General features: G+C 47.9%; 1 protein-coding gene and 1 long non-coding RNA gene across 8 annotated transcripts; both read right to left on the reverse strand.

Moving 5' to 3' along the window:
- Nucleotides 1-22,256: 22,256 nt before the first annotated feature.
- Nucleotides 22,257-102,491, reverse strand: LOC140647366 (uncharacterized). Of its 6 annotated transcripts, XR_012040742.1 has the most exons (6): nt 102,237-102,491; nt 94,717-95,489; nt 92,834-93,013; nt 60,126-60,493; nt 35,268-35,348; nt 22,257-25,035 (listed from the first exon to the last, which is right to left on the reverse strand). It is a non-coding gene; the product is annotated as an uncharacterized lncRNA (long non-coding RNA). The 6 variants fall into 6 exon arrangements; XR_012040745.1 differs by lacking the exons at nt 92,834-93,013; nt 94,717-95,489 and adding an exon at nt 40,986-41,191 and having other exon boundaries at nt 102,237-102,475; XR_012040744.1 differs by lacking the exons at nt 92,834-93,013; nt 94,717-95,489 and adding an exon at nt 41,039-41,191 and having other exon boundaries at nt 102,237-102,468.
- A 17,764-nt stretch (nt 102,492-120,255) lies between these two features.
- MYC (MYC proto-oncogene, bHLH transcription factor) lies at nt 120,256-124,443 on the reverse strand. Of its 2 annotated transcripts, XM_072851893.1 has the most exons (4): nt 124,336-124,422; nt 124,140-124,228; nt 122,463-123,165; nt 120,256-121,382 (listed from the first exon to the last, which is right to left on the reverse strand). In XM_072851893.1, the coding sequence occupies exons 3-4, from the start codon at nt 123,148-123,150 to the stop codon at nt 120,820-120,822; spliced, it is 1,251 nt and encodes a 416-aa protein (XP_072707994.1). In that variant the 5' UTR covers nt 123,151-123,165; nt 124,140-124,228; nt 124,336-124,422; the 3' UTR covers nt 120,256-120,819. The 2 variants fall into 2 exon arrangements, with proteins under 2 accessions (XP_072707994.1, XP_072707996.1); XM_072851895.1 differs by having other exon boundaries at nt 124,140-124,443.
- Nucleotides 124,444-144,179: the final 19,736 nt, after the last annotated feature.

A 144,179-nucleotide genomic window follows, 5' to 3' on the forward strand; every position in this document is an offset into this window, starting at 1 on the left:
AGGAGGTACAAAGCCACCGAAGCTCAAACATATTTTTGCTGGGGAAGCTGAGAGGGGTGGGTCAGGGAAGCTGAGGGAGATGGATCACCTCATTGCCAAAGGAAACAAGGTCGTAACTGGCGTGGTGGAAGCGAATGGCTCTGGCACTCCCTGGGAGCACGGGAAGGACAGCTAGGAAGACAGGAATTGGAAACAGGGCCTAAGCCCTGTGGCAATACCATCCACAACGCCAGAGAGATGTCTCTCTGATGACCTCTTGCTGCTTTCTCTATTTACACGTCAAGCGTTCACATGCCACACTGTCTCTCTTGCTCCAAGACCTGCTGTGCTGTTTCGGGGGCCTGGCTCTCTAAAGGCCCCCCCACACACACACCACACCGCTGCAGGCTCCTCTTGGGTCGTACAACGCTATTCATTGCGTCCATCTCCATCCTGTGAATCACTGGGCCAGGCCTGCTCCCTGCCATGTATCCAAACGCACCTGATGGCCCATCCCTGGCCGCGTCATGATGCTGTGTCAGGCATTAGAGAGGAAGAAACACGGATAGGATGAGATCTACGCCTTTGGGCCATCCATCTCACGTTCACCTACCAAATCATGCCTCCTCCCCACTGAAGTGCTTCGCCACACCCCAACCACACGCTTCCACCTTCTTCCCCCATTTTAACCTGCACAACCTCCAACGTCACCTCACCACCCCTGGAAGGAGGTGACACACTAACCCTAATTCTGGGTGATGAGATTCTTTTTTTATTCAAAGACCTTCTGGCTGCCGAGCACCTTTCAAGATGAGGTGTCCACGTCAGTGCTTTCCAATGAGCACCACAAACTGGTCTGCTCTGAAGACACGCTCTCTGTGACATTGAAAATTAGCCACCAGCAGAAGTCATTGAGGAAGAGGGAGAAAGAGTAATGTGGTGAGAGGAGCTCCAGCGCACGCTAGGACCAGGTACGTATCGGAAGGGCTGGGACCATAAATCAAGGGTTTGCAATGTGCAGCCTAGAGACTGCATGGCTCAGGGCATCTGGAATTACTGAGCGTTATCCTCAGGCTGCCAGCGATATTCCCCTGGGCAGGGCAGGACGCTGACACAGTGACATTAAAAACACAGCTTCCAGTAGCATCCCGGCCACCCGAAGGCCTGGCACGAGGCAGCCGAGCTGACCCTCCCCAGGAGGAACGCCGCATGCTGACAATCCTGGCACCGGGATTAGCAAGGCAGTGTTGAAGTGCTAAACACAGATAGAACCAGGGAGCGGAACAGCTTCCCACAAATAAGGGGACAGGCAGGAATATCTTTTCACACATCGGTGGCTGCACAAGCAGAGTTTGCCCTGTTCTCAGCTGAAGTCAGTGTTCAATGTCTTGTGGACAAATGTCTTGCCCACATGGCTGAGCTGCAACTGCACAGGTACACAGTGACCTGTAACCAGGCAAACCCGGGGCACAGTACTTACAACAATTACATGCGAAACTACCTCCAAACACCCTACCTGAATGGTAAAAGCAAGAATAATTCAGGTTACGGTATGGATTGCCTTCCTCTCCCACGCTTCCTCAGCAGCTGGTTGTCCCTGCTTCTGCTGCTGTCTAAATTTCCCTCTCCTCCATTCCTGCATTACTAATAAATTAGCATCACACATAGCAGCAGGCAGTAAAATGCACGAGCAGGGCTGCTGAAGGCACTGACTTCAACAGTGGCTTAAGCAGATGTGCTAAGGAAACATCTGGATGTTATTACCAAAACGCTTTCTAGGTTCCCCATCAGATCAACACCCCTGTTTCCTCTGAGTCATTATACATAAGAAACAACAGAAAACTGATAATAAAAGTGCCCCAATTGGAAATACAGTCAGCCCTCTGTCTAGCCTCTAGAAATACGCTAGCACTGACCCAAACCCTCAACGGAGGCAGCCAACCCATGACTCCCAAGCAAGGAGCTTGGTGCTACACTCCATAGACAGCAATGACTAGTTTGGCTGGCACAGGGCTTGCAGGTTAACCGTCTCCACAGTTAATCTCCATGGGAGAAAGCGATCCATCAAGAGCTGAAGAGATCAAAAAGAATTGCAGGACTCTGGAGCCTGTCCTGTCCCACCACATATTGGAGATACATCTCAGTGTTATTTCCCTCTTGTGAACCACTTTCCTTTCCCCAGCTCCATAAAATACGTTCCTAGCAGCTATCAGCTATATAGATTTTTGACATGTGGCTTGTACGGTGAGAAGGGTTGGACTAAAACTCCTTTCAGAATGCAAACCACAAAAAAAATACATCAAAAAGACTAATGAGATGCTTGGCATTTTAAAGAAATGGCTACATGGAAACCTTTCAAACATACAAGACCTACAGGACTGGCTGAGGTAAGAGGCATAATTAGCCCAACGTGAGCTCGCAAGGCAGGTCCACAATGCTTGGATGCACAAATGAGGGATATCAAGCACCACCCTGTTATCTCTGGGCCTTGGGTTGGCACAGTTGTTGGGAGTGTGAGGTTTAATACTTGTACCCACACTTCAAGAATAATGCTGGAAAAACTGGAGAGAGTTCAGAGGACAGCCGCAAGAACAAAACCAGGCTTGTACCAAGGAGCTCAAGGAAGTCAATCAAAGAGAAAGTTAAAAGGTACCTCGCAGCCTGTGAGTACCTGTCAGGAAGAGTGCTCCTCAGTCTACCAGACAAAGGCATAACAAGACCAAAGGTTGAAAGTTGAAGCTCGACAGAAGACAAACCAGAAACAAAGATACTGTTTTTCAACGCTGCAGGTAATTACCAGAGGGCAAAGTCCTCCAACTCGCATGGCCAACGATCCAGCAGTGGCAATTTTTAAAATAAAATGGGATTCCACCTTGCCTCTCTTGCTCCCCCCAGAATGCACATCTGGGTTCATCCACAACTGCTGAATCCAGAGTGGAAACTAATTCAAGAAATCTCTGTTATACAGCAGGTCGGACTAAACAAGCGCCAGGACCTTAAAACCTAGAAATCAATGAAGTACAAAGAACAAGAGGCCCAATTATCAGTGGTTGGGCCCCTCCAGCCCCAGAGATCCCTGCCCCATCCACAGGTCCTCTGCACCCCATCACTGCCAAGACGTGGATATTGCCGAAGGGCAGCAAAAGCACCAGATCCCCACCACGAGCAGCAAAGAGAGATGCTGTTAAACCAAGTAAAGCACACCAATTTTTTTTTTCGAGATAAGGAACTGGGAAAAATCACCACCAGTCAAAAGCAAGTCAAAAAATTACACTGACAGGGCAGAAACAAAGCACGATATAAGAAATAAGTTTTTTAGAGTGAGAACAATCATTCACTGGAACAACCTCCCCAAGGACGTGGTGGAGTCCCCATCACTGGAGGTTTCCAAGATGCAACTGGACAAGGTGCTAGATAATCTCATCTAGGCTCCCTTTCCCATGGAAGGTTGGAGCAGATGATCTTTCAAGGTCCCTTCCAACCTGGGCTGCTCTGTGACGCTATGAAAGGCACACAAAACTTTCCTGTTTTGTTTTTTTTTTTAATCTCCGAGAGAAGGGGATTTAGATTCTCTTTCACAGCCAGAAAGATTTCTTTTCAAGGTTCCCCAGCACATGTATTCCCTTCCCCTCCCCAGGAGCTGAGGAGATGGGACAATTGCGGCTCTCCAGCGCTAGCCGTTGTTTGGAGGGATGTCCCTTCAATTAGCTTTCTGGCAGAGCTGGCCGCAGACATTTGGCAGCCAGATTTACCAGTGGATGCGGAAATGGAAATAAAATTGAGAAAGGAATCACTTTCCCCAGATACTTATGCCAGAAATCCTCATCATGGAGCATGGTCCTCCCATCCCAGGTGGCGGGAACAAGCCAGGGACGCCTCTGCAGGTGTCATGCCGCAGCGGGCAAGAGGATGGTCATTTATCAGAGCAGGGTGACTTTCTGAGCTTGTTAAAACAGCAGTTAAAACCAGTGGAGACCAGCTGTGTTTTGACACCGTTCCTTAATTCCTGCTTTTGAGATTTCACCAGTTATTGGTAGTTTTTCCAGACAAGTTACCTGAGGGCTGCTGGGCTTCTCTGCTTTGGATGTAGCTAATGTGTTTTCCCAGACATGGCTGTGATTTAGCCCAGAGCTGCGACGCCTGCAGACTGGCACTGCAACCTAATGTACGACACACTGGACCAGGAGCCTTTTTCTGTCCTTCCCTGTGGTCCGGCTTATGGCAGCAGCAATTCAATTAGCCTGTGCCTCAGTGCCCCATCTGCTAATGCTTTGCTCTCTCACGCAGAGGCCACGAGGCTAAATATCAAATCATGCCTCCGGGCTAGAGACAGTGTTCAGGAGGATCATATAGAAGAGCACAGGCAATACAGCAGACTGCACATCGCTCAAAAACTGGTTAGCAGAACCACATCTTCTCAGCAAATCTGTGGCTGCCTATAGGGAGGGGATAGTTTGGGGATCCCAAATTGCCATCTCTGATGCCCGTAAATCAGGGGTCAGCAGAGCAAGTCGGAAGAGCAGTGCCAGCAATGACTGAGATAGGAATCAGAGCTGGGTGTATTTGTAAAAGCAGCTGTTAAAGAAAACCCATTAATTTCTGCTGATCCATGTTCCTCCAAGCCAGTTTTACATTACATTAATACAGGTGTTTTGAAGTTACTCAGCTGAAATGCTGTGAAGCCCACAGGATTATAGAACTGCTTCTCTGGCATCTGGCATTAGAAAGGCTCTAAATATTTTAATAAGGAGATTTACTTCTTACCACGCTTGGTCTTAATGGCTTAGGAAGAGGGTGGGGAAGAAAAGGTGGAAGTGGGAGAGCTAATTAACCTATACCAGGAATGGAGGCCTGCCAAAACTGTCTCCAGCAGCAGCAATAATGACACCTCGTCGTCGTCATCATCATCATCATCATCATCATCTTCATCATCATCAAAAGGCAAACCACCACAATCCCTGTCAATGTTATGATAAGGCTGGCAGGAGGCCAGTTTGGGATCTGAATGATGCAGACAATCGCATTGACTTGATCCCCACCACGACCGTTTTGGAGGAGGAAAAGAACCCACTCTCTCCCGAAGAGAGGACACAGCTCTACTTAAAAATTTGTTAGCACGACGCATAACACATAGAGCTTCACCAGCTCTGCTGGTGGAGAGGGCTGGGTTGTCTTGGGTTTCTTTCTTTCTTTCAACATGAACCTCACCAAATAACACCATGCAACTTCATCCAGACCCACACTGTCTCTCAAGACACACAGTCTCTCGAGATTTGGTGCATTTCTCAAAAGCTGTAGCTTCTGGAGTCATGTGAAAATATAAACATCAAAATTTTGCCTTTCTTTCTAAACAGGGGAAAGACTATCTAAATTTTATAGATTGGGAAGTGTTCATAAATCACAAAAAAATATTTTAAAGTCACAGATATGTAAAAGTAGTCTGAAATATCTAGCTTTATGTACACATGCATATGCATATTATGCACACAAACACAGTTTTTAAATCTGTTGTCTTTTTACACCTTGCTGATTATTTTGCTTTGCTTCTATTACTATCACACCTTAATTTTTCTGTTCATACAGGGTGAATGAGCGTAAGGAGGTCCATGCACATCAACTAAAGGCACTTGAGCTACAGGAACAAAGCTCCCAACTCTGACACTCCGAAACGCCCATTGATGTTAGTCATATTTAGGCGTTCAGGTTCCCTTTGTGCTTCTCAACTCCAAGATTTTCACATCTGCCAGGTTCCTCTAAGCCTCAAAAGCATGTCCCAGGACGTGGTCCCTCACTGCATCCTCTCTTAGAGAGCTGAAAAGCCCTAAGGATGTAAATGCCCTGGTCCAGCCCTTCCTGCAAACAGAAAGCAAATCCCAGCTCCTGGCTGGTTTGTATGAAGTTTTCATCATCATGGTGTTGGTTCATGGTTGTGCATCTGCAATACCTTCCCTCACCCCTGACTCTTCTTCCTTCAGAGCTTAAAATGTGCGGACCCACTGTGACAGCGATAGGATTAAGAGAGTGAACTAACCTGTGGCACAAAAATCAAGGGGCTGCTATCGCTCCCTAAGAAACCTGGAGGCTGCAGTCAAAATCCAGCCTCCTCCAGCCCCGGACCTGCATGTGATGGCTGGAAAATATGGGGGGGGGGGGGGGGAGCTAGGGATGGGGATGAACTTTTGGGGCTACAAAGCATGGGAATCACTTCCTAAGACTTTAAGGACCACTGGGTCACCCAGGCTGAATCTTGTGTAAGGGAGGTCACAAGTTTCACTCATTTACCTTTAATTTGATCTGTACTGCGAATGTTTGCCTAAGCCCCACCTTCCAGGGAGGCATGCAGGCTCCATGCAAAGATCTCAAGATATGGAGGTGGTAACTCACCTTTTTGATGGCTGGCTTGAATACTTAAAAGCCTTTGGTATTTAAAAAAGGCACTTTAACTCTGATTTATCTGCACTGCATTTGCGGCTAGGGGTGCCTGTGATATAGCTGCTGGCTGTGTGAGGTGCTTTGCCTGGTGATTTCCTCAGCTGTTCACAAAATCCATCTCCAGGAGAAACCCTGGGGCCCCTCAGCTCTCTTCCCCTGCAGACAGCCTGTCTTCTGCCCCCACCCTTTTTATTTCTAATTCCCAAAGCAGAAGAGGAGCTTTCAAAGGATTTAGCACAAGTGCCTGGCAGGTAATCGCTGCTGCAGGTGGCTGGGGGTGACACCACCATAAGGAGGAGAGGGGAGGAATGGAAAGGAAGGGCAGAGCAAACACTTTCATCCCCACTGTTTCCATTCCAAGGTGACTCCACGCGTTTCTCCACACCCACTTTTTTCCCTGGTTTCCAAACGCCTCCTGCTCTCTACCAGCTCTTCCATATACTCACACCTATAAGGATGCCCTTGCCCAAACATCCTCCTCGGATGCCTCACAACCACAAACTCCTGTGACCCCGTGCCATTCTCCCACAGCCTCTCATTAATAATAATTATTACCCAAGCTACTAAACCTTCTCCTCAGTGTTCACATCTTGAAGGACAATTCTAACCTGGCTGGCTAAGCAGCGCTCACCACCGAGCAGGGAAACCTGGGCTAAAGAAGATGCTCATGGTCACACCAAATACCTCCCATAGAAACAGGGATCTCATTCCAGTATCCAGAGCCGCATCCGTATAGCAAGCTCCTCCTGCCAAGCCCAGCTGCCGTCTGCAGCATCTTCATCCCACTTGCAAGGGCACAAGTTTCCAGAGCCTTGTACCGACGCTTCAGCACTTTCACAGAAAACACTTCGGTATTCAAAAGGTTTATTTTAAAAATGCGTTTGTTTCTCTCTAAGCAGATTCATTTCCAATTTATGTCAGCAAAATAAAAACCAAAATGCAAAACAAACAAAGAAAAAAGAGCCTGCCTGACTTGGAAGCCTAAAAATAGACCTGCGTATCGCAAATAGCGAACTGTCAGGTAAAGGCTGTGGATTGAAGGTTCAAATGAATAATGTGTTTGTTTTTCCTGCTTCAATACTTTCCTGCTGTTATCACTGTACAAATAAGTCAGCACACGCTAATTACTCTGATGGCAATTTCCTGGGAGCTGGTACTTATGTATCAGGCCAAATTTATTCCCGAGCATCACGGACTAGTCCTCCCCACGCACTCCCAAACAAATAAACAGCCCAGCTGCCAAATCGCCCCATCCTTTCCTTCCTCGCTGCAGACCCAGCGCTGCCAGCGTGGTCCCACTCCCGACTCCAACACCGGCTGCAGGATCTGCCCGGAGCAACACGTCGTTCCCAATGAGCCTGGCGACAGCCAAGATGCTAACGTAGCAGATGGGTCCAGCAGTGCCTTAACCTGGACTTATCTCCTTCAAGGTGTTCAATGTATGTACAAATTGTGGATCCCAAGCAGTATTCGTGCAGTAAAAGGGACTTAATCTTGGGAGCTGAGCGTACAAGTGCCTTTTCTGCAAGGCACAGACATTAAGAGTGAAAGGATGGGAAGCGAAACGCCTGTGAAGAGTTTTTATAAGGCACCCAACAAACCAGACTCAAGCCCCTTTTTGCCCAAAACCATCCCACAAGGCTCCCAGAGTTTATATTCATGGGTGAACTACATCAAAGAACTGCCTAAACAATGCCTGTGGTTTCTGCTGGTTTTCTTTTTTTTTCCCCCGCTTGGTATTTATACAGCCACGGATTTGCACTATAATTCGGTCAAACGCATTAGAACAAAGATTAAGGGAAGAGACAGGAGAGGAAAAAAGCGCTGTTACCTGCGTTAGATCCCAAATGGCACTGAATTTCTGTATAAACCTTTGGTGCAACCCCAGCCCAGATGTGGGCTGTTTGCTGAACAGGCAATACAAACCCAGCATCCTCCTTTGTGGGTTTTTTCATCCTTTCAGGGTCTTTTTTTGGGCATGGTTGGCTTGCTCTGGATTTATCGTATTATCATTCCTTTCTGCTTTCACTGCGCAGCAAAGGGTTAAGCGACCTTTCAGATCCTTCCTGGATGCAACTCCATGCATAACAAGGAAGCTTCCAGCCCAGTGAAAACAACTTGAAAGAAGGGCAGTGACCCAGCCACAGGCTTAAGTTTCGGGTCACAACACCCCTGCTCAAAACCATCCGTCTTCCTCTGGCCACAAGTTTGCAGTGAGTCACCTCCCATTAGAGCGATTCGTCTCCAGGATTTACAGGAAAACACCTTTTTGGGATCTAGCTGTTGTTAGCATCCTCTCTTGCACCTGGGATGAGAGCTGTGAGCTAGCAAGGGACACAGCAGGTACACGCTGATGCAGCATCCCCTTGCATCCAGTAATAAGTGCTAAAAACATGTGGGCCATTAGGAAAAAATAAAAAAAAACCAAACCCAAACTGCAATAGTGAGCTTTGGTTTCATTTACTCTCAACCACTGCAAGGGAAACTTTGCAAGGAAATGGGTGTTTATAACCCCTGTCAACTTGGACACATGCACACCACATTGCATGGCAGAATCAAAGCCGTTTGGCTAGTGCAGGAGCATCACACTGCTCTGTTAAAAGCCCTGGATCAAAGAAAAGAGAAGGTTTGGTGTTACTGCACACTGCGCCGGGGGAAAGGGTGCATCTCAGAAATGCCATGCGCTGGAAGAAGGCTGCAGAGGGGAAGGATGTGCCCCCTCTCCTCTCTCCGAAAAGGGGCTCCCTCAGGCTGGTTAGAAATAATCACCTGCTGGACCACAGTACTGGAGATCACAGAATCATAGAACTGTTTGGGTTGGAAGGGACCTTTAAAGGTCATCTATCCCAACCCCCCTGCAATGAGCAGGAACATCAGTGGCTCCATCTCCGTGCTGCAGCAAGGATGCTGGCAAGCAACTCACTGCTGAGAAAACAGCCAGCAAAAGGTTCAAAACCCAGCTCCATACAAGCCGTACAGAAACACAGCTGCTGGGAGGGGGATCTTGGCTCACCTGGGGCAAGAAGGACAAAAAAGGCCAGTGTGGGCATCCAGCCTTGAGCCTGGCACTTGACACAACTCCTCCAAACCTCACACCTACCAGGGGTGGTCTTGCTCTGGACGGATGCTGATAGAGAGTATCAGGATGGGATGCAAATATGGAAAAAGATGAGGTTGTGCAAAGAAGTGTCAAAAACTCTTCCAACCTCCACTACTTTGTGCTGTTAACTCTAAAAGCAAGAGTGCAAAGGAACAAACTGCGTGAGCAGGTACTTGGGTGCGGAGGCTTTCCCATTTATCATCATCAACCAAACCGCCCTGGGGAGCGGGGCAGAGTGGAGAGGCAGAAAGCCCAAGGAGATTCCCGGTTCAGCTCCAACTCCCCAGGTTTCGATGTGATTACGCCTGTGACTCTCCCCCACAAGCTTTTTGGCACCGGGGCCAACCCATGATATTGTTTCCATTCGTTCCTCCCTCTCAGCCATGCCAGCACATGCCGGTTTGCCATGCAAGACTGCAAACTGGATTGGGGAACCAAATCTACAGAGTAACAACCCAGGAGAGAGAAAAAATAGAGAGTCACGTTAGCTGGATGGGCTCCCCATTGCAAGTGGGTTCAGTGAAATCCTTCACTGTCGGCAGCCTGAAAGGGTTTCAGGTGCAGCAGTGCAGAAGGATGCCCAGATTTCATGGTAACACTGCTTGGCTGTCGAAGGGATGAGCCACCGAACATGGCCACGGGCTTTTATTTTTAGTGACTAGCCATATTTACAGGGGCTATCCAAAAACTGGACTGAATTCGGCTAAGTGATCCCATTTCTCAGCTGACTGGCTTACTTTATGATCCCGCAGCACTGGAGGAACCAGCTAGAAATATCGGCTGCAAACCCAAGGCAAGCTATTTCTGACTAGGTGCTAAAGAGTGAAACCCACGGCTGAAGCTTGGTATATACCGAGCTAAAACACCAACAAAGGACATGACAACTTCATCAGTTTCCCTGGCCAACAAGCAGTGCAGGAGTAACAAGACGCTGATCCCTTCAAGTGCAGTTATCTTGTACAGCCTTGTGTATACTCATGTGGGACAGATATGTGTATTTATTTTATTATTTGCTACAAGTATTGATGCTATGTCCCAAAAAATTCAAAGATGTCCTTTGGTGCAAGAAATTCAAAGATGTCCTTCAGTGCCCAGAAAGGCACATCCTGTGGGAAGATGCAAAAAAACCCCCCGTGCTTTGCCTCTGCAGCCGGCTTTGAGACTGATGCATCCCGCTATCGAAGAGCAGGCACAGGCAGGGTCTGCATTAATTAGCAAAGGCCTTTAAAAAGGCCCTGAGCCGCCCATTTTGGGAGGAATTTGTAACTGAGCGACATGAGTGCTCAGACCTCCCCTCCACACACACAACCATCGCTTTGCTGCCCACACCACCGCGTGCTGGGTCAGCCTCTGTCCTCTACTCCCACAGCTCCTGCTGCTCCACGCCGAAGCCGGGGGGATGCCCTGCACCCCATTTGCCCCTCTGGGTTAGCCGGGCTGGGGTTTGCCCTCATACCATCGTAGAATGGTTTGGGTTGGAAGGGACCTTTAAATGCCATCTAGTCCAACCCTCCTGCAACGAGCAGGGAGATATTCGACTAGATCAGGTTGCTCAGAGCCCCGTCCAACCTGACTGCGAATGTTTCCAGGGATGGGACATCTACAGCCTCTCTGGGCAACCTGTTCCTCCTCGAAGGAGATGAGTGAGCAATGCACACACCCTATCTCCTAAAAGCACCCAAGGTACTCCGGTTGCTGCACTCCGATGGACCCGAAGCGTGAGTGATGATGGCGCAGGTCAGTGGGAAGATGAGGGGATAAGACTGCGGCGTTTCACCCAGTAACCCCAGTAACACTGGGCACTACCAAGCTGGGAACCATCCCCGGGGAGCTTCTGAAGCCTGGCTCTCTCCACTTGGTTTGGAGAGGGCAGAACAACTCACTCCTTGGCTCTAGCAGTCATCACCACCCCTCTTTTTCTAGCAAAGTCCCCACGTTGGGTATTTGAGCTACGCCGGGGCCACAAGCTCTGGGAGGACCCTGAAGGACATCAGCACCAGAACTGGGGGCCATGACTTCTGCCCTGGAGATTTACTTCACCACCACAGAGTGCATGGGGAAACTCGGGGCAAGGGGTGAGACTCCCCCACCCCAAACCACAGAGCGGCTCTCATGGGGCACGCACCCAGAGGTCCAGCAGAACAGCCCAGTGCGTGCAGGAAGGGCTTGGCCATCCAGGGCATCGCTGCCGTGCCGGCGTTAATCACCGCTCCGCGCCATCCAGGGCTGCCAGCCAGGGCGAGCGCCGGTGAGAACAAGCCCTGAGGAAGAAACCCAGCTCTGCGTCCTGGCTTTGCAGCCCGGCTGCTACGCGGTGAAACAAAACGAGAGGCACAGCTCACCCTCTCCGAAGCATACGCCCTTCCTAATGAGAGTTGACCCAGGAGCTATGCGGGAGTCGCGCCCATTCCCAGGCAGGCTTCAACGCCACCGAGAGCCAACGTTGGAGCCAGGCAGCCTCGGAGAAAAGAGACATGAGTTGGAAATTTTGCTTTGATGCCGACTCGCCAGCCAGCCCCGGCACCGGGGAGGAGGAGGAAGGATTGCCAGCGCTCACCCCGCTCCCCTGCGTGTGTGTACACGCAGGGCTGAGCTCAGCTGGAGATCCCGGGAGAGGGATGCAACAAACGCTGAGCAAGCGCGGAGTCATCAGCTGTGCCCTGCCTGACCAGGCAAAGCGCAGCCGGCATGGCCCAAGCCCCCGAATGGCAGCTGAGCACTCGCCGCCAGACAAGAAAGCCCGTGGAGGAGGGCTGGCGCAGCAAGGATGCTACGAAAGGATTGCGTTACATGACCGTGCATCACCCTAAGATGTTGGTAGGAAAAACTCCATTATCTGCAGCTAAACCTGGGCAGAGCTCAGTGCCAGGACCTCTTCTCATCCCAAAGAGGTTACGTTCCAGGAGACACTAATATTTTTTATCAGCCTTGCCGCTGCTGTTAGCACAGTAATGATGTCAAGCATCACCCAGCAGCAACACTAAGGTTCAGGGCCTTGCATTAACCACAGTCTTGATCTAGCTCTAGAAAGCCAACAGTAGCAATGGGATCAGAATAAATACTAAGGTGATGCGATGAAAAAGATTTCCCAATTAAATTTGTGACACTTGCATCCCTTCTGTTCCCCCACCCCCTCCTGTATCTCTTTTAATTCACTTCCATAGATCTCAAAGCACTTAAAAGACTACTTAAGCACTGTTAGCATTGTCATCCCGATGGAGAAACTGCAATTCAGAAAGGTTGAGCAATACAACCAACGTTGCCCAACAACCCGCTGGGAGAGGAGAAGGCAGGACTGGTTTAGCACAAGTCTGTCCATCCCACCATGCTGCCTTGCCGCAGGGTAGGAGTTACCAGCAGGTGAGCCGGGGCGGTTCCGTGGCATCGCCGTATTTCCCAGGGTGGGGCGTGCCCCACCGTCACATGGGGTGGAAAGTGGTGGCCACTGTCCTTGCTAAGAGGATAGTCGGAAGTACATGACTTGCTTCTTCTCTTTTTTTTTTTTTCCCCATCCAAAATGAGCTGTTTTTAAAGCTTAGGAATGCTGACTTTCTAGAGAGAGAAAGGGCTGTCAGAGGAGGTGGCAGGTGTGCCTCAGTTTCCCCATCCATGAAATAAGATCAATGCCTGCAGGTGTTTGCAAGCAAAAAACACCAAAAAGCGCTGAGGATTTCTGTTCTGTTACTACTGTCCAGTCCCAAACCCTCTGTGTCCAAGGTCTGGGTTAAACAACTATGCGCCAGGGTGACTGGGAGAGGGCATTTCAGAGAAGCAGGACACACACAGTGTGGAGTGGACCTCACTGTACAGAGTCTCTATCAAAGCGAACAGGACCTTAGAGTTGCCCAAAGGTTGCACAGCTGGATCTTTCCAGCAGCAGCAAACACAAAGCCAGGGGCTGCAGCTGTGATGGTGCTCAACTGTTTGAGCCACTGGTACAGGTGACCGTGGAGAACACCCCACAGTCAGCAGGTCCACCCTGACTGAAGGACCACCAAGATGTAAGATGAAGCAAAGTATTTCTATTTGCCATATGTATACTCCAGTGTGCTGTCAAGCAACTGCTTCTCCTTAGCCCAGGGCAGTGAATGTGCCAGGTGGAGAGAGAAGCCCAAAAAGTCTCTCACCTTTCCGTAGACTTATTTGCTCTTCTTTAATTCCTCCACTTGCTCTAGTGACTCCATCTTGTCCATCCCATCCCCTCACCTTCCTCATATTAATTCATTTGGCCTTCTTGTAACCTCTTAAATTACCACACAGATGAACAATTAAAGGACCTTTAGAGGTCCCTTCTAACCCAGACTATTCTATGATCCTATGATTCTATGATTATCACTACAGCAACTAAGGATGACTTGTCCAAAGGTCACACCTCCAGAGAAGTCCACCAACTTGACCAAGAAGAAACTGGACAGGAGCTATCTACCAGTGATACCATGACCAAAAATGAGCTTGATACAGAGCACGGAGGCCACCTCTGCCTCAGCTCTCGCTGTTCGGCTATGGACCATGGGCACGAGGCAGCTTAGTGGCTTGGCCTAAAATCCAGAAGTTGGGTACAGAAGCACTGCACCTGAGCATCCCAAACCCGGGACCACTACACAAACCTCTTTACTGCTCAACTCACCATCACCCAGTCCTGCTGGGGAAAGAGGGTTTAACTAAAATTTCACAGTACAAGTGCAATACATATACTCTGTCCAAATGCATCCCAGCTGCTGAAGCATGACTGATTTTATCTAGTCTTTTAGGCACAGACTGGCTCCTCTTTGGCATTGTGCAGCACAAGAAGCCTTGGGGTCCCCTGCTAAGAGATGGTCCCCAGCTAATTGACTGGATTAGGCTCATTCCATCCTCATCACAGACCCCGAAAAACAGTGTTCTTTAAACACACAGACCTTAACACTAGCTTCAGTAAAAACCTCTATCTGTCTCTGTGGCTCAAATTCAACTGTACCAGCTGCTTCTATCAGGTTGACAGCGCAATCATACCTGCACCGCTCACTTCTGCCAGCAAACTCTCCAGCCGCCCAGCCTGTGCATCCGCGGCTAACACATAACATTTGTCTTTGCATCACGGAGCCAGCGTTACCGGTTTCCCCAACTTCCCAGGCCCTTTATGTGAAACTCCAGCAGCAGAGCCGAGAGCAGCCGGGTCGCGCACAGCACCGCATTCCTCCCCTGGGAACAAACAGCGCGAATAAACCTAAAATCCAATTTTATTGCATCTTTCAAATTCTTAACAACAAAAATTACTGCTGCCTTCTTTTTTTTTTTATTTCCCATTTTTAAAGTGACATGGCTTTTGAAATCAATAGTTAATTTTTAAATGCCAGGATATTGTTAGATGCGTCTGGGGATGGTTAATCAGAGGCACTAAAGAAATAATAATAATAATAATAATAATAATAATAATAATAATAATAATAATAGTAGTAAAGGCAAAATAAATTCCCCAGCAGGATACACAAGAGTTAGGGAGTGACTGTCCTCCTTCTCCCTGCCCAGACTCAAGAGCAAAAGAGCATCCACGAGTCTCGCTGCCCAAGCTGGCGGCACTGGGGCAGCGCTGTACCCAGGGCTTGCAGGACAGGCTCTTTGGGAAGGAGGTAGGAGCCGTTCAAATCTCAGCTGAGGCCATTTGCAGTGCTGAGGACTTGCTGGAGACGAGGCGCCGGCAGGTTTTCCCTCCCTGGCAGAGCCAATACCAGGAGGAGCACAAAAGCTTTTTTGGAAGCAGGCTGCTGCCCACGGCAGAGGAGCCTGGGAAGGGGTAGGATGTGGGGTGGGATGCAGGGCACATCCCATGGAGAAGGGCAGCCTTGCTCCAAAGCATCAACCTAAGCTCTTTTCCTGGCTCCAGCCCTCCTTCCCAGCGCTGTGCCACCCACATCTGCGTGGGGAGGGCCGGCGTGGCAGAGCGCCAACTCAACAACTCGAGAGGTGCAATTATCATTAAAGCCAAGCAGGCTGGAGCAGGGGAGAGGAGATGCCTCCCCGCAAAATGAATAGGTTTAACGCTGCTCACATTCCTACATTCCTCTGCCACCGTCTAGTGAATAAACCCTCACAAACTGCTCAAAACTAGGCGGTTTTGGTTAAGCCGTGCGAGCGTGCGGGTGTGTGTTTTGTAACCTTACACCTTTGCAGACAGAGCCCTGCTATGTTTGTCATCTAGGAGCTGAGGTTTTCCAGAGCCGGTTTGTGTAACCAGGCGGAGACGTCAGCACATGCCTGTTTTATGGGAATAGCATCCCCACCACAAGTGTGCGCAGATGGGGTAGAAAGTGGATGGAGCCAGGCAGACACCTCCCTGGGCAGGGGTGCAGTATGGGTCCCTGACCAGAGCACACACACAAAGTCACTTCTGATGATGCTACATCCAAAACTTCTCACTATCTGCACTGGTTTGCATGCAGAGGATCTGGAAGCAATAATATTATTTATTCATTATTTTTACTGAAAAAATTAGCGGCTCCTTAGCCAAAGGACAGAATCCAAAGGTGCCCCTGCTTAGCCTTGGCTCCTCAAACCTGCCTCTGACTGCACCACCTCTCATCTCTTCAGAAACTCCAAAAACTCTCCCTTCCTACCTCTTCATCATCCTCCAGTTCAACTTCAGGCTTCCCTACCCATGGGCCCTGCGGCTCCGGCCATGGTTCTTCTCTACCTCCCCTTCACCTGCACCAGGAACACACATCTAGCCCTCCTCCTCACAGATTCTCCTCTCTACTCCAGACTGGTCTCCTTATGTTCAAAATTAAGTCTCAGGACATCTTCTGGATGCTCTTTTGTCAGCATCCAAATCTACTGTTGCCATCAAAGCCCTTATTTTCCCACATCACAGCCAACGCAAATAACCTTCCCTGAGAAACGTAACTTCTCCTGACCAAAGGGTATGCCACCACACAGGTCATGTTTTCTATCCCACTTCACTTTCTCAAGGCTCCCCCCTTTCCCTGTCTCATCATACAAGAGCTCCCTGACTTTCAAGGCATAACCCATGCCCTACAGTACCCACTATCTGCTGTTGACTCTTACAATGTTGACTTCAACTTAGGAAGCTGGTCTCCTGGGCCACTCAGTGGAAAACATCTTTGATACTGAATGATATTTTCTCCCTTCCTGCCCCTTTCTTGCCTGGTAGGAATTCTTCTCTAATGTCTGCCAAACCACCTTATCGACTTCATCAAAACTCTCCTTTGCTTTGACATTTACAAGAAAACTCAATAACTGTGACGCTGCTGGTGTCCTGAGACACATCTGTCAAGATGATCAATAGTGCCCTAGCATTTTCATTTTACTCCCCCATCTGCATGTATCCAACCACAACCTTCCATCATTGATCCAGACCATAAGCTCCTTGGGGGATGGACAGCCTTTGATTCAACATTTGTACAAAGAATGATAGGCTCTGGGAGCAGAGTTAGTGCTCCCAGTGTCACAGTGGTGTAAATAACACGTTTAAACACCTGTCAAGGCTGAGATATCTGTTTGTACTAGCTATGATCCTCAGATTTAAAGCACAGAACATGGCCAAGAAGTCCACTCACATAACGTTGCCATTAAGTTACTCGAGGGCATTTCACAGTGCACCAAGATCCAGGTGCCTTGTCATTGCATCTAGTTACAACAACATCCTATTTGTTCTCAAACAAATCACAGCACAAAGCGTTCCCAGCGGTTACTACCAACACCTCTTGACACAACACTCTTGGCAGCATGGGAGGCATCCCATGATGATTTTTTGTACATGTGGAAGAACAGAGTGTTGCCCTTGCTTGCAAGCACAAGCTCCACACTGACTACTCGACCATGACTGTTCGACCATGACTGCACATCAGTGACATTCTCTCTACCAGACTGAAAATCATAGAATCATAGAATCATAGAATCACAGAATCATAGAATAGTCTGGGTTGGAAGGGACCTTTAAAGGTCATCTAGCCAACTCCCCCTGCAGATCTTCAACTAGATCAGGTTGCTCAGAGCTCCGTCCAACCTGACCTTGAATGTGTCCAGGGATGGGGCATCTACCACCTCTCTGGGCAACCTGTGCCAGTGTTTCACCACCCTCATCATAAAAAATTTCTTCCTTGTATCTAGTCTTAATCTAGCCTCCTTTAGTTTAAAACCATTACCCCTTGTCCTATCGCAACAGGCCCTGCTAAAAAGTCTGTCCCCATCTTTCTCATAGGCCTCTTTTAAGTACCAAAAGGCCCCAATAAGGTCTCCCTGGAGCCTTCTCTTCTCCAGGCTGAACAACCCCAGCTCTCTCAGCTTTTCCTCATCAGTGTCACTGTGCTCCCAGGGACCAGCTGAGCTGGTCCGGATCTCTGCATCTTAGCCATCCCTCCACTTTTGGCATCCAAAGGTGACCACTACCAAGCAGCCCCGGGTGTCATTCAGCCCCAGGCATGGGGGCAGCCCTGAGCAAGGCCCCAGAGCGCTCCAGTCCAAACTCTGCCTGCAGCTCCAGCCCCTACGTGTGCACTGGCACCTCTGCTATCAAATCAAGGACGTACCCAACTGGCCAGGACCACAACCTGCGAGTATCACAGCTCACACCCTGGGCAGCTCTGACACAGTCACAGCTTTGCATGGCTCTCTGGATGCTACTAGCATTGTGAAAGATGTGGGGAAAAAAAAAAAAAGGCAAGCCCACACAGAGGTGACTTTCTCTCTGCTGTCCAGAAGAGGCTTGCAAGGCAAGTTCTTCCACCAGGCTCCGGGGCTGGCCACGCAGCACGGCGCTGCTGGCTTGCTGACTGATGAAAATCCAATAGTCATGAGACCTGTGCATTGCAGCACAAAAAGGAGACACACACACAGCAGGGTTGGGTTTTTTTCCCCTTTCTCATTCATCCTTTATTTGAACTTGGCCTGAACTGACAGTGTAATGAGAGAAACCAGGCATAAACCACAGGCATAAGCCTTATAGACCTTAGATATAACGTGAGAGCTCTCCTGTCTCTTTTAGTGCTTCTCGCTGGGGCTGAGCTGCATCTCTGCAGATTTGGGATCGATTTGCCCCATGCAGAGTGACCCCACGGCATCTGCATTGCATCTGCAGGAGGCACACTTTGCCTTCCCCTGTGGGAAGCATTTCCCACAGCTCACACCAGACATTTTGCATACATGCACATGAAAATGTTTCTTGGGCAAGAGCTTGTGCCTATCACCTTGCAATCACCTGTCCTCTAGGTCAGCTACCAGCATTTTTGGTCAGGGTTTCTCCAAGGAGTGCAAGGCTGAAAACACTGTTCTCTGAGAAACAGCGAGATTCTGCTTGGTTGAACACAAACAACTCCCTTTGTTTTTATTAACGTAACGATTTCACATTACAAGCATTTTCAGGCTCACTTTATTTTGTACATCCAGTGCTATGCAGTTCACAGGTACAGCCAAAGGCACGAAGGTCCCTCTAAGGCTTTAAGCCTGTAAAGCTGGCATGATGGTGCCGTACATCCCACCCCCAGTCAAGCTGGACCACGTGTCCCCTGCACGGCCAGGCTCAAAGGGACAACACGGTGGCTTCAGCTGCAGGGCACAGAGTACCAGCGATGGCATGGGCAGACCATGCTCCGTGTCGGGTTGTGGGGTGCGGGGGATGCAAGGACCAAGTCAGAAGTGATGAGTTTGGTGGAAAGACTTTGCCAGGCATCAGAAATGGCCCCGAATGAGCGCCCAGAAATTCGCAGCCCCGGGCAAGGGAGCAGGGATGTTTCAGCAGGGCTGAGTCAGGGCAGGGGCTGGCACACAGCTCTGTGCTGCGGCAGTGCAGGCGAGGAGCCAAAATTAAGGGGAAGGACAGAGGGGCTGGAGGCAAACGGCAGGTGCCCAACAGGAGGAGAGGCGGCAGGGGCTGCGCCGGCTCCTCCTGCCCACGGGACGCCAGTGGCCCTGGGTGGCAGAGGGAGGACGAGTCACCAGTGGGAGAGCACTGTGTGGCAAGCAAAGCTATATACAGCAACCTGCAGCACATAGGACCTCGTGGCCCAGCATGTCCCCACCGTGTCCCACATGCGGCTCCTGCTCCCTGAAGATCTTTGTCCCATGGACCACGTGAATTCAGACATTGCAGACTCTGGAAGGTTTCTGGTGGAAAAGATTGTCAGATCTCTCATTCTTTTAGGCAAGTTTTGGTAGGCCTCTGTATTTTTGCTTCACTCCAAGATATTATGAGTGTGCAGAGGATGCTTCAAACACAGAAGGAAGCATTGCAGAACAAAAGACTTGCAGAAAACCAAGCAGTAAAAAAAAAAAAGGGCAAATAAGTTTCCAAACCATCAGAAAATAGAGCGAGAATGGCAGAATCCCACAAAAGGTGTAAGAGCAGCAAGAATTAAAACACAAGGATAAATGGGAAGTGTATGAAGGAGCCTCACTGCAGTGTGGGGATGTTACGGAGGCGGGGGGAAGGCAGATAAAGTGAGTACCACAAGGGCAAATCAGGCAGCATGTAGCCACAATTCATTGGATTAACGATCTGAGCTGGGATGAAAATACCTTGGTAAATGACACAGTAAAATCCACTCAGTCACTTTAAAAAAAAAAAAACCAATACTGGGTAATTTGTGTATAATAATGTCATCTGTTGCTGACACAAGACCTGAGGCCGCAGTTCAGCAGGATGCTGGCACGGGCTTTGCAGCCCCTGCTGCCACTGCAGAACCTGTGCAAGGTGGCACGATGTGGCGATGCTCGGCCCATCCAGGTCTGCCCAAAAACGGTGCCGGGTAAAGCCACGTCAGGCATCATCCATGTGTCCCACTAATCTGCACCCACTTCAGTATCGTCTGTCCTCCCGCAGCCAGCGTGAAGCCAGCCCAAACACAGCAAGCCAACGTAACCTTCATGTGGCGAGTTCAGCCCGATCCCACGGAGAGGCAATTGACTGCCCAGGGCTGATCTGGATCAAAGCCACGCTGCTGGCTCACCCCGCGGTGCCAGCAACGTGTTGTAACCGTCGTGAAACCAGCGCCTGAGAAGGGCACGGGAGCGGAAAACAGCACAGCACCCAGTTTTGCTGCCCAAGAGCAGGTTCACATGGAGGAGGAACAAGACGAGACGGTAGCTTGTTGATTTGCAATCCAGAGCACTGGGGAATGGGGGGTGTAAAAGAAATTAGGTTACAGTTTTGTCGCTTTTTATTGTTTTCTGCATAAACAAAGTCTGAGTATTAAGAAAGAACAGAGAAAAAAAGAAAAAACCCAGCAAAAATGGTAAATGCCTTGTGTTTCAAAGAAACAACGCTCCCAAAATAAGCCACATACAGTCATGCTGCTAACTCAACCTTGTGGAGAAATATATTCAGCAACCAAAAAATAAAAGAAATGCTGTATTCCCCACACCTCTCTTGCTCTTTGCTTTTCAACAAGACGCTGGCTCCAAAGACCAGCTGGAGCCATTCGGATGCTAATAGTACAAAGCATCTGCAATCTAAGAAATAAACCGTTTTGTGAACCAATGCACCCACCTAATCCACTCCCCCCTCTTGCTCTTTCACCAAACGGCTTTACATCCACCTTTCCCAAAGATAACTCTTTTATCTCTGTGGCCTTCTCTGGACTTGAACCCATCCGAACTCCTCCTCTCCCCAGCTCCCTTTCCCGTAAGCACTGCAAACTGCTGGAGGCTCATCCCCAGGCAGGAGCAGCAAGATCTCAAAACACTTCAACATTTGATTTTTTTTTTTTTTTTTTAATAGAATTTTCTTCAGAAATTATTTCAGTAGGGTCACAGTTGGCCTCTTTACTGCTTCACCCACCTGAAGAAGCACTGCTCCTCTCTGAACACAACGATGCACGTGGGGCATCTCTGGAGACCCTCTCACCGGCACGGCCCCAAGCACTTCACACAGCAGCACGCGAAGAGCCACCGAACCCCGACGTGTAAGGGAGGCCATGCTGGAGGTGACTCACCCCAGCCACCATCGGGGTGACACCTCAGCCGGGGAGCCTCCACCGGCAGCACTGGCAGCCCCCTGCACCACCCGCTCAATACTTGTTGACCTTGCCTACAGCAGCAGCCTTCAAACTGTGACTCCCTGCAGCTTCCACAAAGTAGGAATGCTTTCCAAACACAACAATCTGGAAAAGCTTTGGACCTAACCTCAACCAACCTTCATGTGCAAATTCACATCCAAAAGAGGTTCCACCTGGATGAGGCGATGCTCGGGCTTCGAAGGACTCTGCTGGCCGTCTCCAGGCAGGGTGGGCAACACACCCAGTGAAGAAGGGTGGGGCTGAGAGGGGCTATCGCTAGCTGAGAGGGGGTATCTATCGCTATGTCTGTCCCTCGAGGTTATCACGTGTCAGCATGGTAGCACAAGGCTGATGTGTTGCACAGAAGCCTGTGATGCTCCTACCCAGACTGTGTCGGCTGCAAGGCTAGGAAATGGAAAGCAATCTGAGAGGAGGAGAGGAGAGATCACACAGGGAGGAAAGGTGCAGCGAGTGGTAAATTTGGACCTATTCCCAGTTTCCAAAGGAGGGGGCTCAGCCAGACGAAGCACATGTTTCCCCTGCAGAGCTTCCTCAGACCCCTAGCCACTGCTGCTGATCCCCCTGAGGGGCCAACGCTTCGATGGTCGCCGCTGTGGCACCCGCAACAGGCAGTGATGCCGCGGACTCGTGTGCATGCCCAAAAGTGCCTGCAACCATCACCAACCAGTCTGCTGGACATCCAACTGCAAAAGTAGCATGCACGCGAAGTCACACATGTGCAATAAAAACAGCTGAAATTGGGATTTCTGCTCCTTTAATCAGCTTTTAACTGCTAAGGTAAAACAGGATAGATGCTTAACAGGAGTCGCGCTTAAAAGCATAGGAGGTGCGATGGGCGTTTTTGTGGAAATCTTCCTTTTTTCAACAAATATATCTTTGAAATCAAAAGCAGCCTGCGGGAAGACATGGAGAAACCTGAGATAACAACAATGATCCAACCGGCATGCACCGCTCAACACAGCAAAGGCAAAAGCATTTAAACTCAAAAAAGTTAACAGCACACCTTGGAAGTTTTTAAGTGAACAGAAAGTTAAAGAAACACAAAGCAGAAAGACTTGGAATTATCAGCAGAGATGGACAGGAAACAGAAAGAGAAATGGAGAGAGGGGACGGTAAATCTTCATCGATGGCACCAGCTGTTTGCAAGGGGCTATGGGGAATATTTCAGCACCCTCCTTTAAACGACAACACTATTTATTTTATGAACATGACCGAGCAAACTGGCACAGCCCTGCCATCGCTAAACCGTTTTATAAACCCGTTTTACCATACTAAATAACAGCAGTTTATGGGCAAACTGCCTGGCAGGCTCCCGCCCAGGGAGCAACAGGCTCGGCGCTTCATCCAGGGAGCTCCGGCAGATGCTCCAGCCGTGGGTCTCTATCCCAACTCCAGGCTCCTGGAAAGACATCAACCCTGTGTAAGCAGAGTGCTGTAAAAAAAAGCTGAACTTGGAGTGTTGTAAAAAAAGCTGAGCTCATCCGGGGAAGGCGAAGCCCATTTCGGTCTGGGAAGGCTCCCACCACATTTTGTTAAATCACAGTCATGCACAGGGAGGCACCCGGGCACAGGGCTGGAGCATCGGCTCCTGCGTGCATCCTCCGTGGCTGAGCACTGTGGGGATGAGCAACAGCCCCGGCAGCCTGTTATACAACACCAGGCTGTTTACGTTTTTAACTAAAATGCTGAAAACAGAGGGAGGGGGGAAAAAATCACTGCCAGCTAGCATATTAACCAGCCAGAAAGGATGCATATGATGGCTGCCCCCTCCACACCATATAGTACCCCAATATCCTGCCAAACCCACGTGGTCTGGATTAGCGATGCATCATCTGGAGAAACAGTCCCAGCCTGGGATGCAGGCGGGCACGGTGCTCCCCTCCAGCACAGCAGAGAAGGGGAAGTGCAATCCAGCTCCCAGCACTCGCCTGCTGCCAGATGGGCATGGATTTTGGGAAAGCACAGTCCATCTTTCAGACCTGAAATGCTGGATAATGCAGGTTTGATGGGATATCCTGGGAAGCCCTTCACTGGAGCACCCAAGCACCTCTGTGCCAGCTGAGTGGCTTCATCTACCCACTGTGCAGCACTGGCCCTGCATGTTTGAACTGCAACCCTGCAGCATCCAAGCTGGGATGGATGAGCCCTCTCTAGGTTATACCATGCTCAGAAAAGAGCTCTGGTCTGGCAAAACTCATCAAACAAAAAATTGGTCCAGGACTCTACTTTTTGCCCAGAGGCTTCCTTCCTCCTCTCAGACTGAAGTAAAAAGGCATGAGGTTAAGTCCAGCCTGGGATGCTCAGCAGCCCAGCCCTTGCAGATGGGCTCAGCAAGAGATGAGGACAAACATTTCTCTGGTCCATCTGAACTCAGAGAGCATTTCCTGCACTGCTGCACTCCCACTACTCCTTCTCAACAACTTTATGCACTAACTGCAAGTAAAGCTCCACAGCAATTTTCAGCACAGATTCAGAGGCCTGTGAGATATTTCCAGATTTTTTTTTTTTTTTTTTTAAACTGGCTGCGTATTTCTGGCTAAGTCAACAGATCCAGTCATTGCTGTTACACATTGTCCTCAGTCTAAGAGCTATTTTTGCTCATGGTAAAAGAAACTGCAGTTCTTTCTGATTAACTCCACAGAAATGTTCATTGCTCACACAGGAGTCTGTAAAGCTGGCTTGAACTAATCATCAAATTAGTTTAAAACAATTACGTTTTGAGGATGACCATCCTCTGGCATCCAAAATATAATTCTGAGGTTTTTATTCACTTTTAATGTTATTTTTTGTTTTACTGTCGCCATCAGGTTAATCACAGACAGAACAGAAACATGATCAAAACCAGTCAGCCCATCGTGGTATAACCCAAAATAACACAATTAGTTTCCGTAACCAGCTTCTCTGCAGAAGCAACGTACCCTATTCCAGTCTTGGCTCTGTATGCGCCTCATGATTCAGTTTTGAGGGGAAGAAGTCCACAAAGAAGCTGCGTGGGTTAGTGCAATCGCCAAAACTGCATCATGCAAAAGGCAGTGAAGAGCTGACCCCAAAGGTGATTCGGCAAGCGTGGCGCTTTGGCTTGCAGCAAGCTTGCCCGGCTGGCTGGGCATGGCCGCCTGCTGGTGGTCCAGTACAGGATAACTCATCCTTATGACAGGAGGAATGGCTTTCAGCAAGTAAGCACACACTACCTGACAGACAGACACAAAAAGACCCTAAGCAGGACCTACAGCACAACGAAAAAGCCAAAGCTGTTAAGCCGAAGAGTTGCGCAGTGCCCCTTTGCACTCCGTTCCCCCAAATCTGACAACATGAGAAAATGAGGCTGCAGGTACTTCCACCATCAGCTGGACTTTCACAGCAGCACAGTGCCCATGCCGACGGTTTCAAGTTGACCGAGGGTCAGTCAGTGCAGATCCCCAGCGGGGAAACAGCCCTGCGGGACTCCACACGCAGCGCGGTGACTCTCTTCTCTTCTCCTTTTCCTTTTGTTGAAGCATCACTTGAAGCAAAAGCCTGAAAACGCATTAACCAGGAAAGAAAAGCAACCGCATTACGAAGTGAGCGCACAAAGCACACCATGACATTTACAAGTGAGGTTGGTCTTACTCATTTGTATTTCAAAGGCCAGGTTGACACAAGACATTTTTCTTGTTCTAGCTTCGTCTGTGAAGGGAATAATACATATTTGAGTGTTGTTTCCACAGTGTCAGCCAGAGCCTTCCTGCAGAGGCAGCTACAAGGACATTCAGCCTGCCTCGCCTGGAGAACCTAAGGTCCAACCTGGGAAAATCCCCCTTGGGCTGATACGACCCACACCGCTTTCGGGAGGCTTGCTCGTGCCAATACACTCATCAACCTGTCCTAAACTCCCTATGGCTTGAGCAAATATTAAGCTAATCATGTAGAGTGCTTTCCCTCCTTTAGTATAGTAATTTCACACTGACGAGACCTTTCCATCTTCAGAGCTCTCACCAAACGAAGATGACATTTAGGGACAAAACTCAGGCTCAATTTTTAACACCTTTGTAGCCTCTATCAAACTGTAAGGTCTCCTCTTTGGCAGAAAAATGGTATTTTTGATCCAACCACCAGTACAACCCCAGGAGAGAGGATGGAGGACCACCAGGGCTGATCAGAGTCACAGCCCTGCCAGTGGCAAGCTGAGGTGCTCCTTAGACCAAGAGTTGCCTCTTTCTTCAGCCCAGCAATCTGATGTAAAATTGAGCTGAAATCCAGTTTACAGCCTGCCCTGTCACACCAGACCCACTAAAACCCTTGTTAGAGGTGGCCATACCCTGCTCTGATGTAATGTCTGCCTCAGCCGACGACCTCAAAAATGGCAGTCAAGGTACATGGCGCATTTACCTCTAATAACTTCAGCCTCGTATCCTCCTCCTAGCAAACACCCAACTGTCTCAAAGGAACAAACCATCCTCTCTCCACTCCACACCACACACATTTTTATGCACCTGTTTTCAGGTCATTAATATAGAAACTCCAGAGCTTTTTAGAAACCTTTACTTGCCTACAACAAAGCCCATCACAATTCAGCTGGACTGTGATTCACATTAGGCAAATACGTAAAACTGACACAGTCACAACAGAACAGGTCTCCATTTCCTTAGCAGAAATCATCATGTCCATGTGGAGGCCTTAAAGAGATGCCACCATAATAAAGGCCATGAGTGTCCATTCAAGGAGAACGTCCTCTTCCAAGCAGGACCAAAAGATGGGTGCGTTAAGTGGGCATCTTGCTCCACAAGCTCCTTCAAGTTGGAGTTGACCTCATGGCTGTACTTTTCCTCTGTGACTCAACCCATGGTTAACTACAGCTCCTCTTCTGCCCCAAAAGCACGTTGGCACTGTTGGAGTCCTTCTACCCTGTTATTAAGTTCATGCACATGACCCTAGCAGGCACACTAGCAAAGCAAAGTAGCAGAGTAAAGTGTGTAAGAAACAATGGGGGAACCAGCTTGCCCCTATTAATGATCTCCCTATCCAAATCAAGATTTCCTCTTTGAGTTTCCCATCCAGTGTAGAGTTCCTCCCCATGATCCTCTCCTCCACCCACCACCACACATTCCACCTCTGCCCCAGCTGCTGCCTCTGGCCTTCACCCATGCCCGTGAGGCTGCAGGCACCCCAGTCACAGTCCAGCATGTTTCCCCTCCTCTTTCAGGGCAGTTTTATCCCCATTTTTAAAGTCATTTTCCCCATATATGCTTTGACCACATTTGTGGACCCATGCCCATTTGCACACACGCAGCTGATGAGCATCAGTAACTCAGAGATTTGGGGGCTTCTGCCTAGCAGCTACAAAGCCCACGCACCCCTCGCCAACAGGCAACTGAAATGGTGCTGGATGGTTCGTGTCTTCTCTTGCCCAGGTGGAGCAATGGTCTTATTTGGGGATGAAGAGAAGCGAACTGGGACAGGTCGCAGAGAAGTCTGGCAATGGACTGGCTGGACCCAACACATCCGACCCGAGATCTCACCAGAAAAGTGAGAATGATTTCCTCATGACAGCACAGACAAGACAGGCTGTATATAAATAATCACATACAGTAATGCGTACATGCAGAGAGTTATATATAAGAGATATATAAAGTACACACCAAAATAACACCAAGGAGTACGGATGCCAAAGCAGAGATAAAATTAGCTTGTTAGAGAAGTGGCAAAATCTTATAAGATCATGGAAAAAAAGCCTATTTTGAACAGTAATGATCACATTTCAAAAACAGTGGATATTTTTGGCTTGGAGCCCCACATACCACAGCAGACGACGATCGAGTCAGATCTCACAAGAGAAAAATCAGCCAGAAGGTCCATGGGAGATATCCCAGGAAAAACAAGGATTGCACGCATTAGGGCACTGCAGCAAACTTTTTCCTTGGCATCACAGAGTGCACCAGCGTGCTGCCTAAGCCAGCCTGCTGCTGAAATAGGATTTTCTTAAAATCACGCAGCCCTGACACGGCAAAAATCAGCAGAACCTCAGAAATAACTTTTCAAAATCCATTCCTTGAAGGCTAGTCCAACATTAACTAGACAAAAAGTAATGTTGGCAGGGAATGCCAGGATGCCATCATTGAGACTTAATCCAGGTAAGGCAAAAATGTCAATAATGTCAAATGCATATAAATTACGCTAGAGTAACACTATAGTTAGCTCAATGACTTCATAAAAATCAAGTTACGGTGCGAAACAAGGCTGAAAATGAATGAAAATGGGTCAGAGGGTTTTTATCACAATTGGATAATGTGCCCATGGGCATCGAAGGGACACATGAGTATCCCAGGGCTGGGAAGCATTTAACAACTCCTCTAGAAAGGTTAAGACTAACAAATAGAAGGTACTTATCTGTAATAAAGTATATTACAATACTGAACAATAATTAATCAAATTCAAACAAAGACAATACTTAAATTGAGCAATAATAAGTGCAAAACATAATCAGAATCACTGCCCGCAAGAATTGTTAACACCAGGGGCAAGCACGGCGCATCTGAAGAGGCACGCTCTGCTCCATACGTTATGGACATCAGGACTTTTATTGCAAAACCTTGAGTAAAATCCCTCCCCAGCGCTTTCCAAAGAGAAATCTGCACCCAAGACACCAACGCAGCTCTGAGCATCGTTTGCCCAGCTCAGCTTACAGCAAAAAGTTTTCCTAACTTTCCCATCCTTTTTGCTGCCGTTTTGCTGGATTATTTGGTTGTGGGCACGAGGGATGAATTACAGGCGTGGGGTAACTCAATCCCTCTCTCCCCTGGAGGAGGTCTACCGGCAGCTTGAAGTGAGGTGCTGACCTTGGTTATCTTACCCTCTTTTTCTTCTCCTGCAAGCGACCACAACAGAAACCTCAAGTGAAATTGTCCTAATCTCTCCTGGAGATTTCGATTTCAGTCCTACGTGGGTGCTGTTTGAAGCTTCATGAAAGGAACACCTTAAATAAAAAGGTTTGTGGTGGCGTGCAGCAATAAAATTGCTTTCAAAGCCTTAACGCATCGGTTCATCAGGAGAAACCCAAGCGTGTTCATTAACCCCTGGCTTGCTGGCAGTTTCAAGGATGCTGCCTATGGCCAAGATCAGCCTGTTATCCCAAACACAGTCACCCATCTGCTGCTGTAGTCAGGCAGCAGCTCCAAATTTTATATTTATGCTCTGTTTCAGGGAAACAAGGACTTAATATTAAACTCATTTTACATACAAGCAACAGAGACATCAAGAAATTGAAAGGTGTGACTGCCCTCTCCCTACCCTTAGCTGTCTAGAAGTTAGGCATCTAATGTAAGCCAACTTTCTGGGAACTTTCCATGGTCCATGGAGGAACAGGCTGCTCCAAAGCATTTGTTCCCCCTCTTCCCACTGAATGTAAGTGGAGCTTATGTTAGAAATGGGGGGTTTTAGCCTTCTCGCCTAACCTCACCTGACCCCTACCCACAGCCATTCAGGAGCAGTGAAGTCCACCAAATACCAGCTCCAACTGGCACAGTCATGCCAGTACAGTATCTCTAAGTGGGCCAGTGTGTTGGCTGCCGTGTCACACTTTTGGACACTTTTGGTCCAGCTGTGTCACACGGGAAGTATGTGGCAACACCAAGACCAAGGTGCCCCACACTCAAACTTGGGCTCTTCCCCCTTTTGGAAACTGAAACTGCTTTAAAAGCCTTCACTTGTGCTCTCAGAAAACACAAAAAAATGAATCCCAAGGGGGGGGGGGGGAGATTAGCATAACTTACAGAAATATGAAAATTCAATTCAGCAAGACAATCCATTTTCCCCCATCACCAAGACATCTCTTCCCAGATAACCTATGTGGTACGCGACTTTCCAGCAGTCAGACGTGAGGAATGCCCATTCTGCCCCGTTCCCACCTGGTTCTGCTCAACTGTCTGGCAGCTCTGCCCACACCAGCGGCATCCTCACGGGCAAGAGCACAGGGAAAGGGCTGCAGCTTCTGCTCTTTATCCAAAATACCAACACATTTAGGAGTAACATAAAATAGCCAGAACTATCCCCTTTATGCTCTTTGGGACTATGCCCGGATAGGAAATCTTCCCAGGAAAAGATAATTTGTAAAGCATTATCTATAGCGTAAGGCCTAATGAGTTAATCCCCGTCACAATGTATATCTGATGCCTTCCCACAGAAGGACGCAACCCAGTAAGGAGGTATTCCTGGCATGTCACTACACATGACCAATTTGCAGGAACATCAGCTTTCCCTGCCGTGACCGCAAGGAACAACAAGATGGAAAACCACCACCCATCTCGTTCCAAGTCAGCAGCTCCCAGCATGCCTGCTTGGAGCAATAAACCCCCCTCACAAACGTGACCCTTTCCTCAATCTATTGCTGTTAAAGACCTCTCGAGTCCTCTTCTTTTGGGAATCCAGTTGACAAATTCAGGCAAACACACTCGAACAAAAGAAAAAAAATCCAAGCCAAATACATGCAACCGTTCGGCAGTTTGGTTCACGTGTTTCGCCATCGGTTTTTAATCCTCCCTTCAATGAAGGTGCATTGGCACCATGCACCCACCAGCCCCGTCAATGTGGACCCCTGAAGCCCCTTGGCTCCAGCCAGCGTGCCACCTTCTCCAAGCCAATAGTGATCTGGCTGCAGGGTGCAACAGAGCAGGCAGTTATGACTCAGAGTTATCATTAAGAAACATTACCCCCAGAGCACTCGGAGGTTAACAGAATATGCCCCAGGTTTAATAATTAATCTTTCTTGGCCCCCTTTACTCCATATTGGTTTTCAATATGCAGCTTCATAATTCAGAAAATGAACACCGTTTTCTTGCAAAGGGGTTAAATTTATTAAGGAAAAACATCCCCACAAGGACAACATCTCCCAAAGGAGACGTCTCTGTAGGACATGCTGCAGATGCATTCGCTGCCCACCCATGCCATCCCTTGCTGCCCACAAGTGGCCCAGAGAAGACCTCTCCCTGCCTCCTCCCAAACCCTTCAACATCCACCCCATCACAGCCAAGACAGCAGATTATACAACGAAGGGCAACAGCCACAAGCTGTGGCCTGGGAGGATCATGTAGGACACTGGGGAAAGCTGTCCTATGAGCTTTCAGTGGTACAGTGTTGAAAGGGGTAATCTCCGTCCCTGGAGGTGCTGGTTGCCCTCCTCCAGTGCTGGTGGCACTAGAGACCTCCGGCAGTCCCTCCCAGCCAGCATTTCGGGGGCTCTCCCTTGGGTCCTGCTGTGCTGTAGGAGATGCTGATGGCCCGGCTGCTCCCCTGGGACTTCCCTGCCTCCCCCCCAGCTTTGCTCCCCCCAGGTCTCCGCCGTGGACCACGTCTGGATGATGTCCCTCAACTCCCCTTGTTACGTCCCCAAGCTTCCCAGGAAACGCATTGCATACCCTGGGGCAACACCAAAGTCAGGGCAGCTCTGTGCGTGGTGAGGAAGGCAAAGGCACTGGGAGGTTGAGGAGACGCTCAAGAAAAACAGATGATACAAACAACCTCTAGAGCAGCTTTTTGTATGCATGTGATTTAACCATCCATAGACACCGTTAACTTTAATAGGAAGCAGCAGAACTGAACCCATTCATGCAAAACCTAAAAAAAAAAAGACCAGAAAACACCTGGTTCAAGTAAATATGTGCAGTTTGCCACTGGACACCCCCCATGAACACACGAGACCCACACAGCCATATACACCATGCGATTTGCAAAGGAGATTGTATGAATCCGTACCGAAGCCATGCTCTCTCTAGGCACGGACATGTGCAACCACTGAACGTGGCAAGTTGCCGGCTGGCCCAGACGATGCTGGGAGCCGCTGATGAGGAGCAGCTGAATCCTGAAGAGGAAAATGCAAGGAGCTGAGGGAAGACCAGCTTGAACAATGTCACCATTTATTTTTTCTAGATTTGTAGTAGCGGCTCTAATAGGATGTAACGCCTTGAAACCTTTGATCAAACGTCTGAGTGCCCACAGGGGCGAGGATGGAGCCTGCAGAGTGTGGGGATGCCCATCCTGCTGCTCCCTCCCCACCTCCCCAACCAGGCATCCACGCACACACTCATCACCTCCTGTGGCTACTTTAAAGTAAAAATGCCCGAAATAGGAGACAGCTCAAACAGATTTCATCATCACATCCTGCACATATCAAGTGAAATCAGAAAGGGAGAGGAGCAGCCTACAAAATAAATAAGCATTTAACCCTTGTGGGGAAAGAGTCAGTGTCTTGGCTTTGGGGGGTGCTGAGGAAGTGCTCATTAACACCGGGAAAATTAGTGAAACTATCAATGAACTGAAGCGGGACACGTCACGCCGCAGGAGAGCACAGGTGAGCGATGAGGGGCGGATCGGCCATCTGCAACCACGGCTGAGCTGACGATGCCTGACAGGACACGTGTGCAGGTCCAAATCACAGCAAAAAATTTAATTTCATTAAAAGCCCCGGTTGGGTATAAGCCCAGGTTGGGTGTAAAATTTGTCTGCAGCAGAATCGGGGCAGGACTGGAAGAGCGATAGCCCAGCGCTGCTCCCCACCACGCTCAGCATCACCACGCTGGCCAAGAAGGGTCCTAAATCCACAGCGGTTTCGAGCTAAGGGATGCTACAGCTTAACCAGTTACCCCTTGAGCTGCAGCAACTGGTTGGATTCGCGCACTGCTACTGCATCTAACAGGAGGCAAAGCACAGCCTAAAAGCCCTTCCAGGTAGGTTTAAACTAACCGGTCTAATGTCGTACTTGCAACAGTCTATCGGGCAGCAGCTCAACAAGCTCTGCTCACCCAACACCCCTCCAATTGCATTGATCAGAGAAGGTTTTAAGCTGCTATGCAGAATCCTATACCGGGGATCAGCGCTGATTTAGCTGAACTGCTGCGAAACCTGGAGGAAGCTCATTGCAGGGACCTCACAAGTGCCAGCTAGCCACCGTTAGCCATTGCTCGCTGCCAAAAATGCTGCTGGTGCCTGAGCACCCTCCTCACCCTAAGACCCATCTCACCCTCTCGTGTTTCTTTAGCAAGACGTATCTCCTGGCCTGGCCTCTGGGCTTTGCCCCGGTTTTGCCCCTTTGCGAGATCCTTAGGCTTGCCAGAGTCATCTTGTCAAGTTGGACCCAACTGCCTTTTCTCAGGGCTGATCAACTTGCGTCATGCAAATTACCCAGGGTGGAGGTAAACTTCGTTAGTGGCAGAAAGGGGCGTTCAGATGGTTCCTTTCATGTTTCAGAGGTCATTTGCATCCTTATTCTCTGCCTTTAAGGCAACTCCCAGTTGACTGAACACCTGCTTTTAGCTGCCGGGAAGTAGATAAAAAACCTCCTTCTCCACCCTCCCCCAATTCACACCCCTTCTGAGTATCTAGCTGGTGTGACTGAGACTTGCAAAACCCTCCCCACTTCAGGCAGGCTGCTCATTTTATCTTGGTCAAGATGGAGATGAGCACATTCTCCTGCCTAATTCATCCCAGAATCTCCAAAAAAAAAGCATCCCAGCAAACCAAACACAAGGAAAGCAGAGAGCCTCGCACCAGGTCACGGGCTCGGTGGCTCCGCATCTCTGAGCCCCAAACACTCTCGCCGATGTCCAAGGTGTCAGCCCGGCACAAAGATCCTTCCGAAGAAGGAGGGATGGAGAAGGGAAGCCAGCTGGAGTGAACTTTATCGAGGAAAAGCCAGCCAGATGGCCAGCAGCCAAGTAAAAATAAGGCTCTTCCCTAGGAACCACTGATAGTGGAGAAAGCATCACCCCTGCTTAGACACAGCACTAGGATCCTCTGTTATATCACTTGTCCTTAGCATCATCATCACCACAACTCCAAAGACTCAGTTTATCCCTATTCTCTGGACGGAGAATTGAGGCATGACCTGACAGTAAAGAGACCAGTGGCAGAAGCAAGCATCAAACCCAAGGGCATCATGAGTCCCTGCAGCATCTTCTGGTCCCCAAGGCAGACAGATGGAAGGCAGACAACATATGTGTCCCCCCACTGGGACATGGCCAGGGCTCAGGCAAAGGGCGGTGACCACGCAATTTCACTGTGACAGTGTTTCCCTCATTATAAAAGGGAGCGTTTCCTCTCTCCAGGGCTGTAGTGAAAATACTCCAATGACTAATAACACAGAAAAGCTAACAGTAAACTGCAGAAGAAACTCTATTAAAGAAATACACACACACACACACACATTCTCTTTGCCCACTTAAAACTAAACAAGAGTGATGTACTGCAGCAAATTATACTTGTTCCTTGATTTAAGGTGACTATCTTGAGGATGTACCATCAACATCAATCCCTCTTTCTTAACACAGGGCAACGGGCTGCACCTCTGAGAGCATATTGAGGGCATCAGCAAAAACAGAAGCATATCAAAGATCTTCCAGAGTTGAGCTGCTTAGGTACAACAGCTTGTACACCTAAGTTTTAACCTTTTCTACTCGATATTTATCCACACCGCGATACGGATTAGCCAGCGCAGGCTGAGCACTCTGCAAACACACGCAGAAAGCAACGTTCCTGCCCCTGAAAAAAAAAGCTTATGTGAGGAGGCGAGGAGGAGGAGGTGGCCCAGCAAAAGCAGACAGATAGCAGGGGGGGGGCGAATTTCACCTGCACAGGAGATGCATCGAAGTGCACAAAAGCTCTCGAGGGAGATACTAATCAACAGAGCCCTGACACGCACGTCTCAGCTCTTCGCATTATGGCACCTGCGGGCTGCTGCACCGTAGCAAGTTACTGGGATGCAGATGCTCCCGCTTACATGTGTCAGTCTCCCATAGGGACAGGGTAAGCTTCACTCCAAATCTTCCCATGGCCACAAGCCGAGTTCCTTGTAAAGCCAGAGGCCAGACTGGCTCCAAGGCTGGTTCCCAGGAGGTTCATGGGCAGCCCCAGCAGCCTCCCCAGGCTCTCCGTGCAGCGGCTCCTGGGGCTGGAGTCATCTCTTGGGGCTGGGGTCATCTTGCTGGTCACCACTGGGACTGCTACAGCCAGCGTGAGATGACCCAGCTGGACTGAAGCTGCCTCAGCGATGATACGCTATCCTTCAGGAACATACTTACGCTGACAGTTAGGGTGTATAAATGCTGAGAGCAAGCTCAGACAAGTAGCTCGCAGATTTAGGCTGTGTCCAAACCTTGAAGAAAATTTAAGGGCAGCTTAGGAGAGGCCCAAACTTTCATCCAGTGGGTTTGGACATCCCAAGCCACCAGTAAGCACCCTGAACTGCAGTCCTCCTACGCAGGGTGCAGACATTACACACACGTTGCAGACCCTACATCCAAACAAGCTGTCCCGGCTGCGCTGACAGTGCAGAGAAGCAGGTATTGTAGGGAATGATTCATCCCATGCAGAGGCCTACAGGAGGTCAGGGTCAGGCACTTCCTAAAAATATCCGTTTCTCTCCAGCGAGTGTAAAACGAGGCTAGGGACTGATTCAGTTGCAGGTAATTGCAGCAGAGGTCTCTCAATCTAGAGGAGCAAAGTCCCCTGCTGTGAAGCCCAAATACAACCAGAAACAAGGTCTGTGTGATGCACAGACCTCAGCCTGCTCGAGACAGATAGTCTCCAGCCCTTCTGAGACCCCCAAGCACTTCAGCAGTCTAAAATCCTCCCAGCAGCCCTGAAGAGGCAAAATACAGGGAAACCCGTAACAAAAAACAAGTCTGGAGGTTCAACAGAAGAGGTCTCACCCAAGGGGTGCAGGGAAGCCCAGGAGGGCTTGTATCTCCAGGTTTACAAATGCTGAAAGCATCACCACTCACCTCATTTCCCAGGAAACTCCAGCAGGACCTGACTTCCCTTCCACATGCTCCTCCTCTCTCCTTTTTGCAGTCATCCGAGACCTATATGACATTACAACAAAAGAAATGTCAGCAAGTCCAACCTTGTCCCCTCCCTCCAACCAAAAAGCTTAATTTCCTCAGTTCTTCAAAATAAGGCTGCACTGGAAAGCAATTATATATAAATCGCTGCTTATATATCTATTTAAATATTTTTTTAAAAAATATATATTATCTATTTAAATAGATATATAAATTGGGGAAGGGACAGGAGCCCCCATGAGCAGCCGAGGTGGCAGCATGCTCCTCTGTGGCAGCGAACGGACGAGCATCAGGGATGGAGCCCTACAGCCTGTCCCATGAACACCCAAGGTGACCCAGCAACGGGGCACCAAAGCGACCATGACGAGGCCCTCCTGTGATGTTCACCGTCAGCTCTAAAGCAATCCCTCAAACGCTCCTAAAGAGTAATGGGAGGAAACACAGCCAGGAGCGGCAGGGAGCTCGGAATGGTGAAGAGATAGATGCCCTTCTTGTGGTGCTCGCCCAAGGCTGGCCAAGAGCTGCGAGGAAAAGGGGTGGAGGCAGCGGACCCCTGCTCCGTGACCCAGAGCATCCCAGCAGCATCACCAAGGGGACGTGGACTTTTCCCAGCGCTGACCTCCAGGCCTTGCTGACACCCCACACTACAGCCCGAGGATTGCACAGGACAACCAGAGGGACATCAGGCTGTTGCTCAGGTCCCCAGCACCATGCTGGGTAGTGGTACCAGCGGTCTGTTTTCTCCCACCATCCACACCCTCATCCTCTCTTTCCTCTCAGGCCATAGGACGCCTCGTTGGGGCAGTCATATATCACAGTCATATAGCACAGAGCTCTGGCAGCCCCAGGCTGAGGCAGAGCAGGGGAAGGGGACCTTTATTACCATCAGAATAGCCTCATCACTCAGCCCACTTAACCCAGCCACATTTGCACTGCTAAATTTGGGAGAGTATGAGAAGCATTCCCGCAGAACAGAACGGGAGGTGGGGGAGGGACAGGCAGGCTTTTGGCCTCCTTTAACTCCCGGCCAAGCCTCTGTAATTCAAAGTCCATGCCAGGGATGCCACCTCAAGCTGCACAGCAATGGCCCAGACCCAGCAAACCTGGAGATCCGGTGCCTTAACCCCTTCGAGTCAGCATCTGAGCTTGGCTATTTTCAGAAAGATTGACTTGGGCTTTCTGAAACAGAGAAACAGCTCCCTCTGAAATAACAGGTTTCCAGGAGGCATGTGGGGGGAATTCAGGACACCTCCACACAGGAAAGGAGGCCCTCAACTTCAGATAGCCAACTTTGAAGACCCTGCCCTAAAGGGATGCAGTGCTCCGTTTGTTAAAAGCTAGCAGCAATTCTTACATTCGAACTGATTTAAGAAGTTGTGAATTACTATCTTCAGACGAAAAATAGATGAACTGCTCAGGAAAGACAGCATCAATACCAGCAGCGAGAGGGGGCCACCATCCCTGGCAGCAGGTAGAAACGTTGCCCTGACCTGCAGCACAGGCACCTAAAAACAACTGATCACCAAGCTTTGCTTTTGAGATTGTAGAAGGAATTAAACCTCTATTTCGCTCTTGTTGCTGACAGGTACGGGAAGGAAATGCAGGTTACGGTAACCTTTCTGGGCCCGTTTTCCATAAACACCATCAGCACCTGCATCTTCCTGAGAATGCCCAGAGAAATCTGCTCCTGGAAACCCAACCCGTGAAACGTCTTGGGGGAGCTGTTGCTGCCCACATCCAAAAAATAAACATGTTAATTAATCCCAAAGGGTGCCAAGTCCGATGGCGTACAAGGTGAGCCAGAAATCTTCCCCAGCGCCCACACCGAGATGTTCGAGGGAGCTTTTGAGGAATCCAGGCATGAGCCCGGGCAACCAGCCGCGGAGCTACGGCTGCTCTCCTGGGACATTTCCCAAGCTATTCACACGCACACACACAAAAAAAAAAACCTAGGCCTGTTTGCCGTAAAAGTGGGCATCAAACGCTCTGACATCAAGAAGGATGATTAAAGACAGTTGCGTTACGAGGAAAGATTAAAAGAACTAAATATGCCCAACTTGGCTAAGCAATGAGTAAGAGGAGACGTGATAAAAGACTCCAGGCATCTGAATGAAGGGAGTGGCATGGCATTAAAGGACTGAATAAAATATCTTTCTGAGAAATGGATCCATCAACGATCTCCCAACAGATAAGGTACAAGCCTCATTTTTTAGGCATTTATAAAACCAGTCACTAGAACCGAGGTTTTTGAGGAGAAATCCACATTGCCCTGAAGGGAGCACACACCAAACCTTTTAATCTCCGGCACAGGGCGCTGCGAACAAAGCACGCGATGCCACAAGGGAGCACAGGAAACTTGGGCAGAGGCAAGTATTTCATTCTGCCTCATCCAAGAAACAGAGATACGCTTTTTCGCTGTGAAATTAAAAAAAAAAAATTCATTTTCACCCCTTCTTTTTAATTGAGCAGCCCTAATCCATGATGTTGAGTGTTTAAAAAAAAAAAAAAAAAAAAGGAAAATAACCACCAACCCATTCAAAATGATCAGGTCTCGGGGTCTTACGAGTACTAGACTTTTTCCCCCAGTAGTTATAGATACACGGGGTACCGCAGAGGCAAGAGCCTGGCTTGAGCTGCGTGATGGCATTCCCAGGGACTGTGAGCCCGGCAGCTCTCCAGACCCATCCAGACCCAGCCCACAGATGGGCAAGGTGACAAAATCCTGGAAAGCATTTCAATACCTGGCTCTGCTGAGACTGTACCCCTTGGAGAAAGTACCCTCTGAAACCCAGGGACCTGATAGGCTTTATAAAGATTAGAAGTAAGCCCTAAGCTCTGAGAAAACTGCCCAGGACTGAGAGCTAAACCTGTTCTGCTGGCTTTACGCCAAAAATCCATGTATAATGCATACAACGTACATACGTATCTAAATACCACATCTGTGAAGCCGAAGCAGTGGATTTTGTGTAATTTCACATGATCTCCAGCCATACGAGGGTCTCCTGGACATCTCTCCCCAGCGTGGACAGAAGGGCGTACCCAAGGGAAGGAGCTTGACCTGGCCAAGAGTATTCACTGAATACAGACACATGCACGGTGAGGTTTCCAGCAACACCAGCTTTTCAATTCATTTGATGGGCCTGGGGGTTGCAATTAACCCCCAAATGTTCTTTCAGGTGATTCTGCCCCAATATTGATGCAACTTGGCCACTGAGTGTGATTTACAAAGCTCAGCGGCATCCCAGATTGGGGTATCTGAGAGACTCCTTCATCCTCAACAGGGAAAAGCCAAAAGACATTTGCTGATGGTGCAATTTTAAATCGCAGTTAAATTCACATCATGGCCACAAATCATCAAGAAAGTGCTCCCATCCCAGCTCCCCCTGGCTCCCCTGACCTGGTGAGTCAATGCAGGGCAATTGGGTTTAAGAGAAAACTAGCTAGGAAAAGAAAAAAAGAAAGGTGAATAATTTTCTTCTAATTAATTCCCTAAACCAGTTCAGTGGGGTTCAGGCAAGTACTAGAAATCTTTCCCCTTTTGGCATGAGTGAGATCAGCTGAACTGCAACATGTGACCGCAATCCAAGGCAACCTTTGTTTGCAAGACCAAGAGTGGATCTTTTTTATTCCCCCCCCCTTTCCCACAGCAAGCTCTTAAGTCTGCAACTGCCTTTCTCCATGGGAACAGGAGATCCACCATTTACTGACCGGTGAGTTTTATTGCAGAGTTGAAACAGGATGTTCACAAGGGATTTTATTATATTTCTTTTAATAAGTGGAGCATTTTAGTACGCAGTGAATCTTCTTGCTTTATGCTTGCGTGTCTCTGGGAGGCTGAAGTACAACACCAGGCTGCCAGATTCATTTTATACATTGAAGAAACATGATTCTACCCAATCTGAAAGGCAGGCCAACACAAAAAGACCTGTTCAAAGTGGAGGAAGCTCTGCACTTACAGTTTGGGATGAAAAGGGGAAAATTAAAACATCTAAGAGAGATTATTATACCTTTTATCAAACCTTCCTCTTCCCATATAGAATCAGCTGCTTCCATCACTGCAGCAACACTGACGCTTCAGATAAGCGGGCTCAGGGTATCACTGTCACAAAAAATTAAAGGCTTGCAGGTTGTATTCAGACAACTCCTCCCTTTCCTTTTGAAGTTAATTTTGGATATCCCCGCTCAGGCCATGACTGCAGTTTTCCTCTGCTCTCATCATGCATTCAGACAGACAGACAGCCCGCCATTGCAGCTAGCGTGGCAGGAGGGCAAAGCCCCTCTCTGACCCACAACTCATCCTTACATGAACGGCTTTGGGGAGCTGAAGAAAGAAATGTAAAATTTTGACTCGTGCAATTCCCACTACAGGGAGTAAGGGTTATTTTTTTCCCATTCAGCTAGTTAATAAGAAACAACTGTCTCCCAAAACACAGATGAGTTTCTACTATTCAGAACAGTGGGTTGGGATAACCCACGTGTAAAAAGAAAAAACGGAGAGGAGCGTGAAGGAGCAGCAGGTCCTGGTGTAGCAGTGCCTCTCCTGCATCACTCGCCCGAGCGCATGGTGCTGCAGCGAGGAGCCATGGCGAAAGGCGAGCCCAGGCGCGGCCCATGCACCGCGGGTGCGGGAGGGCAGAGGGGAAGGTGTAACCCAGAAAAAGCAAAAAGCTGGATCCCTGTGGCTCTGCACAGGCGGTGCGGATGCCCTGGTACGCGGCAGGACCGCAGCTCGCTCCTGTGCTACGGAGCCCTGGCACCTCTGCGGAACCAGCACAGAAACCACTCCGCATCACGGACAGTTCCTCTGAAAGCCAAGGGAGAGCTGACTGTACAATTAACAACGTATAAAGAAATCCACTTGCTGTTACTCTTTTTTTGCTTGCAAAGAGCAGTAGAACCCGATCCTCGGTGCGCAGCTCTGCAGGGTGCAGATGCTTCGCCGCTCACACGCCTGCCCAGCCTTCCCTGGCACAGAGCCCTGCTGCCGGCAGCAATGCCCACTGCCCCAGCTGTGACAGCGATTTCTGTATCCTTCCCTTGATAAAATAATGTAGCAGGGTGCCTTTTGGTGCTTAAGAGAGGCGATTGCCAGCACAATCTCAGACAGCATCTTGCTTTCCAACAGACTGAGCCTCGGGATACCTTCGGAGCTACCTGGGAAAGACACGTTAATGTATTCTGCACGTGGGCAGTGGGGCAACATGCGCTGAACCCGGCTGGATAGACAGGCGGGTAGGGAAGCATCTTCTGAGAGATGACAGAAGGAATGAAAAGCAGGAACTGGCAAGGACAGCCCGTTCAGCACCGAGGCACAGAAGACAACCAGCCCCAGTGCCACCTCTCCGGGCAGGATGAGCCCCATGAGGGAGGTGTGGGCTGGGAAGCGGCCAGTTTCCCGTGTCCTTCCCGAGAAATGCATGCCTCACCCTGACACACGCATTTTGGTACCCAGGTCAATCCCTACTCCCACTCAGGAGAGCCTTTGCTGGCAGCCATTTTCCCTGGGTATTTTCCAAACGCTTATCCAGAGCTTCCCATCCTCACTCTCAATAACTCAGTAGCTCCCACATGACCATCACTGCTATTCTATTTTTGCTTGAGATCTGAAAAGGTGCAAGAGAGAAACGAGTGGGTTTTGGGTTTGAGGAAGACGGGCACCTCTGCCTGCGCAGGCAGCCGCTCCTTTGCTGGGGGAGAGGCGATGCACTTGCCCTGGGCACAAGGCTCTTGGAGAGGGAATGGAGCTGGATGTAAGTGCCTGGACCGCTGCTGGAGGCCTGGAAAGATTTACCGCCGGGCTTGGAGGATTTCTGCCTTCCCAACAAGGCGGCTGGGGTGAAGAACGCAAGTGACGCAGCAGCATCCTGCCGGGAGAGAGGGGAAAAAAGTAAAAAAGGAAAAAAAAAAAAAAAAAAAAACGAAAAAAACTTAAAGCTCTTTGGATGAGGTTCAGGATGACTACACTTTTACTGTAAGTGTTTAGTAACTCGGAGTCGCATAACCCTTCTCTGCCCACTTGGGGCCACAACACGAAGATTACAAGCTACAAGAAACGCTTCACACACACACGCCCGGCCAAATGCCCCGTCCGAGGGAGGACAAAAAAACCTTTAACAAATTAAGCTGCGTTTCCCATTTAAGCAGAGCCCGATCGCTATTTATTTAACAATTTTAAAGTGTTATTTTAGCCTTCCTGGTTTGTGTGTGTTGAGAGGCTGTTCCTGGGACAGGAGCCAAAGTCGATTAGAGCAACTCGGCAGCCGAGGAGGGAGGGAAAAGCAGGGTGGAAGAGCGGAGGAAGGTGCCGGGGCAAGGCTTCACCGCAGGGATGGTCACTGGCAGCCCCCAGCTGCGGAACTGGAGGGAGGCGAGCGAAAAATTGGGGACAGCAATGGGGAGAGAGAGCCGGGGTGGAGAGCAGTGCCCGGTCCATCACCATTTGGTGGTTGCCGGCAGAGGCTCCCCGCTTTCGGCACACCGATGCCTTGCCCCGAGCAAGCATGCTGGGAAATGAGCAGGTGAAAGCAAAGCTGCGGCAGACCTGCAGGCACAAGCATCCATCCCAGGAGGATGACACAGAGCTCTCCGCAGCGGGGATGCCCCACACGGGTACCGCCCGGGCGAGGCACTGAACCTGCCTGAGAGATGCTTTCCCAGGAGAACAGACCAGGGGATGGATGATCCACTTGGGTACAAATGCTGTTTGGTATTCACCTGCTCAGCACGCCCTGCAGCACCAACAGCCCTCGGACAAACGCATCGAGGGAAGAACAACAACATCAAACGTCTCCCCGCGGGTACCAGATGAGTCCCACTCTGGGGTCCTGCATCCTACTCCTCCGGCCACAGCTATGCCTCGGGGTCGGCCTCCAGGAATGATTTTTGGATCAGGCAGGCAGAGGTGAGACAGATGGTGGCAAAGCAGGATGGATGCTGCCCCCAGATGAGCAGCTTTCTTGCCTGGGTCACAGGAAAGCTACCTGGTACCCACTGATGGGGGGGGGGGGCTGTGAAACCTGTGGCTCGGACTACCACCAGCCCCTTCCACCTCCACACTCCCAAAGTGACCCTTTCATCGATTAACACAAGACCCCTCCTTTCACCCATATCAAAGCACGAAATGCTGCTTTAATCAACAGTTTTCCCCAAAGAGCTCAGGGGCTCCTTGGCCATGGCAGCTCCAAGCACGGGCGCTTCCTCAGGCTCACGTGCCCCATCACCACCGCTGCCATCGGTCGGGGCCGGCTGGCGGCAAAACCGTAACGGCTCTTCTCCATCTGCAGTGCAGGTGGAGGGTGACGTGAGGGGAAAATCTGGGGACCCACTCGCACCCAGCTCCTCTCCTCCGACCCATCCCTCTGCCCATTACACGTGGGTGGGTGGAAGGACAGATGCAGACACAGGGTCTCCCCTGGACCAAGCGTGAGCAGACTCGTCCATGTGGCTTTTCAAGCCCAAGCAGAGAGAGGAAGAGCGCACATGCTAGTGGGAGCTCTGCTAATAATGATTATGGGGTGCAAATCTACAGAAGGAGGGAGCCAAAACACAGGGAGCACCGGAGAGCAGCCAAAACACACCAACAAGTGAGAGGAGCCAGCAACAACCCCAACACTTGCAAGAGCCGGGCAAAAGGGCTGCGCGCGCCCAGAGATTTCAGTAGACACAGCCATCAGGACTACCCCACGAACTCATTAATACAAGCACAGCAGTGTGCCAGGGTGTCAACGACCCCATCCTCCAGAGACATCCCCAAGCGACATCCCCATGTGAGCACCGGGCGCAGGACTTGCAGCCGCGATGGTGCGTTAGGCAGAGCAGGGTTCGGTGCAGACCCGGCGCTGGTGCTGCCCTGAGGCACTCTGGCCGGCTGCATGCAGGCAGGGCTGTTTGCCGGAGGACTCGGTCGCTGCAGCTCTGTGGGAACAGTTTCTCCTTCCCGTGTTGGCCGGGCAGAGGCAGTGACCCAACCCAACCCAACCCAGAAGCCTCACAGCTCCCGCTAGTCCCATTTTATTATACTTTTTTTTTTAATATGATACATGTGTTATTGCACAGAGAAACACCTGGAAAATGCAGAGCAAGGGTTATGCCAGAAAAGAGAATGCCCGTGCATGAAAAGAGTGACCAGGGGGATACAGGCTCACCACAGCAGCACTGCAAGCACATCTCAAGGCCAGCACGCTCCCCTCCAGCCGCTCATCGTTGCCTCGGAGCCGGGCTTGGCACCCTCTGGGGAGGGAAGTAGGGCTTTCCCACCTCTGTTTATTCTCCTTCACTCTCATTTTTGGGAAGTAACAGAGCACTGAGGAAGGTAACAGGTGAGAAAATGAGCAGAAGGCAATTCTAGTCCAAAATCCATCAGGCAGCTGGGGAAGTGAGCGGCCAAAGGAAAGCGAGCAGAAGCGAACCGAGGGAGAGACACAGCAAGCCTAGAGACATTATTCTGCGTGCTCCCGAAGTGCAAATTGGGAGTAGCCACAGAAAAAAAACAGCTCACCCCCAATGCTCGAGGCTCTCCCTGCCCCTTCTGAGCATTTGAGAAAATAAAGACCTTCAGCACTGCCCAAACCACCCACTGCGTTTTGCAGAAGATGGGTTTTCCACATGCCCAAAGACACATCCCAGAGACGCCACGACAACTTGACTGACCAGACTGAAGAGCTCTGAAGCTCCGCTATCAGCAGTACTGCCACACCAGCCCTGCCACAAGCTCGCCGTCCAGCAAACTTCATTTGGTGGTCACTCCTTTTGACAGTAGGAACGGCCCGTGGATTTGACTTCTTCCCATTGTAAGCTGCAGCCTGTTAGCTTTGAAAAGGCAATGAATAGCAAATTGCTTGTTTTCTTCTTCACTTTCTCTGTACCCTTTTTAAGACAAATTACCATGCTGCTTTTATTTTTTAAGCAACCTAGATCAACACAAATCAGATTCAGCGTCAGCATGTCACACATGTCACAAGCAAGCATAGCAAGCATTTCTTTTTTTTTAGGTGAATTTTAGCATCAACATAGCTAGAACTGAAGCCTAAATCTTCCTAGCAAGGCTCACATCTACATCCTCTAAGACAGCAGGCACAGACGCTGGGCTCTGTGCTGTGCAGGACGCAGCAAGGCAAGGGAACCCAGCAAACCACAGGGGAAAGCTCTGCAGCCTACAACAAAAGACCAGGCGTATCCCGTAGGTCTGCCTATCTATGATCTTCCTCTTCAAGGCACTTTTATATCCTCCTGTGATTTTAAAACCCAGCACACGCTGTTTCAGCTTTGATGCTATGCATTCTTATTATCAACCAACCAATACCAGAATAACCTTTCTTCTTGCAGTAAAACCCCTCTTTTCCCCGGGGGGTACAGCTGGTAGGGCAGAACAGACCAGGCATTTAGCATTTAATCATAAGCATAAGTATCAGCTTGAATCATCTAGGCTTGCATGGCTCCAGAGCATTCCCACCGGCTGCAAACACCAGCCGAGTAACATCACCGTCAGATGGCAGTTGCAGGGGTATTTGGTTAAGCATCCACAGGGGAGGAAATCATCAGCTTGCATCACAGCACAGAGTGACCAATTTGTGGTCAACCAAACTACTCCCAAGAGCCAAAAAACCAAGTGCAATGCAGTAACGTCGGAAATTTGGATTCGGAACAGCAGGAGGTGTTGGGACACTCGGCCTCAGCAGGACTGACGGGGCCAGAAGCGATGCCAAAATCTGGATGCAAGGACTGCAGAAACACTGGTCCAGAAGGGACTTCAAACAGCCACCCAGCCCTGAACCCTCTCTTGGCTCGTTTGTCTTCATGCCGCTCTCCAAGGCAACACCGGCGCAGCTCTGCCAAGAAGGAAACAGGACTCGGCTGCAGTTCCCAGCGACGAGCACCGCTCGCCCCACCATCCGGGAAGGGCTGCTGTGCTGCTAACAAAGCGGTTTCTAATGCTTTTTGGGCCAGCTCCAGCATCACTCATTCTCCTTCACCACCACCATCAGGAGCTGGAACCTACGCTTTGAGAAATGCCAGCCTACCCTGCTGCTACCAGGCACGACGGGAGATGATGCACTGGAAGACAGCGTCCAGAGAAGCACTTCCCTGTACATAATTTTCTTCTAGTCCTGTCCTCAGACATGGAGAAACATCGGGTGCTGCACTCCTCACACCACCTTCCTGGATGTCTCAAATCTGCTACATTCCCTTCAAGTCTCAACTCTACCAGGTGCTCAACCACCTCTCCTCTCCCTGTTCTCCTTCCCTCCTCCTGCATGCCATCCATTATCCAGGCAAAACTGCATAGCCATACTTGGAAATAATTTTGGCGACGCTTTTCAGCTTTTTCTATACTAACAGAAATTCCTTGTCCCAGCTCACAGTGTGGACGTATAGGATGTGGCTACACAACTGACCACATGATGAGCCGCAGTACAGCCAACACCAGGAGACCAGAGATACCTGGCTCCAAAATTACTGCTGAAGACAGGATCCCATGGCCCGACACCTGTGGGTTGTTTTGGGTTTTTTTTTTCCCCCTAGGTTTATCATATGCAAATCTTCCAGATATTCCTCACAAGGAAAGTTTCCCAAAGAGAAGCTTCATCTTCCCCAGCCACCTGCTTTCATATTAAAAATAGAGGGACTGAGACTGGATGCTGTATTTCAAGTGAGGTTTTATATGACAACCGAGACTGAATTATGACTTTTGCCATTTTTCTGTGGGCTACTCAAGATCTGCCTTTCTTGTAACGGCATCTGACTGTCAATTCACAACCAGCTTGTAATTCACTGCAGCTCCCAGATCCCTTTCTGTAGTTAACCTGTTACTGCTGGTTTTGGGTACATGCATCCGATTTCCAAGAGCACTGTTTTGCACTTGTCTTTACTGAATTTATTTCTCTTGTCTTCAAAGCAGCTCATTAAGACAACTGTAAGAGAAGATGCTATCACCTAAAATACCTGCAATGTCTCTGGTTGCATTTCGTCTTCCGTATCCTCTGCGGTCTACCATCTAATCTGCTACTGACCCTCAAAATGCCTTCCTGATCCAACAGCAAACCATTTATTTAGCTTCTTAAGTACCCACTTACTATGATTTCATCTTCAGCACATTTCCTGAGTTTGTTTATCGAGCTGTCAAGATTTCCTCAAGAACTACTCAACAGCTTTCAGCACTTTTTTTGGTAAAGTCACTAAAATACCAGACTTAGTATGAGTTTGCCTAGTAGTTCTGCAAGCCCTCCATCCTTCAGGAGGACTTGCTACACCAGGAGGTATCACAGTTAAGAGCTGGCAACTCAGACGATACGACTTCTGCAGTTATTTGAAATTTTCTTTAAAGTCAGATCAAGCAGATCATCCATTCCACATTCAGGATCAGCATCACCGTTTTTCTTCAAGTCGCACCTACCCAGCTGTCTCTCCGTTGCTATTTCCCTTGGCTGAGCTAGGACTTCACAGCTGCAGGAGCTTACAAAAAGCTCACACCCAAAGGGTTAAGACTTGTTTTTTCATGATCTTTAAATCATAAATATGATTTCCACTTGAAAAGGGAACACTTCATTTAACAGACACAGTGGCTCTGAAGGCTAATGCAGGGTTTTGAAGGAAATAAAAAAAAAAGGAAGCAAGGGGAGAAAGCAAAATAACACTTCCAGAAAGTTTTCCGAAGGAAATGAGTAACCACTTGTTATTAAATGATAAATCACAGTCCTCGGGAAGTGGCATTGTCTGTGGTCTATTTTTAATGAGAAAACACCCCTGTCACTGGCACAAGGGCTGACCATGCTGACGGGACACATCTGTGGACAGCAGGAGCGTTCACTGGGAGCCATCATCTCATTCCTGCCATTCCCATCACGGATCCACAACCAAAACGGCACGAAAAGGAAGTGGCTTAGAGGGGAAAAAAAAAATGCACCCAGGACAACGAACAAGGGCTACTGTTTTCCATGGAGGGAGGACAGGAGGAAACACTAGAGACCAAGCGGAGGAACCAGATCCTGAGCATAGTCTTAGGCGTTGCTTTTGTTTTCCATGTGTGAGGGATGCATACGAAGCCACCAGGAACCAAATCTGTGCTGACCCCAGTGTCCCCATAGGGGTTTAGGTGACCTCCCACATGCACTAGCATCCTCCGTGTCCCCAGGATGGGGACAGGTTGGGCACGCAGCCACAGTAAACCCCTCGGCCTCTTTTCACCAGGATCTGCTACCGAGACAGGGCTTTCTGGGGAAGCACCTAATGCTGCAGCTCCACTGATGCTGAGCACTTCAAAGGTGTAATTAGCCTCATTTTATGCTGATAAACGAGTCCCAGATTCCTGTGGCAAAGTGACTCGCTGATTGGGAATAGGCACGCAATGTTGAGGGAAGGGAAGCAAAAGTCAGCAGAGCTAGCTGGAGGCTCAGCTACAGGCACAGCCTCAAAACCAAACCAGAGGGACCACAAGCTCTCAGACACCCTGCCACCACGCAGCAAGCCTCCTGGCACGCTGGCGAGGGGACCGTTTTTGGCACCTTGCGCCAAGCCCAACCGGCTCTCAAGCCCCAACCAAGCACTGCAAGCCCGAGCCACAGGGTTCAGCTGCAGACCCACGTCCCCCACACACTCAAGCCAACTCCGAGCCAAAACCACACGCGCATCCCCAAACTTTCCAAGCTGTACCAGGAACGAGCAGGAACCTACAACTGGCTCGCTGAAATACAACGCGCTATGCCTAATTTTACTGCGAGGGTGACCAAGCACTGGCACAGCTTGCCCAGGGAGGTTGCGGAGTCTCCATCCCTGGAGATATTCCAAAGCTACTGGACGTAGTCCTGGGCAACTGGCTGTAGGTAGCCCTGCTTGGGCTAGGAGGCTGGACCAGATGACCTCCAGAGGTCCCTTCCAGCTTCAACCATCCTGTGATTCCGTAATTGCAAAGACATACTGCATTGCAATCCTGCACGTTAAATTAGCTTTCACTGACCTGGTGCAAAAAAGACTGTAATTATTCAACTTCTCAACTACTTCTGACATTCTTTCCATAGATGAGGTTTAAGCCTTTTTTTTCCCTTCCTTTTAATAGGAACGCAACCCCACAGTTTGCAGGAGATTATATAACACACACGCATCACTCTTCCAAAACAGCGTCTGAAAGCATTTGTTTGATGATTTCCCCCCCCCCCATAAACCACCACCCTGCTGGTCTCATTCATCGTGCGGCATTTTGCAACGAAGCGTAAAAACGGTATTAATCATAGCTCCGAAAAAACACAAACTTCTTCTCTGAGGTTTGAAGTAACCATTTGGAAGGAAAACTTCCAGGAGCCAGAGGGACTGACAGGGCTGGAGACTAAAGTCCTTCTTTTCAAAGGCCAAGTGTATCCCAATATATCCCTTGGACAGCTGCCCCGAGCCAAAGTTATAATACTTTATTCTTCAGTTCAAGTAGCAAGAAGGAGATTTGGTACAAAATCAGGACAAATACCCAAAGTGAACGGGGAGGTTTAGCAGGCAAATGTGTCGTAAATCTAACCAGAGGCTTGAGCTCTAACTACAGCTTTGGTGAGGATCAATGTCTGAAGTCTCAGCTGCCTATCACCTCCAGGATGCTGCAGGGAGTGGGGCCAAAATGACCAGGTAAGGGCACCCATCCCTTGCAGGCAGCACCCGAGCGTCTCGGACCGAGCGCTGGCACTTGCCCGCGGCAGAGTGTTGCTTCAGCAACAGTCAGAAACACAGGGATCTGCAAAGGCTATGCCAAAAAATAAAAATCATTATCATCTTTATGTTTTCTGGCCAAACACCATTGGAGAAAATTGCCTTCTACATAAATCAAGCTCTTTGTCCACCTCTGCAGATTTAGTGCTTCTCGTGGATACAAAGAGGGGCTTCTGTCAAAGATGGAGTTGGGAAAAACCATGAGGCTCTTTTCTACGTTAGATGCTTTAGCAGAGATCTGCCAAAGGCTTTGGAATCCCTCCGCTTCAGAGGTAAAACATTAATAATTTAAACCCCTCCTTTTCAATTAGGAAGGGCACTAAAAGAAACTATTGAAAGAGAAAAACCATCAAGCCTGCCACCCCATCCAACTCAAACACTGACATTTTCTCTCAAACCCCAAAAGTGGTTTCAACGAGCTGGAAAACAAGGATTTTGCCTTTTTCTTACCCATCCTTCCCTGACATTTTCTCCTCTGCCATTAATCTTCCAGGTAAAGCAGTCGACCACGGGGACAGGGCACATCAAGCATCCCGGCACAGAAAGCCCTAGGATGCTGCAGCCAGGGGCAGGGGTGGTGCAAGCAGTTGCAAAGCATCTCACAGGGCACGCCAAAAATTTCGGGTTTATTGTTATATTAGTAGGATAGGACAGGATAGGATAGGATAGGATAGTTCGGTTGGAAGGGACCTACAACCATCATCTAGTCTAACTGCAAGTACTTTGTATTAGAAGAGCAAGTGGAGAGAGAAAGAAAATAATCAATGATTGATCTTTTCCTTTTTCTTCTTTAATCAATAATCCCAGACTCTTGTGTGTGGTGAAGTTCCCTGCTTATTCAAAGCACGCGTGCCTCTCCCTGTCTCAGCTACTGATACCATTTCTTATCAGTACGTTTCATTCTTTCCCATTCTTGCAAGAGCTCTGCAAGGTAAAAAAAGGATACTATCTTCATATTTAAGAGGCAAAAAAGGCTGACAGAGATAGCTCTACCTCGCTATCAAGGCTTCTGCAAGAGCAGGAACAATGTGGCTGCCCAAGATTTAGCGTTGTCTACACAAGCCCTGCTGGGGACCCCAGCTCCTTCGTCAGCAGCCAGCCCGGGCGCAAGCTGCTGTCCTGGTATGGAGGTGGCCAGATAAAAGCACACGCTCAGAGACACATTCCCCTCTTCCACGCAGATGTACGTACTTCAGATGACCAGTCCAAATTTGCAAAGAAAGATGCGTAGGGCCAGGGAACATCATCCATTTACTCCATACCATGGCTCCTCTTGGGCACCCAGATCTACCAGCCAAGCTGAAGACGACCTTTTGCATTGATTTGAATCCCCAATGCAGCCGTGTAAACACTGGAAGAGTGCAACCTTATGTCTCTGCAAAGGATGGTTAAATACATCCTTTTCTTCAGGAAAAAAAAAAAAAGGAAAAAAATACATCCTTTTCTTCAGGAAAAAGGAGGAATTCAAAACCTACATGCCAGCTGATCTGGTGACGAAGTGCCATCCTCCAATAGCTTTTTTAGACAGTCATGAACTTTAAATTTATTTTGTCTCCTCCTCCCAGCAAGCTCCTAAACAGTGCAAGCTAAATATTTATAGAAGAGTCCCTGTTTGTTTAAGTTACAATCCATACTCGCTGAGGTCCAATACACCCAGATCCCGAAATGACAGCTGATTACAGAAGAGGCTGAAAACATGGCAGAGGGGACCCTGACGCTTACCAGACCTTTCCTCTGGACACTTTCTCCAGTGGTTGTTTTGGGGCACCTTTCCCAGCTTCTTTCAAAAGAAGCACAACTGCAGCTCCCGCCAGCCAAGGTCCACATTTCATAAGATGCTTTGGCACAGCTCTGCTCAGTGCCACAGAGCCCCAGGTTTTGGGGAGCCCCCGACGTGCTCCGGAGCCCATTCCTCCCCGACTTGCAGCAAGGCGGCTGGATTGCTTCTGGAAATGCAACTGAAGCACCGGAGCTGCTGCACAGCGTGCACCAAGGCAGGGTGCAAACACCTCCGGGCCCATGCAACCAACCTGCCGCAGGTGGGGCACGGCACGGCGTCACTCCGGCTCAACAAGTCCTACCCTGACCTGTCCCTTCCAACAAGTCCTACCCTGACCTGTCCCTTCTGTCTCTTCTGGATTCAGTAACAGCTTCTCCAGTTTACCATAGCGTCCACTCCAATGGCACAACAAAGTCCTCCCATATCCTACAGAATAACTGAGGATATCCAAACTTTTTGGCTAACTGGACAACCTGTCAGAAGTTTAAAAGACACCTGTATGTGCCGACACACTTCTGCTATAAGCTAGCTAAGTCCAACAAGTCAGACGGCAGAGGATGACAGCACCTTCTTGCACGTGGTGGTACACAGCTTTACGGGTGAGCCAAGGAAAAAATTAGACCTTGCTTCAGACGTGGTGATTTCCATTTATTCATCCCATAAAGTCACATGTAGGCCCAGTTAAACACTCCTGGGAGTCTTCCATTTGGGGTATAACGGGGGGGTCACCACCACGAAGGTGCACACGAGAGGCGAGGCTATCGAGTGGGCATAGTGCCGTGCCGGCATACCCTGATGGAGCATTCACCCTGTAGATGTTCAGCATTCAGCTTTGCAAGCTCCCAGAGGAACAGCAGGGGCAGGGAGACACCACCCAAGCAAACACCCTTCTCCGATGACCACCCAAGGTTGGTAATTCCCTTCATTTTTATGTTTTCGCACAGAAGTTCCCACGTGAGGAACTGAGCAGAAGGTACTTATTCAACTCAGATGGGCGAGAGGTTGGGACGGCTTTGCTCAAGTTCAGCTACTTCAAACCCAGCACCTGATTTGAACAGCCCCTTGGATGAGCACACATTGCTGAAGGACTCAAACCCAACAACAACAGCTATTGCTGTGCTCATCCCATCAAAATAAACTCTTTCTCAGTGCTGCAGCAAGGTGGGACTCAGCAATGTTGCTCTGTCCTGGGGTTCCCCAGGGAATGACAGGACTCATTCTCTCCCTGTACAGGGTGTCTCAAGGCATTTCTCCCCATTAAAACAGAAAATGTGGTGTTGAGCAAGAGGATGACTTTTGTTGTCAGGTGGATCTCAAGGTCAGGTTTGCACGCTGCCATCATTAGGAGTCTCGATATCCAGCGTGAAGGTCCTTGCATGGATGAAGAATCCAACTGTGCAAATGGCCGTGCCAGTGCCACGCGTGCATGTGCTGCCCACCCTCCTCCTCACACGTGTTTTCTATCCGGGCATGCCTATGCACACACACACAGGGAAGCACCCAATTAAGTTTTATGGATGTGCTCATATGTACATGCATATGAATATGCATGAGTACACAGGCCCACCACAAGCAAGCCATGCTGACAGATGAGATTAAAGGGAAGACTGCAACATGGAGGAGGCTGGAAATAATGACAAACACTTTCATCAGTAAAACCCCAATTACCCAGCCTGCACATAGCCTCTCATCTCTACAGAGCAAGCACAGCTACTTATTACAGAGATGCCTTTACCATAATCAGACTTTTAGAGAAAGGAGAGGAGCTGCCCTGGCTTTCCCATGGTTTATTTCTCCAGGTCTTGGGGGAGAGACCTGTTATCGGAAGCGCACGCCTCGCCACGCGCATCACCACGGCTGGCGGGTCCACTGGAGCCAGCCGTAACCGGGAGGTTGAAGGCACAAGCCTACGACCAAGGAGACTTTGAAACCGCAGCTGGTGTCCTCCAGCATCATCCACACCGTTAACACCATGGGGCCAGCTTTACCGATACTTCACGGAAGAAAGCCACATTTTACTGGGGCACAGAAGAGAGACACTTTTCTATTTTAATTCACCTGGTCCTAAAAAAGAAAAAAAAAAAGAAGAAAGAAAAAGAAGAAATACAGCCCCCCCCCTTTCCCCTTTTACATAAATATTGGATCTGAGCACTTTATGCTCTTAAGAAGTTAAAAATAGGAAATAATATGAAGTCTATGTGCTGCATCTTTTATCAAAGCCTTTTATGAACATCAAAACCAGCTCCTCTGAGCTCTTTTATACTTTCCTGCCATCACTCACGATTCATAAAAGAGGACTACAGAGATACAAAGGGTAAAGCACTTCCCAGTACTGTCACAGGGAGCCAGGGACAAAAAACAGCTTTTCCTCAAAGCTCTGAAATCTAAGAGCAATTTTATGATATAACGTCACTTTTAGCACAAGAGATGAATAATAGATATTCAAAATATAATAACACTTTCATAAGTAAACAATGCTTTGCAGTGTCAAAGCTTCTCGGCAGCACTGTCGAGCCCTTGCAGGAGGACTGACAGTGCAATCACCGTAACATCACCGGGAAGCAAACGCTGTAAGAATAAACATGCGTTAACCAAAAGGCAGGGTCTCTCTGGCCAAACTCCATCTGTGTTCTCTAGAGACACACATCCAGATCCCCTCTATAAAAAAGGGGAGGTTTGGAGATTAACAAGATGAACCAGAAACTCTTTACACATAAACTTGACTTTGACCCTGCCATCTCTCAGAGACCTGCAATAAATCCAGACCTCCTCCCCGTCTGTACAATGAGCGGGCTTACACTCACCTATATTCAAGAGATATGAGCATTAATTAACTTCAACATTAAAAAAAAAAAGCATTTGAAAGACAGTAGCTGCTAGAATATCCGTGACTCTTTCCCAGCCTGTTTATATCCCTGGATATGGAGCAAATCCCCCATGCAAACCTGAGAGCACCATTTAGCTGTTCAGCATCTTTCCCACAGAAGGCAAATTCCATAACTTGCGGTCACCATTATTTTCTTCATGCCTTGCACAGTAAGAGTTAGGAATTCCAAGGGAGGAAGTGATAAACCCATGATAAAAAAAATTCCAGTGAACTTTCAGTATTATCCTAAGCAAAAAAGAATTTCCTCCTTAGTCATCCACAGACAGGGCAAGCCAGCTCCCCCATGAATTACAGAAAAGCAGGGAAAAATGCTTATCTGGGAGATTACTTCTCTTCCTAGTACCTCGGTATTTAATTTTTAAGCAGGGCAAAGGTCAAACGAAAACCACCTGATGCTGATGTAAATACAGCCCTGGATAAAACCGCACAGCAGAAAGAGCTGTTCCTTGCAAAAAGCTTAATGAAAACCGAGCGATGGTGCCAGCAGGGAGGGCGATGGCACTTCAGCATCCATTTGCCACAGGGATACTGTCAGCCGGCGGGCGAGCACATCCACATCCACGCTGTGGAGGCAGCTGAGCCAAAAGGCAGCGACAGCCCCACGGCCTGCGGGGAGCTGGGGCACCGGGGGGGTCCCGGCATCGCTCCGCACCCTGGCAAATGCCCCCAGCCCTCCCCTTCGGCCAGGAAAACTGGGGTGTCAAGCCCAGGCTGGATTTGGACCTCTCGCCTGGACGGTGGGCAGGGGTCCACCTTCCAGAGGCACCAGGGCTGGGATGTATCTGTGCCTCATCCCCCAACTTATCTACGATAACCTATATAAAAATATATAGGTTTTTTAATTGCACAGCAGCAGAGCACACGCTCAGGTCCGCTTTTTGCTGCTGGAGCCTCAGGTCTCTAATTCGACCTCCTGGCTCTGACGCTGCAGAGGTAAAAAGGAGGTGGTGCAACGATGGCTTCCTGCAAAAGCAGAGCCGGTGAAACCACAGGATCCCTGAAACACTGCCAAGGAAAAACCAGGAGTATGGGTGCGAGATTTGCTTCCAGATCAAGAAACACTCTCAGATAAAAAATTGCCCAAAACAGTATTTTGTCTTTCTGAAATGGGCTCCACGCCGCAGGACCAGAAGATCGGGCAGATGCCCTCCCTTGGTGGCAAGCTGGCCCCATGGCAGCCGTTCCTGGCTGGCAGTTTTTGTCTGCTGCCTGAAATCAGCAACCAGACCAGCCTGGAGATGATTAAAACTTAATTACAAACTCTTCAGATCATGTCCCATTCACAGTTTTGGGACGGTGCAAATCCTGCCACCTTCACCAAACAGCCCCTCCAAGGGCCTCTCGCAGCCTTGGGATGCCAGCCAGCTTCAGAGGCTTTACATTTTCGTGGCATGAGACAAATTTCACTACAAGTTCCTCCAATATTAATCCACATAATGCTGCTCAGCACATGGGAGCCCAAGAAAACAGCCTGTCGACACCTTCGGCTCCGCAGAGCCCCTCAAAGCAATGCAAAGGATTCAGGAGCCAAGCAGATACTCTTGCTTTGCTGGCTTTAGCAATGACACGTCTTGTGATAGTTCACTGCTTCTTTACAACCCGAAGCAGCACAGTAAGTCAGCAGATAGTTAAGTATTAACTGTGCATAGTAAGTCAGCACCTGCAGATGCAGGCGCTCATGGAAAAAGCAAAGATCACACATGAAGATCTTTATTCTGAAAGTAATGACTGTGATGCTTTAGTCAATATAATGCACCGAGCAACATCTCGAACCGATAAATAGAGGACCATTCAACGCATACGAGCACAATTATTTCAGACCTTTAAAAATATGTATTTATTTATTTATAGAAATAGAAAAAGAAATAAATAGAAATATGGCCTTGTGTATCCCCAATTAGACACCCCGCAAAGAGGGCACCAAGTCTGGGCACGAATGGCACACGAATGCTGTCAGCAAGCACCCCAAGAGAGGGGCAGACCTAAGGAGCGAAAGCACACACTGCAAAAGCAGGGGAAGGTTTAGCATAACCTAAGGACTGAGACACACAATTAATTTGCTTTGCTTGAGCTGGCTTTCACTGCTGCCCGGTGAGCAAAAGCCAACGTACTCCAAACCACGATCCTGGGGTCAACAGCAGCAGGATGAGCGCAAGTCCATCAGCATCCCTTGCCCTGAGCACGCTCTCATCCAAACCCCCCAGGCAGGACAGGGAAAGAAAGCTTGAAGCAAAATTTCAGCATCAGCAGCTTCAGGACTTTTCCTGAGCAGAGGAAGAAGCGAATCCAAAGATTCAGCTGTAAATATTCTAAAAGTGGCAAATGGACACTGGGTAGCCAAGATAAGAAACTCTAAAAGCACTTACTTGCATTTGCTGCCCCCAACCCTTGCAAATCCAGCCTGCTGAAGTGGTAAGGTAGGTTGCCCACAAACTGAAAGCTGAAACTAGTTTCAGACCCAATTCCAGAGAATTAGGAGTAATTTTAGAAGCAGGAAACCATCAAGCAAGAGACAGCATCTGTAGATTAAACCCTCTTCCTTTGCCAGGCTGCGATACATTTGACTCACAAAACCATAAAGAAAGTAAGACTTTCTACAAAAAGCTTCATTGTCAAATTTATTTTATATCTTTGAGGTTATTTTTTTTCCCTTAAACCAATAAATACTTGCAATTCCTTTATTTGCTGCCAGCTGGGGAAAGACTTGAAAACTTCTGCAACCCTGCAATTTCAGTGCTTGTCTGTGCTGGGCACTAAAAAATTCCTCTGGAGTGAGACGGAGAGGGGTTAGTCATGACAAGAACATCCCTGCAATGTGCCCGGGCTGCTTTTCACTGTCATCCAACCATCGTTAATACCGACTTAGCCCACCCGTGATTTTTATAATTAGTTGTGTGCTTTTGAAACACACACTCAAATAGATTACCCTCACAAGCAGCCAAACTGAAGCTTTTTGTATTTTTTTTTTTAATTAATAACATGCATCTGTCCATAGACCTACCCCCCAAAGGACATTTTGACCCAACACTCTGCACCCTGACCAAAAAGCTTTGCTATTTTACCAACGAGCATTTTAAACGCTGATGGGGTTGATCATTTAACTAGCACGCAGGGATGCACCTGGCAGCCCCCCAGCCCAGATGCTCACGCTGACTGAGAGGAAAGCCTTAAATTATACACCCTTTGAAGTTGCTCCACGTCTGCGCAGGATGAGACCGGCTCTGAGCAAAACCCGAGATGATTTTTCTTCCCCATAAAAGACAGCTGTAAATTTGCAACTGATACACCGTTCTTTGCCAAGCTTTAATTCTCAGGCCACCGGCAGGTACCGGCCGGCCCTCAGGTGCCTGCAAGACCGTGCGTGACTCCCTTTGCAAGGGGCAATGCAGAACGCAAGATTCGGGGTACTTCTACCGCAGCTTTTCTCCTTGCTTGGTGTCAGCGCAGACCCACGCAACGCAGAAGGCAAGCACCATTGGGGCTGCTCTAGGTTACCCAGGTAATGGGCAGGTTTTGTTTGGTCTCCAAACAGGCATCTCCAGAAGCAGCAAAGCGACTGCACACCTGGAGCAGAGCAACTGATACCCCATTTTCTGGGGTGACCTTGAGCACTGCTTGTACTCTGTAGAACTGTAGCCAACACCTCTTCTCATACTCAAGATCCATGAACAAATCTGTGTACAAGCGGTGATTACAACTCTTCCAGCTCTCTAAACAAGAGGAAACCCAAGGAACTCCCTTGCATCAAATTATAGAGATGCTCTTCCTAAAAGGTTGAGCAACAAGGGCTAGGAGGAGACCAATAAACACATTTTGCACACATGCTCCAAGTCTTCTAGAGGTGTTCAGGGCTCTAATTAGGTTTTTATTTGCCTGCAAGGAGGAAAGCCCAAGCTCCTAGTTACATAAAAAAGATAAAGCTCATTCCACCGCAACGCACTGCTGACAAAGGATCTTTTCACATCTTACAGGAACAAGTGGAGATCTGGTTTGCAACATCTTTATCAAACAGCTGGCCGCAAAAAAAAAAAAAGGACTTTAGATATCAACGGTGTTTGCTTTAATTGTCGACAAAAAGCTCGCACTGCCAGTGATGCTTCTTCCTTAGGTGCCTTAAAATTTGTTAGGAGCTGGTTAATAAAACACCAGAAATTTCAGTGATGGGAAAGCTGTGTTCTGTATTCTTGAGAGAGAAAAATGGGCTGAACAACTTTCCTGATCAACCCACACAGCGGGGCTTGCCCACCCGTGAAAGTTAATTCCGGTTAAGGAAGGAAAACTCTTATCTCCAAATGAAGGGCTGAGACCCAAGCCAAAGACACAGGCAAATCCTGGATTTTTAGTCATTTCTTAATTTGGTGCACAGGATCAGGAGGCTCTGAGCAAAGCCCTTGCCGGGGCTGCTCTACATTGGTACCCACCGGACTGCTCACCCGGGGCCAGATCCTGCACAGACCGGCCATGCCTTCCCTCTGACTCCACCAGCAGAAGATCCAGCAGGGCTGGGAGGACAGTTGGATCCCAGGATGCCCAAGCTATCAGAATGCCCAGCCAGGGGCATCTCAGTGTGTGATCCCAGCTCTGCTGCCCAACACACAACAACGTACCAACCTGAATTGCAAACCCGCATTTTGCAGCAGATCTAAATGAGAGTGGAGTTTGGCTTGGTGAGCCCAGGTGAATCTCAGCAGCATGTATTTGAGTTTAGTAAATTGTTTCTGTGTGCTGAAGGACAAAAAGCTAGGGGAGAAGAGAAAACCTGAATACCACTATACGTAATGTCATCATATGTGGACCCAAGCAAACAAATAAAAATATTTGGTGACTTCACCAGGTGTACAGATGGAGTCCCTGGAGGAGTCAGCTGTAGAATATAGATTTCCTAACTGCCCTTCTTCTCTCTCTTGGCCATCAGAGAAAGCCATCAGATGTATAGAAGAGGCATCATGCAGAAGAAATACAATCATTTTTCAGTGCATTTTCTATGTCATTTGAGCCAGACTGCAACATGCCAAGTGAGCAAAGCAGGAGCACACTTCAGCGGGGGGAAGTCAAACGCTGAACATCCCAGTCCCAAGGGATGCCTCTGCAGCAGAGCACAAAGCCCATGCAAGGAACACCGGGGGTCTCCATCCTCCCTGAGGGGTGGGATCTTGCAGACGCTGCGGGGTTGAGCCTCCAGGCAGTCCTCCTGGAGAAGGTCCTGTCTTGGCACGTGACCATGTTGCTCAGGGGTTGACCACTGACCATCCCCACCAACCTGGCATGATGCTGCTTTTCACCTACCGTGTCCAAATCCCCGTGGTTAATTCTAGCTTCTCTTACAGGCACAGCAAGTGCTTGACTTTCCTGCTACTTAAAGCAAAGAACCCTTTTAACCTCAAATCTTTGTCTACCATCTCCATTTGGCCTATGGGTTGCAGTCAAATTCAAGAGCAAGGTGACCAATTTTGTTTCCACACACACACGCTCTACCCCCCCATTTCCTTCCTTTAATCTGATGCAAAATTGCACTTACGAAGCAAGAAGATGAAACATTTAATGCCTCACAAATGCTGATGGGAATGCAGAATAAATGTATAGCAAAGCATTTTCAGCCCTTTCCCTTCAGCACCTCCTCTCTGTATAGTAAAAATAATTAAGTTAAGCTAGATTCAAAGAGCTAACTTTGTCTCTACCCTGTAGAAGGAGCGATCTGTTTGCCAGCACACGTGAGCTGATTTAACCCAAACCAGTGCAACTGCCAAAAAGCATGAGTTTTGCAGCAAACCGATACCCACAGACACCAACACAATGATCTGGTTCTGGTATTAGAGAAAATGGAAAAAAGCTTGTCACCTTCACAAAAATATCTAACTCATTGTAAATTAGTATAAAAATGCAAATTTGGTTGTTATCACTACAGCTATTGAGTTACCATGTCTATATTGAATACAATAGTTTTCATTTTAAAATTTAAAGCCACCTCCTTTTTTATGGGATAAATCATCCTCAAAATGACGTTCTTCAGCAGAAATACTGTTAAATTAAGAAGAGGAAAAATTGATTAAACACTCTTGTCATCTCCTTCGAAACCAGACAACGAAGCCCAATAAGCTGATCTACATGCGGCTGGTGCTGGCTGTGGGTTACAAACACAGCAGGCAGCTGCCCGGGAGTCCAGGGCGACCCAGGAGGAGAAATAAGGATCCTCCATCCCCCTCCTCAGATGCGAGGCTCAGGCTGGGCATCAAAACCTTCGGGAGAAGCTGACCCCACCGCTCCACACAAACCTACATCTCAAATTGTGTCTGTGTCCTAATGAGGAAAAGCCACCTTCAGAGCATGGCACCAAGGACTTTGGAAGGTCTTACCTGTAGCAGAAGCTAGTAAGGAAACAAAATGATTGAACTCCTAATGATGAGGAAAGCAAACTGGCTAGCGAATGAGAAAACCACCTACATACCTGCTGGACATGAGCGCTGCTGCACTGGAAAAGCTCTGGGAGAAGAAAAAATATCCTTCTGCTGGGTAAAGCAATGGCTTCATCTTGAGAAAACGCAAGGGGAGGTATTCCAGTAAGTGATCGGTTTGCTATAATCCCCAGGACAGAGAGGCTTCCTTCCCAAATGACACGAGGTGACCCAGGAAAAAACAGGGTAAAAAGACAGTAGGAACTTCCAGATGCTTTCATCCGCAGCCAACGTTCTCCAGAGAGTTTTGGGGGTCCATACAACCCATGATCCTAAAAATCCTTGGGAGCCACCGAAAGGACCACTCTGCTGGGCTCCTCCAAATGCTACTCGGGACTGCTGGGAAGCGTGGGGCTGGGACCTTCAGAGAGAAGAAAGGGACAGGCCGTTACATGACAGCTCTTGCCACGTTGGATGAGGCTTATTCCCATGCAAACTCGTATCTTTTGATTTATTTTTGCACAGTAGGAAGTTTTTAGGGTTTTTTCCTTTTTTTATTTTTTTTTTTCCAATTTGCATGGTTTATTTAAATGAATGTCACCCTGAGCATAGGCAGACCATGGGACCACCACCTCCAGATGCCTCACACGTGCCAGGTGATGTGAGAGGAGGAGGACAACAAGCCAGCGATTAAAAAAAAAAGTTCTCACCTAACCAACAGATCCTTCCAAAACCCTCTTTTTTTTTTTTTTTTTTTGGTCAGAGGAAAGGACACAGTTTTCCTCCCCTCTCCTTTTTTTCCACCCCTTCTAAACCTCCTGAGGTGTTTTCTCTACCAGGGAAGAGAAGGATGGAAAGGGTTGTAAGGAGGCAAGTCAGCAGGACCACCTGCCCTCCTCATTTCAGAGGAAAACGTCCATCCACCATTAGGAGCATCACAACATCAGGAGTCCACGCTGAGGTCTGGCCCAATCCGCCAGCGGGATCCTACCCCCGACATCTCAGAAACACGCAGCTCTTGAGTACAACCACCCTCTTTGACCTCCTACCAGGCAGAGCCACGCTTCCCACCTCCACCTTCAAAGAAAATAAACACATCCCAGCACAGTGGCTCAAAATACCCAGGGAATTAGTCATACAGATTCTAGTATTTGATGTATATAAAACCATCGTAACCTGGGGTTTTTTTGGTTGGGTTGGTTTTTTTTTTTAATCTGATCTTACTAATTGTGCTGGGAATAGAGTTGCTGGAATTTTTGTTTGTTATTTTAAGATATGAAAACTGTCACACAAACACAGGCGATTGCCGGGCCTGGAAATAATGCCTAGCAAGCACTGAAAGCAAACTCAAATAACTCTTTGCCCAACATTGCTTTCTAGTTCATCTGTAATAAAAACAGCAGAGAGCAGCTGAGAGCCAAAAGGGGTTTTTTTCACTTTGTTTTAGCTGCAGCAGCACAGGAAGGTGATAACATTGTGTAATGTAACCAAGCAAAGGAGTAATGAAAGTGCAAGCAAATAGATCAAATAGCACAGGGTTAAATAAGAAGTGTGATAATCATTTGTTTCGCTAATTGTGTCAATAAAGTCCTACCTATCCTCAAACAGCAGAAACGTCATCGGATATAAAAAACAAAATATCAAGTGAATAATTAGATGTATAAAAACCCATCATTTTTTCCCCAGATGCTCTCTTTAAAGGGTTGATTAGGAGAATCACATGTTTATTTTAAATAAAATTCCACTGACTTTGATCATGTTTAAATCACCTCGAGTACGAAACCTGCTTTGAATCAAAACTTCTTCCTCCCTAGGGAAAACAACAAAAATTGCCTTCTCTGCAGCAAAGATGCAGCCTTACCGCAACCCGAGCTAAGCTGGGTCGCGATGCCACCGATGGACAGGACGACACTGTAACCCAAGAAAATCCGATGTCTTTGCAATGTGTTTGGGTTGTTAACCACAAAACCCAGCACGCGACGCAGTACAAGGCAACCAGCAGTCTGTAGACAGGCTCGCAGATGGAGCTGCAGTTGAGGTCTGCTAATTCATGGAAAAAGAAATCTGAATTGCCTTGCCCTTGCTTCTAGTTTTTTTCCAGTGATGGGAAGAGTTAGGAAATGAAATATTCCCTAACCTCCCCCCGTTAAATGAACCTAAGCTGGAGAAGGTCTGACCCAAACCCCTGAGCTGATGAAAACATTTTGGAAAAGGACTCGAATCCCCCAAAATAACTCCCATCCCACCAATTACACAGCAACCCTCAACCACTTTGATGACTATATGACACTCAAAATGCCTGTAAAACCTATTTCTCTACTGCAAGAACACCTGCATAAAATCCTTGAGCTAACGGTTTTCTCTATAAACCAATTACCTGTAAAATATGAGCATGCAAACAGAGATAAATCTCTGTCACCAGAGAAATGAGACTTGCCCTGTAGACCCAGCCCTTGTCGTGCTGTGCCCGGAGCAGCAGCAGGGCTTTTTGTCCCAGCTCCACCACGGATGTGTCAATATGTACTTTGCTCACTTCTCCTGGGAGACGAGCCCAACGGTCCTCACTGTCCAATGAGCAAAAACGTCATTTTCTTGTTTTCCTCCTTTTATTTCTCCCCCCACCTCACATACACCACACCACTCGCATCAGTCCCACCATCTGCCTTCAAGCCCAGCTGGACGGCAGCAGGACCGAAGGGCTATGGAAGAGCTCAGTGACCAGCATCTTGCACACGTTGTGTTTTTACATAAGCATATGGGCTTTTCTAGTCAGGCTATAAGGGTTGGGACAACTGATAAACCAATGACAGATGATTAATGTTCATTTTAACCATCTTCCTTCACGGTATGGAGGATCCTCAGCACCTTCCACCCCTGGATGTAAGGAGACGATACTGTCTCAGTACTGCCCAGTTTGGGATACAGATGAAGTTCAAACTCTTGTGCCGAGGAGAGATGCCTGAAAAGTCAACTTTCCAGTTCCTTGGACTCTACCCTTAAAATGTGCCAGGTCATTAAGGCTAAGCACTCTACCTGCTATGAAGATCCTACCTCTATCTCCAGCTCACCACAGTCCAGGCTCTCAGCAGCCTTCTGCTTCCCCCTCAAATCGGAGGGTCTTCCTTGCAGACTGCCTAGGAGTACTGCCTAACACCAACAGTTTAGGTCTTGCCCTAAATAACTTACTGAAGGTCATGCGGTTGGTTGGCAGCAAAGCCCTGAAGAACATCCAGATTTTGCAAGTCATGGGCCGACACTTCAAAAACACATTTATCCTCCCCGTCCCTTGATGAGGAATAACTCTGTTACTTGTACACAACTACAGTTCAATCACCCAGACGAAGAAACACGATGCCCTGAGCACATGTCCAGCTCTGAGCAAATAAGGCATCAGCCTCGACACAGAGAGCGGCACTCTGAGCCCACGGCTCCTCTCCAAGGGCAGCAAGAGCAAGTCGACATGAGCTGAAAGAAACCAGCAGCGAGCAAAGCGTGCCCTGCTATGGAAAGCCCCCGAATGATTAATAGCCACATGAAAAAAGTTAAGAGGCTCCTTGCTAATCAGTTAAGAAATACAGAGGGGGATGGGAGGTGGGTGGTGGTGAAGAGAGAAGAATAAGGAGTTCCACCTGTTAAATTTTGACCACTAAAGAGTCCCAAGTGCAATAGCTCATTTTAAAAAACAAAAGGTGTTTTCTGTGCCTGTGTTTTTTGTTTTAAGGAAAGGGCTGTTTTTCCACTTCAGCATGTTCATTACAACCCAGTCACGTGAGTTCAGTGCAGTAAGGGACCTGTTAAATCTCATGATCCACTGCAGTAAGCTCCAGCAGTGACTTTATTATGGGCAAGAATGGAACCAGGGGCATTCGCCTGTGCTGCTCCATCCACCAGGCACCGTGGGCAACATGCGCTCAGTTCGCCGACACCAAAATCCCCTCCTAAACACAAGGTGAACATCCCAAAATGGTTTCATTACATCCCCATGCAGAAGAACAGTTCCAGGTGCAGAGACTACTTATCAAAGTCAATGCTACAGCAGAGGAAGAAAAAAAAAAAAAGAAAGAAAAAAACCCAACTTTTCTATTTTTCTATAAATTCTCCAGCTTGTTTTAAGTGAACAGTTGCAGGTGTATTTGCTGAAGGGCAGAAGTTCACCACACTGGGTATCCCAGCTACCACGGGGGAATGGTTTTCTTCCTGGTTTAGCCAGCCAAAGCAGGCTCAGCACCGGTGCCGGTGGAAGGAAGAGGGCAGGATCAAGCCCAGACTGTCCCCTGCGATAACATCAGCTGGTGGTGAATCATCTCAAGCCATCTCCGAAACCTCTCCTTGGCTGTTACCTCCCTGTTCTTAGGCATGTAATTTTAAAAGAACTATAGACTGAACCCGGCATAGCAGTGAGAGTGGAAAAATCAGGGGGTTTTCAGGTCAACAGGACTTGTGTTTTGTATCAGTGAGGAAACATGAACTCGTTTACTTTATGAGTCATGGAAGGACACTGGCAAAAGTCTCTTCTACCATGTGCCTATAATATTTAGGTCCTTGTAACAGAAATAAACAAAACCCTAAAAACAAATTATTCCTTCCCCCCCCCCCCAAAAAAAAAAAAAAGTAAAGGCTGCTGCTCCTTTTCCTCCTCACTCAGCAACACCACGTTCTTGGAGTAACCTGACTGCTTTTGAGGGCTTCACAAGCTTGGCCAACAGCCATATCCCAGGCAGTCTCTAGAGCTAGGGCTTTTGCTCCTAGATCAGAAAAAGCAGCCATGGCTGGGACATGATTAATGAGGGGAGGGCACTTCACAGATGCTCCACCAGCCTGTGACCAGGTGAAGACACATGCACACCCAATTAGCAGTGCAAATCAGAAGACAACCATTACAGTTTGCTCGTTAACCCCCAAAAGCTGGTAAACTTGCATCAGTCTGAGACACCCTCGGTAATACAACCCACTGTTTGTATTACAGAGTATTTTAGGAAAACAAGGTGGAGGCAAGAACCATTTATCATGTCCCACCCTACCATTTTTCATTCTGAAAGTCAATTCCTTCCTGCAAACTCCAACCAAAAGATATTTGAAGGAGAAAGACAAGCATGGAAGGATTGCCCGGTAGATTGGGAACTCCAACTTATGCTCCACTCAAAGCCAAGTTGTTTGATAACCCATAAAGGGCAACATAAAAATGCTTCCAAGAACTACTAGCTCTTGTAATAGTTCCACAAGAAAGTGCACTTTTCAAAATGTAAGCCTAGATATTCCATTGAAGGTACCATCACACAAATTCTTCTCCTTCGCATCCATCCAGGGCTCTTCACCCACACTCGGTATGGATCTGCCAGCCAACCTGAACCAACACCCAAGAGACCAAGGGGCTCTATTTTTACAGCTCAAGTTCTCACACAAAATGCACGTCACGACTATGCTATTTTGTCTTCACAAAATTATTCCAAATGAGGATCACAAGTAGGGATGCTATTATTTAAAACACTGCTGAGATGCCTTACAATGAACCCTGTTCCTCTAACCCCTTTTGTTTAGAAGACAAAAAGCAAAATTTTAAGCAAATGTCCCACAATCTGACATTTTAAGCACCTAATGTCACTTTGGACCATTTTCAAAGTAAGATTTAATAACCTTATGCTCCATCTGCACCAGCTGACATAGTTCTACTAAGAGAAAACAACTTTAAAATGTTCCCTAATGAGGAGTGGGGGGAAACACTCTCCTAATAAATGGAAGACTGCTGCATAGAAAAGACCAAAGGAACAAACTGTAAGGTAAATATTAAATAGCCTTTTTATAGTATTCAGGACAGGAATGTTCCCCAACTTAGTAGGGGATAGTACCAAGAAAAATAATTTTATTTCATGCTATCGAAATCACCTCTAATACGGAAAAGAGCATTCCATACATCCTCCTCTTCACAAAAGATGCCTTACAATGAATTAAAGAGTGTCATTCTCAAGAGATACTGAGTTGCCTCACCTGGAAAAACTGAAAGGTCACAGAAAAAACAAGTCTGTCAAGAATGACCATTTCCGCCCTGAACCACTTCCAGCTCAGACAACGGCCACGCTCCCTCTGAGATGCAATCAGGCTCCTTGGGTAGGAGGAACATCCACCTGACCGCTCAGTGATGCTCCAAGAGTGTGGGTCACTCAATAACAAGCTGATTCATTAAAAAAAGCCTAGCCTTTTTTTTTTTTTTCCCTTCTTTCATTTCAGAACATCTGTGCAAGACCCCAGCACAAACTGTCCCTGTCTTGCACTTAGAGCTTTAGCTGGGTGCGGGTGAGACCAGAGGAGCTGTACCCCTGCGCTCTCCCTCCAGCTGCCCGTTCCCACCGCGCAGCAGCACAGGGCACTGCAGGGCAGGGTCCCCATCGCTGATCTCAGTTCCCAAACATTGCTGGCATGGGACGCACGTGAGGTGAAAATCAGACTTGCAGATCCAGTGCAGAGGGATGTAAAGCAAGGGACAGCACTTCATGCCTCCTGCTCTTCCAGGACTGTGGATTCTGGCTTCAAAGCTGTTTACAGAAATGCTGGCCCCCACGATAAGCTTGAGGGATAAGCTATGCCCTTCAAGTGCAGGAGGAAATGGATTTTTGTTTTGCTTGTTTGCTTACTTTTTCTTAAATACACTCTCATTTAAATCAATAATCTCTACTCATCAACTTCAAGGACCAAAAGAAAAGTCAAGATCTGTGCATCAAAATGAAAGGCAGGTTTCCACAGCTGGGTGGAGATAGGGCCCTTCCTGACAGTTGTGATAAGTGAAGCTCATCAGTCAGCCCAGGGAGGACCAATGTCACCACCCCAACATGGTACCCACCAACCCTACATGGTACCCGGCCAGGCTGCAAGAGCAACTGCAGATCCTTCAGCTCTCTCTTCAGCAGATATTTCACACTTACTGGGGACTCTTCCTGCCCTTCTGCACTGGCTGGGAAGGAGGTACAGATGGGTCACCACCCTGCCAGAAGCAGAGCCACACTGGTCCAAGCTACATCTATCTCATCTTCCCTGCTGCACATGGGCCTTGAGAGACGCAGGAGGACACGTAACCGGTTGCAGGTTGTGGGGAGCTGCAGGATGGAGGCAGTGGGAAAGGCCATGTGAGGGTGCTTCGCACAACCCATCCCATCACATTTAGTTTTAGAAGTGAGAGTCAGCACGTGCTTTTTGCAACACCCCTCTGAAAACGCACCAGGGAGAGCAGTGCCCGTCACAGGCAGAGCGGGGACAAGGAGTGCAAGGCTTTCTTGGGACATTAGTCCTTATCCTCCAGGACTCCAGCGTGTACAGCCTCACGCTTCATCTCTACCTGTTCTTCTGCTCTTCCAACTCATTTCAGTCTTACATGCATACATGGAAAACAACGTCTTAGGACAACCATGCTTGAGGGCTGGGTCTAGATCTCCACCCAGCTCCAACTAGTTACCGACACAGCTGGACCTCTCGCAGGCTTTCACCAGTCAAAAGTGTGAAGAAGTCTCTCATCCCACCAGACGGACAGACTCGTCACAGAGAGGATGCTTCACACAGTTCAACAAGCAGAATGCAGAGCAGTGGCAAAAGGACTTCCCTGACAGCACCCCTGGGGCTACGCTTGGGCTTTTGTTGGCCCACCCTTCCTTTCAGGACATTTTTTCAAGCATAATTGGGCAAACGCAGTATTTTCCTCACTGCAAGACACATCTCCAGAAGTCTTTGCTGGTACTGACCTGTGAGCAAAGTCCTTCTGGCAACACCCTGGGCTGAGGGAGGTGCCGGGAGCCATGAGCTCTCTGCTGCTAGCCTTGCTGCTGGGGGGTTCAGCTCTGTCTTATGGCGGTAAAGTCTCCCATGACCTACACTGCCATAAAACAGTTATATGATGTGTGTAAAAACACCAAGTTTGTGTTTTTCTTGGTAATCTCTCAACAACTGAACCAGGAGATACCCACAGCAGATACAGACCATTGCTACCCAGTCACCAACATACAGGGATAACGCAGCAGTGGTTCTCCTCCCCATTAAAAGGAATCAGAGGGGTTCATGTTTGTAAAAATTTTATGAAGTGTTACCAGTACTTCTTCCATTTCTGATGTCAAATGTAACAAAAAAAAATGTCCACTTACAACAGTTCAAGCTACTGAAACATTTAGATATCCACCTCCACACCTGCAGCAGCAACCTCCTCAGGACAAGGGGACAAGGCTGCCTGCATCTGCACACTCAACAGCTGGACCGAAATGTCACATCACCTCTTACAAATGCAGAAGAAAGGCAGCTGGGAACCCACAAGAGTCCTCCACGACTTCTGAAAAGCCCTTGGTGACTCCGCAGTTGCTACAAGCGTGCAGGAAGCAACCACTAGCCACGACAAAAGACCCGAATGGGAGATTACAAATTATGAGGAGTTTGGCCAAACAGAAAAGGCATTTTTGCATGAACACTGCTAGGGGAGAGCCCTCCCAACCCGCTGACTTCTCCTCTTCCAAAAGAAACAAAAGGCACTTGTTATATCTGGTGGGGATGCAACCACTTTAGAGTTTCACGTATACCCAGCGAAGTGTGTAAGAAGGGCACACGAACCATGTGGTGATTACGGTCCCATCCACCAGAGAGGAGAAGCTCTAGATAAGCCTGATTGGGCACCTAATTAGTACACTTCTTTTTTTTTTTAATTTTTAAATTCTTTTAATTCCTTACAAAACAGACATTTGGTATTTGCCCACCCACTGGAAGCTGGCGCTCGCCCAGGTTTCCATCCCACTGCTCACATCCAAGTGAGCACCATTTCACCTCCTGTGCTGCTGGTGGGCTCAAACAAGAGCCTCTTTCTTTCCTTGGCTCCATATGCAGGCACGTGGCAGGAAGGAAACCATTAGCTCTCCCACCAGCCCATGTCTATCCCCAAAGACTTGCAAGAGCTCTCACAGGTACAACATGGGAGTTGCTGCTCCACCTCCAGAGCTGCTCAGCTGCATCCCAACATGCAGCCTGGTGCCGGGCTCCCTCGCTGGGCATCGCTGCGGGATTCCCAGGAAATTGGGAAACTTCGCTGCAAACTCTCTTGCCTTGGTCAAAATGAACCACGGCTTCCCACATCTGGCTGGTTCACCGTGAACCATCCCAGCTTCCCAGAATGGGGCTCACTCTGAAGCTTGCAGTCACTTTTTGCTACCTTTTATTTATGACTTTTAGTCTACAGCATTAGTTAGTAGCTTACAATAAAAGGAAAAAAAAAATCACTAAGCCAGCTACAAAAAAATAATCCTCCTGCTTCTTACATTTATGGTTCTTTATCTTAGACCTATTCTTTAAGCCTTCAGGATCTAGGCTGTCACCATGAAAAGCTAAAAACATGCTTTTTAGTGAAACAAATGCTGAAATTTTCACAAGACTACACCACTCCAGGAGCAAAGGAATTGCGCTAAAATTTTAAAAGTGGCTAACAGAGATATTAATTAGATGCTATTAAAAAAAAAAACAGAAGACACCGGACCCTTACTTTTCAAAGATAAAATCAACCAACTCGAGGCACTTCCTTCACAGCTGACATTTGCTTTCATCAACCCCCCACCATCGCAGCCTCCTGAAATCCCTCTACTAAACTAGATTTGCAGTTCTCCCTGTTAAACCATCCAGACTGCCAGTGCTTCAACTCCAAGAAGGTAGAGATGTGCCAGCCACCAGAGTTGGGATGGTGGGGTTGGTCCTCTGAAGGCACCGAAGGGACAAAGACTCGGCAGAAGACGGCAGTGCTGGCGAAGTTTGATCACTGCGGCATTGGACCAATGCAGCTCCAGCCTCACAAATACCACATTGATTTGCTGGTCCAACGAGGCCAAAAGGGGACATTTCTGAGCCCACTGCTCCTCTCCACACTCCTCTGGACCAGCTCAACTCATCAACCCAAAGGAAACCACACACTGCTCTTGAAAGGAGTATTTTTTGCAGATAAAGCAAACCAGCCCAAAGCTAGTCGAGAAGCAGCGAGGAGGTAAGGGCCAAGAAGAAAAAAGCCATTTTTTAATGAGCATAAATCACCCCTTGCACGCCTGACGCATTTCAAGCTTAGTATTTGGCTCCTTTTAAAGCTGAATTCTCGGTGGCTGCCTCCTCCTCCAAGAACCGGACGGGAGCTCAGTGGTAATGACTTTCCCTGTGGACTGTCACACTTGGCTTGAGGTCCGAGCATCCCTGCGGAGCCCAGGAGAAGCCCCACATGCTCCGGGGCTGGCACATGGCTCCGCAAAGGCAACTGAGGTGAAGATTTCAAAACATCTCTGGGAATAGCAGTGCAGAGATATTTTGGCAGATTAGGCTCTATCTTCCTGTTACTTTTTTTAAAGCTCCCACTTATTAAGGGCACATGTTCAATATTCCATAAATAATAACAGAAAGTGTTTGCCATTAAACCGAAGCCCATGGAATAATTTGACTCATTTCAGCTGGCAAATCCAAATAAATGCCTGCCCTGCTGTTAGAGGCAGCTTCAATGTGCAGCTCAGTGAAGTAAACGGGCACGAGCTCAGGACCTTCTCGAGGTGAAAGAAAATATTATTATTAGAAAAGATTTCATAACCGCGTAGGATTAGGCTTCATCCAAACATAGATGTTGCATTGATTTAACTAAACCCAGCACGGAAAGGTTTTATTTATTGCATCATACAGTTACATTACAAAGTAACAGCCCAGGACTCATTTTTCAGCTGATATCCAAGAGCAAATCCCTTTTCTGCTGATGCAAAGATTCCCATCAAGACTGGGCTCCATCTCTACCTGCCCCGACCCATGCGTTTGTGAAAGGATGTTTTGCTCTCTGTCTCGTACCTGCAGAGCACTCCCTACCATGCACCACAGTTCTAATACTCCTCACCAAAACCAAGTCAGTCCTACCAAGTCTCCGTTCCCATCACTCTGCTTTCACCTACATTGCCTCCAGCCTTTATGAAGATTATTGCAGCCACATCAAGAGGAAAAAAACAGAAACATAAAAAACAAGACCCCTGAAAACATGTCTGGCTCCTGTATAACCTCCTCTGTGTTTGCAAAACAAATATACAGCCTAACAGTGGCAAGGAGCTGCAAGGAACCAGCTGTTTGCTCCTCACCCCTCGAGATGCCTCCCACCAACCCTGCACCATGCACAAACAGGGCAGCAGTCAGGCTCCAGCTCAGCTGGGTGGATGGATGACCTCCCCAGGTTGGCATCCCCATCATTTTGATGCCTGAATGTGCATGCAAAACCAACTACCCTTCCTGTAACCCAAAGAGGAGGTTTTTTAATTTTTATTCCAAGACTGATGATGTATTGCACCTCTTCTCACTCATTTATTGATAATATTTTTATTTTAGCCATGTCCAGGCTCTTAAGTGCTTTATGACCAGGTTTTCTGAAGAGCTTGCATGCTGCGAGAGAAATAAGAGAAAAATAAGGAAAAACACGATTATTTTATCACTACATTAGCATCTAAAGGTGTCAAAGGAATTCCTAGCTACATACCCCTTGCTTGCTGTATCTGAATGCGTTTAAATACTGTATTTACATACAAGGCCTGCTCCATGAGTCTCAGCAGAACTTACAGTCATAGAATCACTGAATAGTTTGGGTTGGAAGGGACCTTTAAAGGTCATCTAGTCCAACGAGCAGGGATATCTTCAACTGATGACGTTGATCAGGCTGCTCAGCCCCGTCCAACCTGACCTTGAATGTTTCCAGTCCAAAAGGTCCCTTTTTTTTTGCAGGGATGACGCTGCCCTGGAAAGCGCAGGGTTCACTCTGCCAACCCATCTCATGGTTAGGCATTACTACCCCCTTCGCTCTTTGCCACGGCCCTGTTACTCGAAGCACTGCCTCTGCCGCCGTGCCAAGACAGTGATGCAGGTGAGTGCTCTTTGATTTGCTCCAGGGGAAAAAAAAAAAAAAAGAAAAAAGAAAAAAAAGAAAAGGTAGGGTCGGATGAAGCTGTTTAGACATCAATTTCAGCTCACTGGATGGGGAGGGAAACGCCTGGAGCCTGTACAACTGCTCCTGCAGCACTGACCATCTACCGCTTCCATGGCTCCCCCACCCCAGGCTCAGCTAAAACCTCCACATGGGCTTCTGGGCAGGAGAAAGGCCCACCAGCACGTCTACCAAACCCACGCGTGAAGTCAGGGATGTCTCTTACCTGCTGCGCAAATTAACACCAGAAGCAGATCCATCTGTCACCACCGGCCTGAAGCACCCGAGTTGTGCCTGACTGCTGCCTGTGCTCTGAGCTTGGCTCCTCTCCTTCCCAAGAGCTGCTTAAGAAGATCAGCCTTTCTTAAGCATCTGACTTACCCTTGCCAGGAGCAAAGAGTCCCACTTCAGCCTCTCCATTCATTTCAATGGAGTCAGGATTTCTCTCTCATGGCCATAATCTGCTCCAGGGACATGGCAGGGACAGATCTGTTTTCATGTAGATGCCCATCCTTTATCACAAAGAATGGAGGGAGATTATTGCAGGTGATACTATCCTTCCTTAAGTGAAGCAATGTTAGCCCCAATCCGTAAGTCTTCAGGACTATTTGGCTGAAATATCTGAAACAACTTCCTTCTCAAGACTGCTCACCCTTTTTGCCAACCTCCTTCCTAGGCTGAACGCATTTCTCTTGGGGATGATGCTGGAGCAGAAGTCAGTGGCCTTTCCAGATCGCTTTCCCCATTTACTTAAGATAGCAAATGCAAAGCTGATACACACGGTACGTAATCAGACTGCGGGATATATTTGGTGAAGGAAGCTCCCAAGATTGAAGAAAAAGAAAAGAAGGAAGGAGTGGACACTTAAACACATCAAGAATATCATAGCGAGTAACATACTAACAACTGAACTTCATGATTCAGGGCTAACAAACAGCAAAAAAATGTTTTAAAAAAAATAATTTATTCTAGGAGATTAAACTTAATCAGTTTTTTTCCTCAAGAAGATGACACCTCCTGCCCTCTGACCTCAAGATAAGCTGCTTATGTGGGAGTCGGGCTATTGGATTAGACACGTTTGTGGCTGATGCAACCCAGCAAACCTAACGCTGCGGCACACTCAGCCGCCGGCGCGTGCTCCTGCAGCCGACACGGCACGCGCGGCCCCAGCGCTGCCCCGGGATCCCGGAGCCGCCGGGAGGTGGGTGGCAGCTGCCGCATGATGCGGCGAGGCTATAAAAAGCCGAGGACGCAGCCGGGAAAGCGGTGGCCAACCTGCGCCGGCAGCGTGCCGGCATCACCTTTCACCTACATCTGCCGAGCCGCTTTCCTGATAAAAGATTATCTTGGAAAAACAAGCCCCGTCATGGTTGCTTGCTCCAACAGATCCCGGAATCAGAGTTATGTCCCCGTAGGACACTGCGGGCAAAGGGGAGGGAGCGGGGGGCCCCGTGCCCAAAGCCGTCCCCCAGGCCAGGGGGATCAGAACGGGCTGCCACAGGAAACAGGAGCCCATTCCCAAGCCCGTTCCCATCCCCGGTGGCTCCTGCCAGGGCTCAGCCTCGCTCCGTCCCTCCACAGAGGCTGCCCTCGCGCTGCGGTACAAGCAAAAGCCCCAGCAGCTTCAAGCAAAAGACTGATGTCCCCTTCCCAAAAAAGGGCCACCAGGGAACAGCACAGCAAGAACATCACTGGAGATGCACGTGGAAAAGCCACAATGGCTTTTCCAGCTCCACTCCCGTGGCTCTCTGGCCTGGCAGCAAAACTCAATGGACTCAGGACCTGAGAGCCGGCAAGAGAGATCTGTGAAATCCAACTTAGGAGACTCACAGAGGAAAAACATACCAGACGTGCATCAGCCCCACAGAAATGTGCCAGAAACTACCATCAAGAGGACGTTTAGATCCTCATCTGACATTGGTTCCATCAAAATACTCTCACTGCTGTGCTGGACCAGGCTGTTCATGCCTAGTCACAACTTGGCTTCGCTCTCCTCCGCATCCTCCCCAGCGCCCAGCTGGCTGGGGTGCCCGGCTCCTCTGGCTCCCAGGCACAGTGCCCTGGGCATTGCGGGCACGGCATGGGTGATCCCAGCTAGGCAGACAAGCCCATCTCTTTCCAGCTAAGCTGATGCACTCGCAGGATGGACTTCTGAGCTATCAAGAAGTGCTGAAGGCAGCCAGTGAGACATCAGAAAACTCAAGAAAAAGTTATGTTAGCTGTTAGTTGCTACTTTTTTGGTCTGCCTATCTGGGTTCACGTTGATGGCAAATTTTAATTCATTTATTTATTTTGGTATCTATCTTTTTAAAGTCCTTCTGTACCCCTTGCAAGTCATCCACATGCTGTCACTACATACACATCACCATACCCAAAAAAAAAAAAATTACCAGCGTCTTGATTATATAACAGGCACGAAAACAAGGGTTTTTTTCTGATGGGTAAACTGATATATCAAAGGAAAAGAGCCTCACACAGTACAGCAACAGGGCTGCAAACATAAGACTGGCAGAAGAGTCAGGACTCCTTAGGAACATACTTTCAGGAAGAGAGTAGAAAGATCCTGGTAGATATCACCATTATTTCCTACCTCAAAAGCAGCACGGATTAACAAAGCCGATAAAAATGATTTGGAAACCTATACTGGAGTGCCTTGGCCTTGATTTTGATCTTGAAATAACCTGGCCCAAGCTCAAGAATAATTTTTAATGTTTATTTTTAGGATGCATTACCTTCAAACCTCCAGACCTGTCCTTGAAATAGTTTGACACGTTAGATACCTTTTGCATTTTTTTCCATGAGGCTGAAAACACGATCTGTGAAGTCACATTTATCAAGAGAGACTTGTCCGTCATCACTATCTCGGTAAGTACTTTTCCAAGGAAAGCAGCGTTCATTTCACAGCAGATGCAGGCTTTCCCACCACCTACCATCAGGAAATGCATCATGTCGATATCCAGACATGCCAAAGCCAGCCTGCTCTTTCCACAGCTACACCAAAGTCCTGGCCTTGAGTTGACAAAGCCCAGTTTAGCTGGTAAGTGTTATTCTCACCGACACGAGCCAAATCTGTGTAAGAACTCACTCTCTCAGGGCAATATTTTCTCACAGATGCCAACCTTAGTCCACCTGGCTATTCAAGTTGGATGCAAAGGGCTTGTCGCAAGCAAGACGTAAGTACATGCAGCAATTTTGAGCACGTTTTTACTTTATTTGAGGAGGTCTGTGCACTCTCAGCCAGGTTTGGGAACATGCACAGCTGCCACACGGTTCACCATGCAGTTTGTGTACATGCACCACCACTAGTCACGGCCCAAAAACGAGGGAAAATTGCTGGTTTTCCTTGAATGCAAACAGTCACGTTGGCAGAGGTCTGCATGAATGCACCCAAGCCAATACGAGGACATCCTATCTTCCTGTCTTCTCACGAGCATTCACAACAGCGTAAAGCTATTGAAGACCGCACGTGGGACCGGGAGGGATGGTGGGAGTCCGTTCTCCGACCCTAATGCAGCGTAATGGAGTGGTGTAAATAGCCCCACTTGTGGGACACCGGGGGATGAGAGACCTTGTGATCCTCAACTGCCTTAACATCACCACTTCCTGCCACCCTCCTCTTCCGTGTGCCCCCCCCCCCAGAAAGGGACCTCTGTGAAACTGTCTTCTAAATCCAAACCCTCAAGCATCCCCATGAACGCACACAGCCCAGAAGCCTGCAGCAGTTTATTGTATATCATTTTAAGTGGTTCAGTTGCATTAATGAAGTTCTATTCATTAGGATGCCCTGAAGCACGTTAGGCCGTATTACCTAAAGATCACAGCCCTGCGTATCTAAAGGGACCAGGAATAACTCTGAAGAATGTGAACCCTCCAGAGACCATGTGATGAGCCTTCCAGTGAAAGGGATGGCTTTTAAACATAGTGACACAGGAATCACCAGATGGGATCAAAACCAATCACCATTCTTGCTCAGCATCCGGTCTCCAACCTCAGACATTTTGGAGAGCAGACCCGCACAGCCGGCAGGCATGAGAGGACGCTCCTGGCCGGCACCCAGTACCGGCATGCACAAACGACTTGCTGCATTCTCTAGCTTAATTACATCAACAGTTTAAACTAATTTTAAATTAGTGACTGGTAGCAGCTGAGGAGCTGATACGGTTCCTCTTCTGCCACCCATGGCAAGCGCAGCAGCCTCCAGGAAGCAGAGCAGACAGCTGACAGAGATGACAACATCTACCACGGCGGTTGCATCGCTGGGAGACCACCTGCCACAACCCCTAGAGGTCCATTTAACCACAGGGTCACTGCTTAAACCAACCATGTATTTCCATGTAGATATATATATTTTACCTCTTCTTGTGTTTTTGCCCCATCAGCCCTATTCTGAATCTCACCAGGGTGTAACTTCATGTCTGGTAGCAGAGGAGGGTGCTGACTCCCTAGCCCAGGTGAGTCAAAGTGAGACAGCTGAGGCAGTTGCTACCCACTGCTCTCCACTTCACCCCTCCTCCTGGAAGAGATCACAGAGCACCAACAGCAACCCATTTCAGGTGACTTTAATGTGCTGCATTACAAGGTATGACAATGCCTGAGCTGTTTCACATGGTGGCCTCCATTCCCACGTGTCCTCAAACAAACTCCAGGAGAAGGGCAGCACGGGTGGCTGGGTCTACAAGTGCTTCAGCCACCCCAGGTGAACTTCCTGCAAGTCAAAACCTTGCATATTATGTTACTGTGGTTATGTAGCATCCTGACCTCAACTCCACTGCAGACTCTCCAATGTGGTAGCTTAGGTACTGGCTCTACAGAGATGAGTTCCCACAATCATCTTGTACCTATAGGCCTTCACAGAGGCAGAGCCACCCAGCGCACTGGGAAGCTGCGAGCACGAGCAGGTTCTGTGCTTCAGTAAATGGGGGTACGCCTGGTTTCAGGGAGTCACCAAGGCAAAGCACCAGGTCTTGAGAATGGTCCTTCCCACTGGCAAGACTGAGAAATAATAAAAGCTGGACGAGGAAGTGAGGGGAAAAATAAAACAAACACCCGCACCATCACATGGTGGTTCATTTATTGTTTCAAACAGCTGTAGCAGAAATTCTGCTTCTGTTTTTGCTGGCTTTTCTTTTTTTTTTCCCCTTCCCTTCCACACAGATGAAATGAAGCATGGAAAGCAAGGGCCCTGTCAGCGTCTGTTCTGCACCGACTGTTCACTCCTAAGGGCCAGCCAGGGAGATGGACCTCAAATTACAACCACCACAAGTACAACTGGATAGATAAACCTCTTTCAGAGATAAAGCCCTTATTTACAGCAGGGTACACCTCTACTTCAAACTGCACCGCTGCAAAAAGCCTCTTTGTCCATCTACAGCAGGGGCTTGTCCTGGCTTCATTGCATGAGTAGCTGGAGTTGCAATAAACCCACGGCGCGGAGGAGGACCTGTTGAAAGCCAGGTGAACCATGGCATTGTTTAAAAGCTTTGGTGTTTCACTTCAGCTCCTGTGACGCCCATTTAAAAAGATGCAAATAGTTTAAACAAAGAACTGAAGCACCCAAAGTCTGCAGAAAACTGGAAGTAGAAAATTTCATCTTAGCAGCAGGAAGTCTATTACAAACAAAACCATCACAGAATTACAACTATCTTCTTAGTCATTACTGCCACAATTATAACCGAAAATAACCATAACATCATATTATGCATACCTTTTATACCCCATATTGCCAAACAATCCTGGTAAAGACGACTCAATCGTGAAAAATAAACAGCTTTCATTGATGCTCCTTCTAAGTACCGCACACTTTTCTGCAAAAATGCCAAGCTTGGACCTTGGTGCCAGAGTTATGCAAAGGCTGGTTTTAGTTGAGGCTAGTCCCACTAGAAGTTTCATCACTCTCTGCAGGTGGGCTGGGATCAAACCCCCCGTTTCTCCAAGCATAAGGCTTGAGAAGTAAGATCACCACCACCACACCCCTACCGCTGAGCACCCCGGCCAGTGCCGAAGGCCAGGAGGAGAGAGTAGGAACGTCAGCGCGGCAGGGCTTGAAGGGCAACGCCGCTCTGGCAAATGCCGGAGAGCAAAGTATTTCTGGTAGATCTAAAGAAGAGGTAAGGCTACACCAGCAACAGCAGGATGCCCTGCCTCCAAGATGCTGTGTCCCATCCGGGAGCTTACGTTCAGGAAGGATGCATTTGAACAGAGCCCCTTAGGGGAGTGAGCTGCCAGGAGCACGTGGGGAATGACGAGCCCCTCTTAGATGAGAGGGCAGAGCGAGCTGCCAGTGTTGGACCTGCACAGCTCAGAGGGGATGAGACTGCTGGCTGCATCACGGAAAGCGTGATTTAAGCTGAAGGACAACATTGGCGCAAGAACAAATGAGAATCAGCTGGCTACAAACGACTTCAGGCTGGAGCAAGAAGGTCCCTATCCATGCCCAGCTCTGGATGCCTTCCAGCAGTAGTGGGGCAGGCAGCCCAACCAGTCTTACAATGCAGCTTGATAAGTTTATTAATGAGATTATACCCCTTGGCTGCTTGTGAGGGTAAGGAAGAGACCTTCATGATCCCAGCAGCGTTAGGCACTCTTGTGTTCCTCCTCTCATTAGCAGCATTTCTTAACTGGCTGCTGTTTACCCTGTATGACCTAGACGCCACAACTCTTACAACCATCCCCTCTAATAGGAACTCATTCTGGACATGTAACAGGACTCTCTGGAAACCCAGAGATTTAAAAAGCTACTGCAGAGAAAAGAAGTATTATTTACCCCATTTTACAGGTGCAGCGATGAGGATGGGAGGAATCTGCTTCCACACCACAGGGAACCACTTCTCAGAGTTGGGCTATGTATGACCAACGTGAATTACACACCAAGCCTAAACCAGTACAGCTACCAGCAAGGACAAAACCACACCATGACAGTGTGCCATATATCATAGGGATTACCCCATTCCTCCAAGGACAAGGACTCCCAAAGCTTTCAAGTGAGCTTGCTCTGCCTGATTTTTGTTACCCTTCGCCAGCACTTAAATGACAAGCAAGGCTCCACCACCCCTGTCTACCACTGAATGCTTTTCACGTGCATGCTACGATAAATCCCATATAATCTTCTCTGACTATGTTTTAAGAGAGGGGTTGTCCCTACCACTTCCCAGCATGTCTCCATCCCACTGCCCAGCAGCCCCCCTGCTACAGCAGACACCCTGGTTTCTTATCCCCCAAATAATTCCATCACTTTTTGGGGATGTCTTTGGAGATTACAGCTCAGTGTTCTTCTAAGCCATTTGTTTTCAAAGGCACTCAGATACTTTGCTTGTACCTTTGATAGGTTTCCAGCTTTCAGATCCATATGTTACGATAAAAATTACTTTCAAGTCCAAGATTCATCGTTTAGCCTTTCAGCTGCAGATTTTCAATGACCAAATCTCAGTTAAAGCCAGTAAATGAGGCTGCTGCCTTGCCAACACGTGACACCATTTCCTTCTGGACATCCCCAGTGGCTCCGATACAACTACCGGGATATGCGAATGGATTCATTTCTTGTATTCCACTGCCTTCTAATGCAAGGCTTGACACGGGAGCTGCGAGGGATTTCATGAGACCGGTGGGTTTGTACCAGCCAGGACAGCCCCACCTCCCTAGGAGGCCGGGAGTTCTCTACTTGCACGTCTGCTGAGCGGTCCCATGGGCTCCACGGCGTGCAGTGAACTTGGGACCCCGGGTTTGCTTTCAAATTCTCAGCCAAGCGAAAGGGAAAGCCCGACTGTACACAGGCACGGCTGCAGCACGGGCTCTACCTAGGCTGAAATATATCTATGAAACAGGCACTGAGGACACAGGGAAAAATCTGAGCACAGGTTCTCCAGCCTCCATAAAGCATGGGGGCAACCAGCTGGGGACAAATCCAAAGCCACCCCAGCACAATAAACCACAGGGTACATCCCCTAAAACGCTCCAGCCATAGCTGTTCAGGAATAACCAGTTTTACTTTTAATCCAGATTAAGGCAGCACCCAAGTTGACTCTGGCACACAAGAAGCCTGATCTTAGACAGGTCTTGCTGTGCACGACGGGGTTGTCCCAGGCACTGACGGCTGGGTGCCAATCTCTTGGAGGAGCTCCACCTTCAGCAAAACCTCATCTAGCACGAAGCCTTCCCACCCTTCAAGACAAGAAACTACAGCCACCAACAGCCCCAAGCTGCCGAAGATTACTTAACGTTTGGACAACCATCTGCAAGCGAGGAGCCCTGTGAAAGCACGGCGAATTATGCAAATATAAAGCAAAGAGGAAACGTCGGCATCTCATACGAGTTTGCCCTCATTCTATCAAAGCCTCACAGCGGTAATGCGTTCCCCCCAGTAAAGCTGCTGGGATCGCGTCACCTGCTTTAATGCACTCATCTTTAGCCTCTTCTACATGCCAGGAGTGCATGAATTTAATTAGTATCTCCACTTTATTTAGATTTAGTAGTATACTGCAGTAGTATAAGAGGAGGGGATTTTGCCAAGGGAATCCACTTCTCATTTCAGACCCTTGACCAGGCTCAGCTGGGTGGATATTTATTTAAAACATTACCACCCTCCCTGCCTGCTCCTATGCCAGGGGCTGCTATCATCACAGCATCACAGGTCGCATCACTTCAGCAGGCAGGGCTGGCCTAAGCCGGCCAGCTGAGACAGCGACTGACGGCAGCAATCGGGCAGGCTGGGGCGGTGATCCTACGCTAAGGTGCTGGATTTGACTGGGAAAAGGTCTGTCTGCATTCCAGGTCAGCAAAGCAAAGTAAGAGCACTTACTCCATTGCTGTCAGTAATGTGGCCAAAAAAAATAAAAGAATTAAATGTCAAATCACTAAAGATTTTTCATACAGGCAAATGCTTTAATATTTAAAAAATACAAATTTCACTATACCATTCAAAGACTTCCTTTCCCCCTTAAATCTCATACACACAGGGGAAGAAAAAAAAAATCCATATCCAGAGACTTGCAAATTCCCCATCCTCACACCCAAAGGCATATTAGCTCCTTTCTGCAGACAACAAACCAAGGCATCTCACATCTGCCTTGGCTTGATCCGTACTTAAGATGTGCCAGGAGCCGATAAAATGATGAAAAGGAAATTAAAAGAAAATCCAGAACACACCCACAACCCCGACCAGTGTAGTTATGCCGACGAAATGCAATCGATTCAGAAATAGCTCTATGGAGGCAGAAGGGAAGGAAAATCAGAAAAAGCCTCTTTTTTTGCTGAAGAAGCATATTTCTTTCTGGGAGCCGGCTTCAGCTGCCCCAGCAGAAGAGCTGTATGCAGCGGTAGGGAGCAGGTAACCTCACCTGCTATAGGTGACATCTGCATCACCCAAACATGCAGTGCCCCCCCAAAAACACCGCCATCTCCTTTCCTACAGGGAGGCAGCAAATGCAATCAGGGAACCGACAAACAACCTTACACAAGGCGGGGGGGGAAACAAAAAAAACCTATCAACTCCATGCTGTGTATCGTCGCTCCATCAGAGCAGTTTTAGGTGTAGGAAACCCAAGGGGCAGATGCAGCACCAGGAACTCTGAGCTGCCACTCCTAGATGGGGATGCTATCAGCTTTTCTCTGGGGAGGAACATTTATCCTGTCACCAATACCTGTAATAATGAAAAATTAATTAAGGATGCTGTAAGGCAAAAAGAACAGTCTCATATCCCAACGAAACACTTTGCTCACTGAAATTTAAATCACCCACACCTCTCTTCTGTGTGTGTGTGCAAGTACGCACTAAGTTTTCAATTCTGTACTCTTCAAGCAAAGGAAATACTCAAAAATATTTTTAAACGCATACAGAGTCTGAAACAGCAGCTCATATTGGTAATATAACATAATTAATGTCACTTAGTTACTTCATCCAGGAAATTAATCTCATCAGCTAGAATAACAAGACACCCAAAACTTGGCTCCCAAAGCAGAAGCTGCCCTTTCTGGGAGGACCAGCTCTGCCACCCACAACTTAGCCCCCTGCAACCACCACGGTCTCTCGGCCACATCTTTGGGGATGTCCACTGCCTCCTGACGCTGCTGCCTCTGCGAACGGCACCGGTCCCACGGACTCGGTTCAATACTCCATCCCTGGCCCTACTGCGGTGCAAGCAAAGGGCTAGGGGCAGGTATATTTTATTAAATTAGTATTGATTTTACACACATCTTTTGGGGAGGGAGATCTAATCAAAATGAATCTAACGGAGTAGGAATCATGACGTTGTCTGAATCCTAAAGCACAATAAGAGCGGGTTGACAGAATAAAATGCCAAAAATCCGACTCCCTGTAAAATTACATAGATTTCAAGTTCCTCGGGGTCTTAGGCTCAGGTAGCAGTAGGAACATCTCCGTGGAGATGACAGCTAGCTCACTTGGCTGTATTTATATCACCGAGCTGTGGCTGCTGGGTGGCCGTTACCATATTAAACCCCCTCCATAAATCATTTCAGGATGCTCAGAGAGCAGGTGCTGGTTGCAAATTGGGGTATTTCAAGGGGGGATGCGTGTCCCCCACTGCCCAGCACTGGCAGAGCCGCAGGGGCACAAACAGCTGCCGGCGCATGGTCCTCCCCGGCACGTCCCCTCCGCCGGGAAAGCACCGGCACCCACCCTGCAGCCACTGGCATTTGGGGGGTTTTGAGGAGGGGAGTTTGCAGGGCTCGGGCTCGGCTGGGAAGCAGGGGGGACACCATGCTCGGGTAAGCCATGGAGACGAGGAGGGGGGAGACAGGGCTGCATTCTTCATGGATGAAACAGCAGAGAAAGGGCTCTCGCTGCTTCTCTGCGCATTAGTCAGCACGCAGGAACAAAAAAAAAAAACCCAAAGCCAATCCGCTCTGTAGTATTAGGGATTATGACTCAGAGATATTTCCTCCCCCCTCCCACTCCGTGATTCATCCGGTGCCGCCTCACGGCTCAGATTCAGAGCAGCCTCACCGTTTTGGGCTCCCTCTGCCTGAAATCCCACTAAATTATTGCCCTTTGCAGTCAGCGGTGAAGAATTCAGGGCTTTCCCCCCCCCTTCTTTCCCCACCGAAGCAGGGCCGGGGGGGCGAGCGCCGCACGCCGGGACCACGCGCCCGCGCGGATGCTCGGCGCTGACAAAGCCAGCGCGGTCCCGTGGGAGCCGCGTGACCGGCCGTGAGCGCAGGCGCAGCCCAAAAGGGGAGATAAATGCGATGTTATTCACGGCGCAAGGCACGGCTGGCTGCGAAGCGCTGCCCGGGAGGCGCAGAGGAACACAGCGGGAGGGGGTACAACTTCAGAGGGGTGACGACAAGATGCTGATGACGAGATGCATCCCGCACGGCAGCGGTCCTGTGCGGAAAGGACGCCGTTTAGCAGCCGGGATGGGTTAGAGCTTGCCTGGAAGGAATCCAGGAGCAGGATGGTGGGGCTGCATGGGGTTTCTACCTAGGGAGACCATTCTCTGCCTCCTTCAGCATCACTGGTGATGAAGGATACCTTGCCACAGGGAATGAGACCTCCAGAAGCATCACGCACAGCTTGCCACCCCACTGGCGATTTTTAGAGGAAAAAGAGCCATAGCTGGAGGACAGGCTGCTGTAGAATAAGGGGAGAAACATTATTTTGCGGAGGACGTGGCCTGGGCAGCCCCGTCCCACAGCCAGGATCCCGAGCACAAAGTGATCCGAGCTGGGCTGAACCAAACAAAAAGACTCGTGGCCCCTTTGCACTGGGATAATAATAGCAGCAGATAAATTCCACATTTCAAACAAGGGTAAGACATTAAACAGAGCCTCTGTAGAGAGATTAGGTGGAATATAAAAAAAAAAAAAAACACCAATAAATCCTTATGTTCTTGGACTTGAACCGATTGGCAGCAAAAGCCAGGGAGTGGGGCCTCCTTCCCCTCGATACCACCACAGTGCCCTGCATAACCAAGTGCCTTGGAGTTCAACAGCTTGCCCAAAGGATGAGAGCTGCAAAGCATGGAGTACAGAGATATCCGAGAGACCTTCCTCCAGGTTCACTCCCAAAATCGGTATGTTCCCAGGCTGCCACACGCCTGTGAGGTCCCTGCTCACGCTACCCCACTCTTCCCAGAAAGACCATGTCAGGGCACTCAAGCAAGCTTGAGATGCCCGGTGAGAAGCACCTCACCTTCTCCAGCATGAGAGGCTGGGCAAGCAGGGCATCAATAAAACAGGGTGAAGAAGTAGCAAATAAATTGTTTTCCCTTATAGAGCTGTACAGGGAGAAGTTACAAAAAAATTAACCCTTTTCCAGGCTCCTACAGGAGGGATTTTTGAGTCTGAAAGCCAGAAACAAACATTAGTAAAGGCAGGAAGAAGAATGAAGAGGGCAAATCTCTTATCTAGATTAATTTTTTTTTAGTTAAGGCTATCTCTGTTCTGCATGCTCTAGAGGAAGCCACTCACTCAGAGTGCAGCTTTCATCCTTTCCACATACCTCTTTGAAGCTGAGGTTCATATCTCCCGACCTAGCGTGGAGGCACCTCACGCTCTTCCTGCCCCCCTCACCTCCCAGGGCCACACTCTGCACGAGGCAGATATATAGTTTCAGCCAAAATAATGAATATCAACAATTAAGATTCCACCTAAATACCCTCTTCTTTAAAAAAAGTAGCTTTTGGATAATGATTTAAGACAACTAACTTCAAAGACTGAATTTACTATATGGAGGTCAACCCAGGCTCCACCGATGGATGTTGATGTCCTGTAGGGCAGCAGGTAAGCTAACAGACACATTTTCATGTTTAAAACCGCACCCCGGAAACTGTGTTTCTGCTGCGTGGAAAAAAAATGTGCTTTAATGACTTAAGGATCCAGTAAAACTAACTGCTGTAGAGGGACTCTCATCTTCTGCAGAGGGAAGCATACCCTGTGACAACCAAACTATCAGTTAACATTGTCTCATTTTGCAATAAAACCCAGCTGCAATATTGCATCATATCATGGGGAGACAACCATACCTAACGCCAGGGTTGTTGTTGTTTCCAGTTATCCTTGACAGTAAAATGAAGAACATTAATCTGAATAACACTTCCTAGAAAGAACTCTCAAATGTACTTAAGAGTTTCTAAACCTTATTTCCTTACCCGGATTACCATGTCCCTTATCTAAGTGCTGGTGACACTGCAAGTTAAGTTACCTGTCTAGAAGAAAAGACCCCTCACCCTTACACACCCACGGGTCACCTACACCAAGGGGGAAGGCAGCAGGAGGTACTGGCAGAAGGACAAACACTGACTCCAAAAGGACAAGCAACAGCTGGGAGAAGACACGCAGCAAATAACGAAAGGAGGAGAGAAGGTATTTATGAGTGTGAATCACACATTTCCCCAGACATCTTTCCATTAATGATGAATATCATAATTCCCCTAAATAATGCAAGGAAAATTTCTTTAATCATTTAAAGGCATCATCAATAATAAATATGTCAGCTCCAGATGCTAACCTCACCGTTCCTCCCTGCTCAGGGACTGTGTCAAGGAAAAGACTAAGATCACGGCTAAGTCACTTAAAAGTAACTAAGATCACTTTTTAATTTTGGAAAGATGCTTCAGTATCAGAGTCGGGAGAACGAAGGAAGTACCTGAGACCAAGGAATGGAAATCTGAGCATGCACAGACCCTGTGCGGTGTAAAAGCTCTTTACACCACGGCTGCCATTCCTGTGCGATAAAGCAGCAGTGAAAGTGCAGTTCTTGTTTACTCAGGCAAAGTGCGTACAAGCAGAGGTGTGGACCGAGATAGCTAGGGCCAGTTAAGAGGAGAGCCCTTCCCACCTGCTGCCAGGAGAAGGTCCCCCACCAAGGACCTGGAGGGTAAGGAAGGGGCTGTACTGGAGGCAGCACATCCATCCCCTGCAGCACAGCAGGCACAAGGGCGATGCCACGTCTGAGGGGTACCCAGCTGCTACGCCGGCACTAAGACCAGCATCTGGACGAGGAGGAGAAGGAGAAAATTACGCATGCTGCCTTTCAATACTGGATTTCTCAAGAATGAAGAGCAAAAGCAGATTTAAGAGCTTTGAGCTTCATTGCTGCAATGCTGCCTGCAAAACCCACCATGCATCCAGGAGCATCCTCTAGAGCACTGGAAAACCGGGACAGGTTTCCCAGCTCATTTTGACCTGGACTCCTCTGAGCCACCGGCCACCTCATTGGCACACAAGTCACCCTCCCCAAGGCATGGGCTGTCTCAACATGATGCTCTGTCGTGACAAAATCATAATCCCAAGGGCTGCTACTGCCAGCCGCTGAAAGCAATCCCAGCCACTGAAAAACAAAGGCAATGGATAAGCTGTGTGGGACTGGTGGGAAGAGCTATGGGCCCATTTGGGGATGTCCTACTCACAGTATGGAAGAAGGGAAAGGAAAAAGAGGTCAAAACCCAAAATCATGGGAACACCATGTTTTCAAAATGCTGGCACATTTTCCAGAAAGCCTTTCCCCTGCAAATACAGGAGGGATGCAGAAAGCAGGGGAATAAATCTGCATAAAACTGGCATAGTTTTGACTTCCAAAGTCATATTCTGGCATCCCCAAAATAAAAGTGGGGTGACCACCAGCAGAGAAGATGGAAACGCAGCTGCACAGAGCAACTGCAAGCATGCAGTCTCACAGCAAAGAAACCCAGCCTGCTGCCTCTACCAAATTTCTATCAGGAGTTGGGGTGGAACAAAAGGTTTGTGCCACCAAACCATGATTTGTATTGTTTCAACTTTTCTGTTTTCCCTTGGAGTCACTCTTCTGATTCAGAATCTGTACTATTTTAAGCAACACTGCTAAAAAAAAAAAAAAAAAAAAAAAAAAGAAAAAACAGGATTTAATGCCTGTTTGGGCTTCCCATAAAAATCTTTTCCACTGGAACAAAGATTTAAACCTGTGACTCAAAATGAGTTTACAATGGGGGGCTGATTATCAAGAGGACCAGAATATCCTCTTATTAGAAAAATGTTCACCAGGCTTTCCTGAACTTTACAGGGTGGTATTAACTGAACAGCTTGTTTAGTTGCATGCAGGCAATACCAGTTGTCTTTGACACAGGGAAAAAAATGTAGGTATTTTATAATACAGAAAAAGAGCAGGTATGTGTGTGTGAATGTGTGGTATGTGTATCCGTACAGGCACATACATGCATGAACACACACATCCTTCTGATTATTGTCAACAAAAGAGATATAGGAAAGAAAAACATGGAATCACAAAAAACAAAGGTTGGAAAGGATCAAAGGATGCACTCCACCTGCTTGCCTCAAGTAAAACAAGCCTAATTAAGGCACTTTTTTTTAATTATTATTATTTGTCTATTATGGTAGCAAGCATCATGGGGGAAAATCAGGGCCTTATTTGTACGAGTCCTATGCAAATACTTAAGGCAGTCTGGAAGAGGGCTACAGTCTACTAGACTTCAGTTAAACCAATACAAACCCCTAAGAGTACCCTATATTCATTTTAGCTTAAACCTATTTGTTTTAAAGACTTATTTCTATTGGTACAATATTTATATGCAGATAAATTATTTTAAAAAAAAAGGGGGGGAGGGTAGGTAGGCTGGCAGCAGCCCAGGTGGAGGCAGGACCACAGCCCGGGTCTGGGGATGCCTGTCCTGGCACCGTCCTTAGGAAGCATTTCCTGAGCTCTGCTCGCTTTTTTTGGCCTGGATCAGTTCCAACAGCCCCTCATCCTGGGCCTGCCTGTGCACATCCCCAGGGTGAGCTCTGCCCCCAAGCCTCGCACTGGTGACGGCCGACAGCACCCGTGTGCCTGGTGCCACCTCCCAGCCCACCCCACCCCACCCCACGCAGGCAGCCCCGGCACAGCCGCCTGCCCGCTGCCAGGGAGAAACCCTGCCCTTGCTGACGAAGCACGGAAGGGAAAGCATGCGTAAAATGCCCTGCTCGCTGTTATGCAGCAGGGCAGATTAGATTTTAAGGCAACGAGTCATCAGCTGTGAGCCTACAAACTTGGCTTTATACATGTCAGAGCAGCATCGTATAATAGAGACGTGTCTCTCCATCCCGCTGCCCCGGATCTGAACCAGCACCCGTGAAGGAGAAGTTTTGGAAGGTTTCCTAGCCCATTTTTTAGGTCCTAGAGCCAACAGCTAGTCAAAGTTTGGTCTCCTGGCAAGCAGAGAGAACATATCCAACAACTGCGTCCAAACTTTAAAAAAAAAAAAAATTACCCTGGGGAGCAGAGCACAGTGTAAAACTCTTATTTACAAGTTTTCTGGCTGCTCTTTCATCAGCAGAATTTACTGGAAAAACTCAAAAGCAATCATCATTTTACAAGCATGTTCTGCTCCGCACAGTTCCTGCACCCAATTTTACATGGAGAATGTCAACAGGGTGACATGAGCCGATTGCCTCCCCAGGCAGCTGCAGCGTGCGCTCCTCTTGCCATGTCAAAAACCCACCTCTCAATTTATACACTGTGCAATAATTATTTTGCTAATCACAGGGTGCTCTGTGCTTCTCAACCTGAATTATTATTATTAGAGCTGGCTCAGCTGCAAACGTGCCTGCTTTACAAACACACGGTGCTCGGCTGAAGGGGGGGGGGGAGGGTTTAATCCTTCACTGGTTGCAGCGTAATGGCATTCTGGCATGTAATTCCTTTCAATAGGAAAAATAACATCTCTCAGGAGGTTTTCCATTTTAAGTTAGCACAGAATCTCCACAAAAAGAAGAAAAAAAAAAAATACTGGGTAAGGCAACGTAACGCATACTGTGGCCTTCTTTCAATGCACCAGCTCTATGTATCTCTCAACTGCAGCGTAGAAACATATTTCACTTAGAAAAACTTTTTAGCTGCTTAAAAGAGACACTCAAGTAGCAAAGGCCACACACTTAGATACTGGGGGTTGGGGGGGGGGGGAGGTAATAGAAGAAAGATTTATTTGTTTAGATGCTGTAAACTAGCTGAAATCTGCCACCTACAACTCATCACCAAGCCCTCCAGTGGGCAGGCATGACTTGGGCAAAAGCCAACCTGAGCTTGAAATGTTTTGGTAGAAAACTGCTCATATGATCTGTCTACTTTTTAGCCATCTATTTCACTTTCACCCACTTTTTTTTTTCCCCCTGAAACATCTGCCTTTGACCAGGGCCAGAGACAGGATGCTGGCTAAGAAAAATACAAGCATCTGCTCCAGTATAGCAAGTCTACCATACTTGAGCCCAAAAACGTAGGACCAGCAGCATCGCAAGCCTCACCATCGAACCTGGGACAACCTGCAGGGTGATAGCTCTGCATTAAGTAGACCTAGCTTTTAAAAACAATTTTTCCCAGCTGTCTGCCAGGCCACCTCAGCCATGACCTGCTCCTCATCCATTCCAAGGCAAGGTCCTCTGCATCCCCCAAGTCAACAGTGACATTCAGTGTCCCATCCCGAAGCTACTACAGAAGTTCAGGTGCTATTGCCGTGTGCGGTGGACTGACAGCACCAAACTGGTGAGTAGATAAACAGCCTATTCCTGAGCCAAACTAAACCAGGGCAAAAAAATCCCATTTGGGCGTGCAAGGGAAATAGGATCAGGCCCAAGTGTCTTGAAAATAGCAAAGCACCCCAACAATTGGCACTAAATGATCCTTGGGTGCAAGGGTCATCAGTAAGATCAGGTTATGAACACGGCCTGAAATAGCCCCTCGTCCAAGGGGGGCTGAGGGGCGGGGGTGGATAGCATGGGACGCTTGTACCACTTGTGAAAGCAGTCTGCATTGCAGAGGAGGGGAAAAAAGAAAAAAAAAATAAAGAGTCATCCTGAACGGAACACGACACTGAGCATTCACATTTCACATAAGAAGCCTCACATATTATCATCAGTGGCACGAAGGGGACGGTCTGGAGTTTGGTTTCTGTTTATTTACCTTGATGGTATCCCTTAAAATTTTCTGCTCGGGTTACATCTTTCGAAGAGAAAAAAAAAAAAAACACACAAACATCTTTCCATCTAGCCGAAGGAAAGCCCCCTCCGCAGATCTGCTTGCCTAAACTGTGCTCAGCAGAGCTCACCCGACCTGACCTCCGTGGAGCGCAGGCTGGGCACGTTCAGGAATTGCCACCCATCGAAGAAACCAACACCGCAAACCGGGGCTGGGAAGCGTCAGCTTTCCAGCACGGGAAACACAGTGCTGAGTCCTGGGATTTTTTTGAGGGGAAAAAAAAAAAAAAAAAAAAAAAGAGCTGTGCAAGCAAAGCCACCCAACCAACGCGCTTGCTGCAAGGCTGATGCGGCCAAGAGTAAAATGTCTGTTGTCAAGTGATATTGAGCGTGTTCTACAGATTGCCAACATCAAAGTGTTTCCCGGTTTCAGATCCCTCCATTTCGACTGCTTCCGGTTATAGAAACACTCAGCTTTATCGTCTACGAGTCAACCCCTAAAAGACACTGCACTTTGCAGCCTCACTGCTGGCACAGACGTGGGAAGCGCTGGGCAGGACGTGCCCCCAGCCCCATTTAAAGTCTCCCCTGCTCCCAGTACTGCCCGCCTGCTCTCCCCAGGCAGCGTTCTCTTACGGGGATGGGGATTGCTCAAATCAAGCCATCACCGATGCGTGCACAAACCCCCCTGCTCAACTGCTCGGGCACCCGAAAGCCCTCTGCCATCGGGGCACGGCAGCCCTCATAGAGCCACCACAAACTGGGGCCACATCCCTCTGGAGACAGAAACACAGTTGAAACCAGGTGGAAAAGCCCTGGGCTTGCAGCAAGCCAGAAGACTACTAAAATTAGCAGCAGAAAGGTAAGAGAGGTAACAGCAGGAATGCAGAGCCTGGGCTTGGAGTGCAGACTGCTCCAAGGAAGGAGCATCACCGAGCCTGGGGTGCAGGGGAGAAGCACTATGGCCATTAACCCTGATTTCATTCTTGACCATCAGATCTGAGAAACATCTACTCGGCCATGCCAGCTGCAAGCCCGAGCAGGCAAGGGAAGCCAAAATCAGGTTGAGACTCATTTAGAGAGAAGGGAAACGACAGCAGCTCCAATTCCCTTATTCCTTTTTTTCAATAAATAAGGGGCACAGCTGCGGCCACTCCTCAGGCCACAAGCTCTCAGGGTATGCGGAGATGCTAGCAAGGTGCTTGGCCGATCTGCCTTGGTGAGAGAAAGGAGGAGCCATGCAGAAGAGAAATTATAAACCAACTTGGAGCAGAAACATGTGGACGAGAAGATAAAGAATGACAAGCCAAAATAGGAAAGAAAGGGGAAAGAAGGTAAGAAAAAAAGGGAAATATGCCTATGAAAAACGCCACAGGCATAAAACTCAAACATGAAGTGGAACAGAAAAAGAGAAGCGGAGGGAAACTAGAAGGAGGAAGCAAAGTTAGAGCTAAACAGGCAATGATGCTTTCACACATATGTTTGTATATATCTAAAAATACATATAAAAGTTACTTGATACATACACGCACAAGTAGAAAAACTGTGCCATGCTTTATCTACACCGCCCTGAATAAAAGCAAAGACTTCACCACTGGCTCTGACAGGTCAGCACAGACAGCGTTCACCCCCACGGGGATGCTTTCTGTACGCTTCCTGTACCAAGCCAGCTCCCACGTTTACTGCTATTCAGAGCTAAAACAACGTAGAAGCCATGTAAGAAAATTCACACTACAGCAGCACATTTACGGCCATCACGTCTCCATCGTGTGCACAGATAGCCACAGATTCCCAGGAGGAATATCAGTGCTATTAGTTATTGGCATTACATATAGCACCACCAAGAGCTTGAGATACCAAATGTGTCTGTGCTGGATGTCATATAAAAACAGAACAGAAAGGCCAGTCTCCGTCCCAGAGACCCAATGACCTAGGGTAAAACCAAGATATACATAGAAAGTACAAGCAAATAAGGCAGGCTGACCAGAGTGGAGCAAAAGACATGCCAAAGGAGATACCATCATCTCACCATACATGGCAATCCTGGACGGGCACATCTAACAATCGTGCTCTAGACAGGAAGCCAGGAAGAGGTCAACCACAACAGAGCACGAGCAAAGACCCACCCATTCCCTGTTCTCCAAAATCCCACTTAAACCACTAATGGAGCTGGTGTCAAGATCCCCCATTACTGAAACAAGCAGTAGTAAGTAGTAACCCACATCAGAACCACCACATCCATCAAACCACACAGAGAACAACCCCTAACTAACGGGGCCACAATGTCCATCATGATCTTGACTTCACGATTCCTCTTCTGACTGCTGGTTTGTTTAAATATCACGTTTTGGGGCATACAAAACAGATGGGGACCAAGAGTCATACGTGAATTAACTTGGAGTATACGAGCCTGTCCACAAGGTGACAAAGGAGGCAACTTGATTAAAAAAAAATAATTTAACATTTAACACGTCTGCGAGATAAAAAGGCTTGCTTTGACCTGTTAATATGACAGGGTGTTACAAACCAGTCTTGGGTCTGCAGAAAATTCCTGGTAATTAACCCTAGTTTGAAAGGGGTAAAAAGAAAAAGGGAGGGCAGAATTAAGGATGTCTGGACACGTACCTCAATCTTGCTATTTCTTAACTTTTTTATATTCTGAAAAGGCTCAAATCACTGCAAGTAACTGGAATTACAGTCACATGTATTTTCCTCAATGCTCAGTTTAAACACTGCAGTCATCACCAGATTATCTTTCAGGTATGGTATTAAGTGATGAACTAACATCTGATACATGTTATTTCTCCTCTTTCCTCCAACCCAGTGGTGGAAGGTCTTGTTTTGATTGTGTGTTCCTTAACTGTCGGTAAACATTATATAAAACCTTGCTATATATTTAGAAAAAGGACCTTCAGGTGAACATACCTTGCCGTTGGAGCAGAATATGATGAGGTTTGTGGTGGTCCTTATCTCCTGGGGTTGCCCAGTCCATGTGAAACTGGACCCTCAAAGAGCAGAGCTTCATTTCCTTGCAGAAAGCTCCTGTGGTCTTTGGCACAAGCTTTAAGCAGTCTTTCTGCCACCTGATGCAATACAGGGAGCACCCTAAAAAGAGAACAAAAGACCTCAAAACTCTATCTGTATTTCCAACAGAAGCCAGCGTAGGAAGACATCGTTAGCTGCCCACGCAGCGGCAGAGATGGGCTGCAGCTTTCTGGACTGGTTGGAGCTTCCTTCGCTTGCAGGCTCCTTCACTTGACAGGTACGTCATTGCTGTTGTCAAGCCAAGATGCAATGAATGACCAGGACTCTTCCCAGGAAGATGAGGCTGCACCTCCTAATCAACCAGAGATGACAGAAACACCCGAAGAAGAGCTAGAGAAGAGCTTATCACCAGAAGAAATTCAAGAGTGCTCCTAACCCACCAACTCAACTGACCAGCTGTGGACAAGTACCACCAGCCAACAGAGCCAGCATGGCAGCAGCAGACTCTTCAACCCCTTCCTCATGCTCTTCTGCATTGCTGGAGCTCAGAGAGCTGTTCCTCACCAATGAGACAACAATGTCCAAGAACTCAGCTCCCTGGCAGCAGCTGGGTGCAAAAAGGTTAAACAGAGCTATGGATCATCTTCATGCCGTGGTCACCTCAGCCTGGTTTGCCTGGCCAGGTCACCTACTGCAAGGCAGTATGGGGCTCCAAGTGTGAAGACTGGTGGGAGGAGGCCACCTCATCACTTCTCCTGTGGTACCTGCCACCACCTCAGACATGACTTCAAGCTCTTTCTTCTGTAGACACCGTGTCCTGCCGCCGTGGAGGGAGGTCAGGAGCCTCTCTGGGCAGACCCGCTCTGCCAGCCAAGCCGCCAGTGAAACCACAGCTGCATGACCTCAGCCTTGATGCTTGCCAACTTCTAATGGGCATCGAAATCCCTTAATATCTTCAAATGAAATATTAATGTTATAAGCAGTATTTAATGGGTCTACAGGCTTTGTCACATCTCAGGGAGGCTTTAAACAGATTTAGCCCAGACTTCAAGACTTTCAAGAGCGCATGGCTCCCAGGATCCCACACACCAGCCCCATCCCTGATGGTATCTCGTACCTTCATGAGCTTTAGCTGTCCTTCTACCACCACAGTGGAGACAACAGCATTTTTACCTGCTCAGCATCCAGATTTTCAAGATACAGGTGTTTGTCACTATGAATATTAGCACTCCTAATATTATTAGAAAGAGGTGAAATGCATTAGCAAGACCAACTGTAAGCTCTCCCAGTCACGGTGGATCAGCACAAGTGACTGCAGATTGTTTAATTCCTCCCATACATTCCCCTCCCATACTGCCTTGCTCCATGAGGCAGTGTTAGCAGTTAATTAACAGAGGGATGTACAGAATTTAAATCCTATTTATTGTAATTTGTCTCACAAAAGTACCAAAGAAAAATACTCACTAAAAGTTACTAAAAACATCCTGCAAAACAAGGTCTTTGCTAAAAGTCTCTTAGGTCATCAAGACTTATAAGGAAGACAGGGACACTGGGTACCAACAGTGGTGTAGGCCTATACCACCAGGCAATATAATGTTATGCCTTATGCTAATGGACAATGTCTTGAGCTCTGGACAGGCTAAAACCTGTCTCAAAGATAGTTATACCCAAGTTACCACCTAGTAACCTGTAAATTGTACTCGATACACTTATCTTTAAAATTAAAATCATAAAATTACTGCAAACTTCCCTTCCCCTTTTCCTCCTCCGTATGAAGAACGGTCATCGATGGTGCAATGGAAGATGGAAAAGCCAGTACTCACCTTTACTTGTCACATTAAGCTAGGAGCTAAGGAAGGTCTTATTTCCAGACGTTCAACACTTGCACTTGCAACATATAGCTACCTGATGAGAAGTATTCAGCAGCGTTTTTCTTGTCTAGTTGTGTTGGTTGCAGCCACCAGACCCCCTCAAAGACAGCAGCCTATGGAAGTCACCATTGCCATTTCTGACCATGTCAAGCAGAAGTACAAAACCTCAACCATTTCTGTGAAGCTCTGAGGGTCCACCTGATATCAGGGCTCTACTGTCCTACGCTGTGAACAACCGTACGAAAGGCAGCGTCTGCCCCGATGTGTTCACAGATGAAACAGGCAAGCAGAAAAGTGGAAGGGGAGGGAGAAGAAATGGCTTGCGGAGGGCAGAGCCCCCAAATCCTACCCGTGGCTGAGCGCTGGGAACCCCATCATCTCTCCAAGCCACCTGTTACAAGCAGGACTGGTGAGTCTTAATACTAACTACCCAAGATAAGGAAAAGATTTCAAGACGAACATCTCACTGCTTCAGCATCTTGGACTGCAAAGAGCAGCATGTTCCTTCTCCTCTGAACCTGCTCATCTTAATTGCATTTATTTACTCATCTTGTGCGTTCATGAAAGCTGGGCCTCCTTCCATCTTGTTCCACAAACAGAGACTTGAAGCTCAGCTTCTCAATTTTTCCTCAGTTACCACAGAAACAGAGAAGTGCTGGTGGGAAGAACTCTCTGGGGTCTCCAGTCCAACCTCCCAGCTCGTAAACAAGGCTGATTATTTTCCTCTGTAACATCAAACACGTGTACTTTTTTGTTAGTATTTTTATATAATCTAATAGCAGCCTCTTTAACATTTAAGAAAAATGTAAAGCTTTGCCGCCCCCCCCAAAAAAGCAAACTGAGAAGAACCAGAGCCAGATGTGAGATACCTGTAAATCAAATGATCCAGCAATTCACATAGCAAACATGATCGTCTAAAACCCCTGAGCAGCATCTCAATTGCCTGTGCCGCAGCATGAAGCTCTTGGCCTTTGCTCCCCCCATGATCATTTCTGGGAAAGCGTATTTCAGACTTTCCTACTCTTATGAAGGAGGAAAAAAATTAAACAACCCATTATTATTTAAATAGGGGTGGAAACATTACTAAATATTTCCAAAAGGATGTATGGTAGCTTTTTGCTCTTCATGCTAAATTACAGGTCACTGCACTGATAGGTGTGACTACCTATATACGACATCAGCTGAAGCATAAAGGGGTTTTGGTACATCACATCTAGAGACTGCTATAGCATGACTACATTAATGTATAATAAACTTTATGTCTGCAACACAGCTAATATAATAATAACGATAACGATAATTATGATGAGAATCATAATAATAATGTTGCCAAACTTCAATATTAGCAAAGAGAAACCCATGCTAGACCTTTTTCCATGCAGAGGAGATGCAACATAAATGGCTCGAGCACAGCCTGGGCTTTGGCCATCGCTCCGCGTCCCACACGTTCAGGCACGAGCCCACGGCTGCTGTTTCCACCACGTAAACCAGCACACACAACATCACATGTACACCAGCAACGCACCACTGCCGGGAACAGCAACACCCGGTCTGGCACCAAGCTGCAAGGACACGGCACCTGGCTGAAAGCTGGCCAGGAAAAGCCACCTTTCCTATACCTACACAGCCAGTAACGCTCCAGCCTCTTGCACCACTCGTTCCTTGCACAGCCTGCAAGCCCCTTCCACTTGTGTGTTCAGGGCTCACTCCCTACCTGGGCACGGAACTGCACAAGGCAATGCAATGCATTTTACTTCGGCTGGGATTTTGCTCAGCTGACGTTTTCAAGAAGAGATGGTTGCAATATGATTAAATTTAGGCCTCAAAATACAAAGTGTTAATCAAGAGTCGCAGGGTTTTGCTTTTTTTAAAAAAAAAATACTCTTAAATTGGATTTTTCTTCTCCTTTCTAAGTTACTGGCAATAGCTCCTCAACCCCAGCTGAGATTTATACAGGACCTCACAGGATGCTGCCCCTGCAGCACCGGTGAAAAGATCAGAAGTTTTAGTTCTCCTGACTGGGAGGACAAAAATAAGGCAAGCAATCTCTTAAATCCAACTGTTGGGACTTCAGGAAAGGCACAAAATGTCCCGAGACCAAAGGCAACCACGTAAGCAGGCAGCAGAGGGTCTGACCCATGCCTGCGTCTGCATGACTTTGAACCTGTAGGGTTTGCTACCTTGCAAAAATCCCCTGATGCAGAAGAGCCTACAGCAGTACTAACATGATAGCTTCTGCCAGTGCAAGGAATCGGGATGCTGCATCCACACCACAGGCGTTCCCGGCGTGACGTACGCCTTAACCAGCTCAGCTCCACCGGTAGAGCTAAAGTGCAGACCAGGCACCCAACCAGCAGTTATCCAGGGAAGCCGGGCAGCACAGAGAGGGCATTCAGAGAAAGCCAGGGAGAAGTGGACTGAACCGTACCGGCTGGGTGGAGGGAAGATGATGGTGGGTAGTCAGGAGGACTGGACCAGAGTTTTCCACCTTAAAATCCCTGCACTGACCTGCTTCAGAGCCTGGGGGTTCCCAGCACAACCTGCATTGTGCTGAGGGCCTCCACAAGCTGCTTAATAAACTATCTGATGGGATGTGGTCTTGCCTCTCCCACCCACCTCTGCTTTCCGCCTGCCCCTAAGGAAGCAGCCTACAGCTGCAGGCACTGCTCTTGCAGCAGGGACCTCCTCTCCCCAAAATAGGGAGAGCCTTTTGGGGCTCCCTTTAGGCTTCTCTGCCATTCATTCCTACCTCCAGGAGAGGAGCTGGGTCCCATGCCTGGACAAGCCCCCAGCTTGTAGGTGGGAACCCCGGAGATGTCATCCTCGCCCCTCGGGAAGCTCTCAAAGTCCTGCAGCTCTTGGCCACGCACCCGTTTTGGCACTGGGTATTCCTGACCACGGCATGCAGAAGAGGTGACAAAACGCCATCTTCCAAAACATCTCACGGCAGTGACACTCTCCCGCGCAAACAGACAGTCCTTCCAGGGCTTTGGGCTGCTATTTCTCCCCAGGGTGCTCGGCACACCCCACCTCAGCTCAGCCCACTCCCCAGCAGCGCAGGTCAGCTCCCAACAGCCGCACAACCCAACCTCATATGCGGGGGCATGGTCAAACCTCCCCTCTCCCATCACGGGACTTTCTAATGAGCTGATTTGCAGGAACTTACCCAACAATTTTTATACAAAACTTCTGCTGCTTTTTCCGACTCAGGTTTTAAGGCAGAAATGACTGAGAGAGAGAATCTGCCCCTTCTCTTGGCAATTTGTTCCAGTAGCTAATCACTCTTGCCATTAAAGACCTGTGCCATAATTTCTAATTTGAATTATCTACCAGGCACTGGTTATAGCTCTGCCTGCCACTGCTGCATTCGAGAGCCCTTTGCTGCCTGATGTACTATACCAGCAGCAATTCACAGATCATTTTTCCTACGAGATGACGGGGGACAGAACTGTAGTATCTGCTGACAAATATATCAATAGCAGTGAAGATGTGGCAGCACAGGCATAAGAGTGGGTGGGACAAACCTGCCTGGAAACCCGAGGTGATACTCAACCAGACCATGATTTGCAGCTCCACATTGATATTCACATCCATACCTTGAATTCAAATAAAGAACGATACCACCCAGGAATGCATTAAAAGGCATTTAGATCATACAGATCGGGATGCAGGCAAACCATCCAGACCACTCCGTATGCCCCGCTGGTCCCCGTGTTTGCATCACGTTGCAGACTGATGTCTTCAGCGAAGCGGAGCTGATGCCCCAGGTGACCATCTCACTGCTTCTCATCTGCCACCCTCGGAGAGACGGGGGAAAAGGCACCACCAGCAAGCCCCGTCCTAAACGGCCTCTGGCACTTGCCAGAGAGAGAACTGAGGAAAGACTCAAGAACACTGCTTTATCGCAACGCTGATAAGTCAAAAAAGTGCTGTCCTCCACTGAACTGCACCAACAAGGCAAGCAACTGGCAGGCACTGCATCTCCAGGTATAAATAAACCATGTGCAGATGTACAGCGGTATTGCTTGCCAGGGCACTAAGCACTTTGCTACGTAAGAAGGCGGACCAGCTCAGGAACAGATGCAGCTGTGACAAGGGAAAACATGCCCCATACGCAACACTAATGGGTCCAAGAGATGGATTATGTCTTTATTCCCTCCTCACTCTTCATAAATCCCGCCAGCAACTATTCAGGTGTTCAGTACTAAAGCTACCAGCCAGCGAGGAGGCAGAAAATAACACACCGTGCTTCAAAATAAGATCTGTATCACCTTGCTGCAAACAGGCAAAAGCTTCCTGACCAGGTATGCATTTTCCTCTCTGCTAGTTCAGTTTGCAGCCCTGCACCCCACCTGGCTCACAAAGCAGGGCCTCAGACCACACCACAGTCCCCCTGGCCAGCAGCGAGGCGTTGCGGCAACATGCCCACCGCCTCGGCCTCTCCAGCAGTAACGCACCGAGAAGACCAGCACAGAGGCTCCACTCTCTGACGGACCCGCTCGCGTCGCTTAACTGATGGATATACAGCTGCAGTGCACTGCTCCAAGCTGCGGTGCGCTGCACCACGGGTACCTGACACCAGCCTTTGCTAAATTCACGTACTGGGAGCAAGAGACAAACCTCCTGTATTCCTGCAAGCAGGAGAAACACCTCCCAGGTCACAAAAAACAGCATTTCCCCTTCCCATGGCCTGCCGGTGCTGTTGTCTGCATAGAGCAATGGGGAAAAAAAAAATATTTTTCTTTTTTTTATTAAGATGTCATACTTGTAAGCCCTACCTTGCAATTCCTAGTAGAGCTGCACCAGCATAATTACAGAAAAAGCCTGAAGAACGAGGCCTGTAGAAAAGTAGTGATACTGTAATAACCCACTGAACATCTTCAGCTGAAAGGTGAAAAACAAACACGAGATGCACAGATATCTTAAAAGCATATAGATACACAGGGTTTTTTCCTAGCCTCGCTCCACAACATCGACACGATGGCTCGCTTCCCCTGCTAGTAATTCCTCGTATAAAAGCTAGTGAAATATACAGAGCCAGGAAGCATCAGCTGTCTTTGTAAAGCATTCTGATTAAAAACAGGAAGATATGGTTTGAATCTTGCAAAGAATTAAGCATAAGCTCCAATTTTAGCAGATAAAGTCCTTAATTAAACCAAAATCTACGCTTTGGTTCGGCAGGGGCAGAGAAAGAGAACACCATGACTGCAGAGCCGCACAAACGCGCTGTGCCGTCAGGAGACACAACTCACCATCGTCTCTGAAAGCTGTTAACTCCCAGCAAAGTTATATTCCAAGCATGCACGTTCACCCAGGGAGCCAATATTCCGTTTTAGAAACTAATTCAAACGCACAATTTGTTTCTGCAACAGATGGGCCTTTCAGCAGCAGCAGGCCTAAGCCCTTCCTTATTTTCGGTATTGCAGAATTGCTCTGACGTTGCGTGGACATCAGCGTGCAGACGCGAAGGATGCAAAAACCCTCAGGCCTTGCCGAGGCAGAGAGCTGGCACTGCTCTTGCTGTCCCCATGCAGTCAGACCAGCACAGGTCCTCTCCCAGGGATGCTAGACATACAGATGTACAGTATATTTTACTCCTAACAGGTATACAGACATTCTCATTGGCTGACAAACTGCACCTGTACAACTAATTACCTTCATGTAGCTTCAAATACACAAAGGCACGGTCAGATCGATCAGAATTATAACAATGCTAAGCTAGCTGTAAGCCAGACTCGTGACTTAATGCTATGAGAGACAGAAGGGGGAGGGGAGCAAAGTTAGAGGTGCATTTCTAAAATGATGCAAAGTATGTATAAGATCACTTGAAACTCCTTGGGGTGTGCATCAGAGATATGCAGCACCTAGCACAAAAGAGCATCTGACTGGTCCACGTGCTTGGAAAATACACATATTTATTAAATAATTTTTAAAATCACGACAGAAAGGAAACTGGATGTTTATGAGACACGACTAAATATCAGACTGTACCCTTATTTCTTACAGTGATGTCAACCCTTCAGAGCTAGATTTTTTTTTTATATTTTACAACATATAAAAGTGCTCTTACGATAATCCAGACCAGCTGGCACAAACTGACATTAGTGAGATTTTATTTCTGCTCGATGAAGAAATAAATACCCCCATTTCATACAGCCGTAACACGTACATAATATATTGTGCTCTTTGTATTTAGCAACGGCTACTATATTCTAATATACCCCCAGAAAAGCTCTTTTGTTCCAAATCAATGACTTAAATAATGTCTATTTTTTAACATACTAGTAAAAAGGAACTAGCGTAGTGTTCACGACTCACTGTGTCTGACCAGATACGTGGACGGGCAAACAAGTCTGAACTTGTCAACATGAATGGGATTAAAAAGATCTCACTGAAGGCCTCCAGCATCCTTCAGATACAATTATGGGTTCTGCTGGCGTTTCTCCGCATGGCATTTTAAGATGCAGCAACCAACAGTTTAATACTTCAAGACCGAAGTCTTAAAGCACCCTGTCAATGAAAACATTTTTATATTATTTATATACAGAAATAAAACGCGGCCTATTGAAGTTGTACTTAAAAAATCCACAGTTTTTTCAAGGAAAAGACGGCCTAAAAAAACCCTTTTGTAAAAACGGTCTTTGGAGCCTCTAAAGAATCTTCCCTTTTTATGCCTCGGGCCCTCGTGCTACCCAGCTTAAAATTAGATTGCCCATATTAACGACGGCCCGAGCAGAACAGTTCAGCCCTGCAGATTAAAAGCTTAATCCACCCCGCAAACACACGCGGGCAGCCGCAGGCCGGCCCCGCACGCACCTCCGCGCCCCGGCCAGCGCACAGCGCGCATCTTCCGCGCAGCTGCAGAGGGCGCAAACAAACACCACCCCCTCCCGAGCCGCGGGGACCCCACCATCACCTCCCGGCCCCCAGCTTCTCCCCAGGCCAAGGGAGCAGGGGGTGAGCATCCATTTCCTCCTCTCCCCCCGCCTCCGGCCGGCCCGGGTCCGGAGGAGCCGCCGAGGGAGGCGGGGGGGGGGGAGGGCTGCGAGGGGGATGGGCGCATCAATCCGTGTCAATTCGGAGCAAAGCGAGACCCCAAACATCCCCGGCGCTTATCGCGGCGATTTATTTCCGTTGGAAGGCATCCCGAGCCCTTCGCCTCCCCATCCGCACAGGATTTTGGCTTGCGATTGCTATTTTTAGCCCACCGTCGACCCAGCGCTTTACCAAAAAAATAAATAAATAAAATGCAATGCAATTCCCCCCCCCCCCATCTGCACGAGCCCCCGCGCCTGAGCTGCAAACTCCGCCGCGACCTGCAAGCCCCACCGCGGAGACACAAATAATACAGCAAGGGGAGGAGGGGAAAAAAAATAAAAGAAAAAAAAAAGAATAAATAAATGCAAAAACCCATAAACACGCAAACAGCCTCCCCTCACCCCACCGCCGTTAACTGCAGCCCTGGTACTCACCGCGCCCCCCTCCCCCGGAAGGGGTCCGGCGGGCCGGCCGCGGGGCAGAGGCCGAGGCAGGGCAGGGCCGGGCAGGGCCGGGCAGCGCGGAGGAGCGCGGAGCGGCGCGGGCCGCGCTGCCCATGTGCTCGCCGGAGCACGCGCTCGCCTCAATGGAACGTTGTGCTGGCGAGCGGCTCTGTGACGTCACCGCCCCCCGCCGCCGCCGCCGGCGGCCGCAGCCCGGGGCAGCGCAGCGCCCGCCCCCGCCCCCGCGCCTCTGCCCCGCGGAGCCGCCCGGCCCCGGCCCCGGCCCCGGCCCCGCAGCGCGACAGCCGCCCGCACCGCGCCGTGCCGCGCCCCCAAATTAAAGAAAAAAAGAGGAAAATAAAATAAAGGAAACCGCGCGTGCGGCGGCGGCGCTCCGCAGGTGCGGGGGCAGGCGGCGCTGAGGGGCGGAGCGTGCGCGGGGAGGCTGCGGGGCCCCGTCCGGTGCGGGATGGCTCGCTCGGGCCGGCACCCGCCGCGGAGGAACGGGGTCGGCTCCAACGCAAGCGAACGGGAAGCACGGGAGCCGTTCCTGCTTGTCTTTGCTGCTTTTAGCCGTCAGAGATGCCGTCGGTCCCATTTCTCCCCAACTCCGCGAGGGTGCTTGCTAATGGAAACCGCAGACTGTACAAAAATAGCCCGTTCTCCCGGAGCCCAAGTGCTGAGAAAGCGTGGACGTCTCCAAATAATCGCATGAGAGACGGAGACAAGCGTCCCACGTACAAGTAGAGAAAGTAGCTTCGCAGTCCTCTGAGTGCTGGCAGAAACGACATCAAAAATACAGAACGGCTGCAGACTGGTGAAACAGTAAAACAAAAGCAAACCTCCAGTATATGGACGAAACAAGCTTTATTCTCCTCTTTTATTTCTTATTTTCAAGCAAACTAAGAAAAAATGAAATGTATCCTCCTCGATTCCAGGCTGGAACCGAAACCAAGCTGAAGTTTCCATGCCACATGATTTTTCCCCCCACACACTATTTTTGCTCTGTCCAGGAGGGAACCTAAAATCCTGCTGTGCCGGCACCTTTGCGACGACACGGGAGCTGCAGCGTGTCTTTCCTGCCATGTGCACCACCTGTTAGCACCCACATGGGTTGTGTGCCCAGTCCGGGAGCTGCCTTGGCCACGTAAGGCTAATCAGCCTTGGGATAGAGTAAGTCTGTATCCGGCGTAGTGAGATTTTCAAAGCAGTATTGAAAATGTGGATAGCAAATGCTGTTTCATTTAATTCGTAAATACGCTCCCAACTCCCCTACAATGCTTTGAATATTGCAATGAAAAGCTGATCTGCAAGAACAGCCCCGTCATTACAGGAGAAGCAACTGCTAGTGCAAAAGGTACAAAATTATGGTATAAAACGTGGCTTTATCCAAACTGCAATTCTGTGGTCCTGCAGTTTAAGCAAGGTACAACCCTGGGTTGGAAAAAGAGGCTTCATGTGCTCACAAAAAGAGAGATGAGAGCCCTCCTGATCAGGCAGGTTGAAGGTCTTTGTGCCATACCCATCAGCAACCTGCTGCAGCAGAAGAGGGGTGGAGGAGATCCCTTTGGGCCATACTGCTACAGCTGGCTGGAGACCAAGACCTAAATAAATGACCTCCTGAGGTCAGTGAACTTGGGAGAAAGGCCAAAATCTACAGTTACTCGTGAAACCAAAGGATCATTTTGTTAGCTGAAAAGAGCCCGAGTGCTGGAGCAGCCTGACACACTTTTTCTCCAAGCCCATTCCCACTCCAGAGTTGGGGATCGTGGCATAAAGCTATTACTTTGGCTTCGCATGGATATTGCCCTTAAATGGGGCCCTGATGGCTCCTTCACAGCTCCCAGCTGCCAGAGCAGGAGAGAAATATGTATCAAATATCCCTGAAAATTGAGTTTTCATTCCTTTCTCCCTAGGACTCCCTTCCTTCTTCGGCAAAACACACACAGAATTTGCTGTTAAACATCAGCTCAAATTAATACTGTTTTTCCCAATGCCACAGACTTGCCTGTGTGTCACCACAGCACCAGCAGCATGGCCATGAACACCGTGATGAGAGATAGGTATCTCCACATACAATTTCCAACATGACGAAGCCAGGAAAACATCATGAAAAAAGAGAGTGAAAGTGTTTGCCTGCCTGTTTATACACAGAGAAGTCGGACCACAATCACACGAGCTCATCCGCGTGCAGCTCCAGGAGGGACCTCTGCAACCGGTGGCAGAAGGACATGCTGCTCCCATCTACTGCGAGGCAGCTCCGGGGTTTGGAAGTCAGGCTCCAGACCCCATAAAAATGCACAGACCATCCTTTATACCATACCCTATAACAGGGAGACTCAGGAGGCTGGCAGGGGGGCGGCAGATGACCACCAAATGTTTCCCCCAGCAACGGCACGGCTGGAGCCTCAGCAGTCACGGGGGGACCTGCCATTTCCATCACACCCAGCATCTCTCATTGCAGGAGGTAACACAAAGACCCTCTTTCCACAGGCATGTAGAATAAGTCTTGTGTTCATATCGCTCAGCCCTGCAGCCTTTCTAGTGGTTGTACTCTAAAAATCATCTAGTACTACGACCTGAATATACTCAGTCCGTGTCAATAAAGCACTTGAGTATAATCATCTTTGTGACAGCTTAAGATACTTACAGGAGGAAATTGCATTGCTCTAAGTTCACCCCTGCAAAGTTAAACATGGCAAAGCCAAGGCCAAATGATGTGGCGCGCTCTTTCAAGGCCAAAAGAAGATCTGAGGCAAAGATCAGGGGTCAGGCTGCAACAAGGCTGTGCCAGCTGGAGGCTTCTGCCCTCCAGCGCTCTGCTATTGCTTCTCTGTCTGTGGCCCCACCAGCTTTGCTGGCTGCAGGAATCACAGGAGTGCTTCTTAATCCGTGTCAGGGAAAGCTGCTCAAGTTAGGTGAAGTGCCAGCGGAGCCAACGAGAGCTGTGCTCCCTGCGGTTAGCACAGCAGGAGGTGACAGCCTCCAGCTGGTGACCACAGGCAGCTGGAAAGTGAAGTGTCCTCAGCCAGGGCAGGTAGGTGCAGCAGAGGCTGGGGCAAACCACCGCACATCCCCCCCGAACATGGGTCACAGAGAAGCACAGCAGAAAAAACAGATGAGAATGTGTAATCGTAGCAATAATTATACCTTCCCTCATCCAGGGATTAATCTTGTTTCAGGTTAATTCTGGAACTGTCCAAAAACATAAGTCATCTCAGACACTCAGAAGAAAGGGCTGGCTCATTGTATCTGCTCCTCTCCTACTAGAAGCCATCATTTCACATCAGCCTGCCCATAAAGGCATCAAGTTGAGCATCAGTGTTTTGTCCTCACTTCACCTTCTTGGAAATTAGCTTGGAACTTTTCTTCTCTGAAGGTTAGAAACCACCTAATTTCCATCCTGAATGTATTCAAAGCCTGTGTACACCCATTTGTTCTGCAGCAAGTGTTATGATTTGACACAACCGGCTCTTCTCCTCACCCTTATGCATACCTCCCTGCTGTATTTACCAATATCAAGTTCATTCCGTGATAAAATAATGGTACAAGGCAGTGGTGCTTATCCTAATTTATTTCTACTCCCCACTCTTTTAATTGAAGTACTTGTATTAATCTAAAGAAGATGCATTCCTGTCCCCAAACAGTGATCCATCTCTAGGCGATGGTGACTCACCTGTGATTTTGTTGGAGACGAAACTCTAAGAGCCAGGAGCGGGTGGCAATAATAGAGCAGAAGCAAAGACTGGGAACTTTCTGAAGCTGCTGGAAAGACTTCTACTGCCTTCCTTTTGCTCTTGGTGTTGAGTGTAAGACACAGAATAGAGAGGGGGAAGGTGTTAGAGTAGTACAGTGGCTACTCAGGTGTATAAGAAATATCCTCGTCCAGAGTTGTGGGAGCAGATTACGCCATCACCATTGCCAGTTCCACACCCCTGAATTTATGTGATTTTTTTTTCCAATAGAATTATGTTGCTCAATTTCCGCCTGTCCATTTCTTCACACAGATTATCCACAAACATAGGCTGGCGCCTCTCTTGATGGCTATTTTGAGCATAAAGAAAGATAATGGGGAAAGGAAACAGAAATGATCCATTTTGTAACACAGCTATGTTAATGAAGCTGGGCTCAGTTTTGCTGGGGCCCCAAAACTGCACGATGCACCTTTCTCTGCAAGCCTGTAGGGAAGATGTTTGGCAAATAATTGGGAGCAAGTCCCAAGGAGCAGGAGTTTTCTTAAGGCTGTGATTCAGGGTTGCTTAGCAGTGACTCCAGAGCAGAGAAAGAGGATATGCAGGGCTGGTATGAAGCACAGAAATAACAGACTTGTCATGAATGGCCCAACTACGGGAGCATGTGACTCCAATGCTCCATATGTTTCCCAAGTTTGTGAAATTTAAAAAAAAAAAAAAGTTACATTTTAAAATGATGCCTTTCTGAGTCTGTGGCAAGACTGAACTAGTAGGGCAGAGAGGTGCAAAACTCCTTTTGAGATTATGGAGAGCATTTAAGATTACTAGCTTGAATGTGGTTTGAGAAACAAGAAAGCAGTGGAATAAAGTGAAACCAAATGTCTGCATTACTAAATTTGTGTTGGACTGACAGGATGGAAAGTAGATCTGGAGATGAGCATGCTTGCGTTTGGGGGAGAGTTAACAAAACCGTGAGCTGGAGGTTTAGCATCAATAGTGAAAAAAACAAATGCTGTGAGAGAAAGAAGAGAGAATTCAAGAGAGAGAGAGGCAGCACCATTGGGGTCCCAGCCAGATTTCCCAAGGAAGCGCCTGAGAAAGGGACTGACCGAGTCCTTGGGGAGAAGGAGTCGAGTTTGTTTGTTTTGCACGAAGGGCGAAAGATCACAACAGAAGTTGCAAGCCTGGGAGAGGAAGTGGAAAGTGGTGCTGTCAGCAGGGATAGAAAACCCAGGATGCGAAGACATTGTCAGAGAGGTAAGAGTTGTAGGTCTGGTCGCAGGAGACAGCACAAGCCCACTGAAGCCGATGCTACGGCATTAAGGAGATGTCCCACACTGAGCATGGCACACCGAGGGGTTGTCCGCCAGGAGATGCTCAGCTTGAGAAGTGACTGGAGATACCCAGCTATGGGCATGCGGAGGTCCGGGGTACGTTGATTTGGGTTCTGCGGGCCCTATGAAGAGAGGAGGAGACCAGGAGAGCCCTGTGTACCCGTCAGTGCCCACGTGAGGACTGTATGTCTCAACTGCAGCAGAAGACACACAAAGCAGGTAAAACACCACCAGCCTCCAGAGGAGAGCTTCACGTCTGCTTCCCCGTTTCTGAAGTACTTGGCTCCTGGGAAAACAGTAGGGGCCCTGCCCTCCTCACACAAGGATCCTGTTGTTAAATTGCAAAGAGGAAACTGTTTAACTTGTCGGTTATTCTTTGGCACCTGTGATTGTGTTAGACATTATAAACAGGTCGGACCAGCCAAGCTGGCATACACCACCACGATATCCCCAGGGTCCTTCCCTTTGTGTTTACTTTCTTTTTTAGCCTTTACGCTAATCTCTCCATCTAATAACAAATAGACAACATTCATGTGAGCAATTTTTAAGGGAGAGTGACACTGGCAGCCCCTGAAGTGTCATGACAGGCGTGTTGACACAGCCAAGCTCACGAGCGATGCACGGTGCTCCTCCAGCAGCAGGACGGGAGCAGGGCACAGTGTGTGAAACCCACCCCGGACCTGGTGTCCCTCTCTTCTCAAGCCCAGTTGCTGTCTACCCACTCACCTTTAGAGTTCAACCTTCCCAAAGTGCTCGTTTATGGATGTGCCCCGCACTCCCCGCGTGGGTACAGCCGTGGGGCAGGCATTGGGGCTGGTTCCTGTGGGGGCTCGGGCAGGCTGGCTTGTGGCTGCAGGGCTGGGATCTTCCTCAAAGGCAGTTGGGATACTTGTGCTCTTTTTAGCACAGCCGGTGACGGTGGCACCAGTGCCCACATTTCGTATAACAGCCCAGCACCTCCCTAAGAAGTGGGAGACCTGGTTCAACACCTTCCTTTGCACCTCTTTGCCACCCGGATAGTGGCTGCACCCTGGGTGCAATGAGCCATCTCAGCCTTTGGCCTGTGCTGGCCCCTTTCTTCCCACCTCCCATGTCAGAGGTAAAGGTGTGGACTGGAGCAGGACGCTGTCCTGGGATTTGGAAGCCCATTTCATAGCCACGACGGTGCTACTCCTACACTACAAGGCACAGGATTCCCCCTGGGATGGGAATGTGAATATAGGTAAACTGATTAACAGCTGCTAAATAAACTCCACAAGCACTGGAGAAAAGACCTAAGGAGGGAGGGAGAAGTATCTGGTGTGGACATCTGTCATAAGCTGCTCACCACTTTAGTCCCAGAGAGTGTTCCATTTAAGCCCCGACCTCGTGATGGACACCTGTGTAGCTGGTATCCTCACTGTACCAAGAAGAGATTTAAGCAATTGCATATTCCAGGCAAAAATTGAAATCAGAGCACTCACAGTACTCACCAAGGTAGATCAGCACCAGGCTGTGACCCTTCCACATTGCAAAATGATGATAATCAATTTTGCATTGTGCCATGGAAGCAGAAGAAACGGAAACAGTCCAGAAGCAGTAGTGGTCAATGAAGTCTTATAATGCCCCTAAGATGCATATATATGCTATAACCAAGTTAACAGATATGTAAACTGAGGTGCGGATATGTAAAATATCTTGCCTGTGGCCATACAGGGAGCGCACATTGACTTCTGGCTGGTGTAACTGGAGGCACCGGAGTCTTGACTCCCAGTCCCCCATTCTCAGCGTTGGGTGACCGACGGGTTGGCTGAGTGAGTGGGATAACCATGGCTGACATCTCTGCAGTATCGTGATTCACAACCCTTAGTTGCTGTTAAACAAATCAAAAATGAAATTACATGTAAAGAGATGGGAACTACAGAGCCTGAAAAATGCAAACATGTTCTTCCCCATCAAATCTAATTAGATTTGCCAAAATCAGCATGCATTGATCTGTGATTCAAACAGTATGCTGATAACAAATTTTCATGATAGACATGGTTATGAAGCTACTTGACTAGACTATGAATTAGCCCCTTCAGCAGAAGCTCTCAGCACATTTTCTCAGCGCACTCTTCCACAGACAGCTTTTAATCCCCAAATCAACAGGCAATCCCATTGTTTAAGGTTTGCCAGGCTCTCTGCTGAGCGTCCAGCGGAGAAGCGAGGCAGGCAGCATATTCATCTTGACTATCAATCTTCGTTAAAATCAACACACCAGTTTTAGCCTCCCATCTAAGCAAACTGTAGTATGTGCTGGGAAAAGACCTTTCCACTACTGGGCAGAGCAGCTTATTTTGTTGTCAGGCTGCATAGCTTCACCTCGGCGATGACGGATAGAGAAAGCATGCATCACATAATCAGACTATTGCTCCAGAAAACCAGCACCACACAGATGCTGTGTGCTGTTATTCACCTTCCTGCCAGTGTCCAGTCTCTGCCCTCAGGATTTAGGGGTGTTGGTTTTTTTCTCAGCTCATGACAGTGAAGCCGTGGCGACCTGTTTGGATGGTTTGTCTTATAGACAAATGATCCCGGTAGGTACAAGTGAATGGAAGTGAGAAAATGAGGGCAGAGCAGGTAAGTTTTAAAGAGGTCAAAGCAAATCCTTGATGTGCCAGGAGAGACCAAAGGACAGGATTTTCCATTTGTGCTCAGTTTCAGCTGAGCTTAGCATCCACTGACATCTGAGAGCTTCTGAAAATGTGCCTCCCCTGAGAGCCAGAGTGCATCAGAGTTTAAAGTTACCCAGAAAAAAATGGCAGAGGGCAGGCAGTGCACTTGTATCTGTCTGCACCCCAGATTTATCCTTTCTCTGCTATCTTTTCATCCAGGAATCCTTACTGCTTCATGAGAGGAATACCACAGCATTTTTTTTGCCTGATCTTTAAAAGCAATGAGCATCCCCAACCATGGTTGGAGGCAATGGGACCTGCTCAGCACCTCTGAAAATTGACATACTCTGTGTTAAATCGTGTGTAACAACAAGACCCACCCTGCAAAGCAGTCATGACCGGGATGTTGATCACTGAGCACTGGCACAGATTGCTCAGGGAGGTTGTGGAATCTCCATCCTTGATGATATCCAGAAGCCATGGTCATAGTCAAAAGGTCATGGTCCTGGACAGCCTGCTCAAGGTGGCCCTGCTTGAGCAGGGGGGTTGGACCAGATGACCTCCAAAGGTCCCTTCCAACCTCAACCCATCTGTGAGTCTGTGATGAAGGGCATGAGGATATCCAGCATGCCAGCTATTTCACCATGTTCCACTGTCAGCAGGAGGTAGCTCAATATAGAGATAAATCACCAAGCGTTTACTGCAGGGACCAAAGGGCTGGATCGCGTATGGCATAGTGGAAATTACTGTGTAACTCCACAGCCTAACTTGCCTCAGCATTTTCATGAGCTCATTATCCCAAGATTTATACATTTAAAAAAATCCAATGAATTACAGTGATGTAGTATGGGCATAGTCATGCTATATATAAATTTTTTCCACCTAGGAAGAGATTATACCAGAATAGGCATTTTTATTCCAGTGGTATGGGATGGATTGGGGGCCAATGGGGGGTCCTGGTGCATGTCCTGCCAGCCTGCATCCTGACCCCTGGGCTTCTCTCACCCTGACCCTCGTCCTCCTTGCTGGGTCCCTGCTTCACACCAGCTGAGCCACAGTCACAACAAGGCCAAGGAGAAGAGGGGACAGCTTGTCTATACTTAGGTGGTGCCATTAAGGTCAACTGTACGTATGCCATCAGCATGGTATTTTTGTGTGGCTAGGCAAAAAAACATAAGGCATCAGCTGAGTTCATTTCATAAACCAAAGTAAATGAAAAGACAGCACATAATGGATTATATACTTTTCAACCTAAACTGCCCACTGCAAGCTGTGGGTTAGAGCATTTTCCCACCCACACCAGAATTTTCCACCCAAGGTGGTTACAAGAAACTGCCCAGCAGAGACAATGCAGGTCCTGAAATTAGTTAAAACTGGAATGGGCTGCCTCATAAAACTTTATGGAATCCTGTCTGCCCTTCAGTTTAAAATTTGATTTGGCTGAACCGGTTTTAAAACTGGCTGGAGAGCCAGGACGGGCCAGCAGGATCACCTGGAGAGGCAGACGGTAGAAATTCAGCTCCTCACGCCTACGTTGATCAGAGCAGTGGCCCCTCTACCAGGGAGGGTGGAGTGCTTTGCCTGATAAAAGGCTGAGCTGAGCAGACATTAAAGGAAGGTTGTTAGTAAAGATCAAAAGGTAGGAATGGAAGATAGAGCTGCAACATTTGCAAAGTTACCAAAGCCTTCCAGTGAGAATGAAGAGATAGATGCTGTGATGCTAAATGAATGGGGCAATCTAGATAATGATATCAGAATTAAATTAATTAAGAGAAGATTAAAGAAAGATTGCAAAATTAAGGTTGTAATCCTGGCCCTGCTGGAGTCAATAAGTGTTTTGTGGTTTGTGTGGTGCTTCGTGAAGAGGCCGAGATTTTGCTCCCAATGCATACCAAGACAAAGGAAGGTATGAACTGAAAGCTAATTTACACAGAGCCAATTAAATTAGGGAATAAATAAGTTGTGGTGGCCTCATAGTCACAAAATTGAAACCATGCATGGCTGGAGCATCCGGCAGGATAAACATGATTCGTATCAACATCATCACTGATCTGCACACTGGGGTATTCATGATGGCTTTAGACCAGCTGTCGTAAGACACCAGATTTGCCCTAATGTCTGGCAGGATGAAGCTTTCTATTCAAAGTGTTTTAAATAGATTTGAACCAGCAAAGTGAGTTCGCACCGGATCAGCACATTGTGTCGTGTGGATGTGGTGTGTCTGTTCAGGAGCCGGCACTCTTCGGTGGGATTTACTGTTCCTCCAAGCAAGCTCCCCAAGGGCCAGCAACAGGCATATTTACAGAGGAACCTCATGGAAACATCAACTGAGCTTAAAATCTGTCATGTAGCATTCCCGAACAGGAGTGCATGACATTAATGGGAATTTGGCCACTGATTTCAAGAAAAAAGGGGCTTGAAAAGGAGTTAGAGGGATGGGGGAAGCCCCACAGCCAGGCAATGGCGGTGCAGATGCACAGACCTCCATGGCCGTCACCTTGCTGCCCAGACATTTTGCTCCAGCTACTAAGCAGCTCGTAACTATGTGGCGATTATTTTGCCCTCCAGAGCCAAAATAATGCTATAATGATTATTAATGCTATAATGATTATTAATGCTTTCGCAGTTTCTGTTCACTGTTTTGGGTGCCACACTCAGGTCTCAGTTTTAGGGCAGCATGCTGAAATGAATGGGGAAGGGGTGGATTCATTTTAATCAAGCACCAAAAATTAAATTTTGCATAAAAGTACAGATGCTGATGAATACTTTTGCCCTTGTAAAACATGGGAAAATGCTGTATTGTTCCATAAGGGCAGGACACTCATTTTTTTTCTCTCTTTCACAAATGCAAAAGCAGGAAAGCGTTTTTCAGTAAGAATCCAATTTTACAAGGAGGGAATAATATGTTACATAGTTGAATCACTTTGATGTCAATTTTATTTTGCAATCACTTCATAAGATATTCATATAGCCTTTTACATTACCTCGAAGTCTAGAAGTCTAGGCACAATACAATATTATCTTACTCTTTACCGTAATGATGAACGATAATGAGAACACATAAGATTTTACTTGTGCCCAAAGAAAAATCTGCTTTACCCTGGATGAGAGGAATTTTGCAGATCAAATTAATATTATAAAACTGTACAATTTATCAAAATAATACGGCTTTTCTTCTCTGAATCCATTGTGAATCACAAATCACCAATACGTGGTGAACTATTAGTCTGATGGATTCTTTTGTAAAAACTCTGTCTATGAAAAATACTTGGTTGATAAAAGTAAAAAAAACCAAAAACAAACTCCCTTTTCCTCTCCTCTCCATCATATTTATATAATATAAGAAGTCTAATATTTGAAAGCTAGGTTGCAGCTGTTATATAGCGAAGTGAGCTGATGGAAAGTGGGGGGGGGTTGTTGATTTTTTTTTAGTACCTAGATTCTCTAAAAGCTCTATATGACTGTAAAGCTCTGTATACTAGAAGTTATTTTCCCTCATATCTTCACACTCAGTAACAGCAAAAGTGCAAATAAGTATATATAAAAGTTCATTTTGTTAGTAAGTTTGAATACATAAGAGGTTGAAGAAATTGTAAGGGGATGATGAAAAATTAGGAGGTTAAAAATGTGCATGTGTGTCAAACAAACAAACAAACACCAAAACCCAAACAACCCTCAGGCTGATGAAAACATGACTGAAAACATGACTGAAAGTGTTTCTTAAAGGAAACAAGTGCTTCTTTGGACAAAGGCACCCATCCATTTAAAATCTTGTTCACACTTAATTGCAAGGTCTTTTTTTTAAAACGCCCAATTCATAATTACTTAAGATCAGTGATATAAAACCACACTGTTTACTTGAGAGTGAAGGTATTTCACATGGAGGTAGTTAAGTGAGCAGTTCTTGCAGTTAGTTGACTAGTTGTGGATGATCAATCTAAATAACTCTGGGTTTGGCATAAAGGAAAGATTGGCCGGATTACTGGAGAGGAGTTGAATCAAAGCCGTTCATTCGGAGAACTGCTCCTCTGAACCACTCCATGGCATCTATTTCAGCTCTATCCCTACATTATTAACAAGTGATAGGATGAGAGGAAACAGCCTCAGGTTGCGCCAGGGGAGGTTTAGATTGGATATTACGAAAAATGTCTTCACCAAAAGGGTTATCGAGCATTGGAACAGGCTGCCCAGGGAAGTGGTTGAGTCACCATCCCTGGAGGTATTTAAAAGATGTGTGGCATTTTGGGGACATGGTTTAGTGGTGGACTTGGCCATGTTAAGTTAATGGTTGGACTCGATGATCTTAAAGGTCTTTTCCAACCTAAATAATTCTATGATTCTATGATTCTATGATGCTGTTTACTGTTGAAAACACAGCCCAGTCCAAGGCAGAAGTATCTTTGTTCAGGTTCCTCAGAAACTAATGGATCATATTTGATTTCTCTCTGAAACGTATATGTGCATGGAACACATTATAGTATAATGTTTGCAATATACCTTGTTACAGCCTTTTAATTTAGATTCTGGTTACTCCTCAATTCCTGATTTTAACATATAGCCTAAAAGTAAATTAATAAAGTGTGTAATAGTGAAAAAACCCTGACAGAAACTGGGGGTGGAAAGGTTGTCTTTGCTGTCTGATCCAGCCTCCTCACTGTATTTTCTAGCACATTTTTGCTTGTTTTCACATGCATCTACACCGGCTTTCCAAAAACACTCTTGTTGGAAAGCCTTGTTCTGGTAGCAGTTATTACTGAGCAGGTTTTCCTTCTTGGGACATATATGACATTAATAAATCCAAATTATTTAAGTAATGTTTGTAGTGCAATCAAATGAAAACCCAAAAAATTCTAGGAAACGGCATTGCCCATATCAGACTGAATAAACCTAAATAAACTAAATAAATCAGACTGAATAAATTTGGAAGCTGAACAATGTGGGGTCTGTCCAGAGCTGCAGTAGCTGCCCACCTGGTGTTGCAGACACCACTTTTCTGCAGGGGAGGGAGAGCGGGGATATTTTCTTACCATGGGGAAGCGTGCAAACCTTTAGTTCACATTTGCTGTATCTGCACAGTCGCAGAGTTGATCCCTCTTCCCCTAATTCATCCGCAGCACAGCACGGCCTTGGTCACAAGCCAGAAGGGGCTTTGTCAGACACTCAGCCGGGCATTAGATCACAAGAACTACCTGCACGAAGAGGCTTTGTTTGGTTCTGCTGTCGTCACGGAGCAGATTAATGGGAGAAAAAACAGTGGAAAGAAGCTCTCACTCTGGCAGCTGCATCCCTATGAGCAGCCCCTTGCACATGCGTGGCGCCTGGAAGAAAAATGTGCTGGGAGACAGGAGCGCTGCCGTGCAACTGCAACCTGCAGCAATCCGGAGAGATGTCCAAAGGGACACGGCTGCGGGTGCAGGGACGTGACTGCAGGCGCAGGGACATGGCTGCAGGAGCAGGGCTTTGCATTTGATCACGCACGCTCGCACTTTAGCCTGCAGAATTTTTGAGGTTTTGCCTAGTCATAGTAGTTGTATATAAAGCACAATTCTTCTAATTTTTAATTTTTTTTTCCTCCTGCTATTTCTGTCCTCTTTCATCATGGATAAATTAGCATGAAGGAAGCTGATGGGGCTAATTAGTTCCAAACAGTGTTAATTTCTCTGCTTGGAACTCTTTGTTACCCAGTCAGATTGCTCCATTTTTTGCAGCTTAAATTTTAAAACCTCTTCATTCATAGCACCTAATCCTCTATTTCCTCTTTTTTTTTTCTTTTTGATCCTATAGGGAAAACATAATTCCACATAATTGGGACATAGAAGCTTGCAATGGAAATTACACACGGTTGCAAGAAAGGTTTTGCCTTGAATGGCAATGTGTTCAACAAAGCAGTATCCATGGCAAGACCCATAGAGAGGCATACATGAAGGGTGAGTTTAGCAACAAAACGCAATCACCATAATACATAATGTCACGAACTAACCTACCTAGCTGCTTTCTCCCAGACTTGTGTAGAACAAGGAATAGCTCTGCAATTTGTACATCAAGCTGGAAACTGCAGTGCTTGTGGGAATAAGATGCTTTGCCATCAAAATCAGGCAGATTTGTGCAGCTCCATCTCAGCCAACGACTTCTCCCTTATGTCTCATGGCTTCAAGCACGACCATGCAGATGGGCCTCGTAGCTTAGGCTCCCGTACATTGGTGGCCACTTGAAGCAAGGTTTGCTCAGTAACTGCAAATATTAAATAGTTTTGGCAAGTGGCAAATGTAACATTTTCATATGCACTAATATATAGCACCAAAGGTCATACTTTTCATTATCAGAAAAATGAACTTATTTCCTAGGAAGATGGAGTCTGGGCACACTTAGGGACAAAGTCCTTGGCCTTTGTAGAGATGTGAAAAAATACCCTGTCATATAATCAAGAACTGATTAAGAGGTGGTATTGTGACTGCAGGGCCAGTGTCTCACCCAACCCTGTTCCCACCTGGATGCGCGGTAACTGCAGCTCTTCCATGATGTGCATTATTTACACCGCTGAGTCCACTGCCATCAGCAAGATGCTCCAAACACTTGCACCCTCCTTTTGCTCAAGATGTCTGTAGAAGGTGAACGGCAGAATTAGGAAACCCCCCCCTTTGACTTCCTAGCTGTTATTCTGAATCTTGCATAACGTTCTCGCCGTTGCCTGTTCCCACTGACTCTACAGCTATGCCTGAGATGAGTAAATGGCACGAAGGCAGGTAAAACCTGCTGAACGTCAAACGTTTTGTACTGGAAATGAAATCCGCCTTCTGCGGCTCATCTATCTCATTTCTTGAATTTCTTTTTTTTCTAGGCAGGTTTAGGCCTCGTCTGCTTGGAAACCTCAAGGGGAAACCAGGGGTTAGTTTTCAGTCAGCAGAGCCTTTTTTTTTTCAGAAGCTTCCATAGATGTTCTCTTAAAGTGAGGAAATAGCAAACCCATAAGCTGGGAAGTAAATCCGGAGTCTCTTCCCAAGCTGTCTGGTTGTGTTAGGATTCCTTATAATTCAGGATTTTTTTTCTGCTAATTCATTGACAGATGATTCTAACACAGATCAATCAAAAAAAAATTAGTTAAAAAAAAAGAACAACAGCGTATTAGAAGATGGTTCATCTCTGTAGATGAAACAATCACCACTACCTTCCGTTTTGAATAAATTCAGATGTTAACTGAAGTGGCCTGGCTCATTTCCAGTTTACAGTAATTCTATTCCACGTACCTGAAATTCTCCTTTTAGTACAACTCTGATGAAATATTTGTCATCTCTCAACTGCCTGCAATGGTTACAAAGTCCTACAACAGCAAGAGTGGTTATGGCAGTGGCAAGTAAAGTGATTTCTTTATAAGCAGTGATAAAATTTTCAAGAGCATCCTCCACTGGCATGAGTCTGTTTCCCTGGAAGAAACATGGAATTTCCACAGACTCAGATGGGAGCTGAATTAAGCTGACACAGGTGCTTTTGTACATCCCAATGCTCTCCCAGCATATTCTGTATTGATACACTGAAGTCAGTCAGATTATTAGTTGGCTGGAAAGACAGAACTTACACACAAGAGAAGAATGAATCTGGAACCCTAAAAATCAGTATTATTAAACAAGAACAGCAAGAGTATATGGTAAAGGCAATTTTATTTTCACCATGATGGTTTGTTTCTAGTTTCTTTGGATGCCATATGTCGTGGTTTAACCCCAGTCAACATTATTCTCCTACTAAATCCAAAACACAGCACTATACCAGCTCCTAGGAAGAAAATTAACTCTATCCCAGCTGAAACCAGGACACCATATTTTGCCTAATGTTTTTCTGGAAGAGAAGTGGCTTGAAATCTCCTGTGAAAGTAAAGGAGCAGAGAGATGAAGCTAAAAATGCTCCTTGTATTTCAAGTTCTGTTTGGTACAGCTGTTTGGCAAGCACTGGAAATACTTACCGCATTTTATTTCAAGGCTCAGAGGCTTCCTTTATAAGCTTATCTCCTCTATTGTTCCAAAACAGCAGCAAAACCCAAAACTTCCCTATCCATATACAATGCGTTGCTAACTGAATCCAGCCTGGAAAGTCTGGTGGGATGTCTGTGTCTTCCGAATGTCCTAACCTCTCGCGCGAAGTTGGAAAGTGGAAGCCACCTTCCTCTTTATTGTAGCAGCAGTTTAATGACCAGGAGAAGTTTTTACCCCTGCACCCGTAGGCTGTATTTATTTATTTTCTACTACATTATTTAGGTACTTTGTAATCCTTCAACGAAGTAAGAAATGTCATAAATATGAAGCGTCAGCCCATAAAATCATACTCTTTTAGAGTGGCAGTTGGGGATCATGTTCATGATCTGGTGTACTCTTCCAGTAGGAAAGTGGCAAGCGGAACTGATGCTCAATTAAAAGATGAGAGTAAGAAATTAAATAACTGCAAGTATCCTATTCATCAAAAGACCGAGGACCTTCTGCAGATAGAAGAAAAAACCAAAACTATTCTCCAAATGATTTAAGAAGACGACAAATAAGGAGAGGTTTATTAATCATTGTGGTCTAACTTCATTTAACGGCAAGAAGTGAGGTGGTTTTGCTAATACATGAAAGTAGGACCCAAAGGGACAAAAAGTGGGACTTTTTTCATAGTTCCTGGATGGATCTACACCTCTCGGTTTGTTTCAGAGGATAGGGATGCAGTTAGAAATTCTTGAACAACAGCTTGCTTTTGTTCCTGAGCAATATCTAAGATAGAGTGCACGCAAAAGGCAAGTGAAATTCATGTTCTGTTAAAATAAGTTATCTTGTCTAATAAAAGGTGGAACTTTTCCGTTGTTCAGAGCTGGAAGATGTCCTGATTTACAGTTCAGATACAATTAACAGTTTCATTTCACATCATTCTTTTTCCTCATAAGTGAATATCTGAATCGCACACTGAAAAAGCAACTACAGACCACTTCTATAAACCCAGTTACAAGCGGGTGGTGCAGACAAATTGAAGAAAAAAGCCTTGCTTTCTCCTGGTTTTCTAACAATGATTTTTTTTCCCAAGAAATCTTCAGCCCAGCTCCTAAAGCGCCTCATCAAATGGGATTTAGACACTTATTTTCTTTTGGGAGTCCCATGTGCAAAATCGTTAGGATGGTTACCCTAGGCTTTGCAGGGCAGAGACCTTTGGCATCTACCCTATCCCTAAAATGCTACCTCCACTCCCCCACACCATATACAGTCACGCTCAACCCTTCTTCCTGCTCCAAACTCAAAAGCTATAGCAAACCTGTACCCTCAGTCTCAGTTTGGTTGCTGGCACTGGTGTTATATGGCAGCACTGCTGCTCAAATGGTTAGAAGCCAAGCAAATATGTATTTAACAGGAATTATGAAAATCGAAAAGTACCAGGTTCAACTTTTTGAAAAGCACCTTCTTCCCCCACATCAAAGGGCTCATTGATTTCTTGCTCAAGTTCTGACTGAAGTGGAGCTAAGTGGGTGAAAGGAGGGGAGAAAAAGATCAAATCTAATCTTAGGAGCTGTGTCAAGCAAGTACTTTATGGCCCATCTGAAGCTGATGATGAGACAATTCCTGAATGTAAATATGATTTAATATGTCTGGCAAATGTTAGGAATCTGTCTGAGCATATTCTCCAGGTGAGAAATAGCTCTTCTTTTCCTTTGCTCCCTTTTGTGTGCCCTTGAACTTTGTATTCCTTGAAATCCCAAGTAACTATTCACATTAATAAAGTGTTAAGGTGCTTGTCTAGGAAGATTGGTTGTGCTGATTTCAGCACTTAAAAAGGGAAACGGCTCTGTTGTTTTAACCACTTAAACACTTGCCATCTCAGTTTATTTTCTTATCCCATTTCACTTCTCTTCAAAATCAAACAGGAAGCAATTAAGGTGAGCCTACTTACAAAGGAGCCCTCAAAATAGGTAGCTGGGTCCCTAGTACAGAATGAAGGTCATGCCCCGAAAACGTAGTTGAACGTATGTGGAAGGAATGCAGAGCCCATATACGGGGGCAACCAGTGTAAAAAATACAACGCCTCAACTCAGGCAGATGACCATGGCCAAGGCAGACATTGCTACCAGCACCTTCATGGAGGCACTGGTGGCAACGCTGGTTGAACCGACAAAGCACATTAGACCAACGATCTTACCTACTTGAATTAATACGAGAGGAGGGGAAGAAACGCAACTCCCTACTAAGCTGGAAAACTATCATCATTTCCTCTCACCTAACTGCCCTTTGACTTTTGAGAGGTTGCTGCCATGATGACAGGGAGAGGGATGTCAGGGAAATAAGCATCTAATGACAACAGTGGGAGACAAAGCAAAGTCTTTACACAGGATTTAGCTAATTATATTTTGGGCAAATATTTATTTATCTAAAAACAAAATAAAAATCATTTTTAAAAGAAAAAATGTATTTAAATAAAAAACAAAATTGTGAAATGTTATGGCACAGAAGTTCAAGACAAGTATAAATCCAGTTGCCACAACTGTTGCGTATTAATGTTGCACATTTTTCTATAAAGACTTTATTAAAAGGTATTTACATGGCAATAAGATGTGTAAATATATACAGCAATCTGGGGACAACTTTTTTTTTGGATTCTCATATGAAAAAATGCCTTAAATACAAAATTGTAAAAGAAAAAAGAGTTGAAGAGTTCATCCCCAAGCATGAAGAATGTCCCATCATCCCTTATGCCCAAAGTATCAATGAGGCAGTTTTGAGGTTCTGGCCAAATCCTTAGGAGATTCAGCCAAGGTTGTGTAGTCTCAAGTTAAATCGCACAGCATGCAGTTGCAATAGTTCCATACCCGATGCACTGGTGTAGTTCATGAGTGATGTTAGAAACATTAATATTTTATCATAGTTTCAGTCTAGTTTGGGTTATTCTAAGCGATGCCCAAGAGTTCCTATGCACAAGAGTTCCTTAGCTGCTCGAGTTTGTGTTTCAACTGTTCTCTCCTCCGCCTCAACTGCTCTTTCTCTGCAATCAGTCTGTGTTCGTCCGACTGGATGGATAGAACGTATTCCGTTGCTTTTTTCAGGATGACAACCTTGGGCGCCTTTTCGTTGTTGGCCACCTCAGGTATCTGGTCGCGCAAGGCAAAGAAACTCAGCTTCAGCTCGTTTCTCCTCTGGCGCTCCAAGACATTGTGCGTTCGCCTCTTGTCGTTCTCTTCCGAATCTGACGTGCGGGGACTCGAGCATTTTCGGTTATTGCTGATCTGTTTGAGAACTCTGCCACTGTCCAACTTTAGCCTTTTTGCAGCTGGGTATTCAACCTTGGTGGAAGGAGGAGCGGCATAATTGTGCTGATGGATGTTGACGTGACACCGTTTGAGAACCAGCGGGCTGTGGTGGGGCTTACTGTGCTCTTCTGATGTGTCTGTGCTGGACTCTGTGCTGGATTCGGATTCATTTGCTTCAGCTAATGTAACGACATCAATTTCCTCATCTTCCTCTTGTTCTTCTTCTGCGAAGGAAAAAAAAAAAGATACTTAAAAGCTGATCTGTGCAAATAGTCTCAAGACTGCTGTGTTTATAAGGGAAGGTTACTCTGAGCTGCACAGCAAGGAAGTCCTTGATAAACCCTTATTAAACCCATTTGATGCTGCTGGACTCCACTTTCCCCAAGAGCCTTTCCTTTGAGGAAGCAACGCTTCAAGTGCAATAGGACACACAGACCGCGCTCCAAACCCCGCTCCAAACCCCGGCTCCCTGATTTCAAAAGTTGCAAAGATCTTGCGTAATTCCGAGGAGCGCATGAAAGATAGCAGGAAAGTTTAACCTCGGCTGTCAGCAGTACAGCGCAATAAAGCTCCCAGACTCAAGCCGCCCTTAATTAAGGATTTAGAAGGCTTTGGCCACGCCTCAAAAGAAAGCTTACTTAACACACATGTGTATTCAGAGACATTTTCTGAATCTCTCTTGATCTGCTAATTTGTGGAAAATCCAAGGCGGGGGGGGGGGGGGGGGGAAGGGAAGGCTGTAGAGCTTTGAGTAGCAACTCACTTTCAAACCAAATTTATGAGGGAGCGGAACACGCTGTCAAATACCTAAGGAAGCGTTTCTAAAACTTTCCCAGCCCCATTCACTCCTCTGCAGTCACTTTCACTAGCACCTCCCTGACTGCACATTCCCCCCGCGGCTCTCGGGCGGGAGTTAACTCCTTCCCGGCCCACGGGTGGCACCGGGAGCCAGCTCCACCGGGGCACCGCGCTGGGGACCGACTCTGACCCCGTTATGAAAGCGTCTCCCTCCCCCCCGCCCTTTTTTTTCTTTTTTTTTCCCTCCCTTCCCTTTTCCTCCCTCCCCCCCGGAGGGAAAACTGGGCTGGTTTTCCAGGAAATAAACTCGTTGGGAGTCTCTCCGTGCCTCGCTAACGTGGCATTCAACAAAGCCCACGCGGGGAGGGGAGGGGGGAGAGGCAGGAGGGGGGCGAGGAGGGAGGCGGGCGGGGGGCCGCCGCCCCGCTCCCCCAGCCGCCGGCGGAGCCCCCGGGCGCCGCGCGGGTTTCCACGCCCTGCCCCGAGCACGCGTGGGCCCCACTCACCCGAGTCGCTGCTGGTCGTGGGCGGCGTGTCGTCGCCCAGCAGGGACGCGGGGCTGGCGCCGGGCGGCGCGGCCCGCGGGGCCCGCTCGCTGAGCGGGTAGGGGAAGACCACCGAGGGGTCGATGCAGTCGGCGGCGGCGGCGCCCAGGTCGTGCAGGTAGAGGCCGGCCGAGGCGGCGGGGGAGGCGGCGAGGCCGGGCGGCGGCGGCCCGGCGGGCGGCGGGCCGGGGCGGGCGGCGGGACCCCCCTCCCGGCGGGCCGCCTGGTAGGAGGCCAGCTTCTCGGAGACCACCTTCTCCAGCTTGGCGGCGGCGGAGAAGCCGCTCCACATGCAGTCCTGGATGATGATGGACTTGACGAAGGACTCGTCGTCCGGGTCGCAGATGAAGCTCTGGTTGACCATGTCCCCCCCGAGGAGCTCGGTCACTATCTCCAGCTGGTCGGCGGTGGAGGGGAAGCAGGAGGCGGCGGCCAGGCTGGAGCGGCGGCTGGGGGAGAGGGGCGGCGTGGGCAGCAATTCAAACTTCTTCCAGATGTCCTCGGACGGGGCGGGGGGCTGCAGCTCGCTGCCCCGCTGCTGCGCCGCCAGGTAGAAGTTCTCCTCCTCCTCCTCGAAGTAGAAGTAGGGCTGCACCGAGTCGTAGTCGTAGTCGTAGTTCTTGCTGGGGAAGCCGGCGCTGAGCGGCATCGCGGCGGCTGGTGCCTGCGGGCGGGAGGGGGGAGAGGGGCCGCCGGGTGAGCCGCGCTCCGCCGCGGGGATCGGCTCCCCCGGCCTCGGCGGGGCCGCCGGCCCCCCCGGCGCGCAGCGCTCCCTCCCGGCTCCCCGCGCCGTGCCGGCGGGGAAACGCGCAGCCGCGTTTAGGAAGTAAAACCCCATTATAGTAAGAAGAAAAAAAAAATAAAAAAAAAAATACACGCACGACCTCCCTTCGCCCCCCTCCAAGCTCGGCCGGACAACCGGGCGCCGCGACGTCATCTACCGAGGGGTCGGCTGCCGGGTCCCGGACCACCCTCCCCGCGGCCGGCGGTTCCCCCGGAGGGGCTCCCGCAGCTCGGCCGCCCTCCGTCGTTCGGCTCGGCTCCCCGCCCGCCGCCCCTCCGCAGCCGCCGCCGCGCTCACACGGGGGACGGCTCCGGCTCACACGGAGCCCCTTCCCTCCCGGCGCCGCAGCGCCAGCCCCATCCCGCCGCCCGCGTCCCGGGAGCCGGGCGGGAAGGGGCGGCGAGCGCCCGGCAGCTTCCAACCGAGAGCCAGGCTGCTCCCCAGCCACCCACCTGGGCGTGCTGGCAAGGCACGGGGACGGGCAGGGACCTTGGCAAACTTTGCCAAATCTTGTCATATACACATATATATACGCATATATATATGCATATAAGCAGTATGTGCGATAACCGTAACCTGCCCGCGCATACGCGGGAGAAGCAAATGCTTCCCCCCCCCAAAAAAAAAAAAAGAAAAAACAAGAAAAAACAAGAAAATTAAGATCCGAGCGCAAGAAAAAGGATGGGGAATGCCGGTGCCCCGGCAGAGGCGAGCGTCCCTCGGGAGGGACCGTCGGTATCCACGTCCGCGGAGCGCAGCCCCGCCAGCAGCCCGGGTGTCACCGGCCCGTGTCAGTCCAAACGCCACAACCGCGGGGGATCGAGTGATGGGAAAAGCAGAGCTCCGCAACTCACCGGCTTCTCCAACGCGCCAGCTGCGAAACGTAGCGAGGCAATTATTGCGGGCGGTGCGGGGAAACAACGAAACAAGGGGAAAAAAAAAACTATATATAATAAAAAATCATTAAAAAGAACCGCCGGAAAGGACGGGGGAGGGAAAAAAACAAAAAGAAGACAAAACGCCGGGAGAATGTAGATCTCGTCCTCCCACCACGGTGTAAAAAAACCACGGAGCAGCGGAGAGAAGCCGCCTTCCCGGCGTGCGGCAGATTGTAGGGTCCAAGGCGGCGCGGCGCGCTCTGTCCGGTACAATAGAAGTTTAGTTGCTTTCCTCCTTTAAAGCGCCGGCGAGGGGCGGGCGGGAGGTGCCGCGGGGGCGGGGGCAGCACCGCGGGGCCTTGTGCGCGCTCCCGCCGTGCGCGCCGCCGCTCCCCCGCCCGCCCCCGGCAGCCGCGCGGGCTCCGCGCTCCCGCCGCGGGGAGGGCGCGCCGCGAGGGGGCGGCCGCGCTGCTCCGCGCTGCTCCGCGCTGCGTGCCCCCTCCCTCCCCACTGCCCACCGCCGGGCTGCGGAGAGATCCGCGCCGGCGCTGCTCTCCCTGCCTCCGCCGGGCGGGAGGGAGAGCAGCGCCGGGGGGAGGCGGTGCAGCGCTCCGCGGCCCTTTTTTTTATTTATTTTACTTTTCTTTTTTTTTTTTTTTTTTTTTTTTTTTGCTTTTTACTACGAGCCGCGCAAGGAGAGGTCGGAAGTAAACATAGTAAAAAAAAAAAATACTAGTAGGGATTAGGAGGCAGCTCCTCGCCCTTCCCCTCCTCCCGCCGCCTTTCCAGCAGGCAGAGCGCGGTGCCCCCCGATGGCGGCGGCAGGGGAAGGGGCTTCACCCTCTCCTCTACCCCCTCAAAGAGGCTTCGGCGCGCACCCAGGGCGAGCCGGCCCCGCGGGGTGGCCGAGGGGCGGCGGGGGAGGCGCTGGCTGCCGGCACAAAGGAGCGTGTGTGGCTCGGGCACCCCCCGCCCCGGTCGCCCCTTGATTATCCCGCCTCTGCCGGCGCCTGCGAAGGATTAAAGCGGGAGAAGGAGGCTGCGGGGGGGCGGAGGCAGGGCCCCACGGGGGTCACCTTGCAGCCACTTTCCCTTTGACGTTTTCACGGGCGTGCCCCCGCCCCGGCTTGTGCCGCCCCCCCTTCTGACCCCCACCGGCGGCCCCTTCCCCGCCGCCCCGGGGTGCGCGCCCCCCCCCCCTCCTTGCGGCCCCCCCGGAGGGGGCGCGGAGCCGCCGCGGCTGCCGAGCCCCGACGGGGCCGGCCCCCCATCGCGGCGGCCAGGCGGGCCCCGCCGGCCCCGGCCCCGCCAAACCGTTAGCTGCCGGCGACGCGCACGGACACCCCCGACCCCCTCCCGCCGCCCGGGCGGGCGCAGCTCACGCACCTGCGGTTCCCCGCCGCCCCCGGGGCCGCCGCCAGCCCCCGCCGAGCTGCGCCCCGCGCATCCCACCTCCCCCGCCCCCGCCGCGCTGGGCTCCGCAGGAGATGGAGGGACACCCCGGGGTGCCACCCCCCAAACGCTTCCAGGCGGCTGTCCCGTCCGCACCGCGGGCACCCCCGCTGGGATTTTTTAATTCCTATATGTGTATTTATTTACACCCCCCCCCGCTTTTTTCTAAGCACAAGCCCTGAGGGGGTGATGCGGAGCGCAGGGCCGCCCCGCAAGGCGGCAGGACCCCGCTCCCCACCCCCGCTGAGGCGCCCGCCGGCGCTGGGGGCGGCCCGGGTTTCCCACGGCCGCCGCCGCTACCGTGGGGCCATCGCGCCCTCTCCCGGCCGGCCCACGCCCGCGGGAGGCAGCGCGCAGCCCCCGCCCCGGGCACCTGCGGCTCCCCGGCCCCCGCCGCGCCGTGGGCTGCACCCCTCACCCCCACCCCCGCCAAAATAATCCCCCCTCCCGTTTTTTTTTGGCAACCGTTTCTGCTGAGCAGCGTTTCGCCAAGCGGAGTGTTTGCAAACATCGAACTCCTCACGGAGCGGAGGGCTGCAAGCAAAATTTGGAGCGTTTTCTCCTGTCCCGTGTCCTGTCCGTAAAGGAGGGGCAGTTTTACGCAGAAAGGGTGATAAAACAACCAAAAGCCGTTGTATAGCCATGATGTAGATGCTTCACCTACTGACATTTTCAGAATCGGATTTACCCTTGCTCAGAGATGGCTTAAAATACATCGTGCTATTTTTAAAAAACATCAGCCCCTGCCTACAGTAGACCCTGCTGCTGTCAGTGGAAATAACGTGACCAAAGGCAGGCCTGAACTATGCCAGAAAGGTGCAAGATCCAAATTAATCTAGTCACAACTAGTGTAAAACGCGCTGTGGGCACTTTATTTAAGTAGAGCATCAGAATAGCCGCATACACAATAAATGTCCTCAAAATTGTAAAAGCTGTTGAAGTTCAGCCGGAGCTGGTAACAGTAGAAATATTTTGAAATTACTCCAGTGCAGATAGGGTTGAAAATCATAATCCCATTCGTGATGCAATATAATCATAGGCAGAGCAATTAACTGTAGTATCGCAAAGGATTATGACTTGAAGTGAGGAATAAGTAACATGAGCAGATGGACTCTTAAAATACCCTGTGTTCACATGAATGGAAAAACAGGAAAGGACGATTGGAAGAAATGTGCTATTGAAACAATACAGCCTTCAGAGGAAAGGGTCTTTAAAATATTCTGTAGGATTTCTTCACGTCTCATGCAGACGCTAAGTTCACTTTTTCTTGGGGAGCCAACTCTGAGGTGTACCAGCGCAGCTCTTACATGGCAGTTTTAGCATGGATGAAGAAAGACATTTTTCTCTGATTTCTTAAGTCCAGCCCCAGCTGTAAAAGAACACAGGCAAGGTATGAAATCAGTAAGTATAAATCTCCAGTAAAAAGGCCATTTTGACAAAATAGCTGTTATACGGAAAGAATAAATACACAAGTATGACATTAAAGAGACAGCAGAGTCAACGTGATTGTTTTGACACGGGGGGTTTAGTGATACATAGGAAATGGGACGGGGCTGAGTGGGGAGCCTGAGTGGAATTTATGTGTGATGGCAGAGTGGGAACCTGAGAGAAGCAGAAACGAAAGCAAAACCTGAGAGAGAAGTGGAGATGGTGGAAAAAGCTCTCACACCTCTCTGTGTCTGGAAACCCCTGAGACAAATCGTAATGTTATGCGTGCCTATGCCACCTACTGCATGTTTTATTTTCAGGAGACACCTGCAATTTCTTTTTCAGTGGATAGTAAGTCATCTAATAATTGTAAGGTCACCATGAGCTTGTAGCTATCTTCAGAAATTTCTGCTGAAATTCTCACTTGACCTCTCCACAGCTTTGTAGGTTGCTGGTCTTCCACCGGTGAGAAACAGGAAAGTACTAACTAGATATTAATTAGTCCTGGAAATTCCTAACTCCTTCTATGAGAAATTTACCCAAACATATGCGGTCCTTGCACTCAGAGCCATTAAAATAGGCTAGCACACCTTTGCACATCTGGCAGCACCTGTACAGGCAATCATGTCTCCACTGCTACCCCAAAAGACCCCAATCCAAAAAGCAGGCCCACACTACGGAGTCAAGAAGAATCAGATCTACCTTATTATCATCAAAGCCAGAAAAGAAACATGTTACTTTTTCATCTCTTTCAGCAGCTGTAATTTCTTTAACAATAGGAGGTGAGATGTGTGTAGGCAGAAGCTGACAGTGTTTCTGCAAGCTGCACAGCGTTGACTAAATTAATAACATCGTCCTACCCTCCTCTTCCAGGCTCAGAAAGACTCATCCGCTGCACTAACAAATGCCTTCTCAATGGACTTCCACAGCACGAAGGAGAAATGCAGACGTCTGGGAGGGCCACTGTCCTTGTCTGGGTACCGTGGTGAAAAACAGAGCCCGAAATAAACCTCCTGTCAAAGACATAGAGGGACCAGCACCCCTGCAGTGTCCACTGTTGCTAGCCCCGTATAGCAGCCCCAGCCATGGGCTACGAGTCTTTACAATGATAATAAAGTGTGCAGAAGAAAGCAGTGGGTTTTCTGGATGATCTCTCATCAGTAAATAGGAATGAGAGGATCACAACAGTATCGTAGAAAAGAAAAGAAAAGAAAAGAAAAGAAAAGAAAATAAAAGAAAAGAAAAGAAAAGAGAAAAAGAAAGGAGAAAAGAGAGGAGAGGGAAGGGAAGGGAAGGGAAGGGAAGGGAAGGGAAGGGAAGGGAAGGGAAGGGAAGGGAAGGGAAGGGAAGGGAAGGGAAGGGAAGGGAAGGGAAGGGAAGGGAAGGGAAGGGAAGGGAAGGGAAGGGAAGGGAAGGGAAGGGAAGGGAAGGGAAGGGAAGGGAAGGGAAGGGAAGGGAAGAGAAGAGAAGAGAAGGGAAGGGAAGAGAAGAGAAGAGAAGAGAAGAGAAGAGAAGAGAAGAGAAGAGAAGAGAAGAGAAGAGAAGAGAAGAGAAGAGAAGAGAAGAGAAGAGAAGAGAAGAGAAGAGAAGAGAAGAGAAGAGAAGAGAAGAGAAGAGAAGAGAAGAGAAGAGAAGAGAAAAAATAAAAGGAAAAGAAAATAAAAGAAAATGTGCTAGTTTTAAACCAGAGGTAGTGCATATCAAATACTAAGGTCTCATCTGCTGTTGGAAGCCAAGGCTGCTTTTGCCCTCACCTTGTGGATGTCCACCTTCAGACGGTGATGTCATGGGGTCAGTGAAAGTGGCATCTGGTGTAATTTATTTATTTGACTCTCCCTCATCCTCTCAGCTATGTGCCCAAGAGTGCTTCAGCAAACTTGGCACCTTCTTCCTCTGCACCATGCTTCTTGTAATCTGCCAGCCTGTGGTCCTCATGTATATGGAAAGATGGAAAAATTCAGACCGTTTATTCCCAACAGGAAAAGGGAAATGCGCAGAAGGAAATAGAAAACAACTAAATGGGGAGAGGGCTGGGGAAATAAAGTGTTATGTTGATATTAAATTACTCCCCCAGCACTGCAGTGAGTACCACAACTCTCACAGAAACCCACTGAAATACCAGAAAAGTAAGTTTTGTCATCAAGAGAATTAGGACAGAGCCTGAACTGCTCCTCTGGCTTGGGCAACACCACAAACACCAGTCTTCAACCCAAACCAAAGGAGATTTGAAATGATCCGGCCCAGGACCCAGTTAGGACTTTTTTTCATTTTTGGATTCTTCAAACAATTTAGATGTTAATTTTTCAATCTGACAGTGCATATGAAATCAAGTCTTCAGTGAAACAAAACCCTTAGCAGTTTTTAAAGGTGGCATTAGACACGTATGTATCGGTATATATTTGTCCTGCTTTATCCTATTCTATGTGATTGTAAAATTGAAGAGAACATCAGGAATGAAAGACAGGAAAATATCTTCATTGTAATGTAACTAACTTTTCTCACTACAGAGAATAAAATCCTTTTCACCAGCTTTGGTCTTTCCATCGTGTGCAGCCGTTACCTTTTTTGCTTCAGGGTGAAGTTACCACAGCTGTTAATTTAACTCTGTTTACAGACAGTTTCACTTTGCAGTTCTTTCAAACCATCACAGTTACTTGGGTATCAAATTTGAGTTTGTTTTCAAACAGGGCAGTCCTTGATTAGTTTGTCCTTAACTATATAAAATAAAACTATTCAGATGCATATATGACTATTTTAAAATCTCAGCACCAGCTACGTAATGCTAGCTGGTTTTGTTGTTTCGTTACACTACCTGTAAACTAACCTAAGTCCCACTGAAGCAACCCCAAAAATATGAGTGGAGTTTGAATCAGCCCTTCCTACACAAATTAACACCTTCTGACATGGATAACTGGGAGGGACTGAGCTAACACCAGTAGTTTTGGTATTCCTTGATAGAAGAGAGTTTTGTCCAGCTGTGGATTAAGGGTGAATTACAGGAAATCTGCACTGATTTAAGTGCATGATAAATGAGAACATCTTCAAGGCTCTTGTGAAAGATAAACAGTTTTTTTTGAAAGTCTGGGTAATTTAAATTTCTCTTCAAAAAGAAAAAGAAGAGCTGTTTTAGAACAATCAGCCCCAAAAGGCTGGTCATGCATCCCCACGGCCTCTGCATTCTCTGAATTTTATGCTGCAATTATCAGATTGTCAAGACATCCCAGCTCTGCTTGATTAAGTCCTCTTTAAAGTATTAAGGCTATTTGCAACTACTTAATGATCCTTTCAGGTACCAACACTGTCAAGACTTTCTTTAATTTTAAAAGCCTTGATCTTTAGAGCTAAGATGGGATCAGAGCCTCTCCTGTTGCGTTGCTCTAGCCGGTCAACGCTGGCGGGTGCGAGTTTTTGAATGATGCTCCCCGTTCTGTGCCCTGCACAGGACTGAACATCATATGCGAGGCAGCAGGAATGAGTCTTTCTGCCTACCCATGCATGTGGAGCCACTTTCAGATTGCACCTGCAAGTGCAGAAAGTCCCCTTCTACTTGACGTGACGCCGAGGAGATCTGCAGAGCCTGTGCACCCGGTGGGAAGGAGCTCCAGAGCACCAGTGCAGCTGGAAGGGAGGGAAGGATTGGAAGTTATTAGGCAGGTTTCCTATTAAAGTTCAAGAAAAATAAACAACCCCTCCTGTAGCAACTTCCTTGCAGGTTTGGTATGAAAGCAGAGGAGCGCGGAGCTCGCTGTAGTTCTTATGGCATGTCCTGTGGAGGCACAGCTTCAGAAATATCTGAGTGTATCAGATATTATCTGGAGGAAGGAATGTGTCAGCTGACAGCGAGGCTGGAAACTATTGAAACTATTGTCAGCTGGGCCATTATTATAATTATCTCTTGTCTCTTCAAGAATTAATATCCAACAATCCTGTCCCGTCTACAAACAGGTGAGAGTATACAACCCTTCCAGGAATAATGCAGCTGATTGCAAAATAGCTGCCTTAAAGATGAGGCATCTGATTGCTACCAAATTAACAGGTTCAGCCACAGGAAAACATTCTGGGAAAAAAAGTAGCCCCATAGAGGGAGAATGTCTAAAAAAGTAGGTATGTATGGGCTTTGGAAAACACTGGAGATTGGAGGTGTTACTGGTCTTGTTGCAGCTCTCTGGTTGTATTTGATTTTTTGGGGAGGTGGAAGGAGGTATGCCATCTACTCATCTGAACCAATGCAAAGTCCAGAGCTCTGGTTCAAGCTGCTGGTGAAGATTGTCCAAGCTCCCTTGTCTGACTCCGTGCTGAGCAAGCTCAAGAACGCTCATGGGTTTTGCTTGTCTCTTGCTCAGCAGGTGAAATGATGATGTTCTTGTCATCAATCCTTACATTAGTCTTGGAGCTCCTGTTTGATCATGTCTTTATGGGAGGGAGGAAGATGAGCTTGTAGCAGGGAGTTTGTAGGTATTTACGAGAAACATTTCTCTCTTAAGGTGTCTGTCCTCCATGAGTTTGTGCTATCAAGTCATGTCTTATCAGGGCTGGTTTATGGAAGAGAACAGTCACATTTAAAAATTACATTGGTGAGCTGGGAATGAGCACAGTTGGCCTCTGCAGTCAGGGACACATCCTTTTTAGTGCTATCCTAATGAAGTTAACTTTCCACCCACACAACCAAAATGATACTGATCCAGCACTGAGAAATACATACGAACACCTGAGAGCATTCATCCTCTGCTCAAGTTAGTGTGATGCTGACACCTTTCTCATGGGTAGTATTCTGTGCAAAGCCTTTCAGAGTAGCTGCTCATAGCACAGAACATGCCAGCGGGGAACACACCATCAAACTGAGTCTTAAGGCATCAGATGGTTTCTAACTCTTCACACCTAAAAACCTTTTCATGCATTCAGCTGTTACAGTCTCCTAATAATGCGACATGGCTGATAACCCTAACTTCTCTCTAGCTTTATTATGCTGTGCAGTTAATTCTGAATGGATTTGGACATACATAGCCAGGTATAGCAAAAGTGTTACCTGGGCTAGATCAGGGCTTGCACTTTCCAAGGTTTCTGGGTCCTGGTTGTCTCAGGTCAGGCACCCAAAAGTAGGAGATAGCACTGAGAAGTGTGGCCTAAGCCATCAGTGATGGTCATGTCAGCAGGCTTCGGTCGTGCAGTGTTACAGCCTCCGTGTTCCTCTAAGCTCTTTGTGTGACTGTTTTAGCATTGTTTTTGTTACTTTTGGTGTAGTTTAGTTTACCAGCAATCAGAGCAAATTCAGAACTGTTTAACAGCGCTTAGACCAGATGTCTTGGAGAGATGAAGTATTCTTATCTGTGGCTGCTGCTGCATTTTGAAATGAGCATAAGACAGAGAAATACATCCATGAACATTTGCTGCCGGTATGGATTTAAAAGCAAAACGCAGTCAGAAAGGCTACCGAAAAACTACTTCACTTGGCTGATAACTCAATTTGTTGATAAGAAAAAGGGAGTGTTTTGTCTCTCTGTATCAGATAAGGGACTTATCACTCCCTGCACTGTTGATGATGAACATGTTCATCTGGCAGATAGTGGCAATAAAGCCCCATCTCCCTTTGCACTGCAAGACATATGGTGCATCAAATGAAATTAAGGGAAATGGATTTAAAACACTTCTTGGTAAATGCTTTTTAAACCAATTTATAATTAACCTGTGGAACCTCCTGCTGCATTTTATTAGAAAGGGAAATACCATGCTTGAAAATGGATATTTCGTGTGAGTAATAATATAGGGAGGTAAAAAGTGTAAAAAGAGGGGAGAAAGGACATCATTGCTATGGACTAGGATTGCCTACTTTAAGACGCGGGCTGTAATTGAAAGTGTGAGGTTGTATTTTCTTCCTACATTATCCAAATGTAGGTTGTCGCTAGATATAAATGTATTTCTGATCTGGTTGGCATTTTTTTCACATTGTGCAACCAGCCCCATACAACATTGGGGCCAACCTTTGCCAGGAGAGCAAGCATGTCTGGCATGGAGGGACCTTCTGTCACAGCTGTTTTCTGAGACGTTTAAAGCACAGTTTGGTCCTGCAGTGCAGAAAGAGCCTAAACATGCATGTGCTTATATCTGTTTTGTTGCCCAGGCTGGGGAGGCCTTAGCAAGAAGATGTCAGGGTGCATTGCAGCGCTACCCAGACTAACCATCTCCAGTCTGGCTGCAGAGCCAGACTGTCAATACAGGATCCCAGCGTGGGTGCAAAGCCACATAAATGCCATTTACTTCCACTGCTGAGGGTGGTGAGGACAGAGAGAGCTTAGATCTGTTGGTACTCACCAATGCAAATCAATGCAGTGGGTTGTGCCCACACATCTGCATTGATCCACTCCTCAAGATTAAGTCTAAGCTTCAGGAAGCTTGTGTGCTAGTCCAGGCTTTGACCTTGCAGGAGCAATGCTGTTTCACTGGGCCTGTTTCTCCTGGCCTTGGTTAACTTTGTGCATGGCAGAAACTGGGCTAAATCTCCAGAGTCACCGTCCCTGGAGGTATTTAAAAGGCATGTAGATGTGGTGCTTAGGGACATGGTTTAGTGGTGGACTTGGCAGTGCTGTGTTAATGGTTGGACTTGACGATCTTAAAGGTTTTTTCCAACCTAAACGGTTCTATGATTCTAAGTGGCTGTGCACTGTGCACTGATGGGCAACTCCAGGGGACTGCTGAGACCCAGCGTATCAAACCCAACTACCAAGGAACCAGGGCTACAACCCCCAACGTGAAAACTCGAAAAATTGATTCAGCCTTGCCACTAATTGGTCCCTCTGCAGGGTGTTTTTGTTTTATTTGCTTACTTCAGAAGATTCTTGGTGTTGCTTAAGTCCAGTCCTTCCTCCTACTGACATTCAGACTATGTCCCTTTCTCAAACTGGGGAGGGTTACAGGGGGTTGCAATTATGACTGCAGTGGCAAGAAAAGCTTTGATCAGAAATCGGCCTGACAAGGAGTGTGCTGAGGGATTAATGCAGAACTGACTTCATCAGCAGCTGAGAGCTCTGTGGAGGAGGAATTAAGGTGGTTCTTACAGCCTCAACAATGCAAAGCAGCCATCATCAACAAGGTGTTCCCCAGAGGATGCTAATCACTCTCCTCCCTCTTGATCAGCAGTTAAGAGTGTCTCTCTTCTTTCTACTTATCGCCTAGTCAGAGATGCCAGAGGTATTTCTTAGAAGATAAGAACATTATTTACACCCAGCCTTAGAAAGGAAAGAAGAGGTCGTGAGTGAGCTACAACCATTCTTGTTACTGTTATCATTTGTATTGCAAAAGGCACTTAACCATGCTTAGACCCCATCTTGTAGGGCCAAGTATGTTGTACTGACCATACTGCCTGCCTTAGCTCTGAAAGGGCTTGTGAGATGTGCAACAGGGATGGGAAGGAAGGTTTAGAGCACCAAAGTACATGGTCCAACACTGCATACAGGAATAGAGCAAGGGAGTCTGGGAAGCCCCAGGTTTTCTCTAACCTATCACGGCTTGTGTGTTTGGGAAGCAGGGAACATCTCTGCTTCCTATTCACTTCCATTAGGACTTATCTGCAGATCCAAACCATAGCGCATAAAGGATCTAGGATAACCCTCCTGTACCAATATAGCTCCACTCTAGTTCTAGTGTAGATGTACCCTCCCGTGAGTGTCACGGGAAAGAGCGATGAGAGGTGGATCTCGCTTTTGGTGAGAACAGAAATAAAAAATAAGAATATATCGCTTTAGGACCGTCAAGCTCTGCTCCTTACTAAGGTCTGTGCGTTCTTTGCTTTTTCCCTTTGTTTTTAATGGGCCACCACAAAAATTATATGAGTTAAGAGTTGAGACTACTGAATGCTTCAAGTTCTACCTACACATGTGATGAGAAGTTTAGGTAGGTATGTATGCAGCCCCCCCGAACAATGTGCTAATATCTACAGCTATTATTAGTGCTCTGAAATTTAACCAGAAGGTATCTCTGCCTTCAGCTTATGTTTTTCTCAGCTTCCTTTGTTATTCTCCCCCCCCAAACAAACAGAGAATAATCCTTGATGATATTACGTCTATGAAGCCAAAGGCTGTGTGTATGAATGCTGTGGACTTTAGTTATGATATTTCTAATTGGAAGGTGCAAGGTCGTCCTTACATCCTTACATTTACATGCTTGGTCATTCTCTCCTGCACTGCTGGCAATGTGAGAATTGTTACACACCTCCCTCAGAGTCCCAGAAGCTGCTGTCTGCTAAACACTGAGTAGATGGTGTTCTTCAGGAGTCCAGAAATGGGAAATCTCCTGGATTATTTTGTGTGATGAAGATTCCCAACTGCCTGTAGTTTTTCTGTACTTGGGAAATTGGAGAACCCGTTTGTAGGTCACTCAATTAAAATGATACAGCATAAGGAGTGTAGGTGTGTTACATGCCTGCAATATTATGATCAAGACAGATACTGAACAGCTTTAAACCAGCAGACCTCAGTACCTGGAGTCCCATGGCAGCTCAGAGCTTGGACAAAATTCACTTACCTTGCTTTGCCCATACAGGTTTTACAGCCTCTTCTGAGATCAGCAATTGGTGGAGGAGGGCCTGTACCATAAGCTGGGTAGCTCAGATGCCTCAGATATGTCAGTGCATCACTGCATTACTGTTTTGTGCAAAAGGTGCAGCGTAGACCTACCCCTACTGCCAAACGGGTTGGTACTGCTGAAAACCTAAGGGAAAGATCTGGGGGAAGAAGAGGGGTGGTCATCTACAGATGTGTGCTGGTAAATTGTCTAAGTAACTTCTGTCCCTGGCACAGTGCTGTCTCTGGTAGTTATCCTTAGCAGGGTTGTTCACTTGGCAATGCTGACTATTGCTTACAGGTTTCCCTATGCCATCGGGGACGGGGGGGACATGACGACATGTTTTTTGGTTGCCACACAAAGACCCTGGGAGAGGGCAGTGGTGAGGATGGATTTCTCCGTGTCCCTTCCAACTGCCTCAGGAACCTCAGGACTCCTTTACACCTTCATAATCACAGATGTTAATGAACATATCTGTCTCCCAAGCATAGCAGTGTGTAGGAGAGACTGCACTGTGGAAGCAGACACACTGGAAGTTCAGACCTCAGCTTGCCTCCTAGCACCTTGCTGGTGAGATGGGCCACCTGAGGAAGAGCAGAGGAGGTCATCTTGTCTCCTCTGCCACCTCTCTTTGACCTTGCAGCTATTTCAGAGCCTGTGGTATCAGAGTAACTATCTTGCTGCAAACTTAGACGTATCTATCACACATACACATGAAACTCAGTAATAACTAGCTCATATATTCATTCCTAAAGTGGCTACAGAGAGATTTAATGCTGTTTAACTCATCCACTATCACTGCTCCCTTTTTGTTACATCATTGCCTGAAGGCAAAGACTTTGGTTAAGCTAGAAATGCTGGTAGTTTCTGAACAGCTTCAGTATCTGGACCAAATGACTGGTGGCTTAGAGTTGGGAAAGCAGGGGAAAAAAACATACTGACTGTATATTCAAGCAGAAAAGGGAATTCTGTGATGGGGAGTCGCTGCTGTACACTGGCTTTCAGGTGCTACGTGAGGAAGGGGTGGCTCTTCACCAGGCTCTGGTGCTAGCTCAGCTCCTCCAAACATGACAAAAGCCCAAATGCAAACTTTGTGGCTTAGCCCCATGTTAATACATTCCCAAACACTGATTAAGAACAGTGAATGAAGAGAGAAATGCAGGTTAATGTAGCACACTGGCATTTTCCAGACTGCCTGCCAAATGAAAGCTTTGGAGGTGACGTGTAAATAGTCAGCAGCCTGCGCACGAGCGACCTGGAGGGTTTGGACTGGTGTAAATGCTGCTTCCTCTGGAGGGAAGATAAAAATAGGTTGCAGGGTGAAAGACTGTGGGCTAGACCAGTGTGCAAAGGGGAGTGGGAAGGGAAAAGTTTGGGACATGGGAATGGTTCGATATTCTTCCTGAGGGCAAACTTTGGTGCCCCTCATTGCCTTAGGCAGAGTCTGCTGGGAATAAGATGGAAGTGTGGGTAGCTGGGAGCTCAGAGGCATGCCTGAGGGTGCTTGTAAGCTCTGCAAGGACAGTAATGTCATTGTGGGTCCCACCTGCTGATCCCACTCTTGATGGGGAGCTAAAGATGGGTTCTTAAGTTCCCAATCTCTGTGCTGGATTTCCACTCCCTGAGTAATCCCTTTTTTAGAGCAAGCCCTGTAGGCAAGGCTGCATTCCATTTTCACCTGCAATCTCCTGATATGGAGACCAAATAGGCAGTTGGAGAAGAGCTTTCACTCGGTAATGGGCCACTTGTGTGATTCCTGTAGCTGACGCAGGACTGACTTCAGCAAGTAGGTGAGGGATTTTTGCTCAGCAGTGAGTCAAGTACCCTGTGAGCTAAAAGCCAGCATTTTCCTCTTCAGTTCAGCAGGTCTGCCCTGTCGTTATGAAGGAATCATAGCATCAGCTTCATGACACCAAAATGTATTGCTGGGCAATTACACTCCATGGGGTCACCGGTCTCCTCCATTCCTGTTTCTCCTGGATGCAATATCCCTTGCTTTTTTTGGTGGTTTGACATCTTTGAGTGGAAGGTTGTAGGACAACAAAGCAGTGCAAAGAACAGATTTTTGGGAAAGGAGAGAAGATGGGGCAACGTTACTATAAAAGAGGGAAGGAAAGCAGATCGACTTCAGTGTAAAATATTTACAGTAAAGCTGTTGACTTAGAATTCTGTCACAAATTCCTGTTTCAAACCAGTCTTCTTGAGGGGTTTGCTAAAGCTCACCAGCCTTTGGGGCAGGCCTGTCATATTCAGTAAGTTTCTACAGGCTTCTTTTCAGCTGCTCTGGTGCAGTTTTCAGATTGTTGCAACACTTTCTGGTCCAAATGCAAAGGCCTTAATGTCCCGCCAAGAACCTGCTTGTCTCCTTGCTCTGTCTGTGGCTCCCACAACATTGGTACCTGAAATTGTGTTGCAGAGATTGGAGAAGGGATTGTATAGGTTGCAAGTGGACTGAACTGATTCTTTTAGCTCTCACCATGAAGGGTATTTTGGGATTTTTCCCCCCTGTCCTTCTTTTATGAGTTGAATCATAGAAAAGTTTAGGTCAGAAGGGACTGCCAGAAGTCAGCTAGCCCTCCCTGAACTTCTGCATATTGTCTTTCCACATAGGTACTCCCATCTTGGCTTTGGAGGGTGGGGGTTGAAATTTCTCAGTGCTTTTCAGCACTGGTTGTGTTACCTCTATTTTTTTTTCTACCTCCATATTTTCTCATGTCTGCCTCCAGGGGAACAGCATCAGATGGAGCTGGTCACCAGGTGATGGGTCAGAGTTATTTCCATGTGAGAGCTTGTACCAACATCAGTTTAAATTTGTTCTGAGGTCAGCATGTTCCCATACCAATTTTTCCTTTATATTCCCTACTACCTCTTCTTCCCTCCTCCCAGACCACATGGATCCTGAAGGCTCTTCTAAACATTTATGGCATCATAAATGCATGTAATCATTAATATGAATAAAGGTAATGTGCTGCTTGGAGTATATAGAGGTCAGGTGCTGAATGTTTCCTTGCCTGACCAGATCTGGAACAAATGCAGTTAGGGGAGCAATTTGAGTTCAGAAAGAGATGAAGCACCATTGAGTTTAGGAATAGTTTAGGCTCATCTCTGAGTGGCAAGCCCCAGCCTGGTGTTGGATCTTTGCAGGCAGACAAGGAAAACTAAGATTTGCATTGGTCCCAGTTTACCCCAAAAGGAATCAGGAATCGAAGCTATGGTAAAGATTTTTTTTGACTGATTGCGGCCAAGAAAACAGGCAAGGTCAGCAAGCTCTTGCTCATCGTTTTGAGGGGAGGAGAGCCCATCTGTCCATTTGCCTTGGGCTCTGCAGGCAGCCATCTGCCTTAATAACCGAGCTGTGAAAAGCACAATCTCTGCAGGATGAAAGCAGAAGCAAAGGAGGAGCTGGGACCCGCCTTTCCCACCCACAGCACTTCATACAGGGTGTCTGTCAATGCCAAGCTGGCGATGGGTGGCATCTGAGTGCCACCAGGGCACAGCTGTCCCAGCAGTGCAGCAATCAGGACCCCGTGGCACTGCTTTAGCCATCATGGAGGATTCAGTTTGGGTTGTATTTGGGCCTGGCCTCCACAGCAAACTGGCATTGGGCAAACAAGGGCCGCAGTACGATAATTTCTGGTTAGCTTTGGTGGTAAGGAAAGTGTTTGTTCCCAGCAGAGGACCTGTGTTGTGCTTGGCTTGCTGAGCAGAAATGTCCTTATGACTGTGTTGTCACTAAGCTGTGTCACAGGGAGCATAGTTTAGGTTTCACCAGTAGATATGACTACAGGAGATATGTTATAAACATGGTCTCTCACGGGGATATGGACCACACAGACCTGGTGAACTGTGGAGACACATGGGACTTATGTCTGACGCATACTTTCCATACCTGAGTGCAAATCTCAATAATTCCTGGAAAATGGTTCAGGATCATAATTAAACTCCATTCATTAGCAGGCCAGTCTTGAGGAAATCTTGTTAAAGGAAAACTTGCCTGTACTGATGTTTTTAACATAGTATGCTCACTACTTAGCACAGACCTGATATGTAATGAGCTGGTTTACAGTACAGTTGTGTTTGTATTAAAGTAATATTTGCAGTTTCCACAGTAAGAGCAGATGAGAATCTTTTAATCTAGAGTAAATCCTTAGGAAGTCCACTGCTATTAATAGCTTATTCCAATTTTGCATGAAATCAGGATATAAGCTGTAACGGAAGATATAGGAATTAGATTTTTTTATATGGTGCATTATACCATTACCATTAATACCAATGTATTAGGCTGTGTAGTATAACTATCATTTATCTTAACAATCTCACCTTTTTTTTCCAATAAAAATTGGAATGTTTTGGCTGAACTTAAATCCCTTCCCAAATGACATAAATGAAACCAAGACAGAATAGAAAGTTATGCCTATATAACTATATCAATTTGTGCGCTTGCCTTCAGTTACAGGGAAAACGCTTTCCCAAGTAGGTCGCTTAATTTTAGAAGAATTAGTAACAGCTACATCACTATTTATTTCTGGGTATTCACTGAGGCTCTGCGACACATCAAATACAGAAAAGAAGTATGTTTTAGTTGTGAAAAAATGAAAACATATAAAACCTTGTCTCTCGCACCCCAGTTGGGTGGTCTAAAAAGGTTATGCACTCTACATAAAACCAAAATTTTACATACATATATATATATGGTCTTCTAGTCCTTTTCAAACTGTGAAGAAATAAAGTAAAAATCTGAGAAATGAGGGAAGGGATGGTGAGGCTGTGTGAGGGATGACAAAAGGGGTTGGCAAGTCAGTGGTTTGTGAGCTGCTGCATTTGCACCATGCTGGATTTTTCGGAAACCTTTTTCCCAGGGCTGCAGAACCCACTGAACATCTGGAGGTCATGCTCACACCTGGCTGCCTAACCTGTGCTGCCCTGCTGTCCGGGAGCACCAGCCTTGTCTGCGGGGAAAACATGCTGCGTGACCTAAACTGCTGGAGCTCAGCACTGCAATCCCTTTCACAGATGATCGTAGCCTGGCAATGTACAGGAGTGGCGTCATCAGCACAGACACAGAGGATGCTACCTCAGCAAATTCCTCCTAGTCTCTGCTGTGGACTTCTGCAGGCACAACGGCATCTGCTGGGGCCTGCAGAAGGGGCACTCTCACTGTCACAGCTTTTCTGGCAGAAATCCTTTGCACTGATGCTATTTATAGAAAAAAATTACACTTTCAGTAGTATAACTTTTCCCATGGGGAGTGGTTTTCCTGCAGCAATGCAGTAGTTCCAAGAGTGCTTTATTTACTGCTGAAAAATACTGATATTCCTGAAGGCTGGAGCATGGTACACGCAGCCCTTGTGCAGCTCCTACCTTATTGAAAAAGAAGGTATTTGTGATACCGCTTATTTTACCGTTCCTGAACAAAATAAACCACCTAAGCAGAAGCCTGTAGAGCTTTCTCTGTGCTAGGGACATCTGCCAGTAGAGCTATCTCAGTCCTGGATCATGCCTCACCACACCTCCCTCCAGCATAGCTGTGGCTCAGAAGGTTTGCCGTGCAGGTTTCTAGCATACTGCTGTGTCACCAGTAAATGCCTGGGTAATTTTTAACCTCACACGGGATTGGTTTATCAACTGCAGGTGGCCAAAATAATTATACACACTGCTCTCTATGAAAACCGGGCCAACAGGATAGTACTTCTTTTTATGTCCTGTCAGGCTTCTCTGATTTACACCTAGGGTCAAACTTCAGGGAGAAAGATGTTTGAGCTAATGTGAGCAGCCATTGCATCTCTTCAGGTGATGCCACCTTTCTAATACATTTACTTCCCTCTAATTTTGCATCATAATGTTGACTATGATACAATCATTGCTCTTGACAAAACAAGAAAGGAGAGCCCAGAGGAAAAAATATTGATATTTATTTAAAATGAAGTATGATAGATAAATGCACACCCTCATTATGTCAGGGCATGAAGAAGCATGGACTTCCAGCACCGCAGCTTTCCAGGCAGAGATCCTAAGGGCCGATGTGGTTATGCTGGCAAAACTGTTTAGGAGCATATCTTTCTTTGCCCATGGGACGTGGTTTTCCCACACCAGTCCAGTATGCTCTGCGTATGGGTGTGCTACATCTAGGAAAGCTGTAAGGTGACAGAGCTAGTTAGCTGGTGGGATTGTGATCATTTCCACTGGGAGGTGGTGGCCATTTGCTTCAATTTTGGAGCACCAAAGCCTGAGAACCACAGTGTTAGCTCAACGGTTCACCAAACCTCGATATCGGTGACTTCTGAAGAGGAGTAGGAAAGTATGAGGAATAACATGTCCCTAGAGTATGTTTCTTTGTAATTTCCACCAACACGTGATTGGCTTCTGCCTTCATGTTTTCCTTCCCTGTTGAGTGCAATGCTGGGTCCTGATAAGGATCTTGCATCTTTTGGATTCTGGCTAATTTCTCCACCTGAGCGGCTGTGTCTGTGCTGGCACACAAAGCAGGCCAGGGCCTGCTCCAGCCCGGAGGGTGAGAGGCATGGCATGGCTTGTGCTCAGGGAATTAAGCCTTCCTTCTCCCCAGAGCAGGGTAGTCTTCTCTATAAGGCCAAGTGGGAGCCGTCCCCATGGCTGTACTTCATTTTCTGGTGTTGTTTTGGTGTCAACCGATGATGAGAATGGGATGTGCGAATGTTTTTCCCCTTAAAATATCTATCTGCTGAAGTCCAGTTGCCTCTGGTTTCCTAGGAGCTCCTGTGTGTTGGGAGACATGGTAGGGAGCCATAGCTTCTGTAGACTATTAATTATTTTACACGCTTCCACTATGTCACTCCTTGTTTGTAGAGTCTCCAAAGGAAACAGATGCAATCTCTTCCATCTCTCCCTGTGCTGACGTCTTTCTGCACCACTCATCACTCACATCAGCTGTTCCTGAACCGCCTCTTACCCACAGTTGGAAATTCAAAGCTGGGCCCCTCCCCACCTGTCTCTTTCATGTCCCTTTCTCCCCCTCCACATCACCGACATCTCTCCCTTTGAATGCGGGTATCGTGGTAAGGTTTACGAGATTACTTCCCATTAGGATGAGGGCACCCAAGCCCTTCATGTCTGAGGACCATATTCTGCCTCTGAAATGGGCACGGGGCAGTAGCTTCTAGCAGAAAGACAAAGTTAGGTTGCTTCAGCGTGGAGTTGCCACAGTTTGTGAATCAGAGCCCTCAAATACATGCATAAACACTAATTAAACCCAATTTAAAAGTGTCTGATATTTATCAAGCTTCATTTAGTTAGGGATCAAAATTAAATTATTGATTAGCTACTGAGTTAAGCTATATCTGTGTCATCCTCTAAAGCAAACAGAAGAATATCTACCTGAAGGGACTAATTCAATTCTCAGTCAACTTCAGAAAACATTTGATTTGGTGCCACTTAGGTGTATCGTAAGCCTGAAAGCCACAGGTTTGCATTTAAATTACATCTGAACTGAAGTTTCAGAGTTTGAACTTACTGCATAATTCAGTTCTCCTGAAAGTCAGAGCTTGGATATTTGTATCTGGAGCTTTTTTTTTTTGGCAGTTTAAGAAACAGGAGCCAGCAAAGCCTGCTTATTCAGCAGCCTGCAGAAAGTTTTCCAAATCTGGCCAGATGAGGGGGGTGCATCAGTGATATCAGTGGCAGATTACGTTATAACAGTTGTTGGAAAAGGCCTTCAGAGGAACAGAGTACAATAGAAATGCTGGAGCAGAGTGAGAATTGCAGACAGGGGTCTGGGATCTGGTCTTGGAAGATACCCAGTATTAGCAGCTTCACTGGAAGGCTACAGCAGTCCGTTAGGAGAAAATCAATCTCTGTGCAAATGTTGTCTTAATCCCCAAAGATGTAGGGATAATTTATACCCGCAAGCATAGAAGAGTTATCTGGGAATAGAAAGAATTTTCTGGAGAGGAATTAAAAATAATATTGGCATTTTTTTCCTCAATTACTCCATCTTGCTCTTCAGCACTATTTCCGTTTTAAATGGGAAAATATTAGCTGTGGATCTGCTGCTACTGCTAATTTTAAAACTAATAGCTCCTTTTTTTTTTCCAAGTAGGAACTTTTAACTTCTTAGTAGTTGGTGAGATATGTGGACCTCGGAGCCAACTGGAGTCTCACTATTTATGTTATGGTAGAGCCTGAAGATCATAATCAGTCTTCCAGGTGCTGTGCAGAGAGAGACAGCCTGCTCCAGATAGCCTCAAAATAAGTAAGGGGTGGAGGGGAGACAACAAAAAGATAGGAGAAAGCAGTGTGAGTTCATGCTGCCAAGCAGGTTTGAGCTGGGAGCAGCAGAACTGACTTCTCTCCTGCGTCCTCCATCGCCTTGTGCTCCAGGAGGGGTTTTCCACTGTTTTCCTGGGTGTTGTCTTTGTGTAGTTCAAGCTGATTTCTAACTCACGTCACTACCATACCCAAAACTCAGCCTATAGCCTTTTTTTCTTTTTTTTTTTTTTTTTTTTTTGAGGGGAGATGTATGTGTGTTGTTCCCCCTTGGAGATACTCACCCCATGAAATAGAAATGCTTCCAGAATTTTCACTCTAATGGTACAAAGGACGCCA

The sequence above is a fragment of the Ciconia boyciana genome, chromosome 2 (genome assembly GCF_034638445.1).
Source record: "Ciconia boyciana chromosome 2, ASM3463844v1, whole genome shotgun sequence".
NCBI classification, from domain to species: Eukaryota; Metazoa; Chordata; class Aves; order Ciconiiformes; family Ciconiidae; genus Ciconia; species Ciconia boyciana.

Bases quoted from the DNA above. Each gene is read 5' to 3' on its own strand.
- MYC (XM_072851895.1), bottom strand. From the start codon at position 123,150: ATGCCGCTCAGCGCCGGCTTCCCCAGCAAGAACTACGACTACGACTAC. The intron at 121,383-122,462 runs GTGAGTGGGGCC...TTTCCTTCGCAG, and splicing joins CACGACCAGCAGCGACTCGG to AAGAAGAACAAGAGGAAGAT.